The sequence below is a fragment of the Pseudophryne corroboree genome, chromosome 3 (genome assembly GCF_028390025.1).
Source record: "Pseudophryne corroboree isolate aPseCor3 chromosome 3, aPseCor3.hap2, whole genome shotgun sequence".
In the NCBI taxonomy this organism is placed as follows: Eukaryota; Metazoa; Chordata; class Amphibia; order Anura; family Myobatrachidae; genus Pseudophryne; species Pseudophryne corroboree.
In genome coordinates, this window is record NC_086446.1 from 473335971 (window position 1) to 473480149 (window position 144179).

General features: G+C 43.5%; 1 protein-coding gene and 1 long non-coding RNA gene across 3 annotated transcripts; one reads left to right on the forward strand and one right to left on the reverse strand.

The window, feature by feature from the left end:
- The first annotated feature begins 3554 nt into the window (after positions 1-3554).
- On the forward strand, positions 3555-7555 carry LOC135056069 (uncharacterized). 2 transcript variants are annotated; one of them, XR_010243888.1, is made up of 3 exons: positions 3566-3599; positions 4924-5175; positions 7337-7555. It is a non-coding gene; the product is annotated as an uncharacterized LOC135056069 (long non-coding RNA). The 2 variants fall into 2 exon arrangements; XR_010243887.1 differs by lacking the exon at positions 4924-5175 and having other exon boundaries at positions 3555-3599.
- Positions 7461-82231, reverse strand: LOC135056068 (myosin-3). Its single transcript, XM_063960787.1, has 40 exons — positions 82123-82231; positions 77970-78181; positions 76992-77135; positions 74196-74352; positions 73817-73844; positions 73406-73517; positions 70404-70496; positions 69062-69125; positions 64752-64850; positions 63879-63982; positions 63455-63593; positions 60451-60569; positions 60218-60367; positions 56306-56476; positions 55031-55340; positions 50312-50379; positions 49385-49472; positions 49182-49299; positions 46553-46676; positions 45432-45568; positions 43301-43556; positions 42655-42897; positions 42242-42418; positions 41756-41901; positions 40605-40695; positions 40088-40477; positions 39676-39802; positions 38332-38450; positions 38027-38223; positions 37101-37284; positions 27831-27996; positions 26719-26843; positions 25591-25899; positions 24645-24848; positions 23239-23364; positions 22161-22331; positions 21701-21805; positions 21331-21426; positions 13577-13714; positions 7461-8294 (listed from the first exon to the last, which is right to left on the reverse strand). Exons 2-40 carry the CDS (start codon positions 78171-78173, stop codon positions 8268-8270), a joined length of 5826 nt encoding a protein of 1941 aa, XP_063816857.1. The 5' UTR covers positions 78174-78181; positions 82123-82231; the 3' UTR covers positions 7461-8267.
- Between the last annotated feature and the right edge of the window lie 61948 nt (positions 82232-144179).

Below are 144179 nucleotides of genomic sequence, written 5' to 3' on the forward strand. Positions count from 1 at the left end.
CAGCATCCCTGCCCTCACCCTCCCTGAAGCTCCCTCCTCAGGGTCTCTGCCCTCACCCTCCCTGTGACTCCCCTCAGCATCCCTGCTCTCAGCCTCCCTGTAACTCCACCTTCAGTGTCCCCGACCTCACCCTCCCTGTAACTCCCCCTCAGTGTACCTGCCCTCACCATCCCTGTAACCTTCCCTTCAGTGTCCCTGCCCTCTTCCTCCCTGTAGCTCCCCCCTCAGCATCCCTGCCCTCAACCTCCCTGTATCCTTCCATTCAGTGTCCCTGCCCTCACCCTCCCTGTTACTCCACCTCAGTGTCCCTGCCTACACCCTCCCTGGTTGGGGGACGCCAGTCCCTTATGTTGCCAGAAGCTATAAGACCTCTAGATACACCCCTGGTTGCAGACACAGTGGAGTATTTTTTACAGGGGATATTACAGGGCTTTTATGTGTATGTCAGTTCAGTGTGTGCGATGCTGAACAAAATGAATACATGTATAGCTCCTTTGAAATGTTTATTAGGTAATCGGGTGGTGCTTGTTAAGGGTCCGCTGCTATTAGGTGTTGTGAGATGAGTTGCTCAATGTTTGAGGAGGCAGGTCCCTGTACTAACTCCCTAATCCTACCTTAGGGGGCGTTAGGCACCACCCGCCTCCTTAATAAACATCTCAAAGGAGCTACAGTATAAATGTTATTCATTGTGTTCAGCATTGCACACATTAAGACATATATTAAAGTGCTCTTATATCTCCCCTAAACTATATTTTCTTGGAACTGCTATTCATATACATAGCGTGCCCCATTTTTTTTTTTTACCTCTCAATGCCAATGGGGAGGGGCCTTTCAAGTTCTTGCTATGGGGCCTACAAAGTTCTAGTTACACCTCTGATTGCAACATTTAGTTTGTCTAGGTATGAATTTGAACCTTAAGCTGGACACTTTCCTAACTGTTTGCGAGGCCATTATTTATTACCCAACTAAAGTGTGATGTGGAATACGTATTACAGCTACATAAGTTAAAAGATTCAGGTCAAAAAAGTTTAATAAATTAATTTACCCAGTGACAAAAGCAAAGCCATATCTCCCACCTGTCTCAAGTTTGGCAAGGCAGTCCTGATTTGGGAGGCCTGTCCTGAATTGGGTGGACTCTCCCACCATACCATGTTCATCTTCCCGATTTGCAGGAGGTGGGAATGTATTTCTCCTGCATCACGCTGTGTAGGAAGGTGCTTTCAGTGCATGTGGCAATAAAATGATATTTCTGTAGTAGGGGAGGCAGTCACTTAACACTTAAAAATGCAAAACACACCCAAGCGGACATGATCATAACCACTATAATGCAGTTATGCCCCAGTGTGTGCTGTAGCCGCCTGTACTGATTTGGAGTGTATGAATGCCAGGAGCTATGATAAAACATTCAGTATGACGATTGACTATTTAATCTAACAAGGAAAATACATTCCTTCCTGGCCTCAATAATGGCCATAGATAAATTCCCTGGCTACAGTATATATTCCCTAAAATATTCTTTATATATTATAGCTACAGGTTCCATTTCTGCCCACTTGGACCATAACCCCCCACCCCGATACTCACCCTCAGCATTCCGGCGGTCAATGTTACGGCACCTGTGTACCGAGTGGTGGCGGGATTCCAGCGTCGGTCACATGACTACCAGCATACAGACCGTTGGGATGCCAAACGCATCCCAACCCAATACATACAGACTGATGCATCACCCTTCTGCAATTGTTACTTCATGTCTGGGGCTAAACACTCCTAGGCGCCTTATATCAGCAGTGGTGATTGATTACTGGAGTTTCTGAATGAATTGTAGCCGGATATTTTTGTAATAATCACTACTAGAATGTTACATTATAGCAAATGAGGCATGATAGACCACTTTGGAGTTATTGTGTATAGCCAGGTGTTTTACCTTAGTGTCACACTCACTGCTGGAAAAGGTGCAAGGAAAGCTGTTCCTGTTCCCCATGTTCTATAGCAGCTGCTGTCACCAAGGAGGCAAAGGAGATTACCAAAGAAGGAACAGTGATGTCAGCAGCAATAACAGTACATAGCAGTCACAGGGTCCAGCAGCTGAACTGGTTGGTATCTGTGTACATCTTCTGAACAACCTTGTCCGTGGTGTGATGACAGTCCTTGGCACCACCAGCTCATTAACCACTGCCTTTACTAATTCTAAATGTTTAATATTTGTGCAAAGAGCTGATCTAAATCTAGTCAATGGATGGCCGGGTAACCTCCTCTGCCGATGAGTACCCCGCATTAAATCAATATAGCGATGTTTAGGTTTCCAAGCACTTTTGGCTTTCTCTACTATTACAGAACGTGGGCGTTTAATTAGGGAGACCAGACTATCCCTTTAACCTGGGACTCTCATGACTTACACAGGTTCTCTGACTGCTTAAAACCAAGTGAAATGCAGGCTTGTAGTCAGCCAGCCACAGAACCTGTGTAATTCATGAGTGTTCCAGGTTAAAGGGATAGTCTGGTCACCCTAGTTTTATGCACAAAATGGTTTATTTTATTTCATACAGTATCTAAGTGTCAGAGAATGTTTTGCAACTGCCCATACTTTATAGATAGATTATAAAATTATGTATCTTATGTGTATCTGTGTTTGCTATGAAATCTTAATAAAGTAATACTCACAGACGAGTCTATGTTTTTGTAGTCTATGTTTTTGTACATTGATACAGTATATATATATATATATATATATATATATACTCATTCTGCAGGATAGGTGGAACTAAAACTGATAAAATGGTTAAAATAAAACTGATGTAGTCAATATCACCCAGTCGAAAATCAGCTATCATTACTGTGATTACATTAACCTTGATAAAAGGCAGTGCCAGATTAAACCCTGTGGAGGCTCCTAGACAGTCGAAATCTCGGAGCCCTCTTGTAGATTATCTCCTAATACGTTTTTAATTTTACCAACCAACAGTCTACGATCTGTAAGCTGTAATGGGAATCTGATGTCTATGGTTTATGTACTTTAAGTTGTTAATGGGTACATTACATTAACACAGTATTTTCTCTATAGAGTCCCTGTAATAAGGAAAACACTCTTTTGAACTTTTGTGAAATTGCAGGAGAGTCTAATAACTTGGTACCAACATTCTAATGTTATAGATCCACTGCTACTGTAATAATGGGCACAAAGTAGGTACCCAGCATTACCACGGTTAATGCACATTATTGGTATGAGAAATGCATTTTCTAGCAGTGAGGATTGCATTCACACTTTAAATAAAGACGAGCAACTTTAAGAAAAATTCCTGTTTGAGTTCAGATCCCTTAAATCTCAAGACATATTTTTAGCCTAAGCTTTTATATGCACAGTTGTTAAGACTTAAGTTACATGGAAATGCTGGACACCGAATCTTGGCATGATTCTTAAGAGATGATCCCAGATATATTTTTAATCAAGTGTCTTATGTTTCTTACTTGTGAGTCATAACATTCCCAAGTCCTATCGAGATGGGTCTCTAAATTCAGCAACATGGCTATATATGATGGTGCTGGGAATAGACCACAGCTTACTATCTGCCAAATAAAGGAGGGATACAGCCTGGGCTGTGGTAAATACAACTATATGTCTATTTGTGTGTCCTTTCTGCATCTATATCCTACAGGGTTCCACAGACATTTCTCAGAATCCTTGGTTCCCTTATTGTCTGTTATAGAATGGGCTTAGCGGGCTATATTAACAAAGCATGCCAGGCTTTGCACTAAATGTGAGTGACACTTTAAATTTTCAGCTGAAATCTACCAAGAAGTGGCAGATTATAAAGGGCACCGCTTCATAAATATATCCCAGAGACTCAAAATTATATGATAAGGGATTTTGTATATGGTGTTTCTGAGTTTTAGGTGTACCTGTGGTTTACTCACAGCTATTTCATACCCTCCAACATGACCCGCCCCACTAGGTACAAAATGCTCTGTTTCTGGGCTTCCCTCTTAATTTATTTTTGCCATCACCTGTGAAGAAACAGCTTTCTTATCATTTAACTAGTTCAACACAGGTGATGGAAATCATAAATTAAGAGGGAAGTCCAGAAACAGAGCATTTTGTACCTAGTGGGGCGGGTCATGTTGGAGGGTCTGCTATTTTATATACTGTAGCCGCCCACACACCATACTTGCCTACCTGACCCTCTCCATGAGGGAGAAAATGCTCTGTTCCTGGACTTTCCTGGTTATGTATGATTGCCATCACCTGTGGTGAGCTAGTTAATTGATAAGAAAGGTGTTTCACCACAGGTGATGGCAATCATACATTACCAGGAAAGTCCAGGAACAGAGCATTTTCTCCCTCATGGAGAGGGTCAGGTAGGCAAGTATGCCACACACTGTGTGATATTATTACAGACCAATCACAATGTTTACACTGTGCACCAGTGGCGTAAGTTCGTCACAGTCACCTGGAGGCAAGATAAATATTGGTGCCCCCCTATTTCCTATATTAAGATAAGTGTGTGTGTGTGTGCGTGCGTGCGTGCGTGCGTGCGTGCGTGTGTGTGTGTGTGTGTGTGAAGTGTTCTGAAAAAAAATTATATACTGTAGTTATACATTTTATTGTCTTTTATTTTAAATCACACACTTCTTAGCAGTCATACCCAGGATTAGAACCCATGACCTGTTACACTAACAGCAGACACTTTACTGATGGAGCTATTTGCTCCTGTACAGGAAGCATGAGAATTCTAACTATATAAAGTTACGTGTAATTTTCAGAGAAGTATCTTCATATAGTTAGAATTCTCATATTTCCTATGCAGGAGCAAACAGCTTCATCGGTAAGGTGCCGCATCCAGTGTAATAGGTTGTGGTTTCTAATCCTGGGTATGACACTTGTAAAATGTGTATATTCAGCATAATAAAGTGGGTGTGATTTGTAAGGTGCAGGGACCAGTGAGGAAGTCGGCCACTGAAAAGACAGCAGCAGCTATCAATTAACTTAATTCAATGGTGTCATAGAATGGGAGGAGAGGTGCCCCCCTTCAGAGCAGGAGCCCGGCGGCAGATGACTCCGTTGCCTCCCAGAGTTCTGCCTCTGCTGTGCACTGACATTTTAGTCAGAAATAATTTGGATTGATACCAAAGATATCTCAAAAGATTACCCCACAAAAGCAGAGATTAGCTCTGTGCATGGTAAGTGTTTTTCATACTATTAAATGATCTATAAAGCATAAATGCCGACTGGAGAATTTGTAATAGCACTGCATCACTTACCTAAATTATTTCAAGCTAGTTTTGCAAATCCTTTACCTATTTCAATATATTTAGTTTTATTTAACTGTAACTGCATTACAATGCATTAGAATTATAGAACACAAATGTGCTTTGCTTTTACAGTCCAGGTTATAAGGATATCCATGCTTAAGCATAGGTGATTTAATTGGTACCTCAGTTAATTCATACCTCCCAACATGACCCTCTCCAGGAGGGACAGAATGCTGTGCTCCTGGACTTCCCTCTTAACTTATGATTGCCATCACCTTTGCTGACACACCTTTCTTATCTATTAACCTGTTCAACACAGGTGATGGCAATCATAAATTAAGATAAAAGTCCAGAAGCAGAGTATTCTGTCCTTCCTGGAGAGGGTCATGTTGGTAGGTATGGTTAATTTGATTCAACCATTGGACTCAAGCGTGGACTCAACCTGTCATGGCAGAGTTTGGGAAACCTTGGTATACTGTGTACCCAGCTTAACAGTGCACATTTCTCACAGAAGTGAAATAAATTAGAATTACCCATAGATCTTATAAATACTAGTGATGAGCGAGGTTCGGTTTTACTCGGTTTTACTCGGTTCTCAAAACGGCATCTTATTGGCTATCCAAAACACGTGACATACGTGAGCCAATAAGATGCCGTTTTGAGAACCGAGTAAAACCGAGTATAACCGAGTAAAACCGAATCCGCTCATCACTAATAAATACATCAGTTATAGGCCCTACACACTTGGCGATATTCTGAAAGATATGAACGATCTCGTTCATAAATGAACGAGAACTCGTTCATATCTTTCAGTGTGGAGGCTCCAGCGATGAACGATGCGCGGCCCCGCGCTCGTTCATCGCTGGTCTCCCGTCGGCTGTGCATGCAGGCCAATATGGACGATCTCGTCCATATTTGCCTGCACTTCAATGCAGCCGGGTGACGGGGGGAGTGAAGAAACTTCACTCCCCCCGTCACTGCCCCCCCGCCGCCGGGTCGCTCGTCGGCCGTATCGGCCGTCGGGCACCTCGGCGGCACATCGCCAAGTGAGTAGGGCCCATTAGTAAATCAGTAATGAATACACCTGTGTTCTGGCAAGTATATATGGATAAACATGCTCTGTTTTAGTGTGTCCCAAGGACTGGATCTGAGAAGCACTGCTGTACTCTAATCATACCAATGTAGGCCCAGTGGAATAAAAATACAATTCATACCTCCCAACATGACCCATTGCAGGAGGGACAAAATGCTCTGTTCCTGGGCTTCCCTCTTACTTTATGATTGCTATCACCTGCTTGTACCTGGACTTCCCTCTTAATGTATGATTGGCATCACCTGTGGTAAAACGAACTGGTCAATGAACTAGTTCTACACAGGTGAGGGCAATCATACATTAAGAAAGAAGTCCAGGAGTAGAACATTTTGTTCCTCCTGGAATGTGTCATGTTGAGAGGTGTGCAGTTTCTGAAACGTGACAACACTGCATTAGGAACTGCTGGGGGATCACGCTGCACCTTGTTTTTCTCAGTCAATTCTTGATTTTAATGGTTTAATTTCCAGATTGCATACTCCCTCAATAGACAGTACCTTACCTCCCAACATGACCCTCTCCAGGAGGGACAGAATGCTCTGCTCCTGGACTTCTCTCTTAAGTTATGATTGCCCTCAATTGTGCTGAAACACCTTTCTTATCCATTAACCTGTTCAATACAGGTGCCGGCAATTATAAATTAAGAGAAAGTCCAGGAGCAGAGCATTGTGTCCCTCCTGGAGAGGGTCATGTTGGGAGGTATGCAGTATATCAACATGGATATACAGTACAGTACATGCATACAGGAACATGGAACACAGCCAGAAACAACTCTGTAGCTCCCTCTTGAGGCTGAATCTGATGACTACAAGGAAAAAGAAAATTTCTGAAGCTGAAGAAATATCTAATTGTTTATGTAAATATACTGTAGCAATACCTATATTCTCTATGCAGCTGTTCGTTTTTGTGGATTTTCCTGAATATTTATAAATAACTGAAAAGAAAAAGGTAGCATGAACATTTTATTAATAGGGGTTGTTGTTTTTATTTGGACTTTAGCATGAGAAACAGAGGACGATGATGGACAGCTCAGCTCCAGGAGTCATTCTGTACCCAGCTCACAATCTATGGGTGGAGGGTTCACAGCCCAGCTAACAAATGGGTTAAGAGAGACACAAGACACTTGAACGTTTGCATATCATGTTTATTTCCATTAGGAAATACTGGCTAAATTCTACAGGTAAATACAGCTTGAAGTGTAGGTGAAGTCTGAAATGGGACCAAATAAATAAAGAGCAGTGACTGAAACAACTGTTTAGACTTCCAACATATCATAGTTTTTATCTATTCAATAACAGGTTATGTTGTTACTAATTGCTGTGTAAATATAAAGTGCTTTGTGGTTAAATAAATGTTATTTAACCTAATCTCTGTGTCTGTATACTGTGTGGGAGACATAAGTCCTATGTGACAGCAGCAAGGAGACAGGAGGTGTATTTTAATCTAAATTCTAACTACCAGCCTCAGCATTAGTTGACTGTGTTCTGTCAGTCCAAATACAGATAGCTTTCAGGTGAGGAGAAAATAAGTTGAACATGCAGATTACATAAATACACTGTTACTAGAAACACATTCCAGCCTTTCTTAATTATCAGTAGCATCATCTAAACCTCCAACCATGTAGTACTATTTAATAGTCCCACATATTCAATTACTAGCTCCATTAGTTGCTACTAATATTACAGATATCTATTAACATGATGCAAGTACTTGACCCACTTTGGTTTGTGAAGCCTCATTTGGACTACTACTGCCAGCATTGCCTTCAGCTGGTGATCCTATAGCAAGTGGTAGTGCATGAAGGAAGCTGCAGATTGCAGTCTCTGGTTGAAAAGTCACTGACATTAATTTATGTTGGTCCATTAAACAGAACAAAACCTTACAAATGAATGGAGATTAACTGTATCTGATTACTGCAATCTTCTCTGGTTCACTCTTCAGAAGATGTCAGGATCACCTTGCAAAAAAAAGAAAAAAGCTAGTTATAACGCATGGGTGAACAAACATGCAGCATCATACTTCACAATAATATTATAGACCAGAGAGTAGGGGTTTTGGTTCAGATTGACATTTTCTCTCCACCATTCTCTAACCGCAGAGCTCTATGCCCCAAGCTCACACCAGGTCCTACCTCCCAACATAACCCTCTCCAGGAGGGACAGAATGCTCTACTCCTGGACTTCCCTCTTAACACCTTTCTTATCCCTTAACCTGTTCAAAACAGGTATCGGAGATCATAGACTAAGAGAAATTCCAGAAGCAGAGCATTTTGTCCCTCCTGGAGAGGGTCATGTTAGGAGGTATGGTGTAGAGCAGTGTTTCCCAACCTCGGTCCTCAAGGCACGCTAACAGTCCTGGTTTTAGTGATATCCAGGCTTGAACACAGGTGACTTAATTAGTACCTCAGTTATTTTGATTTAACCATCTGTGCTGAGGCCTGGATATCACTAAAACCTGCACTGTTGGTGTGCCTTGAGGACCACGGTTGGGAATGCCTGGTGTAGAGGAAGCATTATTCCAGAGATTCCTAATGAACACTTTAGTGATGATAAACTCACTGTCTACACAAATATCATTTACAGGTGTTTATGCTGTACACAGTGGCGGATTCAGGGGGGGGGGGGGCACCAAGGCACGTGCCCCCCCTGTCGTTTACAAGATGTTTTGTTGTAATGCAGCAACTCTCCCGCCCTCACCCTTTCCGCCGCCGTCGCTGCCGCAACAACTTCCACAGCCGTGCTGAGAATTAACATTGTCCATCTCACCCGCGGCTGCCAGCTCCTCCCGGCCCCAGCGAACGCCGCTTCCTGATCCACGGCTCGCCTCTACCATTAAGCCTGTGTCACTCTCCATTGGCTAGAGAGTGGCACAGTGTCCAGCCGCCCCTACATTCAGGATCTCCGGCAGCCATGTAAAGAGACCCTGTGACGCTGTCTCCTGGACTCCAGCCAGAGCGTGAAGGTATTTTTTTTTTTTAAGGGGGGTTGGCCAGCCACAGTACCACATAGTACCACTTATGTAATAAATATAGTTGTTTTAGCGTGCCCCTAGCTTGAGTGTTTGAATGTCCACAATGAGACAGAATTATGAATAAAATTTCAATGTATTTGTATAAATGAGTAAAAATAAATAAAACCAGGTGAATTATAAGTGCAGGTTTTTATATATATTACTGGTAATCCTAAAAAAAAAACAACTGCCTCTTCCCGTCACCTTCTCTGTCAACCCTCTGCCTCTCCCTGTCACCATTTTCTGTCACACACAGCCTTTCCATATCCCACTTTTTCTCCCCATCAATTCTCTCTCCTGTCACCCTTTCCGTCACCCACGCCCTCTCCCCGTCATCTTCTACGTCACTCACTGCCTCCTCCTAGTGTCACCTATTGCCTCCTCCTGTCAGCCATTCCCTGGCTTCACCCACTGCCTTTCTAAATATCACCCACTGGCACTGCCTCTCCCTGTCTTCAGAAAAGCAGTCAGGAGTTGAGCTGGCCAAAGCCTGGATGTGACTGCTGAAAAGAGTGGGGGCGGGATGTACTGTCACTGATCGCGGGTCATCGCTGGTCAACGCAATGATACTAATCGCATATGTACTAACATATGCGATTAGTATTACAGAGCGATGCCAGGGGTGTCCTGCGATCAGTGATGTTCCACAGGACAAGGTTTGTGGCACCTCCCAGCCCTGGGAGGTGACGTGCAGGGAGTCCCCGTGATCCTCCTTCTCCCCCCTGCAGCTGAAAGGAGACAAGGCTGTGCTGCGGGGGAGAAGGAGGAGGGGGTCCGGGGGTAGGGAGATCGTCGTGAGCGGCGCAGGTCGGCGGCGGGATGCAGTGGCGGTAACTAGCCCATAGGCTTCTATGGGGTATCGCCATCAAAAGATGGCGATACCCCCGGCGGCGTAATCCCAGCGGTGGGGCCTTAGTACATATGAAAATGCGGTAAAACCCCCGAAAACGGGGGATTTACCACATTTTCCCTTTAGTACATCCCGCCAACAGTGAGGACTGAGGAGACAAAGGTTGGCAAGGGCTGGGGAGTCGGTGAGTAGGCTGGCATATTGGGAGTGGGTGAGGAAGTTTGATGAAAACGAGGGCATAGCTCGTGTATATGGCATTCTCCTTGAGTCCACGCCCCTTGTTGCATGGCTACACCCACTTTTCCATGAGCCCGTGCGCATACAAACCCCCTTCCCCTTTTTTCCTGTCATGGTGCCCCCCCTGTCATTTAGTTCTGGGTCCGCCCCTGACTGTACATATGTTGAGATTTGAATATGGACAAATGTTTTTTATTTCAAGTGGCTACATAGGGCAATGCCTTCATATAGAACCGCATGTTGCACAGACAGAAAATAATGCAGACTGATCAGTAGATATATCTGTAATACAGACTAATCAGTAGACACATCTGTAATGCAGACTGATCAGTAGACACATTACCTTTAATCAGGTTCAGATATGTACTAGAAGTTGTCACAAAGACTGGACTACATGAGAATAACAGTGGGCCCTGGCAGTGGCTACTTCTTAAAATATACACTAGACACCAGGGGCTTCTTAGGAGAGGAAGGGTCCCGTGTGTAGCCTCCATGGGCCCCCTCCTCTCTAGCCAGCAGCACAGTACGACTCTGAGCACTAGGGTCACTAGAGGACCCTATTACTGTACCAGGATTCAGTGCGCATGTGCATGTCTCCAGGAAAATGGCGTGGTGCCAGTTTTCCTGGCGATTTTCCTACTGCACATGTGCAAAACGCTGGGAGAATGGCTCCATTTTGAAGGTAATTTGTGCAGCGCTGCTGCCGTCGACTCTGGAGGTATAAGTATTCAAATAAATGGGTACATACCTCCCAACATGACCCTCTCCAGGAGGGGTACAATGCTCTGCTCCTGGACTTCAATCTTAATTTATGATTGTCCTCACCTGTGGTGAAACACCTTTCTTATCCATTAACCTGTTCAACGCAGGTGCCAGCAATCTTAAATTAAGAGAAAAGTCCAGAAGCAGAGCATTCTGTCCCTCCTGGAGAGGGTCATGTTGGGAGGTATGTGGGTACAGTCTGGCATATGTCCTAACATAACCCTCTCCAGGAAGGGCAGAATGCTCTGCTTCTGGACTTTTCTCTTAATATATGATTGCTGGCACCTGTTGTGAACAGGATACTGGATAAGAAAGGTGTTTCAGCACAGTTGCCGGCAATCATAAATTAGGAGGGAAGTCCAGGAGCAGAACATTTTGTCCCTTCTGGAGAGGGTCATGTTGGGAGGTATGGTGTGGGCCCCCTTTGATCCAGTGGTCCGGGTGCGCTTCTCCCATTATGGAAATGCTACTGGTAGACACATTTGTTAGCATGCCACGGAATAATATAGACATCCAAGTCATTACAATTTTTGGTTTCTGGAACATACACAAATATATGATGGTGTGCTTCACTATTGTGAAAAATCAATGGTTACTGTAATAATCATGTTATAGATTGATCATGAGATATTGAACTACATGTCATCCTTAGCATTTCTGAATTTTTTTTTTTTTTAATTACCAAACATAGTGACATACAGATGAACATTTATGTGTAAGGTCCAGCTGCAGGGTTAATTAGTTGTCTAAGAAAGTGTCAGATGTAGGGAAATGCTCATTGATCAGGTCAAAAATAACTCTTTATGGGAGCTCAGAAAGGTTTGTATGGTGCTTCTTGTTAAAAATGTATCAATGTTCTCATGACAAATTCATGTACTCTCCAAATTTCTTGAAGATATGTGAAACCTCATATGCTGACTCTATACTATAACAGGACAAAGGGGCCATAAAACCCCTAATTAGCATCTTCATAAGACAGTGAGCCAGCAGGAGAGAGGGGGGGGGGGGGGAGTACATGTGACAGGCCAGTGAGGCATAAAATGCCATATGAGATTCTGAAATGTGCGACATAGGGAATCATTCCATCTTCTTGCATCCTCCCAAAGGCAGATTTCATGTACAGCAAATGAGACTGTTCCTTTTTTGTTTATAAGAAAATTATTTGCCTAAGACTATGTTTGCATGCCCTTTTTTTTAATTGTTTATGTATAAACTTTAAGCATTGTGAATAGCTTTCTGATTTTAAACTTAATTTTAATAAGATTGGTCTTTGTGATTCTTTTCAGATCCATTTTGCCTGTGGATTCGGCCAAACCATGCTACTTATATTTGGAAAATTAATAGTGGCAAAGATATTAGGAGTACAATCATTTCTGCTTATTTTTATTAACTACAGATGTGTCCTTCTACATCCTTGCTGCAGTCACGTTAAACAGCCCTTCTAGTCATGCCAGTCTGAGCGTCTTTATGTGCAACTTTTTTCCGTTTAAATGCGTCTAAGTCACATTGCTATAGGATGCACAAGCAGCATATGCTGATTACACTGATATGCAGCATGCCTATAGTGTGTGTGTGACTGCGGCTGTATCTGCATTATACATACGAAATGCTACATAACGGTGTTTTTCTGGATACCACTGTAATAATAGCATTTCGTACGTAGATACAGCCAGTTACACACAGAATATAGGCTTGCCGCATATCATTTTAATCAGCATAAGCTGTGAATAATACGCATTTCTGTCAAAAAAAGACACTCAATGTTAGCAGAGCTGCCAGCTACATACCTCCCAACATGACCCTCTCCAGGAGGGACACAATGCTCTGCTCCTGGACTTTTTTCTTCATTTATGATTGCCGGCACCTGTTTTGTACAGGTTAATGGATAGGAAAGGTGTTTTAGCACAGGTGATGGCAATCATAAATTAAGAGGGAAGTCCAGGAGCAGAGCATTCTGTCCCTCCTGCAGAGGGTCATGTTGGGAGGTATGCAGCTGACTCACGCCAGGCATCTCCTGCTGCATGGCATTTTGAGGCAAGATGTATGAGAACACATCTGCATGTGTCAGACCCATGTCACGCAGTGAAAGCTGAATGTGACAAAGTGACAGACAGCGGCTAGAGCTTGTAGTGTACTGGAACCAGCTCTGTGACAGATACTATGATTATATTAAGTGAGACCTCCATGAACATATCTCTTGTACCTTAAATAGTTTAGAACTGATCACAAACTGTAATTTTATTTATTTATGAATTATTAATTTCAAGTGTTTTAAGATCTGTATGTTCAAATGAACAAAATATAAACTATCGCTTATGAACAGGTGGCATATATGCTTATTGTAGAATAATTCTCTGCCACATCATACTTAATAGGCATACCTTTGAGGAGATAGTCTCACGGGTCTTCAGTCTAAGCTTGTTGACTTGGGACTCAGCAATGTCTGCCCGTTCCTCAGCCTCCTCCAAGTCATGCTGGAACCTACGGCACTTCGACAAGTGGGTGTTTGTTTGTTGTTCCTGTCCGCAATATAACAAAAGCAAATTAATATAAATAGAATATGGGAAGACAGGCTTATCAGAATTTGGTGAAGGCTCCTTACTTTCTGGGTTTCTGCAAATTCACTATAGGGTGTTTGCATTGAATGGACAAGAGATTCTCAATATGTAACATTTAACCCATGAGTACTTTGCATTTAGATGCTATTAATGAAACATTCATCATCAAAACAATATTTGTATAATATAAAGGGAATGCCATCTGGAAGAAATATTTCAAGTCATTTATGCAATTACAGAAATTATAACATTTCCACATAATAGGATTTTGGTACTTACCGATAAATCCGTTTCTATGATGCCACAGAGGACACTGGAGTAGAAGTTGACACTGGGGGTTTAGATGGTGGTTATAGGGAGCTGGCACTTTAAATTGATCAAGAAGTGTGAAGGCTTCTCCCCCCTCTATGCCCAATCAGCCCTCAGTTTAAGAAATGAGGAGAGAAGAGACTGGAGCAGAGAGAAAGAAAAAGGTTAGGACAAGAGGAGAAATACACACAAAAACAAATACAATGACGAAGGCAAGGAAACAGCGCCGGGCAGGCATCCAGTGTCCCCTGTGGCCATCAGAGAAATGGATTTATCGGTAAGTACCAAACTCCTATTTTCTCTTTCAGCCACTAGGGACACTGGAGTAGAAGTCGACACTGGGGACGTCCCAAAGTTTTCCCCCCTGGGCGGGACAGCGCTAAAACCTGCAACACTAAGCAGCCAACTTAGAAGTTGGAGCAGCCAGTGTGTTAAACTTGTAGAATTTAATAAAAGGATGAACCCAAGACCAAGGTGCTGCACAGCAGAGTTAAGTCATGGAGACCCCACAACCATCAGCCCACGATGCACCTAGAGAATGTGTGGAGTTAGCAGAAGACAACAGCTGCAGCCGGGGAACCCGGCGAAAGGAAATACAAATCCATAGCGATAAGTTTGTTTCCTAGCTAGCCACCCACGGAGGGGTGCAACAGAAAAAAATTATAAATCAGCAGACCGATGTAAAAGTGATGTTCGGGCTACATCAAACTACAACACCCTGGACCCAACCAGGGTAGAAGACACACCAGAACCATCCTGTAATACGGGACATCAATAGGCTGAATGATTTGAAAACCAAAAAAGAATAGAGGAAGAAAAAGACAAATGTGTCCTATAATCTGTCCAATCCTCGTGGAAGATAAGATACAGTGGTCTACCAGATAACGCACGGAACACAGACCCCCCCCCCCCCCCCCCCGAGCCGAAGTCAAGGCTAGGAAAACAAAGACCCCCTTCCATACAGGGTAGTCTGGGTCGACATCTCCCGTATGTTCAAGGAAGCCAGTCTGGAGGAATTCAAGCCCGTGAGTAAAAACGCAAGTTTCCCTGGGTGGTACAAATGGGGGGTGTACCTTGGGAATTCCCTGTGAGAAGGTCTGCACTTCTGGAAGGAGCGCCAAATTGTGCTGACAGAGCATTGACAATGTGGAAACCTGGACCAACAGAGATCCCAAACAGATTCCTGAATCTATTCTCGCTTAAAGAAAAGCAGAAATGGGGCACGCGAAAAAGACCCCGCTGAAAATCTTTAACTTAACTTGTTTGGTTTCCCACAACCTTGGGGAATTACTGTATCCGTAAACCTGGACCGTTCAAGATAGTGTCCGCAACAGCCACCCCGTTACACGTAATCGCAGTAAAACAGGTTGAATGAAGGGTCCCTATTGTAACAGAACCAGACGTAGAGGTAGTGACCACTGTCCGACTACCAGGAAAAAAAGCAGGTCCGAGAACCAGGATCTCCGAGGCAAATCTGGTATTACCAGAATCACAGTGGTCAATCTTGTTTGACCTACCGAGTACTCGAGGAAGAAGCTGAAAAGGTAGGAATAGGGAGACGAAGTCCTATGGTCAGGAGACCGATTGAGTGTCCATTGTTTCAGACTGTGGATCCCATGTCCTGGACACATACTGGGGAATTGGTGATGTATACTGGACGCCATGCGGTCCACTTGTGGACAACCCACCACCGAACCAGAGCTCTGAGCACTCCTGGGTGAAGCTTTAGTCGACTGAGATAGTCTGCCTCCCAGTTGTCCACACCCGGGAAAAACAGACAGAGAGAAACATTGTGTTGTGTACACACCACAGCAGAATCTGCACTACATCTCGAATGGTCATCCGACATCGGGTTCTATCTCGTCTGTTGACATAAACTACTAATGTTGTGTTGTCTAACTGTACTCCTAATGCTCTTGAGTGAAGTAAGCGGGCGGCTTCCAGTAGAGTATTGCAGTTTGAATTAATTTCAACACCTTCAACGTAAACCTTTGTTTCCTGGCTTGACCAATGACCCTGGAAATAAAAATCGAGTACCACCACACACCGATCACTGACACTGGCATCTGTCTTCAGAATAATGGTATTCCACAGTCCGAATCGCTTAGCTGCTATGAGATTGACTATCTGAAGCCAACTGAGGCAACATGTTTAGTCCCTGGAGTTAAACATAACATTTTGTGGCGTTGCAGATGACACCCTGACTGGTGGTTGAGGAGGCCCAGCCTACTGAAACTGTAAAACTTATCTTCTGAAAGGAAAAAACCTCCAGGGTACTCATATCCAGGAGAATTCCTAGGAACTGATTGCACAGAGATGATAGAAAAGCTGATTATCCAACAGTGCTGTGCTCAGACGTTGTACAAGAGCAACGCATGTTCCTGTAGTAGGACGGAGCCTTGATGAGAAGACCACCTATGGAATAATCATGACCCGTAAAATCTAAGATGCACAAAATTGATTGTCATGATGTTAGGAACCACTCGGATAGATTTTTATAATAAAACTGTGCCCACGGACCGAGAAGGACCAGCACAAACCTGCTGAGATTACAAGGATAGGAATTTCCCCCGGAGGGGCTAACCGCTTATCCCGTTATGAAGAATGAAACAGAGGAGAAAACTCAAAATCTAATGTTTTGGGGAGGTGGTTAGAACCATCATAGCTCTAAACAGCCATATAGCAGCACCTTAGAAACATCATGGCACTTAACAACCGCATGACCTCCCCTGCGAAACCACCTATCGTTAAATATCGCAGTCGTGCCCTCGGGAGGGAAAGAAAGCAGTTGTGCCACAGTCTTCTCAGCTGGTTCAAACTTCTGGCACCTGCCAGTGGCGTGCAGTCGGCCATATTCTCTAATTTATTTAGACTGAGCGGTATTTCCACACGCTCTACCGAAAAACAACTTTGGCGCTCAAAGGAGCAGAAAGAAGGTTCCGTATAGGAACGTGTAGGTTGCGGAGTAGTAATTGTAAAATGTGCTTCTACCTCCCTTCATGTATGTATGTATGTATGTATGTGTATATATAATATATATATTTGATTATCATCTGTTTAAAATCACACATGTCTTCACAGTGATACCCAGGATTAGAAACCCTGACCTGTTACACTGAAGGCAGGCACCTTACTGATAGAGCTATTTGTTCCTGCCATAGACTCTACATCCGCCTGCCAAGAACGTAGCTAAAACGCTCCTCCAGCTATAATTTCAGATGCTGCAAAATCAGAACTGCCCTACTCTTGTAGCTGTATCTATAGACTATAATGTCTATTCTGTTCACGGAAATCGAGGCATACACTTGTGGAAAATCTTCACAATTCCCCATCATAGACTCTGAAAAGGGACAGTCTGAGATAAAAGGGTTTTGGCATGTGACCCAGTCTTATCAAGACTCCTCCCTGTCACAGATAGCTGATCTGTCATTTACCGAATATTGAGGTGGCTGGAAAAAAAAATGCACAACCATGTAGCTATGAGTGATAGCCGATAAAATAGATCTGTGTAGTAACGTACCCATGGCCCCAGGGCTGTGAAGCAATAAAGTGAACCATTACACCATACATGCCAAAATATATATATATTTTTTTTTTTACTCTCCGTCTGGCAGAATAATACAAACTCCACCAACCCGTCCAGGGATCTGGTCTGATTGGTGTAGAGGCAACAGAAGAGGAAGGAAACAGATAGGGGACCCTGTAAAGGGCCTTCTGATCTAGCTGTCTCCCCCCAATACCTTAAATTAACCATTATTCCTGCAAGGGGAGTTGCCCATGGAGGAGTCAGCCAAAACAAACTTGCAGTGTGGGCGTTCTCATTGAAGTAAAAGGGAGAGACACACCCCTCACTGTAGCCCACTGCTAATCTAGACCCCTGCACACTTACAACATCCAGAGGGCAAATGAACCAGGTATACTGCAGTGGAGAGAATAAGGTGCCTGTTCTAATGCTTGCTGCAGGAGAAAAGAAAGAGGAACAGGTTAAATGCAATTCCAATGCTGCCTGCTGTTAAGGAGCCCGCCCTGCGCTGATTGACAGGCAGAAGCCCGCTCTAGTGATGGCTACTGAGTTGCTGTCTCAACACAATGACTCGAATAATTTAGAAGTTCGAATGATTCGAGTCACTCACAGTTTGGTGTGTTGAGACAGCCCCCAGTAGCCTCTCTCAGTCAGTCACAGTGATTGGGTGGCAGCACTCCTGGCTGACACCCACTGGGAGGGAGCAGCGTGATGCTGCTCAATGTCAGGGCTGCTGCTGTGCCTGTCTTCCTGTGACACTGAGTTGAGACAGTGAACAACTCAGTGGAGACTCATAGGATTCATTACTGATTCATTCAGTGCAGCTGAATAGCAGAGAAACTACCAGAGGTCTGAGTCACTGAGCACTGACTGCCTGTGAGACTGAGTTGAGACAGTGCAGACTCAGTGGAGACAAATCAGATTCATTGATTCAGTCAGTGCAGCTGAATAGCTGACCCACTCCCAGATGTCTGAGTCGAGTGCCGATCATTGGGTCAACCCTGTCTAGGTTGACAGGCACTAGGTCGACCACCGAAGGTCGGCACTGAAGGTCAACACATGACTAGGTCGGCATAGTCATTAGGTTGACACAGTTTTTTGTTGTTGTTTTTTTTTTGGGGGGGGGGTGTCTTGACCCGAATTTCCATCTGGGGCCACCGTCAGTGGCCCCAGTTGGCCCTCAGTTGAAACGTGTTCGCTCGCCATGCTTCAGGCACAAGATTTATAACCAACTTTATGCCCGCTTGGATAGAGGAGATATGAAAAAGTACTAAAACCCCCAAAAAACCTGTGTCGGACTTGCACATGTCGACCTAATGACCGCGTCGACCTTGCATACATGTCGACCTAGTCATGTGTCGACCTTTAATCAGTGTCGACCTACTCACTGTCGACCTTCAGTGGTCGACCTAGACAGGGTCGACCTAAATACCGGATACCGTCTGAGTCACTCCCTCCACGAGTCCCAGCACTGCCAGCAGTCTCTGCTCTCACTGCATGGGCACAGTCTGCAATGCATTACAAAAGAGCCATGTACTGAGACACTGGGGGACATTTACTAAGCAGTGATAAAAGCAGAGAAGTGAGCCAGTGGAGAAGTTGCCCCTTCAACCAATCAGTAGCCCTGTATAATTTTATAGTATGCACATTATAGCTGTTACTTCAGTGCGGATTGGTTGCCATGGGCACTTCTCCACTGGCTCACTTCTCCGCTCTTATCACTGCTTAGTAAATGTCCCCCATTGTCTCGAGACACTACACTGAGCTGAGTCATGTGTCTCAACTCAGTTCAATGTATCCCTTTACCCATGACTAGCCCGCTCTGCTTGTAGTTCTGCCCCTCATTCACTGCTGCTTGGGGAGCCACTCCCTTTATAACCTGGTTGGCTTCCCAGCATTATGTCCACAGCGCTCCCTGGCTGAAACAGCCTGAGCGGATAGTGGCTATAATTAGAGTTTATCTGTTAGCCTCATCCATTAACACAGTGCCTTCGCGGCTGTAACCCCTACCCCCAGCCTGAACAGGGCTTCTATTGTTTACTGCAGCGGGGGGGGGGGGATGTTGTGGGGGTTAGTTGCCGCGTGTACTCCACGCTGAACGCAGCTAGGATATCCCAACTGCGGCTCGCCACACACCCGCCTCCCCCCTGTTTACCCGCAGCGCCAGCTGCCACAACTCTCTGCAACTGTCAGTGCTGATGCGGCTACCACTCAGCGCTGACCGCGGCTTACATGCAGCACTGTACACTGCCAACAGCCATCACCCGCCGCAACTGTGACTGCAGCAATGCCCGCGGCTATCACCCACTGTAAGAGTCAGCGCTGATAGCGGCTATCACCCGTCAGAACTGTCAGCGCTGACCGCGGCCAACATGCAGTGCTGCCCACGAATCAACTATTATCACAGGAATACAGTGTGTGCCTTAATGGAGGGAGGAGAGATTTACTCACCGACCAAATGCCTCAAGTGTCACCGGTGGAATTGAGAACCATGGCAGGACTTCTCTAACAAGCTCTAACAAGCCCTGACAGTTCTTGTCTGCATATGCAGCCTTTCAGAGACCCAGACCCCACTTCTCTCATAATTGGCGAAGGGCTCTCTACTAGGAACCCAGACCCCACTTCTCTTATAAGTGGCGAATGGCTCTATACTAGGAATCCGACCCCACTTCTCTCATAATTGGCAAAGGGCTCTATACTAGGAACCCGGACCCCATTTCTCTCATAATTGGCAAAGGGCTCTATACTAGGAACCCGGACCCCATTTCTCTTATGAGTGGAGAATGGCTCTATACTAGGAACCCAGACCCCATTTCTCTTATAAGTGGCGAATGGCTCTATACTAGGAACCCGGACCCCATTTCTCTTATAAGTGGAGAATGGCTCTATACTAGGAACCCAGACCCCATTTCTCTTATAAGTGGTAAATTGCTCTATACTAGGAACCCAGACTCCACTTCTCTTATAAGTGGCGAATGGCTCTATACTAGGAACCCGGACCACACTTCTCTTATAAGATGCGAAGGGCTCTATACTAGGAACCCAAACCCCACTTCTCTCACAAGTGGTGAAGGGCTCCCCTTAGGCAGTAATATTATGGGATCTGGTCCCAGTAAAATGTAAAAGTAAGAATAAAATAAATTAAAATAAAATAAAAAAGATAAAGGCTGGAGCCCAACCTAATGTGATCGGCTCCCTCGGCACTTTTCTAAAAACTGAGAGCTGATGGGGCATAGAGGGGGAGGAGCCTTCACACTTTTTGATCTATTTAAAGTGCCAGCTCCCTATAGCCACCACCTATACCCCCCAGTGTTAACTTCTACTCCAGTGTCCCCTAGAGGCTGAAAAAGCCTTATCCACTTTGCACAGGTAAACTTAGCAGCATCCTTGGGCCTGGGGTTTTACAGATACACAAAGAAATTGTCTTAATACAATCATTTTCTTTACCATATTTATTTTCTGTCTGCCACATCCCCCTGTAACCATTTGCAGTTACATAGTCTGTTCATAGCTGATGTGTTGTTGTCCTTCTAACACAATGGGGGAATTCAAATGTTTGAAAAGTCAGTTGGGTGTCTGTTTTTTCCTGTCTATTAGATAGGAAAACACAAACACCCAACTGACTTTTCAAACAATTGAATATCCCCCAAAATATACACAACAACACTACTGAGTTAGACAGACTATAGATTTTGCATTAGCTTATCCCCATGACATAAAATACAATGACCACATATTTACTTACCGCCTCCTCACTCTGCCTCTTGTAGGATTTAACTTTGACTTGAAGTTTGTCAACCAGGTCTTGGAGTCTCAAATTATTCTTCCTGTCTTCCTCAGCCTTTGGTAGGAATGAATCAGATATTTATTAACATTTTCTTATATAGTGCAGCATATTCCGTTGCACTTTACAATTAGAACAACAATAATAGAACAAAACTGGGCAAAAATAGACAGACATAGAGGTAGGAAGGCTCTGCTCGTAAGTTTACAATCTATAGGGAAATAGGCATTGATACGCAAGGATAGATGCTACCTATTACATAATGGTTCACTAGTTAATAATGCTGTCCAATGGGAAAGCACCTCAATTACAATGTTATCAACTTCCTTACCTGAAACGTGAGCTCCTTCACACGTCTCTCATATTTCCGAATCCCTTTAACAACGTCCGCACTTCTCTTCTGTTCCATATCCAACTCAGTCTCCAGCTCTCTTACCTGAACAAATCCGTTAGTAAAGTTTATATCAGAAAATGTAAACACACTGTCACTCATTTAGAGTTGGACATATTTGACCTTTGGACCAATGTAGAAAATGTGTCCTTTCATATAGATGTTGAGTTGGATGTATCTCAAGATGCTTCTAGTTAAAAATAGTATTTTCATCAGAAGTACAAGTGGATATGCTTATGCCTCGCTATATTGTAGAGATGTGACTTAACAGTGTTGCTAGTAAATGCATCTTGTTTAACTGTGCAATAGTTACTTCCTTACAGTACGCTTTCTCACCTCTCCAAGACTATGGAGATGATAAATGACATATACTACATTCAAGGGTAGGTCAGGCACTCACTCTGGCCTCCAGTTTCTGGAGCTGCTTCTTGCCTCCTTTAAGTGCCAGCTGTTCAGCTTCTTCCAATCGAAGCTGAAGGTCCTTCACTGTCTGGTCCAGGTTTTTCTTCATCCTCTCTAGGTGAGCGCTGGTATCTTGCTCCTTCTTCAGTTCCTCAGCCATCATCGCTGCCTGCAGATAACAGAACTTAAAGCTGTCCTCATTGGATATGGATGCTCAATTATCTTTACTTATTTTAAGGGCCTGTTAGAGAAGTGATCTAAACCATGTCTGATAAAAAAAAAGTGTGGTACTTGGAGGTTTAAGGAGTTGGGGGATGGAGGTTTTAGCACACACAAGTAGAAGATCTACAGTACAGTATTCTTGAAAGACAGCATAACAGTGTCAGTACATTTTCAAATGGCATGTTTAAATCCTTCCGAATCAACTGTATTTTATGTTTGAGATCAGACCACATTTCAGTCTTTCTTTTTTTTTTTAACTGAGAAGGAATTTTAATTTGACAGGGAATAGTGGTTTTAATTCCTCACAAAACTTAATATGAGAAAAGTATCAGCCAAATGATAGTAATAGCATAAGTCAGTCCAGTGGTGGGCCCTGGTGCCCATTTCCTTAATCTCAACCCGAGTTCACAATATGCCACACGACAGTGGGTGACAGGGAGAGGCAGAGGTTGACAGAGTAAGGTAGGGGAGGCAGAGTTGACATAGAGTGGGAGCAAATGACAATTGATGGTTGTTCAGACAAATTTGTTAAATCAAATGGATTTAACCTGTTTGACCATTTTTGTCTGGTTTTTGGGAGCAAATGGTCAATTGTTAGTTGCTCCCATACATTACCAGATTTGATTCCAACCAGCCAGATTGGACAATCAATCTTTAGGTGTATGGCCATCTTAAGAAGGACTTTTACCTGCTCTGTATACCATACTAAATTTCACATTGCTTTTGTAGACAGAGAAGACTTTCTCCTGATATTGAAATAAGTATTGTTTGACGTTAAGTGCATTACACAGGTTGGAACGGGTACATTTAGCAGCATACTCTAGTTACTGTAAGAAATTAAACAGAATGCTCACATCAGTAATAGCTTTCTTTGCTTTCTCGTCTGCATTCTTGGCCTCTCTAGTGGTGTCTTCAATCTCCCCTTGTAGCTGTGCCACATCACTCTCAAGCTTCTTCTTGGTGTTAATAAGACTTGTGTTCTGCAGAAAAGTGTTAAAGTTACACACCATCATCACAGACAACAAATATTCTGAATTTGTTATTAATGCGCAGGTCTGAATTAAGGGTGGTGAGGGCCCAGGGGCAACAAATTTGAAGGACCCCCTGTAATAAAATTGCTGATAAACACCCAGACCCCCATACAGACACACAACAACCCCTTCGCCTCCTGCTGTACAGACACCCCTCATACAGACTCCCCGCTGTACAGACAAATTGACCTGGTCTTACTGCCAGGAGAGTACTACATTGGGTAAAGTCCAACTCAGAAGATGGAATAGGTTATTTCCATATCTCTCTATCATCTAGGCTGCTGCTATCCTCTATCCACTGAATTCTCTATATAGGAAAAACTAGAAAATATAAATTTCAGAGGTCTGCATCTACCAGGACCCTCACAACTCTGTGAGATTTGTATAAAGATCCTCACAAACATTAGATGGATGGATTGAATTAGACCAAAATACTCACATTTAATTATTAGGGTTGGGTACGAAATACTAGCAATCAGGATCCCAACAGTCAGAAGACCGTCAGCGGGATCTTGATGGCCCTAATCCCAATACAACCCTGTAAATATTTTTACCATTCCCCTAACCCCAACCAACACCTCCTGCACCCTAACCCTAACCTCCCCCACCACCACCACAGCATAGTGCCAAACCCTAACTCCAAGATCAGTACTTACCTCCCAGATGTGTCAGGATTCTGACCACTGGTATCCCACTGTTGGTCTTCTGACAGTTGGGTTCCCAACTATTATTATTTTAACCACATCCCAATTATTATTATACTAGTAAAAGGACTCGGCATAAGATGGGTCACCTCATTCTGCCTGCTGCCCTGTCCTGTCCTGCCCCTGATCTGTCCTGCCTCACCCCCTTTCTATCTGCTGCTCTGTCCTGTCTGCTCCCACTCTGTCACACCCTTCTAGTCTATCATCCTCCCCTATTCCATCCCACCCCCATACTTGCCCCATTCCCAACAGATCCTTCCTCTTTGGCTAGGGTCTGTCCCATAACTACAGCAGTGAGAGTCATTGGAATGGGGTGGCCATGCCCCGGTTCCCACTTTGCATGCATGTAGGAGAGGGGACAGACCTTAGCAGATTATTATATACTGTAGTTTATAATTAATAATGATATTTTACTCAATTTTCTGCTCAGATAGTAACTGCCAAAACTTTATTTTGATGCTCTCTTAATACTCCCATCAACAACTCAATTTGTATTGCAATATAAAAGTTCTTTATCTGCTCTACCTGTGAGTGCAGGAGCTGGACACGTTCCATGGCATCCAGAAGCTCTTGTTCTGCCACCTTTCTGGCCCTTTCAGTTTGCTCAAGGGCAGCTCTCAGCTCTTCGATTTCAGCTGCCATCAGATTGTTTCTACGCTCAACAATGGCAAGCTGCTCTTTCAGGTCTTCTTGCCCACGGAGAGCATCATCCAGATGGATTTGAGTGTCCTAGGAAGAAAAAGACAATTTCATTGTTATTTATTTATCCAGAGGTGGGAAAGTTGGCATGAACGATAGAGTATGTTAATGACATTATTCACTGGTATTTAGATATTTTTATGTCACATTAGAAACAATGGGGCAGATGTATTAAGCCTGGAGAAGACATAAGGAAGTGATAAACCAGTGATAAGTGCAAGGTGATAAACACCAGCCAATCAGCTCCTAACTGTTAATTTACATATTGGAGCTGATTGGCTGGTGCATTTATCACTGGTTTAGCACTTCTTTATGCCTTCTCCAGGTTAATACATCTACCCCAATGAACTTCACAGTATTGTACAAATTGTGCTGATGTCTTGCTCAAAGCTGAACAACAGACAAACTGAGCAGTTGATTTAATTGAATACAACTTTCAAAACATTTGTGAAAGTTAAATGCTGAATAGACAGGAAACCCTACACTAATGTAATACACATAACTGAGCCTTAATTCCAGGCTGACAATGTTATTCAGTTTTAAAAAGTTAACATTATGGAATTACAAAACAATGAGGATAATATTCCTATCATGAAAGGTTTCCAGTGTCTTTGGCAATGGCACACAATTAACATATACCAGGGCCTTGCAACTATTTTCTGTGGTGCTATCTTTAACTTTGTACTGTTGCTATTTCTCATCCTCATTCTCTCTATAGCTTCAATCGGTCTTTGTCCTGGGTAAAACAACATACACTAAAGACATGATTTACCTTAAGTTGGCCTTGAATATTCCGTAAGTGTTTTTGAGCTTCTGCAGCAATGCGGTTTGCATGACTGAGCTGTATCTCCATTTCATTCAGGTCACCTTCCATCTTCTTCTTAATTCTGATAGCTTCATTCCTGCTTCTTATCTCAGAGTCAAGGGCTGTCTGCATGGTCTCCACTGTCCTCTGGTAATTCCTCTTCAGCTGGTCAATCTCCTCATCTTTCTCTGCTACCTTCCGTTCAATGTCAGCCTTCACTTGGGTCAGTTCAAGCTGGATGTGAAGAATCCTAGACTCCTCATGCTCAAGAGCAGCCTATATAGGTAAAATATCATAAAGGGTATATATCTAATATGTATATGTAATGGGATTTAGCTACATAGTGTATGCTTTTCAATTATATTATTGATAATGTTCATTTATAAACCACAAAAATTGGCAGACCCACAATACTTCTTAATTTGCACAAGTGTCCATATTTCTCCACAAAATGCCCACCCACAGCCTGTCCTTGCAATGACCCTTGGGAAGTAAACAGCTCTGACTTTGCTGATCCAGCTGAAACTGCACATGGCGTCAGAGATGTGCAGTGAGCTAAATGGCTCAGGAGACACTGGCTAGCACCAGAGCCAGATTTACACACAATATATGAGCCAAAGGGTACATCTAGGCATTATACACAGGTGCAGCAGAATACTGTATACTCCTCAAAATTTGGTGAGTTTTGATCAAAGATGTGCAGAAAAGGTAGGGGGGGGGGGTAGGGGGTGCACTTCCATTAATTTTTAACTCCAGAGTTTTTGCTATAAAAATGATTAGACTAATGCAAAGCAGATACTTCAAACATATTCTTTGTAATTTCATATACTTTATACAGTCAAAACTCTGGCACAAATGTTAGTATGACAGGAAAGGCTCTGCCTCACCACACTGCATGGCGTCCAGCCTAAAACGGCATTGCTATATTTATCCAGAGAACTGTTAACTGGTATTGCACTATCTGCTTGCTGGGGTCTGCTCTTTTATACACACCTTGCAGCATTATTTCTTGGATATTATAGACCTCTGAAACACACCCACACCACTGACTACAGGACAGATTAATAGCTGGTTATAATAATTAGGAGACAATACCTCTGCCTCTTCAAGAGAAGCTTGCATTTCACTCTTCTCCATTTCAACCACTTTCTTAGCTTTTTCCAGCTCGTGAATGGTCTTACTGCTTGTAGCCACTTGGTCTGTCAGGTCCGTAATCTCCTCTACATAATATACAGTAATTGTGTTGTAATGATGAATCTCAGAAAAAAATGTTAATGTTTAAGCATTTGAATTCCACCAATTTTGTGTAACAACAGATATATACATTAAGAACAGATATTGAGGTACATTTACTAAGATTGGAGTTCTTTTTAAAATGGGATGTTGCCCATAACATCCAATCAGATTTCAGGTATTATCTTCTAGAAGGTGCTAGATAAATAAGAAGTAGAATGTGATTATGGGCAACATCCCATCTTAAATAGAACAACTCACATCTTAGTAAATTTACCACATAGAGTTCAATAAGACTGGGGAATATTTATATTGCAGGATATCCCACCAAAACAGTCATTTTTAGGGGGACCCTCACAAAATCTAAGATGTAACACGGAGGGATATCTGCATGGACGTCTATCGCCAACTGCAAAAGCAGCCACAAATGATTTTTCATGTATGTACCATGTTAATTATAATTACACCCCATGTTCTAGTACACAGGTTCTCGAACTCGGTCCTCAGGACCCCACACAGTCCATGTTTTGCAGGTCTCCTCACAGAATCGCGAGTGAAATAATTAGCTCCACTTGTGGACCTTTTAAAATGTGTCAGTGAGTAATGACTACACCTGTGCACCTGCTGGGTTACCTGCAAAACATGCACTGTGTGGGGTCCTGAGGACCGAGTTTGAGAACCTATGTTCTAGTATAATATATTTTATATATAAAATGCAACTTGGGTTCCAGATGTTCTCTTGCACACACAGTATATTCTCTCTCTCTCTCTCTCTCTCTCTCTCTCTCTCTCTCTCAATTCTAATTAGTTTTTTCTCAAACTGTACTCAGGTTTGAATCAAATACTAGAGGTATTTGATTCAAACCTGAGTACAGTTTGAGAAAAAACTAATTAGAATTGCTTTCTGAAGGTGAAATCCCTTTTATTTAAAATGGAATGCTTTAAAGCTACATCATGTTTCTGCTTTTACTTACGTTGCAGATTCTTGTTTTCCCTCTTAATCGTCTCTAGTTGGTCTAGGCTTTCCTCATAGGCATTCTTCATTTTGAAGAGCTCTGTACTCAAAGACCTTGACTCTTTCAGAGAAGTCTCAAGTTCAGCCTGAGTTTCCTCGTATTTCTGTTTCCACTCAGCCAGGATCTTGAACAATGAGAAGGAGAGACTTAGTATAAGTTAACATTAATTTTGTTCATTTTGTTTTATTTTGTTATGTATTCATTTTTCAGCAACTACGGTGTAAATCAGTTATAAATCCAAGAGAAAACCCCTTTTGACCTTAGTTATGGATAATGGCGCTGATTCTGAGTAAGACATGATTTTACCACTGACTGTGAATGCATCAGAAATTGCAAAATGCGCATGCATCGAACAATGCATCAGCATTAGCAGTGGCAAGTAGCTCCATCCAAATAGCATCTCAACCAGATGGAGCATAACATAAATAGTGTTTCTGGACTCGGACTATTATGATGCATGGAACAGCTGTGTCTCATAGGAGTATCATGGGCATGTAGCCCACCTTCTGCGCTTGCACAGCTGGGACACCTTTTTCAGGCAGGCCTTTGCACTAGAGATGAGCGGGTTCGGTTTCTCTGAATCCGAACCCGCACGAACTTCATGTTTTTTTTCACGGGTCCGAGCGACTCGGATCTTCCCGCCTTGCTCGGTTAACCCGAGCGCGCCCGAACGTCATCATGACGCTGTCGGATTCTCGCGAGGCTCGGATTCTATCGCGAGACTCGGATTCTATATAAGGAGCCGCGCGTCGCCGCCATTTTCACACGTGCATTGAGATTGATAGGGAGAGGACGTGGCTGGCGTCCTCTCCGTTTAGACACTTGATTTACTAATTTTGGGGAGCATTAGGAGTACTCAGTAGTGTACAGTGCAGAGTTTTGCTGATAGTGACCAGTGACCACCACTTTTATTTATAATCCGTTCTCTGCCTGAAAAAAGCGATACACAGCACACAGTGACTCAGTCACATACATACCATATCTGTGTGCACTGCTCAGGCTCAGGCCAGTGTGCTGCATCATCTTATTATATATCTGTCTGACTGCTCAGCTCACACAGCTTATAATTGTGGGGGAGACTGGGGAGCACTACTGCAGTGCCAGTTATAGGTTATAGCAGGAGCCAGGAGTACATAATATTATATTAAAATTAAACAGTGCACACTTTTGCTGCAGGAGTGCCACTGCCAGTGTGACTAGTGACCAGTGACCTGACCACCAGTATATAATATTAGTAGTATACTATCTCTTTATCAACCAGTCTATATTAGCAGCAGACACAGTACAGTGCGGTAGTTCACGGCTGTGGCTACCTCTGTGTCGGCACTCGGCAGCCCGTACATAATTGTATATACCAGTGACCTAACCGTGGTTTTTTTTTCTTTCTTTATACATACATACTAGTTACGAGTATACTATCTCTTTATCAACCAGTCTATATATTAGCAGCAGACACAGTACAGTGCGGTAGTTCACGGCTGTGGCTACCTCTGTGTCGGCACTCCGCAGCCCGTCCATAATTGTATATACCAGTGACCTAACCGTGGTTTTTTTTTCTTTCTTTATACATACATACTAGTTACGAGTATACTATCTCTTTATCAACCAGTCTATATATTAGCAGCAGACACAGTACAGTGCGGTAGTTCACGGCTGTGGCTACCTCTGTGTCGGCACTCGGCAGCCCGTCCATAATTGTATATACCAGTGACCTAACCGTGGTTTTTTTTTCTTTCTTTATACATACATACTAGTTACGAGTATACTATCTCTTTATCAACCAGTCTATATATTAGCAGCAGACACAGTACAGTGCGGTAGTTCACGGCTGTGGCTACCTCTGTGTCGGCACTCCGCAGCCCGTCCATAATTGTATATACCAGTGACCTAACCGTGGTTTTTTTTCTTTCTTTATACATACATACTAGTTACGAGTATACTATCTCTTTATCAACCAGTCTATATATTAGCAGCAGACACAGTACAGTGCGGTAGTTCACGGCTGTGGCTACCTCTGTGTCGGCACTCGGCAGCCCGTTCATAATTGTATATACCAGTGACCTAACCGTGGTTTTTTTTTCTTTCTTTATACATACATACTAGTTACGAGTATACTATCTCTTTATCAACCAGTCTATATATTAGCAGCAGACACAGTACAGTGCGGTAGTTCACGGCTGTGGCTACCTCTGTGTCGGCACTCCGCAGCCCGTCCATAATTGTATATACCAGTGACCTAACCGTGGTTTTTTTTTCTTTCTTTATACATACATACTAGTTACGAGTATACTATCTCTTTATCAACCAGTCTATATATTAGCAGCAGACACAGTACAGTGCGGTAGTTCACGGCTGTGGCTACCTCTGTGTCGGCACTCCGCAGCCCGTCCATAATTGTATATACCAGTGACCTAACCGTGGGTTTTTTTTCTTTCTTTATACATACATACTAGTTACGAGTATACTATCTCTTTATCAACCAGTCTATATATTAGCAGCAGACACAGTACAGTGCGGTAGTTCACGGCTGTGGCTACCTCTGTGTCGGCACTCGGCAGCCCGTCCATAATTGTATATACCAGTGACCTAACCGTGGTTTTTTTTTTCTTTCTTTATACATACATACTAGTTACGAGTATACTATCTCTTTATCAACCAGTCTATATATTAGCAGCAGACACAGTACAGTGCGGTAGTTCACGGCTGTGGCTACCTCTGTGTCGGCACTCCGCAGCCCGTCCATAATTGTATATACCAGTGACCTAACCGTGGTTTTTTTTTCTTTCTTTATACATACATACTAGTTACGAGTATACTATCTCTTTATCAACCAGTCTATATATTAGCAGCAGACACAGTACAGTGCGGTAGTTCACGGCTGTGGCTACCTCTGTGTCGGCACTCCGCAGCCCGTCCATAATTGTATATACCAGTGACCTAACCGTGGTTTTTTTTTCTTTCTTTATACATACATACTAGTTACGAGTATACTATCTCTTTATCAACCAGTCTATATATTAGCAGCAGACACAGTACAGTGCGGTAGTTCACGGCTGTGGCTACCTCTGTGTCGGCACTCTGCAGCCCGTCCATAATTGTATACTAGTATCCAATCCATCCATCTCCATTGTTTACCTGAGGTGCCTTTTAGTTGTGCCTATTAAAATATGGAGAACAAAAATGTTGAGGTTCCAAAATTAGGGATAGATCAAGATCCACTTCCACCTCGTGCTGAAGCTGCTGCCACTAGTCATGGCCGAGACGATGAAATGCCAGCAACGTCGTCTGCCAAGGCCGATGCCCAATGGCATAGTACAGAGCATGTCAAAACCAAAACACCAAATATCAGTAAAAAAAGGACTCCAAAACCTAAAATAAAATTGTCGGAGGAGAAGCGTAAACTTGCCAATATGCCATTTACCACACGGAGTGGCAAGGAACGGCTGAGGCCCTGGCCTATGTTCATGGCTAGTGGTTCAGCTTCACATGAGGATGGAAGCACTCAGCCTCTCGCTAGAAAACTGAAAAGACTCAAGCTGGCAAAAGCACCGCAAAGAACTGTGCGTTCTTTGAAATCCCAAATCCACAAGGAGAGTCCAATTGTGTCGGTTGCGATGCCTGACCTTCCCAACACTGGACGTGAAGAGCATGCGCCTTCCACCATTTGCACGCCCCCTGCAAGTGCTGGAAGGAGCACCCGCAGTCCAGTTCCTGATAGTCAGATTGAAGATGTCAGTGTTGAAGTACACCAGGATGAGGAGGATATGGGTGTTGCTGGCGCTGGGGAGGAAATTGACCAGGAGGATTCTGATGGTGAGGTGGTTTGTTTAAGTCAGGCACCCGGGGAGACACCTGTTGTCCGTGGGAGGAATATGGCCGTTGACATGCCAGGTGAAAATACCAAAAAAATCAGCTCTTCGGTGTGGAGGTATTTCACCAGAAATGCGGACAACAGGTGTCAAGCCGTGTGTTCCCTTTGTCAAGCTGTAATAAGTAGGGGTAAGGACGTTAACCACCTCGGAACATCCTCCCTTATACGTCACCTGCAGCGCATTCATAATAAGTCAGTGACAAGTTCAAAAACTTTGGGTGACAGCGGAAGCAGTCCACTGACCAGTAAATCCCTTCCTCTTGTAACCAAGCTCACGCAAACCACCCCACCAACTCCCTCAGTGTCAATTTCCTCCTTCCCCAGGAATGCCAATAGTCCTGCAGGCCATGTCACTGGCAATTCTGACGAGTCCTCTCCTGCCTGGGATTCCTCCGATGCATCCTTGCGTGTAACGCCTACTGCTGCTGGCGCTGCTGTTGTTGCCGCTGGGAGTCGATGGTCATCCCAGAGGGGAAGTCGTAAGCCCACTTGTACTACTTCCAGTAAGCAATTGACTGTTCAACAGTCCTTTGCGAGGAAGATGAAATATCACAGCAGTCATCCTACTGCAAAGCGGATAACTGAGGCCTTGGCATCCTGGGTGGTGAGAAACGTGGTTCCGGTATCCATCATTACTGCAGAGCCAACTAGAGACTTGTTGGAGGTACTGTGTCCCCGGTACCAAATACCATCTAGGTTCCATTTCTCTAGGCAGGCGATACCGAAAATGTACACAGACCTCAGAAAAAGAGTCACCAGTGTCCTAAAAAATGCAGCTGTACCCAATGTCCACTTAACCACGGACATGTGGACAAGTGGAGCAGGGCAGGGTCAGGACTATATGACTGTGACAGCCCACTGGGTAGATGTATGGACTCCCGCCGCAAGAACAGCAGCGGCGGCACCAGTAGCAGCATCTCGCAAACGCCAACTCTTTCCTAGGCAGGCTACGCTTTGTATCACCGCTTTCCAGAATACGCACACAGCTGAAAACCTCTTACGGCAACTGAGGAAGATCATCGCGGAATGGCTTACCCCAATTGGACTCTCCTGTGGATTTGTGGCATCGGACAACGCCAGCAATATTGTGTGTGCATTAAATCTGGGCCAATTCCAGCACGTCCCATGTTTTGCACATACCTTGAATTTGGTGGTGCAGAATTTTTTAAAAAACGACAGGGGCGTGCAAGAGATGCTGTTGGTGGCCAGAAGAATTGCGGGACACTTTCGGCGTACAGGCACCACGTACAGAAAACTGGAGCACCACCAAAAACTACTGAACCTGCCCTGCCATCATCTGAAGCAAGAAGTGGTAACGAGGTGGAATTCAACCCTCTATATGCTTCAGAGGTTGGAGGAGCAGCAAAAGGCCATTCAAGCCTATACAATTGAGCACAAGATATAGTAGGTGGAATGCACCTGTCTCAAGTGCAGTGGAGAATGATTTCAACGTTGTGCAAGGTTCTGATGCCCTTTGAACTTGCCACACGTGAAGTCAGTTCAGACACTGCCAGCCTGAGTCAGGTCATTCCCCTCATCAGGCTTTTGCAGAAGAAGCTGGAGGCATTGAAGGAGGAGCTAACACGGAGCGATTCCGCTAGGCATGTGGGACTTGTGGATGCAGCCCTTAATTCGCTTAACAAGGATTCACGGGTGGTCAATCTGTTGAAATCAGAGCACTACATTTTGGCCACCGTGCTCGATCCTAGATTTAAAGCCTACCTTGGATCTCTCTTTCCGGCAGACACAGGTCTGCTGGGGTTGAAAGACCTGCTGGTGACAAAATTGTCAAGTCAAGCGGAACGCGACCTGTCAACATCTCCTCCTTCACATTCTCCCGCAACTGGGGGTGCGAGGAAAAGGCTCAGAATTCCGAGCCCACCCGCTGGTGGTGATGCAGGGCAGTCTGGAGCGACTGCTGATGCTGACATCTGGTCCGGACTGAAGGACCTGACAACGATTACGGACATGTCGTCTACTGTCACTGCATATGATTCTCTCAACATTGATAGAATGGTGGAGGATTATATGAGTGACCGCATCCAAGTAGGCACGTCACACAGTCCGTACTTATACTGGCAGGAAAAAGAGGCAATTTGGAGGCCCTTGCACAAACTGGCTTTATTCTACCTAAGTTGCCCTCCCACAAGTGTGTACTCCGAAAGAGTGTTTAGTGCCGCCGCTCACCTTGTCAGCAATCGGCGTACGAGGTTACATCCAGAAAATGTGGAGAAGATGATGTTCATTAAAATTAATTATAATCAATTCCTCCGCGGAGACATTGACCAGCAGCAATTGCCTCCACAAAGTACACAGGGAGCTGAGATGGTGGATTCCAGTGGGGACGAATTGATAATCTGTGAGGAGGGGGATGTACACGGTGATATATCGGAGGGTGAAGATGAGGTGGACATCTTGCCTCTGTAGAGCCAGTTTGTGCAAGGAGAGATTAATTGCTTCTTTTTTGGGGGGGGTCCAAACCAACCCGTCATATCAGTCACAGTCGTGTGGCAGACCCTGTCACTGAAATGATGGGTTGGTTAAAGTGTGCATGTCCTGTTTTGTTTATACAACATAAGGGTGGGTGGGAGGGCCCAAGGATAATTCCATCTTGCACCTCTTTTTTCTTTTCTTTTTCTTTGCATCATGTGCTGATTGGGGAGGGTTTTTTGGAAGGGACATCCTGCGTGACACTGCAGTGCCACTCCTAGATGGGCCCGGTGTTTGTGTCGGCCACTAGGGTCGCTAATCTTACTCACACAGCTACCTCATTGCGCCTCTTTTTTTCTTTGCGTCATGTGCTGTTTGGGGAGGGTTTTTTGGAAGGGACATCCTGCGTGACACTGCAGTGCCACTCCTAGATGGGCCCGGTGTTTGTGTCGGCCACTAGGGTCGCTAATCTTACTCACACAGCTACCTCATTGCGCCTCTTTTTTTCTTTGCGTCATGTGCTGTTTGGGGAGGGTTTTTTGGAAGGGACATCCTGCGTGACACTGCAGTGCCACTCCTAGATGGGCCCGGTGTTTGTGTCGGCCACTAGGGTCGCTAATCTTACTCACACAGCTACCTCATTGCGCCTCTTTTTTTCTTTGCGTCATGTGCTGTTTGGGGAGGGTTTTTTGGAAGGGACATCCTGCGTGACACTGCAGTGCCACTCCTAGATGTGCCCGGTGTTTGTGTCGGCCACTAGGGTCGCTAATCTTACTCACACAGCTACCTCATTGCGCCTCTTTTTTTCTTTGCGTCATGTGCTGTTTGGGGAGGGTTTTTTGGAAGGGACATCCTGCGTGACACTGCAGTGCCACTCCTAGATGGGCCCGGTGTTTGTGTCGGCCACTAGGGTCGCTAATCTTACTCACACAGTCCGCTACCTCATTGCGCCTCTTTTTTTCTTTGCGTCATGTGCTGTTTGGGGAGGGTTTTTTGGAAGGGCCATCCTGCGTGACACTGCAGTGCCACTCCTAGATGGGCCCGGTGTTTGTGTCGGCCACTAGGGTCGCTAATCTTACTCACACAGCTACCTCATTGCGCCTCTTTTTTTCTTTGCGTCATGTGCTGTTTGGGGAGGGTTTTTTGGAAGGGCCATCCTGCGTGACACTGCAGTGCCACTCCTAGATGGGCCCGGTGTTTGTGTCGGCCACTAGGGTCGCTAATCTTACTCACACAGCTACCTCATTGCGCCTCTTTTTTTCTTTGCGTCATGTGCTGTTTGGGGAGGGTTTTTTGGAAGGGACATCCTGCGTGACACTGCAGTGCCACTCCTAGATGGGCCCGGTGTTTGTGTCGGCCACTAGGGTCGCTTATCTTACTCACACAGCGACCTCTGTGCAAATTTTAGGACTAAAAATAATATTGTGAGGTGTGAGGTATTCAGAATAGACTGAAAATGAGTGTAAATTATGGTTTTTGAGGTTAATAATACTTTGGGATCAAAATGACCCCCAAATTCTATGATTTAAGCTGTTTTTTAGTGTTTTTGGAAAAAAACACCCGAATCCAAAACACACCCGAATCCGACAAAAAAAATTCGGTGAGGTTTTGCCAAAACGCGTTCGAACCCAAAACACGGCCGCGGAACCGAACCCAAAACCAAAACACAAAACCCGAAAAATTTCAGGCGCTCATCTCTACTTTGCACCCAGCATTGGGTGGAAGTGCAAGCGTTGTTACAGATGATGGTGGTGGCTGAGGAAGGAAAAGCATACTTATATTTCTTTACACATACTTATTGAGCAGTATGTTCTTACTGGGTACTTATTCTCTGTCATACCCCTTTCAGACATTGTGAGAATCCCAGGTTTTTTCATGGGTTCGGTCAAATTACGCAGGACTTGCTTGTATGTCTGAAAGGTACCAACCCAGGAACACGTTCCCAGGTCGGTGCCCCTGCCACTGACCAGGGTTTTTCCAGGGATTTTCATTCTTGGTATACAACCCGGGTTAAGTGGCAAGAAGGGGTCAGGGACTGCCAGAAGTGGACTGGGACTGCCAAGAAGGAGTCTGGACTGCCTGCTGACACCTTGGGCTGGGTACTGTTGGAGGTGCACTTCCAGCATCCTTCACCCGGTGTGTGTGTGTATGACATGTATGTGTGTGTGTGTGACATGAGAGTAGCCTGGCAGTCCTGGCTTGTAGAATGCATGGGCAGACCATGCTTATGTTTGAAATGGGATGACCCAGGAATTTCCCAAGTCTCAGGTGTAGTATGAAAGGAGGTCTCAAGCAAAAACCCAGGATCTTTCAGAGGTTAAAAAACACGGGTCTGAGCAGGAAAATTCCCAGGTCGTATGCCTGAAAGTGGTATGTTATCTTTATGTACTCTTAACCACTTACTGTATGCAATTGATGATTTTTTGTTACTGCAATTGTCGACTTTGACATATTTTTAAAAATGTATTTAAATATTTTATTGTGTGTATATACAGTAGGCTCCTATTGTAAAATTGCCTTCCACCCCCCATTGCCATATATATATATCCCCCTACTGTGAGTAGCCACACCCCAGTGGGACTTATCTCCCTAAAAGCAGAGCACAGCATCAATCTTCCCTGTTGCAACAGAGCTCTGCACTCACACAGCTCAGTCTGACAGTGTTCGTAGGGGAAACTAAGTTCCCCTCTTCATACTTTTGTTCCCTACGTGTGCACCCCAGAATGCCATTCGCACTGCATTCCAGAGTGTGATATCATAACCATAAACCCCTACATCACTGCCGGGGGAAAGGAGATAAGAAGGAGAATCCATTCTGCTTCAAAAGCCGGGGCATGCAGCAGGATGGCATGTGTCAGCAAAAGCCCAACTGGCTACTGTCTCATTCCCACCTGACTGTGCCAGCTGAGTGCTTAACATGCAGGTACCTTGTCAAAGTTCCTCTGTTTCTTGTCAAGAGCAGCTGCAGCAGAGTTGGCCCTTTCCACATCGATCATCAAGTCTTCCACCTCTGCCTGCAGCCTTTGCTTAGTCTTCTCCAGAGATGCACACTTGGAGTTCACTGTTTCAATTTGTTCTTCTGCTTCCTGAAGGCGTTGAGCCAACTTTTTTCTAAAGAGAACATTATAAAATAATATTCATAAACAGTCATAATTTATCCATTTTCTTTCCAGGGGGGTCATTCCGAGTTGTTCGCTCGCAAGCGGATTTTAGCAGATTTGCTCATGCTAAGCCGCCTACTGGGAGTGAATCTTAGCATCTTAAAATTGCAAACGATGTATTCGCAATATTGCGATTACACACCTCGTAGCAGTTTCTGAGTAGCTCCAGACTTACTCGGCATCTGCGATCATTTCAGTGCTTGTCGTTCCTGGTTTGACGTCACAAACACACCCAGCGTTCGGCCAGACACTCCTCCGTTTCTCCGGCCACTCCTGCGTTTTTTCCGGAAACGGTAGCGTTTTTTCCCACACGCCCATAAAACGGCCTGTTTCCGCCCAGTAACACCCATTTCCTGTCAATCACATTACGATCGCCAGAACGATGAAAAAGCCGTGAGTAAAATTCCTAACTGCATAGCAAATTTACTTGGCGCAGTCGCAGTGCGGACATTGCGCATGCGCATTAAGCGGAAAATCGCTGCGATGCGAAGATTTTTTCCTAGTGAACAACTCGGAATGACCCCCCATGTGTATGCTACAGTATTGTACATTCTAACACTCTGCATATAAATGGATAAAGGTGGTTATGGTCGTCATAACTTGATCGACAAAATAAAGAAAATTGTACATAAAATGAACACAAAGACAGTACACATCTGGTCCATGCAGTGTTCATAAAATGAATTACTTACTTGGCATCTTCCAGTTCCTCTGTGCGCTGGATTGCATCCGTCTCATATTTTATTCTCCACTGAGCCACATCAGCATTTGCCTTGGACAAAGCTCTCTGCAACTCAGACTTAGCCTCCTGCTCTTCTTCATATTGTTCTCTTATAAGGTCGCAGTCATGGCGGGATGATTGCAAGCTGTGAGCTAATGCATTCTTAGCCTGGTAAGTACAGAAGGTTAGAGCTCGGTAAAAAAAAATAGACCAACAAGTGAACACTTTAAATCAGTAGAACATGGAATTCGAGCCTAGAACCCTCTTTTATTTCACCTTGACTTCTTCCTCCATCAGTCTCTTCAGCTCTTCAATTTGCTGCGTGAATGCCTGTTTGGATCTAGCCAGTTGTGATACCAGAGAGTCTCTTTCTTCTAGCTGTCGAGACAATTCTCCTGCATTTTGAGATTAAAACCCACTAAATTAATACATTTTATTTTTATACTATATTACAGCTTTATTACTAAGATAACTTTTAGTTTTATTTCAACTGTACTACTCTCAATGCATATTGGTACTATGGGGCAGATGTATTAAACTGGAGAAGGCATAAGGAAGTGATAAACCAGTGATATGTGCAAGGTGATAAAGGAACCAGCCAATCAGCTCCATTATGTAAATTAACAGTTAGGATCTGATTGGATGGTGCCTTTATCACCTTGCACATATCACTGGTTTATCACTTCCTTATGCCTTCTCCAGGTTAATACATCTGCCCCTCTGTTACAGAAGTTGAGTTTGATCTAAGAAAGTAGTAAATAATAGGCAAATTTTATTTCCATTTAGTTTTTTTAGTAACATGTCCAAATTCTGGCAACACGGAATTATAAAATCAAATATTACGCCTATGCTCCTAAAATTGTGGGGCATACACATATAAAAATATACAATAACTCATCAAGTAATTATGGGCCCATACATATCCTTGGTTGGGTTTTGGGGTCCCAGAATGATATCAAATGACTTATCGGACACATGGGGTCTGAGATAAAAGACTAAGCCCCACCATCCTAAAGCACTACAGTATATGTTAGCCTGTTATCTGTGAAACTTTTGAAAATAATGTATAATAAGTAAAGCCAAGGTAAATTGAACATCAGGATACTCCCATCTAAATTATATTGTGACAACACTCAAGTAAAGCCTCCTGAACACTCCTTTAAAAAAATAAAAATTTAGAAAACTAAGATGACAACTGTCATGTTTTTTAATGACGGTTCAACATTCCAATAGGAAAAATAAATGTAGTTTAAGTGTTTGTGGGAATGGTCATGAGAAAAAGGTTGTGGCTGGTCAACTGTAAGCATTGTTATATATTTTGGCCTAGTTTTTAGCTTAGAAAGTACTAAGTGTGCAAAATGTAATAAAACAGGACATATTCCCTATAATTCAAATTATCAAGATGCATCATTTGCTAGAATAATTAAAACTAATAAAAGAGCTTCCAAGGTGAAAGCTTTCCTGTGGAAAAGACCAGCAGTGTCATGAAAAGACCTGTAAATATTGACAAACTAAAATGCGAATAGCAAACTCCATTTGTACATGACACAAAAACTACATTCATTATATATGCATCTACAAAGCATACAAGCCAAAGGTATATTTTGCAGGAAGTGTTACCGGATTCAGTCTGGAGACGGGCTTTATGCATAGTGAGATCAGCCACATTCCTCTGGTTCTCCTCTGTCTTGGACTTGAGCTCACTTAACTGGTCTTCTAGTGTACGGCAGATCTTTTCTAAATTAATCTGGAAATGTATTGAAAGGTATAAAGTGTAAAGCAGAATTTCAGAGTTCTAATAGTTAACAATTGTGACAAATGTGTCACTAATCTTTCTTCAACTGCTAATGACTATTGTATATTGATTGTATTTGGAACAAAAGAGACCCCTTTAAAAAAAAAATTGCCGGTTATTCACTGGTACATAATATTAGTATTTTAAAACCAGATATGAGAAAACATACTTGTTTAATATGGTCCAAAATATAGAGCCACCAACCCAAGCTTTGCAGCCCTCAAATTATGTACAAACCTTGGACTTTGTTACGCTTTCCAGATTACTGTTGATGTCATCAATTTCCATCCTCATCTCACTCTTCTCCTTTTCAAGTTTTTGTTTCACCCTTTGCAAGTTGTCAATCTGTTCCCCATACTCAGCAGAGCTGTCCGCATGCTTCTTGCGAAGAGTGGCCACTGTGGCTTCATGTTGAAGAGATGTCTCTTCCAGGTCCCTACGCATCTTCTGGAACTCCATTTCTCTCTTCTTGTTGAGCTCAATCTGACTTACGGTTGCACCACCAGCCTCCTCCAGCCTCTCACTGATCTCTTCTAGTTCTCGGGACAGTTCAGACCTCTGCTTCTCAGCCTTCGCTCTGTTCGCCCTCTCTGATTCAATCTCTTCTTCTAACTCCTCAATACGAGCCTATTACAATAATAATGGTGGCAAATATTGTTCTGTTTTGCTCAGATTTCTTGAATAGGTTATTTTGTGTAACATGACTGCAACAGAACATCACATCCATAGAAACCTGTAAAATAGTTTACTGCACCTGAAGCTCCTTAATTTTCTTTTGCAGCTGACCCCCCATAAGTTGCTCATCTTCTATTTTGCCAAGCAGTTGACTCATCTCAAAATCTTTCCTACAATCAAAAAATATACACAATTTAAGATAGGAACTTGCAAGAGGTAGGCTTATTATTTAAGTAAATGTGAGTAAAATCCCACTGAAACTATACTTTGGTGAATATCACCTACAGTATTTGGTTTCAAAGCTTGAATGACTAGAAATAGAAAGTGGGTGTGGCATTTAAGACAGGCTAGGATTTAATTAGCATGATGCAGTTTGTGATAGGCTAACATCACTAATAAAAGCTAAAATGTTCTTTCAGTGATCAAAGATGCACTTGGAATTAATTATACAAGATAATCAAATACAATAAAAAAAAATCATACTTGCACTTACAATAACTTGTTACCAAGAAACATTACAAGTTTCTACTGTGATGTAACTATTCCCACCAATACATAATAATTTTCCACTCAAACAAAGACAAAGGCATGCAAATAATTTTTTTGTGCCAAAACAGTGTTAGGCTGTGAATGCATCAGATACGACCATACAAGGCTGGGCTTTCTGTGACTTCCTCGCATCTGATGCGAACAGTCAGAAAGCCCACTGTGTGGCTGCTGGAAGACAATCTTCCTGCAGCTGCCACTATCAGGGGAACCTCACGTTCCCTCTGCTTCCTGGTTCCCTCCCCTCTATGCCTGCTGTGTTGCTGATCACTGCAGATATTAGCAGCCACTAGGGAAATGTAATAGAAGTCCACCTTACCTTGCTTCTCCCCCAGCGGCTGCACAGAGAAGCAGCCATTGGGGAAAATGTAGGTTCCCCATGGTCACAATGGTCGCGGTGGTCCGATCATCAATGGACAGATATTTCTGTCATTGATGATTATCCAATATATATTTTTTTTTTAATTGTAAAAAAAACATTCTTTTACAAAAATAAATAAAATAAAATCATGTTAGATATGTTTCAGGTGTTCCTAACCTAATTCAGTCATAAAAAAAACTGACAATTTGTTTTTTGAGAAAACTATTAGCCAGCAAAGTGGTTAAGACCAAATCATGAGTTTATTATCTATTTTGAGCCATCACCCAAAACTACTTTGTCAGCTAGTGTAATAAACTTTATACTTTTTAATTCTCTCATCCAGCTGCTGTTTGTCATTCTCTAAATCCATGATGGAGTCCTGTGCAAGCTTCAGGTCCCCCTCAAGTTTCCTCTTCGCCCTCTCATTATCAATACGCAGTTTTTTCTCTTGCTCCAGTGAGCCTTGTAGCTGAGAAATAAAATAAAAAAATGTGGGATTAATTATTGTTCCTCACTGATTGCCGAAGTTCTAGATCTGAAAGAGACCAATTAAGATTATTTTGACAAGCTCAAGTAAAACTACTTAATAACAATAAGTTTCTTCTTTAAGCTAAATGGCATACCAGTAAACAGAAAGCCAATGAGATAACATCAGTAGCCAATGAGATAACTACATTAATTTATCTCTATCACAAATCCACTTTAACCCAGTATGACCATCATATGACTACAGATCACAATCAGATTATAATAAACTCTCTCTTAAAAACTTTATAAACCATATTAAAGCAGGTGGCTAAAAGTCTCACATCATCTATTTGCTGTTCCAGCTTGATTTTCAGTTTGGTCAAGGTATTGACTTTGTCCTCCTCAGCCTGGAGGTCATCCAGTGTCTGTTGATGAGCCTCTTGAAGAGCTTTCTTCTCTTTGGTCAGCTTGACAATGATTTCATCCAGACCAGCCATTTCTTCAGTGAGGTTTTTAACCTAATTGCAGCATACAAATTAAATAAAAATGCATATTTGGTCATACAATCAGGGTATAATCAGCTCACTATAACATTTATCTGGAAAATTTTGAAATTAATATGTTTTTGCAACAAATGAGCAATAAATTATTCTGGTTTCACTAACATATACATGATCATTTCATAAATAAACTAATTGTTCCACCTTTGGGATCTGTAGTGGAACAGTTGCATTAACCTTTATATTTAGTGTACCTTGTTTTCTGTGGCATGTCTCTCCTTCTCAACCTTAGCCAATGTCAACTCAAGGTCATCAATGTCCTTCTTGAGCTCTGAACACTCATCCTCCAGTTTCCTCTTCTTGGCGGTCAGCTCAGCATTTGACTCTTCCTCATCCTCCAGCCTCTCACTTAACTCCTTGATCTTAGCCTCCAGCTGTATCTTACTTTTGATCAATTGATCACATCTTTCCTCTGCATCTGCTAAGTTCTCTGTTTCCTGTCAATGAAGAATAACACAATCTAAATGAAAAAATATTAATTTGTTTAATTTAGTTTTTTATATCTGTATAGGTCATGTTTAAAGAATTCACATTAAAAATAAATCACAAGAATGACACAAAAGGATTTAAACACCTTCTTCTCACTGCGACCCAGAGGCGAACCCCTATAGTGTTAGGGACCTATCCGACGAGGCCACCGTGAAGTAGGTGGGCAGGCTCATATACTTGCCAATATATGCCAAGAGCCTTGAATATTATATTATGGTTGTTATAATTTTACTGGTGTATGGTGCACCTGCACCCTTGTTCCTATATTCTTTTCATTGTTATATATTATTATAAAAGATTAGTACTGGCTACCTCACACAGAGGGCACTGTGGGCATTTCCTAATACTTACAGACTGAACTTGTAGATGTAGATCATTCTTCTCCTGTAGAAGCTTTACCATCTTTTCTTCCAGCTCCTTCCTCTTTGCCTCTGACTTTGCCAGATTTTCCTTGGTTTTGGCAAATTCTTCTTTCATAGCAGCCATCTCCTTTTCTGTTTCCGCGCTTCTAAGCAAAGGCTTAATCTTAAAGTACAGCTTCATCCATGGCCAGTGTTTGACGTTCATGAATGCGCGGATGTTGTACTGTATGCTGAAAATTGCCTCCCTTAAAGGAACACATTTAAATTTCAATACAGGATTTATATTAGAGGAAAATCCAAACTTCAGCTGGATGTGGAATTTGTACTAAAATACAATAAGATCCATAAACAAACACATTAATTAACTTAACTTTGCTACAGAAAGACCTGTCAAGGTGATTGTTATCATTCTAGTTTTAGTAACTGTTCTTGGCCTATTATTCTGACCTGTGTCAAGTAAAAACCAAGACTTAATAATTGATCTACTGTTAACCTGAGCTGTAAAAGTGTCCATAATGTAAATGCTGCAACTCTGACAGAGATAGTATTTTAGATATAAGATGCTGCAAAGCAATGCATAATCTCAAAGTGATTCTCAACCCCAATGGTACTCAATAACCACACACACTGTTTGACTGAAGTCATCATCCATTTGCTACCAGCCCCAATAACATCAAACAATATTGACATTGGACAACAAACAACCATGGCCTGACAATGTGTGCTGTCATTATCCAACTGTAGCTTCTTAATATATATGGATAGAGATACACCCATTTCATTGCACAGGTCCAGTGGCTGGACCCACCCATGTACTGTATGTATGTAAGCATCAATTTTTAATCAAAGCTTTTAACCTTCCTGGAATTGCACATTGAAATCCTAATAAATTGGATATTATAACCCTCCTTTTTCGTACAAAGATGGGTTTGGTTATGATATGTTGACATTCATAATACTGATCAACATTCATGAAGACAGTGATGAAATGTTTACATAATAGAATGTTGACATATTGTCCCTGGTAACCCAGCAGTCATATACTTGCTGACAGCTGCGGCTTCTGGGTCCTGGCAATCATGTGACCATCAGTTCTGGCAGAGTCATCTGATGCTCTAGAAGTAGTGTAAGTAAGGTCTCCCTAACCCTAATCCCTACCCCTAAAACAAATCTTTCAATCAATGCCATACCCCAACCTGCCACGCCCCGTAGCTTAACCCTATACTCGCCCTAGTGCCTATCTCTAACCCTCCCACCCCAGCCTGACTGTAATGTTTACATCCAGACAATTTAGGTCTTTCACTTGTCAACATTCTGAGAATGACGATATGTCGTATGTCGACATTTTAACTGTCAACATTGTGATTTTGACATATTATTGTCAATCTAATAAGTACATCAGTGAAACGGAGCCTTGCATCATTAATTTGTTCTGTTGCGGCGATCCTGTTCATTATGCTAAATAACTCTCCTAACATCATTGAACTGTCCCTGTCACTTTATACAAAGCCCCCTCTAACATCATCGTACTGTCCCTGTCACTTGTTACAATGCCCCCTTCTAACATCATCGAACTGTCACTGTCACTTGTTACAATGCCCCCTCCTAACATCATCGAATTGTCACTTGTTACAATGCCCCCTCCTAACATCATCGAACTGTCTCTCTCACTTGTTATAATGCCCTCACATAGAACTATCACAAAATTGGATAGGTAATTGCAAAAGCAGCACATTCATTTCCCGAAATACCATGTACTGCTGTGAGCATTTGATGAAATTATTATGTTGTAGCATTTGATGTATCTTCTAAATGTTTGGTATTTCCTAATTTGGGGATTAATAGGAATAGCTATCCTGGAATGCAGTTTTATGGTCTACTAATGTGATTTTGAATTCGAATCCATAATAATCTTAAAGTATCCCTTGTGTATGATTAATCCAGCATATTCTACTTGATAATGATGCTATTGCATTACCAAATATAAGCAATCATTAATAAAATCATTTATAGAAAAATAAGTCAAGATATATGGATCCTAGTCAAACCTTTTAAAGCACACATTCTAATGATATTTTCATAGTTAAAGAAAACTCTCCATGATTAAGTATTATCATCACCTCCGGTCCATCATTTTCTTGAATTCCACTCTCATCAAGAAGCCCCTACATACAGCCTGTGTGCGGGTGATAATCAGGGTCAGGCGTTCATCTCGCATCTCCTCCAGAGTTCCCAAAAGACCAGCTTTGAAAAACACCTAGAAAAGCCAAATTCTGAAACCTCACAACAAAGAACACATGGACAATATACCCCTGTACAAAGAGTTATTATAAAATTGCATTTCCAAGTGCAGTCTCCGACCACTATAACACAGTTCCTTAATTACTTTTACATTTCCTTCCTGTTGGTTTTAGCCTCATCTATGGCTTGGGAGTGAAGGGACATCAGAAGTGTCCTCATTACATGTGTGACTTTTGTGTGTTGGCATGTGCATTCAGGGCCTAATTCAGCATGGGTTGTAGATGTGCAAAAAATTGCACATCTGCAACCCATTACACTGAAATGCGGGGGGATGCCCAGCACAGAGCAAGTCCTCCCCCGCATGCCGGGTCATGCCCCCTCACAAACATGTGAAAGCATCGCACGACGGCGATGCTTTCACATGTTTACTGTTGCCTTTTGCCTATGCAGCCTAGCTGCGAAGGCAGACAGCTACCCGGCATGTTTTGGTCCAGTCATGCCTGCGTTGTACGGACCGCGCCACCCCCAACGCTGCAACACTGCCCCTAAAACGCCGCCGCAATGCCCCCTTCTGCACGTGAACGCCTCTGCCTGTCAATCAGGCAGAGGCATTCACACAGGCGTCGCATCTCACTGTGTGTGTGCGCGCGCGCGCACATAGCACAAGGCATCAGCATGTGAACGTTGCTGCAGCAGCATTCCATGCTGAATTAGGCCATTATTACATTGGTCAGAAAATGCCTGTAAATGTTCTTTCCTATAAACATTCGGAAGATGCCACATTGGCAGTCTGGGTAAATGCTTAGTGTCCACCACCATATATTTTCTGTTTAACATGTAAGGCAATGAACTTTCTGGAGAAATAGTAAAATCGGATTATGAAACGTGCCTTGAGGTGGGATGTAGTGACCAGTGGGTGTCAGTATAGCCCTGTGCAGTATTTTACACATAGATTACAGGATGAATCTCATCCACTGGGATTGTTGTATTGTTGGTTTACCTTAGTGTGTCCGAATTTATATTGGGTGTGATCAATGTCGATGGAGCCCAGGAGTTTCTCACAGGCTTTCTTACTGTCTATGAACTGTCCCTCAGGAATAGCGCTGGCATTCAGGATACGATATCTGAACAATGAAAGGCTGAGTTTATAACTGCATATCAACTGCATAGCAAGATTAATTCAAGGACAACAAAACCTAATATGTACATAGCTTCTGAACAATATTACAAATATAGCTGATCTCAACTGACAACACATTAGATAAAGTTGTGACTGTGGAAGAAATATATTCTCTAATACAAAGAGCCTCTGACAAATCTGATTTTATCAGGTTAATGTGTTAGGCTTTTTTAAATATTGGAAATCTGAGGAACTCTCTTATTACATACTTTTATCCACCACAATGGATATTGTGTAAGTAAGTGTGTTTGATCCACACTTGCATCTCCTTCTGCTAACCTTCATTGCATGTGGTGTTAAATCATTTATTTGCCAGCCAACATTTGTAACACTCCGGTATACTATATGACTCCTACTCCTGGACGGGTCTGCACAGGCTGCAGTGATAAGGCTACTACTGTTCCGAGTATCTCCACCATGCTACTTCATACCATTTAAGAAAGAACTTTTCCTTGTATCAGACTAGGTAATATGAACAATTTGGAGAGATGCACTCCGCTCTGGAGCTCATATGTAATACAGGTGCCCCATTACCCTTCATTTATTAGCGATAATTGCACTATTTTATTCCTATGGCTTCAATTTTATACATATAATATTCTATAGGTAATCTGTGTTTTATGTGCTCATAAATGGAACTCATACAGAGTTTTTAATGTAATGATCTATCAATAAATATTTGTTCATATTTTGACTATAGCATTTTCTGTAGTGAATATATATTATTGTTCAATATTATTTGGGTTATTGCCAACAGATTAATCAGGTCAGGACACTACTTCGTCTTCCTTCTCCAATATCTAATCCACAGAAGACTTCCTAGCAGTGGAGCCACTTTCAGCCATTTATAGCAGATAATTGGCTTCATCACACAAAATCACAGTACAGTATGCTCGGCTACATACACTGTAGCAAAAAAAAAAAAAAAAAAAAGAAGATCAAACAGATTGAATCCTAGAGTTATATGGACATATTTACTTATATATTTGTGAATGCTATTAATAAAGATAGAGAAATCCTTTTCATTATTTTTTTAAAACATTTTGGGAGGGTAGGGGGGCGCGGAACCAATATTCAGAAGAGTGCAGCTTATTAATTCACTAGGAAATGGAACTAATGACATTGAAAAACTTGTGGAATGTCTAGGGGACTTTATAGGAAACCAAAAACTTCATCACAGACCTGCTCTGTGGATACAGTGGAACCCAATAAACAGAGCAGAGCTGGCTGTTGGGCATGTACAAATCTTAAAGTCTTCTGTAGGTAGAAAACCACTGGTGAAGGTATGAATACTTCACCTATAAAAATGCTGAAGGCTTAAATAGAAGCGCAAATGTGCTCAGTCATGCAAGATAAATAATTTACCAGTGGAGTGATTAAGGCAGAGGTTCCAAAACTGTGTGCCGTGGCTCCCTGGGGTGCCTCGGGACACTTGCAGGGGTTCCCTGGGTTGGTGGTCCAGGACCAATTCAAATTATTCATGGTCAATATAATAGGCAAAACTAGTACTGGTGGCTGCCAGTCAGAAAATATGTTGCCAAACAGAAGCAAATCTTGTCCCTCACCACACAACTGACCCTAAGGATGACATATATACGCGATCTACTTAATGTAATATTTCTTTCTAAATTTCTCAATAAGAAATTTTTGGCCTAGGGGTGCCGTGAAAAAAATTCTGATATTCTAGGGTGCCGTGATTCAAAAAAGTTTGGAAACCACTGGATTAAGGGGTCTATTTACTAAGCCTTGGATGGAGATAAAGTACCAGCTAATCAGCTACAAATTTATCACCTGAGATGCGGATTGTGATAAATATGCACCTTAGTAATTGCTTATTTTTCCAATAACAAAGGTTGACAATTCATTAGAAGAGTTTTGTGAACACCTATTGAATGCAGCAGACACATATTTTCTCTTCTCCATACAAAAACCTGTTCTACACTGCATGCAGGCTTTATCTGCCAGAACCCACATTACAAGTATGTTTCCTATCTGATAAAGTGGGTGTAGAACCACAAAATGTGTCCTACATATTGGAAAGTGCAAAACACATTTAATTAACTATTAACTGACTTTTTATTGAAAAAAAACCCCATACTGGATAATTAATTCCATTGCTTGAGCATATTTTACAGAAATCCAAAGCAGTATAGGGAATGACATTGACAGTCCTATTAAGGAATTAGAACATCCTGGTTCCCTATGCCCATGAGAAATGTCTCTCTTTGTAGTTCCCTCTGCATGTATCCGGGACTCCTCTCTATCTTATAAAGGCTGTAAACATCACAAAATACTGTACCTCTATTCAGAGGAGTGTCATGGATCCTATACCTCAATGATACAGTTACGAGTTTGATAATCTTTGATTAGCATCTTATCAATGGGTTGAATTCAGTATAGGAAATATGAGACATTATTTACTCTTTTGACATGATATACTATAAGTTACCTTTGTTTGAAGTCCCCATACAAGATTCTGTTTGGAAATCCCTTTCTGCAGATCCTGATTCCCTCCAGTACTCCGTTACACCTCAGCTGATGCAGTACGAGATGATGATCCATATCACCTGACAACCAGACAATCACACTCACTCATCACACATGATGCATTTTAGAAATGCTCTTAAAACTATAAGCACACAGTCAGGTTACCTGGGGTCTTTGTCTCATTGGGAATGATGCACCTCACAAAATGGGGGTGAGTGGACCTCAGGTTGGACATCAGTTTGTTGAGGTTCTCCTGTTAAGGATACATTTGCTCAATAATTAATCCCTGCATGATAATTAGAGATCTTGCGACATTGTGCAAAAAATAATGCTCTTACTGAGAGCCATATTCAGATCCCATGAGGCCCTAGACAACATGGTGGTTTTAATGGCATTGGGAAGGTCACTCAAAGGTTAAACATAAGGTCCAATAGTACAATACGGTATTTATAATTAATATATTCATTTACTGTACATACACAATTGTTATTAATATAAATGTCTCACATACAATTGTAGAATACCCCAAGATAATGCAGAATGACACTCCTACCCCTTCCAGCTTATCTCAGAAGTTAACAACCGTACCATCATTTACATTTACTGCAAGGGAGTGCATAACCATTTTAATAACAATTTAACAAAAACTTTAAACTGCTGTTGGTCATTATGGATCCTGAAATATCTTCCCATGAGCATCAGATTTTAGATTGAGGACTTGAGAGAGATAGCATGACTGTATCCATAAATTGGCTTCCCCAATGTGACTTCTTATATACTGTACAATGGGATGGTGACAGTATACCGGATGACGGGATGCCAATTAGGGACCAATATCCTGGTTATCCTTTATATTTTAATCAGTTATTCATGTAATAAAAAATAGTACATCAGAAAGTGCCTTATATGTCTGCTTCATTGTTACTTTATCTCGTTATTTATCGTGAGGGTACTTTTCTATGCTGTAGGCCATTTAAGGCTTACAACCAGGAAGTAGTGTATGCTATGCAATAAAAGCAATCATCCGCCATGGTCAAACCCATATACTATATCAATACAGTGGTCAGACAACAGAGCCAAAAAACATCTTACTCTGAAAAGTGCAGACACTGTCTGAAATGAAGACCCCTTCTTCTTTGTTTGCTTTTTCGTGGTTTCAGCTGAAAGACAAAGACCAGTGTTTAATGATGTGTTGGAAAAGGATACAACCTATAGAACAAACACATTTGAAAGTTATTTTTAAATTTTTCGGTTTAAACTGAAATTACCAATTAGTGTTATATCTGGTACGTATCAAGCAGAAAAAGTTGAACAATAAGAAAAGTACAGTAAGGGTGTGAGCTCACTCTGTGCAGCATCCATTACTTTCTGGAAGCAATTTATCAGGCACTACACCCTACATGTACATCATCTATCTAAACCCATAAAAAGCATTAAATAAGGGCCTTTAGTGACATCTTAATTTAGCAAGTAAGAGGTATTTGGGGGGAAAAAATAACTAAATAGCCATGCTCTGTGCAAAACAGCTACTGTCATTAACATTCTATCAAATAGGATTTTCCATGTAAAGGGCACTCAAGGATCAAATGTAACAACTGTTAGGGATTTACATTACAATTTTATTGGGTATGCACAGGGGCGTCTTAAGAGAGGAGGGGGCCCGTGTGCAGACTCTGGGTGAGCCCCCTCCTCTCCATGGCGCTGTAGGCTCCGACACTGCGCCAAAGCCTACTGCGCATGCGCAGGTCTCCGGAAACATGGCGCCCCCATGTTCCAGAGACAAAATTTAAAGTGCAGATGCGCGGCGGCCATTTTGGAGTTGATTTTGTGCTGGACGAGGCGGCTGCAGCGTCCGATGCTGGACTCCGGAGAGGTGAGTACTAAAATGTGGGTGCAATGTGCGCGGTGCGCCGCACACATTGCACCCATTATAGAACCGCTAATGGGTATGCATTAGATAACATTCATGCTATTACTTTAACAGACAACACAGCGAATTGTATAAAATATTTACTAAAAGTCGATTTGGGTCGATTTTGATCGATTTTTGATCGATTTGTGTGTCAGGGTCTAAGTCACACATTTACTAACAGATGATTTTTGACATCATTTATAAAAAAAAATAAAAAAATCATCTGTTAGTAAATGTGGGATTTATACCCTGAAATACAAAATTGACCAAACATCGTAAACATAATAATAATAATAATAATAATAATTTTTTTTTAAATCGACCCAGATAGATTTTTAGTAAATATACCCTTAAATCTCACATTTACTAACAGATGATTTTTGACCTTTAAAAAAAAAAAAAAAAAAAAGAATGTTAAAGATCATCTGTCGGTTAAGTGTGTGATTTAAACCTTGAAATACAAAATCAATCAAAAGTCGACCAAACACTGACAAAAAAAAATCGATCAGAATTGACCCAAATCGACTTTTAGTTAATATACCCCCAAAAGTACAAATAATAAAGGTGAACAAAAGCCCAAGCAAATAAACATATAAGTTAAAAAACATTTTCTTCAGTCAATGTGACATAATATGAAGTGAGGACACTGGGTGACATAGAAGTCTATTTACTAAGCCTTGGATGGAGGTAAAGTAGATGGAGATAAAGTACCATCCAGTCAGCTCCTAATTGTAATTTCTCGAACCTAGCCTGAGACATGTCACTTAGGAGCTGATTGGCTGGTACTTTATCTCCATCCACTTTATCACTTTTCTCGGCTTAGTAAATAGACCCCATAATGTGATATGGGGGTATTGTGTGGCATAATATGAACTGGGGCATTGCATATAATGTCAACTAGAAGAACTACAATGTGTCATGGTATGAATTGGGGGCACTACATTGTGAAAAAATATAAACTGGGGGCACTACAATGTGGCAAAATAATAATGAAGCAGGGCACTGTGGCATAACATGAACTGTAGCACAATGGCATAATTTAAACTGGGGAAATTACAATGTGGCATAATGTGAACTGTGGGCACTACAATGTGGCATAATGTGGGGCACTGTATGACATAATTCTGTTGACTAATGTTAATTAGTGGCAATACAATATGTCATAGTATGAATAGGGGGAACAGCAATGTGGCATAATATATACTGGGACACCATATGCCATAACATCAACTGGAGAAAATGTTAACTATGAGCACTAAAGTGTGGCAAATGTGAACTGGGTGACAATGGAAAATAATATGAAATGAGGGCACTATGTGGCATATTGTGAACTAGGCACTTCTGTGGTGCATAAAATGAACCAGGGCACTACTGTAGGGCATAAAATGGACAACACTAAGAAGAGGCAGTAATCTCTCTAGAAGTATTATGGGCCCGCAAGGTGCTTGACAGTGTAGGGTATTGGGTGGGTGGTGACACGGCATTGCGGGGGCATGGTAGGGAAACCGGGGCATATCATCACACGCAGCCCTCCGACAAAAAAAAAGTGCCACTGGATCACCTGTCTGTGCAGTTAGGGTGCGTAGGCAAGGGTCAACCTAAAATCAATGCATCCACAATTAAATGACGGACACATCTCGGGGTGGTGCCACACATGCTGTGCAGCCTTGCCCTGTGCTGGGTGGCCTGTGAGTTGATGGACGCAGATCTTGCTGAGGGAAGCAAGATCTGCGTCTATTTCTGAATAACCCCCATAGACCCAAAGTAAATAAACTTTGGACTGCACTAAATGTTTCCGTGCTTTCCATGGTTACAGATATTGCTAATTTTGTTCATTTCTCTGATTTGCTACCTCTCTCAGTTGGAGTACCGCAAGGCTCAGTCTTAGGTCCTCTGCTTTTCTCTATCTATACCACATCTCTTGGCAAACTATCAGCTCTTTCGGATTTCAGTATCATCTGTATGCAGATGATACTCAAATCTACACCTATCCTCCCCAGATTTGTCACCATCTGTAATGGGCCGTGTCACTGAATGCCTTTCTGTCATTTCATCTTGGATGACATCTCGCCACCTCAAACTTAATATTTCCAAAACAGAATTAATTATATTTCCACCAGCCAATAGTAGTTCCCAACGTGATATCTCTATCACTGTTGATAACTCAGCGCTCATCCCTACCCAACAAGCTCGCTGCCTAGGTGTCATTCTTGACTCTGAACTGTCCTTTGTTCCCCACATTCAATCTGTCTCAAAATCATGTTACATACATATAACAAACATATCCAAAATACTATCATATCTTACACGAGACACAGCAAAAACTCTGATCCATGCTCTCATTTTCTCCCGGATTGATTATTGTAATAGTCTCCTGACTGGTCTTCCCAAAATAGGCTTTCATCACTACAATCCATTTTGAATGCAGCTGCAAGGCTAATCTTCCTCACTAGACGTTCATCATCTGCAGATCTGCTCTGTCGTGCCCTCCATTGGTTACCGGTATTCTACCGTATTAACCAAACTGCACCAACATACATCTCTTCACTCATCTCAAGGGGTGTGGTATTGAAAGTCGACAGTAACTAGGTCGACAATGCCTAGGTCGACCACTATTGGTCGACAGTAACTAGGTCAACAGGGTGTCTAGGTCGACATGTTCTAGGTCGACAGGTCAAAAGGTCGACATGAGTTTTAAATGTTATTTTGGTGTCGTTTTCTTTGTAGAGTGACCGGGAACCCCAATTAGTGCACCGCGTCCCCTTGCATGGCTCGCTTCGCTCGCCATGCTTCGGGCATGGTGCCTTCGCTCCGCTACCACTTCGCTCGGCACAGATTACCGTTCCAATCGTAGTCCACGTGGATCGTTAAGTATGAAAAGTTTCAAAAAAAGAAAAAAATTGTGAAAAACTCATGTCGACCTAGAACATGTCGACCTAAAGACCCTGTCGACCTAGACACCCTGTCGACCTAGTTACTGTCGACCAATAGTGGTCGACCTAGACATTGTCGACATAGTTACTGTCGACTTTCAATCCGGGTCCCATCTCAAGATATCTTCCTAACCGACCTCTTCGCTCTGCACAAGATCTGCGTCTCTCTTCCACAGTTATTACTTGTTCCCACTCAAAATTACAGGACTTCATCCGGACTTCACTCACTCTGTGGAATGCCCTCCCACTCACAATAAGACTCACCGCTAGTCTCCAAACCTTTAAACGTTTCCTGAAAACTCACCTCTTCAGATAAGCCTATCAAATTCCAGACTCACCCGCATAACCCTTCAATGCTTCCCTGTCTAATCACATCCTCTCTGTTCAGTCCACATAAGCTCACATATTTTGTCTTTCTTTACTCTCACACCCTCTTGACCCTTTGCCAAAATTGCTGGGTGATCATATCATACAACCCATTAAGAACCTAGCAATCTGGTGGACCATTATGCAATAGGTAGCATCTATCCTTGTGTATCAATGCCTATTTCCCTATAGATTATAAGCTTGCAAGCAGGGCCTGCCTACCTCTATGTCTGTCTGTTTTTACCCAGTTTTGCTCTATTACTGTTGTTCTTATTGTAAATCGCAACGGAATATGCTGCGCTATATAAGAAACTGTTTTTACAACTTAGCTATCAAATGGCAGCAACAGTGTGTAGGGTTTTTTCAGCTTTCTGCAAGTAGTTTCAAGTGTAAATCATATATCAGTGTCATGTTAGTCTTATAAAAACTGTAGTTATGTTGCAAAATAATATACATTGTCAAGAGTTAAAGGGCAACACATTTACGCACAAGATAACAGAGATCAACACTAATGTAGTTCATACAGTAGAATACTACCTTATAGTAGTGCACCAAAATTTGCCTTATGGGGTAACCATATAAGTTACAGAGATATCCTACCTCCATCTGTCCCAGAGTATGTGGCATAGAGATTGGCCAGGATTTTCATGGAGGACTTCTGGTAAAGCCCCACCACAGTTTCATTCAATGGGTCCTTGTTTTTCTCAAGCCAGCCACTGATGTTATAATCCACTGTGCCAGCATAGTGGACCAGAGAGAAATGGGCCTCAGGTTTGCCTTTGACAGGCTTGGGTTTCATGAAGTTGCCGGACTTTCCAAGATGTTGGTCATACAGCTTGTTCTTGAAAGAGATGTCAGTTGCCTTGGGGAACATGCACTCCTCTTCAAGGATGGAGAAGATGCCCATTGGCTACAAAGAGATTTGTGTAATTTAAAAGAGTCTACACCCCCCAAAAAGCACATTTGACAATAAATATTTAACACACCTAAGTAAAGAATTTAGTGTTTTTGTCATATGAGCTCAGAGTAAAGAAATTAATGGATTCTCCATCCTGACAAAACCATGTTTCTTAATCATTGGAGCCGATTTGAAAGATTTCACAAATCTATAGGCTTGAAAGATTATAATAATATAGTGTAATTTAAATTCTAAATGGCACCCTGCTAGCCAGATGCAGCGACAGCAAGGGTGCCTCCCCCAGGGCACTGCATCTTATGCGTCTGCACTAGCTGCACCGCCCACCGTATGGCCCTGCCCAATGGCACAACACAAGAAAGAAGTAGTGTGTAATTAAAAAAATTAAAATATAATTTCAAGATTCCTTTATGTATATATATATATATATATGTATGTGTGTGTGTGTATATATATATATATATATATATATACTATATATATATATATATATATATATATATATATATATGCAATTTGTAAAAGTTTAAATATTACATTAGACACTACAACGTGCCATTAAATAATATATTGGGGTTATTTTTAGTTAACATTTTCTTTTAATACAATACTGGGTCTATTTCTATAGCACAGATTGCAGACGTAGCTGGTCTGATAACCTGCTTTGAAAAAGGCCATCTATAGCCACACTATGAGCCCCGAATGGTAGAACCGGAGCATAGTACAGGCCAAAAGTCAGGTCCTGTTTAGGTCTGGACAGAATATTTCTTTATAGCCATTTTCTTCTAAAGCTAACCGATTGCCTTCTGCTAACCACCTGCAAACAATGCTGAAATCATATTTTCTAACAGTACCATTGGTAGTGGTACCAATTAACAAAATTAAGTGAAATTCTTGGCTCACAACAATGGTGACATTACATGAAAAAAACTTGTTATGCAAAATAGCATTATACATACCTTCTCAATAAGCTCAATGCAGGCAGCCAGGTCCATGCCGAAGTCAATGAATGTCCACTCAATTCCTTCCTTCTTATACTCCTCTTGCTCAAGCACAAACATGTGATGGTTGAAGAACTGTTGCAGTTTCTCATTGGTGAAATTGATGCAAAGTTGTTCCAAGCTGTTGATCTACAATCAGTAAAATATTTACCTTTTATCAGTGTGAGAATATAAATGCTGCTTATCAATGTGTCTGAGGAAGCCGCTGAAAGCAGCTTGCAGGCAGAGAAATGCGTAACAGAGAACCAGTCAAAAAGTGCACCGCTTACCGCCCAAACAAGCCGCCACGTGGATCAGAGCCCCATTCTCCACCACTGCTGCCAGTGCAGACCCAAACAGCGAGTGGGTAATACCCCTTTTCCACTAGCTCAAGAAAAACACGGGTGAATGCACGGGGGGGGGGGCGGCACATTTTTCTGGGTAGGACACGGGAATGATCCGCATAAGGTTGTAGTGTAATCAGAAGACTGGTCGATGCGACGCGGCTCCCGTTTACACTATATGGAAGGGCGGCGCACCGCATCACTAGCAGCGTCACCAACCCGGCAATATGCCGGGATGGTGACTGCTGATGGGAAAGGGGTCATCGATGCGGGTCGCAGCCGGGTAGCACCCGTGTCAGGCTCCCGGCTGCGACCCACATCGTAATGGAAAAGGGGTATAAGAGAGAGGAAAAACGGTGGGGGATCCCAATATGTTCCAATATTGGTGTTGAGAACTGTGACTGAATCACATGGTTGCGAGAACTACCGTGGCATTGAGAACTGTAAGGTTGATATCAATCACGGCAAAGTAGTGACTCACAGAAAACTGTATATTAATAAGAACTATAATAAGTCCAAAAGGACAAATCATATTGGAGAAACTTTATGCTATAGGCTATTGACAAATATTTGAACTGAACCATTTGCTGCCTCATTATTGAATAGCCATATGGAGGTTTGGCTATAAAGCATAGATAAACAAATTAACTGAGCCATTCTATACTTCATCAATTAATAACCAGATTGAAGTTTGTAGAATGAATACTCTGTTGATTACAAGCTGATTGAGTGAACAATGTGGTTTCGATTTTAAGATAAATCGATATTTTGTATTGTATATGGTGTCTTTTAGATTGTAATGATTTTATTGTGTATTAAAACTTTATTATAAATTCTTCTCTTGAATATGAGAATTGCCGCTAATTGAGTATATTAATAGAAGGAATTTTAGGTTAATCGCCTTTGGAAACAGCAGCGCTCCCATTTGTTTTATTATTTGGTTCTGCTTATCAATGTATTGGCTTCTATTTATAGGTAATCAGTGATTATAATAGAACTTCTCCTTCACCACCCCTCTAACTAGCAATTTGGCAGAGGTCACCTATTTGGTTCTCCCGCAATTTGTGACATACCCCAATGGACAATTGTTCTTGCAGAAGAAATTCAATCAATGCCCACACCTCTGTGTATTCTTAACAGTAATGGCAGCGCTGGCGACTGTGCGTGCCCGAACGGAGCAACACTTGAATTGCTTCATCGAGCGCTATCTAGTGGCCATCGGTGAGCAAAACATTTGAATTCCCTCCATAGAGGTAAGGAGCAGCATTAGCCTTTTATTATATAGGATGCAAAATGGTGGTCAATCATCCACAAGAGACAGTATGAGTTCAATGGAATTTCAGATCTTCTCTGACATGAAAACTGACCTATTAGGATGTGGGAGAAGGGAGAATCTCACAAATGGTGGCTGTCCTCAACATCAGAAGACACTGCTATAATATTTGTGAGAAATGATATGTTACAGTGTAATTCTAGTTACAGTATAGTGGGACCCTTTCTTTAAGCCTGTTCATTGCATGCAGAAAAATTACATATAAGGCTCAGGTGTTGTTAATTTCCAGAGTCAAAAAAAATATTATCCAAAAAAAAAGCATTTCAGACAAGCAGACTGAAGACTAAACCACAAATAATATAATCAGGCACAAAAATATGAGTATAAATGTATAAGTTATATATTACCAATAAATAATAATATGATCACTTTTGATAGTCTCCTTAGAACATGCTGCTCCCTATCAAACAACTCTGAATTGTTAAAGAAAAGTGGATACATATAATGAAGTGAAAAAATATAAAGTTATTTAATACTAGGTGATTCATTGCACCCTACAGGCGCTCGTCACACCGTCGCAAGGGGCTACGCCCTCTTAACCCCTGCACGTCCTTCGGGCGGGCAATATTTGTATTATATGGAGTAATCCTTTAAGCATAATGTTGTTAGTGGTTATATATTTTACGGTCAAAGGGTGTGCGATGGTCACGCCCTTGTGACGGCGTGAAGAGCGGACGCAGGGTACGATGAATGACCTAGTGTGTTAATAATATGTTATGTGTACATAATTTAGGTACAAAGACAATGTTTGGTAAATATCACATACACAGTGTGTGTGTTGGGAGATTATTATACAGCCCCTTCCCCTATATAACATCACATACACAGTGTGTGCACTGGGGACTTATCCCTCATAACAGTATACTGTATGGCATCAGCCTCTCACCAGCTTCATTGTCCCCGCACACTGCACACTACAGACTCTCACTCTGGACCAGCACCAGCAACCACCATGTTACTTCCTGGCCGCGCAAGGCATGGCAGGAGTTGTAGTCTCCCCACATCACTGCCATGATGTCACGGTGATGTGCACCCTCCGCAGTTTATCCCCATGCAGGGGGAGGTGGGCCCCCCACTTCCCCCCGCAGTGCACCCTGGGAGATGTAGTCTGCGGCCGCTGCTCCCCCTCACGGTCCCCAGGGAGCAGTCGGCGGTGTCGGGAACTACAACTCCCAGGGTCCCAGCGGCCTCGGATGACTGAGAGCTGTGCATCGGCTGCTGAGTGTTAATATGGCTACCGGGAGGCAGCCTACTACGGCGGCTGAGGCTGGGATGTGAGCAACAGAGAGACCCCGGGGGGATCGCAGCAGAATGGGCACGGAGGGCGGCCGTCGTCACCCTCCTCCCCCCCTTCCCACCTCCAGCAGTGGCACATGGCCTGACAGCTGATGAGGAGCCCAAGGTAGGTGTCCAGCCGTCCGCCCAACAGGTGAGATCACCACCCCCCCCCCCCTCACTCCTTCTCTTCCTCCCCGATCCCAGACTCACAGAAGTTCCTCTGCAGCCGCAGCAGCATGGTGCCCACCTGGGCGGTGGCAGAGCTCAGTGATACAGTGTATCGTCCCGGGAACACTGCTAATTGCCCCATTACCCCTGGGGGGGGGGAGCTGTCATCAGGGCACTGGCTGCTGCTAGGTGTAGCTCTTACTATTAGTCAGCGTGTGTTTTACCTAGTCTCTCCTAACCAGATCTGTGACTCTATGTCTCCAGTGTAATGAAGTAGTTACTTAACAGTCCTTCTGTAACTGCTTCATTACGCTTGGCGTTAACTGGCATTACCCATCAGCAGGCTTACACGAGTGGGTAAAGTTCTAATCTCCTTTTAATGCTCCACTTAAACTGAACTGAGGAACTTTAACCTCCAGCATTATCAAAGACTCTTTCTGGAGTGGAATTGTCTATAGTTCAGATTTATTAATATGCTACATTAACTGTTTGGACTCCCATTGATCTTGGAGGGTATCATCTGTTTTATTGTATTGACTGAAGACTAAATAAGACAAGAAGTATTAATTTGGGCTTAACCACAACAACCAATCATATGCTTGCTCTCATTTCCAACTTACACTAGAGAAAAAAGAAAGCTGATTGCTCAGGTTCATTGCAAAATGTTCCAATGAAATATAAGGTTAGTAAATGAGGTCAGATTATTATGTCGTTGTAAAGATAGCTACAGTAATTTCTTTTAGCAATTTAGCTAGTTTTGACACCAACCTCAAATATCTCGAAGCCGGCTATATCAAGGACACCGATGAAATGCTGCCTGGGCAGCTTGGTATCCAGCTGCTGGTTTATGCGAGTTACCATCCACAAGAATAGCTTCTCATACACAGACTTACTGAGGGCATTGACGTTATGGTGAACCTGATGGAAGAAATTGTTTGATGTAAGCACTGGATAACTGCAGGTAACTAATGATGAAACTCATGTTCTACAATGTTACGTACCTGTTCTACAGTTTGCCCTTTTGTGACATATTCATTCCCCACTTTCACCCTGGGACTGCAGAGAGCTTTCAGCAAGTCTGCAGAATTCAGTCCAGTCAGGTACGCTGTTTTATCAGCCACTGTAACACAGACAATACTAGTGGGTAAGACACTGGATGGTTCCGTAGTGTATAAACCTCCGGACAGAGTGATTCTATACTCCCTAATGCTTCCCAATCTACAGTACTTCCAATCTGCACTGCCTACAACACAGGGACGTGCGGTGAGGTAAATGGCTCAGGAGGCACTGGCTAGCACCAGAGCCAGATTTCCATGCAATATATGAGCCAAAGCGTACATCTAGGCATTATACACAGGTGCAGCAGTATAAACTCCTGGAAAAGATAAGGAGGCGAGGCACTGCCTCCCCTGCCATAGACTTTTTACTCCAAAGTTTTGGCTATAAAAATGATTAAAATAATGCGAAGGAGATTTTTCTAACATATTCTTTGTATTTTTCATTTACTTTACACAGTCAAAACTCTGGCACAAACGTTCGTATGACAGAAAAGGCTCTGCCTCACCTGCCTCACCCCACCGCACGTCACTGTTACAACAACTACAGAAGGAGATACTTCGGCTAATGGAGTCATTTTAGCAACGGCAGATGAACTCGCCCAAAACCTCAACTCCACCCCCGTGGAGCTAACTTACCGCAGATTTGTAGATCTTTGCATGCAGCCTATGATGCTGCAGACAAAAATCCACAAATCTGGTGGTACTGTAAATGTGGCACATAGCTGCACTTACGCATGGGATTGTCTTATTCACGCCTAATTGAATTGACCCCATTGTTTTCATGTCCTGATCTCTATGGTACTTTCATAACATTTGGTTTAGATTTGTAACTGCTTTATGACTGCACAACTTCGGAATCACACTTTTTCTCAAAAAGGCTATAAACATTATTGTTTTTTTAATAAAAATGGTATTGCACTCATAATTTACATACATAGCAGTCTATTTATACAACTTTGTCTAACTGTAACATAATTTAATGGAGCTGCTTAATTTCACATATTAGTGCGGCAGATATTTTATATTTCCCTCAGTGCACAAGGATCAGAAGTACAGGAAAGCAATTCATCCGCTGCTACTTTTCTAATTCATATCAGCAAACTTAATGGAGAGGGAAGATGGAGACATGCAGCAGACAGTCAGCCACTGCTAATAAATAATACAAATCATATTATTGCACACAACAGTATTAGTGTAAGCAAATATAATACAAAATGAATTGCATATACAGATGGAGCCACGCTAATCATTGCTCCGTCTGCGACTAGGCACGCCCGGCGAGGCGGACCGCCGGGAACGAATGGGACGTGCGGGCATTGTAGTCGTTCACAGGCCCCATTCACTTTCAATGGGAGCGTCTCTGTATGCATGGCGGCGTTCTGAGGCGTAGGCACGCCGCTTGCCCTTGCCTGCGTTGCAGTCATGCTCAGTGAGCGTGCCTCCATCTGTAGAATGCTACTACACACGTTTACAGTACAGTATGTTTCACACATACAGTATGTATTTTTTTTTCTTTTTTTAAATATGATTAAGCTCTCTGGGTGTCCCCTCCTTTGAGTGCTGGAAATAAATAATAGAACAGCTTCTTAGAAAGTAGCAAGCTCTGTAGCAAGCTTTCCTTCCGTACTCTGTTTTATTGAAAGCTGCTATCATATTCCACTTCCCTGCTCCATGTTGTTCACACTGAGGTCCTTTAATCTTTCACGGTAAACTTTGTGAGACAGACCATGCTGTTTGCACGATATATAATGTATGTCTTTTTCTAGAGATATGTACTCAATGACCAAAGATAGATAGATAGAAACATAAAATTTGAAGGCAGATAAGATCCACTTGGCCCATCTAGTCAGCCCCTTTTTTTTATCCTTTAGGTAATCTCAACCTTTTTGAGCCTTAGTTTTTCTTAAGCATATTCATATGCCTATCCCAATCATGTTTAAATTGCTCTTCTGTCTTAGCTCTACCACCTCTGATAGGAGGCTATTCCATTTGTCCACTACCCTTTCTGTGAAGTAATTTTAAAATTTCCCCTGAACCTGTCTCCCTCCATTTTCGGTGTATGACCTTAAGTTCTAATACTTCTCTCCTTTTGAAGAATATTTTCCTCCTGTACTTTGTTAAAACCCTTGGTATATTTGAAAGTCTCTATCATGGCCCCCTTTCCCTTATCTGCTCCAAACTATACATGTTAAGATATTTTAGTCTTTCTGGGTAAGTATTGTGATGTAGGGCATGCACCATTTTAGTTGCCATTCTTTGTACACTTTATCTAATGTATTTATATCCTTCTGGAGATATGGTCTGCAGAACTGGACACAGTATTCTAGATGAGGCCGTACTAATGACCTATATAGTGGCATTATTACTTCTTTCTTTCTGCTGCTGATTCCTCTCCCTATGCAGCAAAGCATCTGACTTGCCTTCCTCATTGCTTTGTTGCATTGTTTTGCTACCTTTAAGTCACTTGAAATAGTAACTCCTAAATTCCTTTCCTCCTCAGTAGTTTTCATTACAGTACCCTTGATACTAAATTTATCCTTTGAGTTTTTGTGACTCAAGTGCATGATTTTGTATGTTTTAGCATTAAACTGTAGTTGCCATGTTCTTGACCATTTCTAAAGTCTATCTAGATCATCAGTCATTTGTTTTACCCCTCCCGTTGTGTCTACCCTATTGCATATCTTTGTATTATCGGCAAAAAGGCATACTTTCCCTTCAATACCATTTGCAATGTCACCCAGAAAGATATTGAAGAGAACTGGTCCAAGTACAGATCCCTGGGTTACTCAACTGGTAACATTTCCTTCCATAGATTGCACTCCATTTACTACAACTGCCTGTTTCCTATCCGTTAGATAGATAGATAGATAGATAGATAGATAGATAGATAGATAGATAGATAGATAGACACTATATCGCTCCCAATCGGCCACCATATTAGACTCACCCTCAGTGCCATCTGGCTCAGCTTGTTCTTCTCGTGGCCTTTGCTTGAATTTCATAACTCCGTAATGCATTACTGCTCCAGTTAGCTTGTAAATCCCAATCTTCTCCTCAGGAGTAAAGCCCAGGATATCAATGGCACTCTGCAATTAAATACATGAGCTTTTATATATAACCCCTTCTAGTGTTATTATGTGAATGCAGCCCTTTTCTTACACGTAATATATTATTATTGTTATTATTTTTATTACTATAATCATGAATGTATATAGCTCTTGCATAGTTTACAATGCATTAAAAGTTACAACAATCAGTAATAAAACAAGACTGGATATTTATTTACAAAGAGGTCACTGTGCCTTGCTTGCCAGCTGACAACCTATAGGCCACATTTGATGCAGTGAAAGTAATTGCCATGACCAACTTACATCTGTGGCCATTAATTCTTCTGTGTCGTCGATGCTGGCCACTGAGATCTCACCCTGACTGATGTATGGAAAATCATATGGATTCGTTGTTATCAACAACATATCTGAAAATAAACAAGGATGATTTTAAATAAGCTGATCCATCGTTTTGAGCTTATCCTGGATCTCAGTGACATTTTATGGCATAAAATGCTTCTGTTTCCAATTAAATAAATATGTACCCTTCTATATATAAGGAATTGGTAGAAACCACTATTCCATATTGTGCTAAAGGTAAGTTTCAATTAAGTATTATGGCCAAATAAGAAAAAAACATGGGAGGCAAAGGGAATTTTTCTATTTGTAACTTTCTAATAAGCAATTATATATTCTCATAGATATAGGGGCCCATTTATTAATCATCAGGGCCAAGCTGCTTGGTATACCATATCTCACAAAATAGTAGCCCCCATATAAACATGTGGCAGCTGCTATTACAATGGAAACAGAGGAACCACAGATATTATCTCCGATATCTGTCAGAACCCCTGTAATACATCCAGGGGTTATTTTAAAAAAATGTAAAAGTCAGATTGGCATTGTCGGGAACGGCCAAAATCTGTCGGATTTGGCCACAAATTGAATACTGAAATATCGGATACTTTCCGTCTAAAAGGATCCGACATCAATTGAATAGACCCCTATGTGGGTAATGTAATAGAATGTGAGATATTGACATTGTTGCGTTTTCGGCAAGTGCCCATTTTTTAAAGCAGCAGTAACTTAAAAGCCAAAACCTGGCTGGTTCTGCCTTTAAAATGATTGATACCTGCATTACGCAACATGCATGTTGTTAGGTTCCCCCTTAGCCTAACTATGCCGCTGACCACTTACCAATTAACTCTGGCTTCTTGTTTGACATGATCTGGTAGAAGATGTGGTAACTTCTTTCTGCTTTGAGTTGGAAAGTGACTCTAGACTTCTCCAGCAGATCTGTAATAACATAAGAAGACAGTGAAGACCTACTATTATAGTTAATGAATTATTTATTATTTAAGTAATAACTTTTTAATATGTGATGGGGAAAAAGGTCAAATGTCTGATCTCAAGCCAGAAAATCATATTAATATTAACATTTGTGTTTCTATAATAGTTCCTAATACTGTATGGGTGTATACAATGTTTCCACTGAGAATAGAATTTCAATTTAGCATTTTGTTTTACCGCATTTTAAACAGTGTTTGTAATAAATCCATTTTATAATCCCTATCTAGGGCTGGATTAAGGTCCACATGGGCCTGGGGCTAAAAATGATCAAGGGCCTATCGTGAGAAGTTGAGGAGGTGTGGCTAATGTTGTGTTGGTATGGCCAGTGATATATGGGAGTGTACACTCCCTACAAAATAAACCCCAATGTCTACCAGAATATACAGGAGTAGAAAAACACCATGGGGGGGGGGGGGAAGTAATAGGGTGTGAGAATCAGAAAGTGAGCGATTTTGGGAGATTTCTGCTCTTTTTTAAAAGTGGCAATCATTTACATGGCAAAACCAGGTTGATTTTGCCATGTAAATGATTGCCACTTAAAAAAAAAAAACACACAGGAGGAATCTCCCAAAATCTCTCACTTTATGATTCTCGTACCCTATTACATTCTCCCCCCTGCACTTGGTGAGAAAATTAAAAATATAATTTTAATTCATTTATGGCAACCATGTGACCAGCTGGGCAGTTAATAATCATCATGCTGTCATGGTGATGGACCTATTTTTATCTGGGGCCTGGAGCTGAAGCTCCATCCGCCCCATTGTTAATCTGGCCCTGACCTGCAGGCGTCTCCACACCATTAGCCTCATTTTAGCCTATACGGTATTTAAATTTAGTTACATGGTGGCATTCCTTACTGCAGATCAACATGGGTGATTCTCTGTGTGACACAGATCCATTGCACAGTGCACAGGTGCCGTGACCCGGAGCTGACTGTCTCCTCTCCGGGCACAGGGGTAGCAACAGCCCCCCTATTAAATGTGGGTAGGAACCACTGCTGCACGGGACAGTTACAAACATTCAAGTACATGAACTGTTTTCATACCACAAATATTTTTTTGTTTTCTGGTGTCCAAGTATCCTGTGCATCACACAGAGTTTTTATTAGTTCCAGAAGGAACGGTTTACTGTAGTGAATTTTTTTCTGGTGAATATTTTCTACCAATGAACTATTTAAGACTTGGAAACAAGCAAACAAAAAAATATTTGCGGTATAGAAATAGCTCATGTACTTCAATTATGTAAATGTCCTGTGCGTAATACAGATAATCACCCACATATAGCTATCAACTTTGGATAAACATTGATATTAACAACATTGCCAGATCTTGATGAGTTAGAAAGTCAAAAAATAAAGACGTTCATCCATACATGTACTTATGTTAAAGCAACAATGCCATTTCTGTTACTGTCTTCTCATAGGGCACTCCTAATATATATTGTGTGGACGTACACCATTCCCTTCCCCAACCCTACTTTCTTATCTCCACTCTTCCACCTATTCTGTGATTATCAATCTCAAATCTACCTCACTGTACTTAAAACTTTTTGTTCATCATATTGTACTATACAGGGAGTTGAAAAAGTCCCTCCGCAGTGAGTGTTGTCTCTAGCTGCAGATCTCCTCTCCAGCTTTAGGAGGTCAGAGAGGGCTAAAACCAGTATGGAATCCCTGAGCCACCAGAGACCCTGCAGCACGAATGTTTCTCTTTTAATTTCTTATTGCTGCATATTGTAGCAATTATTTATTTATTTATTTATTGGGGTAGGTATCAATAATCTCTTGCAGGCACGTGATCCAATAGGGGCCTGTGCCTGCAAGAAAGAAAAAATATAAAGTGAGCTGCCTACATTGGTTCCGGTATGAATGGTCGACCATGTTATGGTCGACAGTCATTAGGTCGACCACTATTGGTCGACATTGACATGGTCGACATGGACACATGGTCGACACATGAAAAGGTCGACATGAGTTTTTTAACTTTTTTTGGTGTCGTTTTTTGCGTAAAGTGACTGGAAACCCCAATTAGTGCACCGCGTCCCCTCGCATGGCTCGCTTCGCTCGCCATGCTTCGGGCATGGTGCCATCGCTCCGCTGCCGCTTCGCTCGGCACAGATTACCGTTCCAATCATAGTCCACGTGGATCGTAAAGTATGGAATAGTTCCCCAAAAGAAAAAAAAGTTAAAAAACTCATGTCGACCTTTTCACGTGTCGACCTTTCATGTGTCGACCATTTTCATGTGTCGACCATGTCGACCATGTCAATGTCGACCAATAGTGGTCGACCTAATGACTGTCGACCATAACATGGTCGACCATGTGAACGGATACCGCCTACAGTACAGTATATTACTTTACTTCCAGGTTTGGACCTTGCTTTCTAAATGCACATTTGGAAGCCTCACTGTACAAAAAAAAATCAAACTGTAGCCTATAGGCTAAAAGGGCTAATGGTATCTATAGATGGAGATCAAAGATTAGCTATTCGGAGTTTGGTAAATCTCAATTTTGCAGTCCCCATAGAAACCTACTTTATGTGGACTAATGATACAATTAGATACAGTATATAGGGACTGCAGCAGATATCTGCTATATCTTCTTTGGTATCCTACATTGAGGGGATACTTCATTTTTTTCAAAAATACTCCGAAATGCTGTTTTATAAAAAATTCTTAATACATATGCACAGGATGTAGTTAATATCCCGGCGGTCAGAATACTGATGATGGGATCCTGACCAACGAGAAAACCGACAGCTTCGCCAGGGCTATTCCCACTCGTGGGTGTCCACGACACCCATAGAGTGGGAATAGACCCCGTGGTGAGCCCGCAGCGTGGCAAGCACAGTGGGCCTGCAAGGGGCTTTCTAGTGCTCGCTCCGCTACCGACATTCTGGCGGCCGAGTTCCCTGTGTCACTATTCGGACCACCGGAATCCCGGCTGCCGGTATTCCATACCCAACCCGTATGTGCCTATGTCAGATAATATTTATATAGGTAATCAGTAGTGGCTCCAGAGGTGGGGCTGCAGGCAAGTTCAAAATTCAAATAGGGGAGACACACCAACTGCCACTCCAAATGCTGCCAAACATCAAAGGCCGGGACTTACTTGCAGTTGGTGTGGCTCTCTTATTATGAACTGTGCTGCAGCCCCACCTCTGGAGCCACCACTATTAGTGAGACATTTGTGGGGAATTCATTTAGCCGCACCAAATTACCACGGCTAACTGATCCCTGGGGGTAAGTCAATTATTCCCGACGGCCGCCACTGTCAATGATTTTGTTTCACCTGTCCAGAGATAGGAGAAACACAATCTGAAATAAGTGCCATTTTTTCGCAGACATGATCGTGAAAACAGGGATCCAGGATAAGTTCTCCCTTAGAGAGATTTCCGTTTGAGAATTACTAAAATCACTGGATCACTATTCATAATTTACTAGTGCCAGGCACAGCAAAGTCTACTTATACATAGGTTACATTTACGCCTTAAGACCAAAGTGATGCATAATACCCTTTGGTTTTAACATACTTACTCTTTGATACAGTCAATATATACATATTATATTTTAATTGGCACAGGTAACATATACAGTGGTGACCATGGGCTAAGGTGATAACAGAGAATGTATGAAAGGTGGAAGGACATAAGGTAGGTATGGATTGAATGAATAGTGTACTTAAGCTACCACATAAGGTAACCAGGTAGAAAATAATTTATCTATTGATGTGGCTGTCCAGTCCATGGTGAATAAATAAGAAATTCTGTGTAATAACAAAACAAGAGCAGTTGTCATGGTTTCACTCTTTTGTGATAGAGCCATTTTCTTAGCAGTGGCTGCAATTTTGATCAGGTGTTCTCCCTTTGAAAAGTTATGTATGTCAGTAGGGGAGTATATGCTCCAAAACACAGAAGTTGTTGGAGACATCTGGAAATCTATATGCAGGGCGTTTCTAATATCATGACAAACTTGGTCCCAGAACTCACTTACAAGGGCACATAACCATTGCTAATTATTTTATTGCCTGCCTGGAAAGAGAGACATATTTAAGTAGATCTAAATCAATCTAAGATGTTGAAAGTGTAGTATGCAGTAAGTTTTGCTGACATTTTACTAATTGTGTTTATGTATGTAAGTCATACAAATAAATACTCACATGTTTCAATATCTGCAGATGCCAATTTCCCCGTAGTACCAAAATGGATGCGAATAAATTTGCCCTATTGGGTAAACATGCAATACCATCATATATCAATAGCTGAAGCAACACACACATATGTAATTAATATACTTCGAGACACCGCACCAGCACCTGACTGTATCTAAAATACTTGCGACTACCATAAAACTGCAACTACATATGAATATGGGAAGGTGAGACACATATATAAATATATCTAAAATGTTGTTAATGTTCTAAATGAAATCCATAAGTAATAATGCTAAAGTCATTATAAGTTATTATTTTTAATATTGTATTATATACACTGATCACTGTTGGATCAATGTGTATATTTTCATGTTAGAGATATACAGTACATGCACATTGATTTCCTTACAACACAATGGGAGGTATCCAATTAGACGCAGTAATTTACTGCAGCTAATTGGTTCACCGGGTGCTATCCTATTAGCCCCGATAGGTGGCGCTTATCCCCAGATACTGGCACTTATCGGGGATTGGTTTCTCCTGCCTTAGCCAGATGAAGCCAAATCCCTGATAAGTGACTATTTTTTCGGCGATTAGTGCAGCAAAAATACATAGGTCTGTGATTTTTCGCGGATCCTATGTATTTTTGCAAGAAAAACAGTTTGTTTGTTTGTTTGTTTGTTTGTTTGTTCACAAATTAATTGGATAGGGGAGATAAAAATATCAGTGAATAAATAAAAAAAATCATGCAACCCCCCCCCCCCCCATTGGATTACCCCCCCTCCCCCCAATGTATGTAATAAAATATTACTAAATAATACTGTTGTAGTTATAGTATTATTTATTAATTATATATTATAAACACTATGCACTATGAGGGAGCTTTATCAAAGCTTGGAGAGGTAAAATGAGATGGAGAGAGATAAAGTACCAACCAATCAGCTCCTAAATGCCATTTGAGTTTACAGGTTGTGTTTAAAAATTACAGTTAGGAGCTAATTGGTTGGTACTTTATCTCTATTCACTTTATCTCTCTCCAAGCTTTCATAAATCTACCCCAATATGGTTTCATAGGAGTCTGAGGGCGGGCTTATTGAAGATAGACAGGCTGAGCAATGTGCCTGTGTCCCATGTGTACTGCAGCAGCGGCTGCTGATCCACTTGTAAGGAAGTCAGCACATATGTTACATACAACTTGACATGTATGTGTATATGTACTGGCCGGCTCCCCCCTGTTGCGCTCCAAATTTGCAGTTATTGTGTGCCGTGTTTGGCTATTAACAGTATATTTATAGACACAAGTAGAAAGTTTTTGTGGCAATGTATAAAAAAAAATGAAATAACTCACAAAACGGGATGAATTATCATTCCTGATGGTTTTGGCATTCCCAAAGGCCTCAAGAAGAGGGTTAGCCTGGATGATTTGATCTTCCAGGGTGCCCTGTATGTGAAGAAAAAATGAAAGGTAAAGGTTAAACATACCACCTGTAACAGTCACACAGAACTCAGTCTCCACTCTCATTTGGTCTCTAGTGCGTCAGGTGGATTATGGGGCCAGCTATGCACATGTTTAAGACATACAGGGGCAGATTTATTAAGCCTGGTGAAGTGATAAGGTGGAAGGTGATAAAGTACCAGCCAATCGGCTCCTAACTTCCATGTCACAGGCTGGGTTTGAAAAATGACAGTTAGGAGCTGACTGGCCGGTGCTTTATCACCTTGCAGTTTATCACTTCGCCGGGCTTAACAAATCTGCCCCACAGTACTTGCTTACTCTCTAGGAAGTTGCGGGAGACTCCAGATTTTTCATGTAGTCCTCCACACCCCTTCAAGAGTTGGCGGATCTCCCACATCCTGCCCTCTTCCTAGTGAAGCAGGCAGGAAGAAGAGATAATCATGGGAATTGTGACTCCGCATAGAGGGGGTGGGGCTACGTGATGAGAATTGTGACTTTTAGGCCTGCCCCTCCGCACAGACCAGCTAATCACTACATTTTGCGTGATGGGGACAGGGCCTAATGTGAGAGCCTGGCATAACCACCTGAAGTGGCCAGCAGCTTCTCCTCTCTGGGATTCTGCGGCCAGGGGACACAAAAAATTGGCAAGTATGGTTTAGGGGCTTTTCTAAATAAATAAACTACAGTACTGTAAATAATTGTAGCCCAATTAAAATCCCGCAAAACTATTTGCTGCATATTCCTGGCAATAACTGGCTGATGCAGAGTTGCACATAAGTCCTTTTTTGCATACAACACTTGCAATTTTTAGCACTGTGCATGCTCCAAAGCCAAGTGATCCAGAGTCATTTGCTTCTCAGTCACATCTCCACTTGTGGCTAAATGAATGCAACTTAGTGAAATGTGGTCAGGTAAGGCAGAGCCTCTCCTGTCATTCTCCAGTGTACTCCAGAGTTTTGACTATAAAAATATCTTCTTTGTCCGTATTATTCTAATGATTTGTAAGTAAAAACTTTGGAGTTTACTGGAGTATGACAGGTGAGGCACTGCCTACCTTGTCCGTACATCTCTGATCAAGAACTCACCAAATCTACAGCAGTATATACTGCTGCACCTGTGTGTAATGCCCACATGTATATACTGCTGCACCTGTGTGTAATGCCCACATGTATATACTGCTGCACCTGTGTATAATGCCCACATGAGCCCACGGGTTCATATATTGTGTGTAAATCTGGCTCTGATGCTAGCCAATGTCTCCACACCCATTTACAACAGCACATGTCACTGGATGAAAATGGGGCATTTGCACATAAGTTAATTTGAGTAAGGCTGTGTGGAAGGCATGCAGACACAACTGCAGGTTATGCTGAATTGTGTGGACACAGAGATCCATCTGATTTCAGATGCATTGCTTGCACCAAGGATAGTGCTGCTGCAACTGCACGCTGATAATGATTATGGCTATTTAAAGTGGACATATGGATAGGGGGCAACGTGTGCAACTAATTATATGAGACTGACAAGTGTGTAAGTACTAGCTAATACTACTAACTATATGTAAACTAAAGTCATTCATTAAAATATTAAAAGAATATTCCACAGATACAAAGTGATTTGTTGTCCAATCAGAGATGAACTGCCTGTTTATATACAATCACACCTATGTGTTTATATTTTTATGGCCATCATATTCCTTGTATATTTTTATGGCATACTATTATATATACTGTATAAGTGGGCACTACTTGTTGGGTACCGTGCTTGGACATTGCAAAGTGATTACACTTGTTTGATGAACTTCTGATTGTTTTTAGTCTTTTCCCTACGGCTCCTGTACTCCATCCTGGACAGTCTCCCCAGCTGGACCTTGTTGAATTGGCCATGAGTTTCTGCCTCACAATCTTCCTGATGCTGCTGCAGGCTCTGTTACCAGCACCTACTGACCATCGGATGACTAAATCTTCTCTGCACCACTATTCCTGGGAGCCGGGGCAGATACCCCAAATCCAGTACAATTCCACCAAATCCGGGACGTAGAGCATCCCTACCCTAACCCTCACCCTAGTACCCTAATCTAACCCTCATCCTAAACATTAAACCTAATATCCTATCCCTGGCCCTAATACCCTAACAACCCTAATCCAACTCTAACCCCAAACCTCTCCTTTACCATAACCCCCTTACCCTAATATCTTAACCTAAACCACTAAACCAAACCTAATATCCTATCCCTAATACCCTAACAGCTAACCCCAACCCTTAAACGAACCTTAATACCCAACCCAAACCACTAAACCAACCCTAATACCCTAGTCTAACCCTGAAGGGGTAGCAGTTGATTTACCGACGGACACAATACCAGCGGTCATAATCCCAACAGCCATTGACCGACATTCAAAATAACGGCATGGTCAAAATACAGACATTCATTATGCCGACATAGTCAGAAAACCGACATTTGAAATGCTGATATGTTAAAATGCCGACATGCATTTCTAGGCATTTTTGCCCCAAAACATACTTGTTCATACTTTACCATCCCAGTGGACCTGGATGGGGAATATAATAGTGTCCGAAGCATGGCGAGCGCAGCAAGCCATGCGATAACACATAGATGGTGTCGATGTCAACCATGTCGACATTGGCACACAAAAAAACAGAAAAACACGTCTGTATTTTGATATGTCGGCATTGAAAATGTCAGTATTCTGACTATGTCGGCATTTTGACCGTGTCGGCATAATGAATGTCGGTATTTTGACCCTGTAAAAAATTAACCTTAGAACTATCTCTCAATTCTTATGACACCATAGCTTTACAAATTTGGAATGTGCTGTAATATCTTTCTTATTTCATATTTTCTGGCGAGATTCCAGCTTCAATTCCCATACCTTCATCATACTGCTGGATTCCTTTTTCTTCATGTCACCCGCAGCTGCAATTGTTGCAAAGTACTGGATGACACGTTTGGTGTTCACAGTCTTCCCTGCTCCGGATTCTCCGCTGCAGTATAGTACAGATCAGAATGTTGCATCACACTATATCAGTACTTAGCACATGACATGTTCATAAGAGAAATTGTTTGTACAGACTTCATGTTAGGATCCTATTTGGGAACTTTTTATCACAAAAGCACAAATGATTAATCAAGCAAGACAAAGTATTATTTGAGATCATTAGAAGAAAATATTCAATTTCTACCATTACTATATACAGTATAAAGGTCAAATCAGGAATACTGAATGCTATATTATGGTAATAAAAGGTGGATTACTAAAATTAACTAAATTATGTCTACATACGTGATCAGAATAGACTGGTTCTCGCGATCTGACGGTAAAAAGAGAGATTCAAATTTAGTTTACATACATATCATCGATGTCTTATATTTAAATAGTTTTCAGTGTATTCTAAAATCAAATCAATAATGGATTCGCTGGTTAAAATTTCTTTTTAATAGACAGTATTTTTCTTTCTCAGCTGTCAATATAATGTGTACATCTTCCTGGGCCAATAGAATAATAAGCGCTGCTTGCACTCTTATAACATAAATTATATTTGCATTCAATTTTACATAGTTGCTCAAGATAAAATAGCCATCCATCCATCCATCCAAAGTGTCAAATGAATATCAAAACAGTCAGCGCAAACGCTATGTTTTATATATGTGCTATGGCATACCAGTTAACATGAACTGATAGGCGTTGTCAGAGATGGAGAAGATGTGTGGTGGGGCCTCTTGGCGCTTCTTTCCTCTGTAGGCATTGACGACCTCGGGGTTGTACACTGGCAGCCACTTGTAGGGATTCACAGTGACACAGAACAGACCAGAATATGTCTGGAATAGAAAATGATACAAGAGCTTGAAAAAGGTCATGTAGGACCAAAACGTTGCTGATTGCTGAATAAAAACAATATACAAACCTATTTGCATCACAATTGAAGTGTCATGGCATCTTTATATATATATATATATATATATATATATATATATAAATACACTGCTCAAAAAAATAAAGGGAACACTTAAACAACACAATGTAACTCCAAGTCACTCACACTTCTGTGAAATCAAACTGTTCACTTAGGAAGCAACACTGATTGACAATCAATTTCACATGCTGTTGTGCAAATGGATAAGACAACAGGTGGAAATTATAGGCGATTAGCAAGACACCCCCAATAAAGGAGTTGTTCTGCAGGTGGTGACCACAGACCACTTCTCAGCTCCTATGATATCTGGCTGATGTTTTGGTCACTTTTGAAAGCTGACGGTGCTTTCACTCTAGCATGAGACGGAGTTTACAACCCACACAAGTGGCACATTTAGTGCAGCTCATCCAGGATGGCACATCAATGCGAGCTGTGGCAAGAAGGTTTGCTGTGTCTGTCAGCGTAGTGTCCAGAGCATGGAGGCGCTACCAGGAGACAGGCCAGTACATCAGGAGACGTGGAGGAGGCCGTAGGAGGGCAACAACCCAGCAGCAGGACCGCTACCTCCGCCTTTGTGCAAGGAGGAACAGGAGGAGCACTGCCAGAGCCCTGTAAAGCCCTGCAAAATGACCTCCAGCAAGCCACAAATGTGCATGTGTCTACTCAAACGATCAGAAACAGACTCCATGAGGGTGGTTTGAGGGCCCGATGTCCACAGGTGGGGGTTGTGCTTACAGCCCAACACCGTGCAGGACGTTTGGCATTTGCCAGAGAACACCAAGATTGGCAAATTCGCCACTGGCGCCCTGTGCTCTTCACAGATGAAAGCAGGTTCTCACTGAGCACATGTGACAGACGTGACAGAGCCTGGAGACGCCAAGGAGAACGTTCTGCTGCCTGCAACATCCTCCAGCATGACCGGTTTTCAGTGGGTCAGTAATGGTGTGGGGTGGCATTTCTTTGGGGGGCCGCACTGCCCTCCATGTGCTCGCCAGAGGTAGCCTGACTGTCATTAGGCACCGAGATGAGATCCTCAGACCCCTTGTGAGACCATATGCTGGTGCGGTTGGCCCTGGGTTCCTCCTAATGCAAGACAATGCTAGACCTCATGTGGCTGGAGTGTGTCAGTAGTTCCTGCAAGACAAAGTCACAGATGCTATGGACTGGCCCGCCCATTCACCAGACCTGAATCCAATTGAGAACATCTGGGACATTATGCCTCCCTCCATCCACCAACGCCACATTGCACCACAGACTGTCCAGGAGTTGGCGGATGCTTTAGTCCAGGTCTGGGAGGAGATCCCTCAGGAGACCATCCGCCACCTCATCAGGAGCATGCCCAGGCATTGTAGGGAGGTCATACAGGCACGTGGAGGTCACACACACTACTGAGCCTCATTTTGACTTGTATTAAGGACATTACATCAAAGTTGGATCAGCCTGTAGTGTGTTTTTCCACTTTAATTTTGAGTGTGACTCCAAATCCAGACCTCCATAGGTTAATAAATTTGATTTCCATTGATGATTTTTGTGTGATTTTGATGTCAGCACATTCAACTATGTAAAGAACAAAGTATTTAATAAGAAGATTTCATTCATTCAGATCTAGGATGTGTTATTTTAGTGTTCCCTTTATTTTTTTGAACAGTGTATATATATATATATATATATATATATCCAACATGGCGTCACTCAGAGAAGAGCATTGCAATGATATTTTTTTCTGAGTGCCGCCATGCTGGATCCTGTGTATTGGACTCCTACTTTGGGAGGGGGTAGGGGGGTCCGGAGCCACCGCGGGTGCTGGACGGAGGGTGTGGGGGTGCCGCGGATGGGGCCTGGAGGTACTGCAAGTGGGGGAGGGGTGGGTAATGCTTCTCCTGCTTCTCCTCCTGGAAGCAGCTAAGCTGCTGTCCTCCCTTTGGCAGTGGCTCTCCCGGAGACTTGCACAGCAGCCAAGCAGCCAGTCACTATTGTTAGCGCCAGTGTCCCAACGCACCGCATTACAGGGAAGAAGATGCACTCAATAAATGACAGTTTTCAGCAGCCCTAAGAGCCGGAATGCTTCGGTGCTAAGGGCTGCTGGGAGCTGTAGTTTATTTAATGCATCTGACTGACTCGCTGAATCAATGTAAAAGGTGAGAGTGCTTTGCGCACACCTACTGCACTGCACAGCACTGTCACCTGTGTACATAACTGATTATTATGCCCTCTGTGAAATCTTATCAGTGCACTATGTGAGCAGTCGGGATCCCGTTTCCAGTGCGAGGTATATGAGTCTCCCTGGATACCTGTTGTATAGAATTGAACATCTATGATGTATAAATTGATACCATTAGTCTTTATGTCATATATATATATATATATATATATATATATATAGAATAGTTGACATCTATGATGTATAAATTGATACCATTAGTCTTTATGTCATATATATCTGGTGTATAGGACTTTAAGTAAGATCTCACATGTGATCTATGCTATGTATACTATATGATGACAGAATGATGACGCACACAAGGCCAGTAGGGAATATCTTACATAAATCATCCAAGCTTTGTAACGGTCCTTGAGGTTATACAAGACAGCTGGTTCATGAAGGTGAGTTAACATTGCCATGTCCTCAATTTTATCGAACTTGGGAGGGTTCATAGGGAAAACATTTTCAGGCTTCACAGTGACGGTCTGTTATGTAAGACAGAGATATGAAAATCATAAAACATCCATCCATAATTTTACAGCTTGGCTACAAACTTGGAACTAAATACAATGACTCCAAACAAATGCAAAGGACATATATTATATTTTACCAAAACAAACACAAAGGACACATATTATATTTACCAAAACAAATGCAAAGAACACATAATATTTTATTATGACATTTTATTTCTAAGGCGTCACAAGTGTTTCGCTGCGCCGTACAGAGGTCAATACAGGGAGACAAAACTTAGCATTACAGTAAATAAATAACAAAAATAGAGTACAGGTAACAAAGAGCACCGCAATTCTCAAAACATAATACAGCTAAGATGTAAGTAGCGAGGGAGTACTCATCGTACTACTTGGGGCTGGTGGCCATAGATAGAGGTGAGCCTTTACCAGCAGGAGAAAATGTGGGTGAAGATGGTTGCTGAGTAGGAGAGAGCTGTGAGTGAAATGTGTCGAGAAGAGGGATTTGGCAACAAGAGGAAAGAGGGCCCTGCTCGCGAGAGCTAACAATCTAGTTGTAACGAAAACTTTAAAAAAAGAGGCCCAGCATACCATCCTGCTTTATGCTAGTCCACACACACACACACACACACACACACACACACACACACACACACACACACCACACACACACACACACACACACACACACTTCCTCCTCTCCACTTATGATCTATCAACTATACAGATCTGAAGCAAAATCTGCTTAATAAAAATATGTTTTTAGGGGTTAAACAAACATGTGAAAGTTGGTGCAAATAATTCCCAGAAACTCATTGTAGATGATTGGACACAATTATATTTTACCCTGTTATCTTCCGTGTCAACTGTAGCCTTTCCACCGTCTGTGCTCTTAATCTTCCCCTTGATGTAATCAATGGTGGGGTCAGTGACAAAGCAGTATGTTTTGGCATCAAATGGCTGATTCTGGGACTCAATCCTTTCCTTTTCTGGCTTTCTGAGGAACGGTGCAGCCACACCATAGACCGCCATCTCTGCATCGCTACTCATGGTGACAGCTGCAATTAGAGTAAAGATGATAAAAGTCGGAAAATGGATCTTTATCCTATTACAGAGAATATTACAGTCAGTCATTCACAATAGTCCTTGGTCCAGTGGAGCTTACAACCTATATTCCCTATAACACAAGGGTTATTTATTTTTGTCAGTAACCAATTAACCTACCGGTATGTTTATGGAGTGTAGGGGATGTGGTGGGCAGTTTAACAGTTATAATGTTACAGTAATGGAGAAACTATGAGGTCCAATCCGGCATGCCGACATGGTACAAATCTGATTTACAGCATTATAACAGTGTTGACTACTGTATATTACTGCAAACATGACTATTTACCATCATATTTGAAGTTGCAAAGTCAGCACTACTAAAATGTGGTTAATTCCATTATTAACATGTTGGCATACCATGTTCAACCTCATAGTGTGAGTGTCAATATTTTAACTGTCAAACTAACATACCGAACCTGAGTGTGGGAGGAAACTGGAGTACCTGGAGGAACCCCACACATACATAGTGAGAAGATACAAATTCCACACAGACTGTCCAAGACTCAGGGTAGTACAATACACACACAAAAACAAATGGTGTGTTACAGGTATTAGCAAAAAGCATTATCTTTTCATGTGAATACACCAAATTGTGAAATGGCAAATAGTGGTTGGGAAAACCTATAGACCAATATTCCAGTTGATAATAGTTACTGGCTGGTTTGTTACATTAGAATGATTGGTGAGCATCAAAAGGAGTGCATCATCGGGGACTCCAGCGGATCTGAGAAACAAGTGCTTTTAAGTTAATTATGTTTTTGTTTATTCAGATTAAAGCAGCAAAACTATGAAAAAAAAATGTGTGTTTATTACATCCGTTTCACTTTTTATAAAAATCACTATGACAGCCTATAAGAAGACGCTTAGTAATTATTATGTTTCCCCGCTTTGCTTCTTCAGGCTGCTATTAATGATATAATTCTGCGCAGTTCCCATGTGTAGAAAAGTTTGAAACTCTGAGCTCTGTCCGTTCTGTGATGTCGTCCACATCTGTCTTCACATAGATTACATGATGAGAGTGTAAAGGGGGGTACAACACGGAGAGAGCCGTGCTTAAATTCTAAGCAATCTGACTAGATTGCTTAGAAGTTAAGCACGGATCTCTCCGTGTGTATGCCCCACAGCGATAGCAATGCGCGGCCCCGCGCATCGCTATCGCCGGTACTAGATTGGCCTGCATGCATACTGGCATACTGGCTAGTGAGAAGGGGTGCCAGTCGGAAACTGCACACGGGCCTCTTCCGCTCTTAAGATGCCCCTGCCTATGGGGGCTGTATTTGCAAACAAGAATGGAGTTAACGTGGCAGATATTGAAGACATATGCTGCAATGCCTCCATTGTACATTGGACAAATACTTAATACGTGTGGGTACCCCCAATAATGTCTGTTTTCGGGGAATAGCCCTCAAATATTTAACAGCCCCCGTAGTGAGAAAAGCAAACTTTTTTCCATTACTATAGTACAGCATTTCCTGAATATAAGGTAAAGCAGCAAAGGAGGTCCTAGCGTTGTACCAGAGTCCAGTGCGCAAATGCAGGTCTCCGGGAAAATGGCACGGCAGCCATTTCCATGGTCCTGCAACATTTTCCCGGTGATTTGTGCGTCGCTGCTGCAGGATTCCAGAGGGTCAAGTATTTAATAAATGGATGCAGGGTGGGCAGACAGTGTGGGCCCAGTGGAAGCAGGGGCTCCTGTGCAGTGCACCACACACCGTACACCCACTATAGCTATGCCACTGTCAATAGAATTTTGTGGGGGCTTCAGTGCTGCCGGATTTACCAGGCTGCGGAATGTGAAGCATTCCAAAGTTTGGTCCTGATAGGATAATGTCATTCCCAGGTGGTGGTACCATATAGTAGCCTATGGGCTTTATTCTGCAAAAATTACCAAGACAGGTATCATCTGGAACCCTTCCTGTTAATGGGCGCTGCACATGTTTGGTCAGCTGACCACGCATGCACAGAAAAGTCCCGGTTCCAAATATAGAAATGAAATTATTGCTTTTGTATTAATTTCTCCTTTTGGATCCCCTCTCACTGCATGTGATTGTTAGTACATTCCTGCAATTATTAATGTCTTATTGCTGGCAATAAGAAGCACTAATTATCGGGACTAAAACCCGATAATTAGTAAACATGGCTCTGTGGGAGTAATTTTTCTCTTTTTGAGAAGACAGTTTTTCGGAAAGTGATAACTTTCCTCTCTGCAGCCGCGGGTTCCCCACTTCCCCGCTGGGGCATCATTGCCAGTCCCCGCTTCTGCAGCAGCAAACCCCTCTCCCCCGCGGGCGTGTTATTGCCGTGGCTGCGTTCCCCACATCCCCTGTATGTCTTCGGTGCTGTGTTCACTGATATTAAAGTGAAAAAGCATAGGGGCGATATATCAGTCCTTGGGGAGAGATAAAGTTGAGAGAGATTAAGAGGTCTATTTACTAAGATTTGGATGGAGATAAAGTGGACAGAGATAAAGTACCAGCCAATCGGCTCCTATCTGTCATTTTTCAAACACAGCCTGTGACATGGCAGTTAGAAGCCGATTGGCTGGTACTTTATCTCCAGCTACTTTATCTCCATCCAAGGCTTAGTAAATAGACCCCTTATTTCCAACAGATCAGCTGTTACTGCTAATTTACAGGCTGTGTTTGAAAAATGACAGGATTGGTTGGTACTATATCTTTGTCCACTTTATCTTTCTCCAAGATTTGATAACTCTCACCCACATATTGATGAGACCACAATGCCTGCTGTTCAGTTCAGCCCAGCATACAGTGAGATTAATTTTTACTCAGTTTTGTTTTGTCATTTCTACAGATAGAGCAGGGATTAACCCAGAGAAATCTGTAGGAAAATCATTAGTTTATGTTTTAAAGATTATTATTGTGATTTCATGACAGGTCCAGGCTGAAGATATTCTGTATGAGCGCCAGCCTCTGTGATTCACTCACTCACAGTTATTGTATGATGTGATATATGATAATATGAGCAGGAGACAGTTTTGAAGACTTCATCATGACTGTAGAATGTAATGACACTATTTACTTGTAAGACATAGGTTCTATTTCAGGGTCAGAGATCTTATCCTCTGCCTGTACACAGAAGGTATCAAATATCCTACATGCATAGTTGGACTGTTTGCTTTGACATGATAATGAAGTGTTCTTTCATGCACAGTGAATACATAAGAAAACCGTACTGTATATAAGCATGCTTTCAGTAAGTATCTTGCACTAGGCAGGAATAATGTCAGTGCTGGCACCTCTCATATCCACTGAGAATAACAACAATATTAGGAGAATATGTGTGTGCTTCGGATCGCATTGTTACAATTGTCATTTATATTTAAAAAAATTCCAACATATTTTATATAAAAAAAAGATTACAGTGCTATTTGCTGCTCTAGGCAGAGCTGAAGAGTTTGAGACAGCAAATATTATTAAACCAATTAAGAATCTAATTAATCTGTGTATGCATGCAAAAGAAAATATTTGTAAAAGCACAAGGTTCCTAAATTCATTGTATTATTACTGTCCAATCGTGAACTAGAAAATTGTGAGCTGTAGTGCTATGTGTAAAAGTGTCTGAGATTCTGATGAAAGATACAATCTGTAACAATGCCATTTAAAAATACAGTATATGTAAATGATTTGAGGCCCTTTAAGTTGTCTATGTTACTGGCCCTTTAAACAGACATTGAACCTTTAAAGGGAACATGGCATGTTTGTAATATATTTCATAATGGTATTCCATCAAATATATTACATTCCATACTGAAAACCATATTCACATTTAAGAACAAATATGTTTGTCTAAAAAAAAAATAAGCCATAGGCTACAACAGCACTGTCATACCATTATATCACTGTACAGTAACAAGTAATAAAGTATCTTTTACCTTTCTAATCCAGCCACTCGTTAATGAATAGAGATGGAGTTCTAGAGTGAAGGAGAATAAGATAAGTATAAATGATATCCAGCAGTACCCAGGGTTCAGCCTGTTTAATTACTTACTGTACGCAGAATTTCAAATAGCCCTTAGGGACAGGGGCAATGTGCTTTTATAATGTCTACCAATAATCCCTTTAGTTTATCCCCACTCTATAATTGGAAATTAATTCCAACCTCCTTGTCACATTTTTTTTTCTTTAAAACTTAAATATAGAAATGACCCAGTCTCTATTTTGTTAGCAGCTGGGGCACTTGGCTAAGGTGTACAATTAAGAGTCACAATCCCCGGTACTTAATAATAGGATTATCACCACAAGGCACTGCATGATATCTGCTTTTAGGCTATTACAGTATGTGCCAGAAAGTACTATACAGTATGAGTTCTTGTTACAGCAAAGAAGGCTAATCATTTAGAATACAGAAAAAAATAGATTTACATGTTAAAGTCAATGAAGAGCTATTGTATAGTTATATTTTAAATTAATTTAGTTTTGCAGTTTATTCAAATACAGTGCAAATCATCAAAATCACACATAACTATTGATTGAGATAAGTAAGTTGGGAGTTTAATTATGTTTTATTTGCAATCAATCCTCTATAAATGGCTGCTTAGTGCATATTGTTGCATTTGGTATCAGGGCCATGTAACATTAGGGTCAGATTTTTCATGTGGCGGTCATACTATTTTGTTTACAAAAACAGTACCATAGCTTTCTAAGAGGACTGCGAAAATGGTCAGTTTACCAATCGCTGACAAGCTAACAAACCAGTAGCTAATACAGGTTGAGTATCCCATATCCAAATATCCGAAATACGGAATATTCCGAAATACGGACTTTTTTGAGCGAGAGTGAGAGAGTGAAACCTTTGTTTTCTGATGACTCAATGTACACAAACTTTGTTTAATACACACAGTTATTAAAAATATTGTATTAAATGACCTTCAGGCTGTGTATATAAGGTGTATATGAAACATAAATGAATTGTGTGAATGTATACACACTTTGTTTAATGCACAAAGTTATAAAAAAACATTGGCTAAAATGACCTTCAGGCTGTGTGTATAAGGTGTATATGTAACATAAATGCATTCTGTGCTTAGATTTAGGTCTCATTGCCATGATATCTCATTATAGTATACAATTATTCCAAAATACAGAAAAATCCGATATCCAAAATACCTCTGGTCCCAAGCATTTTGGATAAGGGATACTCAACCTGTACAGACTTTAGATGGTGTTAGCCATTGTAGCCTACAGTATAGCTTTGGATCTCTCTCTGGCAGCCTATACCTGCACATGGGCCAAAGGGAAGTATATCCTTCCATCATGTCACCTCTTTAAAGTGACAGCAAGAAAACGTGCACGCTATTAACTTCACACTGCTCTTCTTCAGGTAGGCTATGATTGTTGAGCATGGTGACTGGTGGGCTGAGATATGAAAGGAGCAAGAGTAGGACGGGGGCCAGGTGGTTAGAAACAGAGAGAATTAAAACTTTATTCCAACTATAATTTTGGCATCTGAGACAAGATCCTACTTGGCCTCAGAGGTGAAATGGACTTGAATTGGGAGTAAGGCACATATCATGTTCACTACTAGTTATCATTTGATTAACAGATACAATTTGAGGTAAGGGTCAGGCAAATAGCCAGCATGGACAAACAAAGAGTAATTAGACCAAGACTGGAGACAATTGGACCCCAAGACAGAGTCCAGGGAATAGTTGGATTAGTGCTAAATGATCAACAAGAGAATTTATCAGAAACATATTATTCAGTCAAGGAGCTAGATAACCAATGGGCCTTAAAATCTGGAGACTAATGATGTCAGGAAGGGTGTCTCCAAGTATCTATCTATAGCTGTAAAATGGGACTTTCTAATGAGAGGTTTCCATAGTTTATTATAGTTTTCTTCTGCATAAATACTATTAAAGTTACCAAAGCTCTTAACCACTCACTCAATATTTCCCATCTTGACTACTGCAATCTCTTCCTATTTGGTATTTCCTTCCTGCATCTACTCCCGCTTCAACCAATCTTAAGGGGGGTACTCACGTAACGATATTCTAAGCAATCTGACCAGATTGCTTAGAATTTCAGCATTATTGCTCTGTGTGTAATCCCTACAGCGATAGCGATGCGCAGCCCCGCGCATCGCTATCGCTGCTGCTAGATTGGCCTGCCGTGCAGTCCAATCTAGCGGGTCGCTCACTTCACCCGCTGGGTGAAGTGAGCGCTCCCCCCGTCTCCCCCTGCATGCTCAGCACAGATCGCGCTGTGCAGAGCGGCAGGAGAGATCCTGTCTATATGGGCCTTTAGATTCCACAGCAAGATTTTTCTCTCTCACCGTTCCTTATCTGCTGCACCTATATTTACTTCCAGTGTCCTCCATAATCCAATTCAAATTACTCACTGTTATCTACAAAAACAATACTACCCCTTCATACATCTCCATGCATCTCAAATCTAATATCAAAATATTCTCCCTCTTGTCCTCATAGATCTACCATTACTCTATATCTCATCTACGGGAATATTTATCAAAACTATTTTTACTAAAATAATGTGAAAAAGTGTGTTCACAACATTTTCCCATTATTTTAGTATCACCTAAATGTACTAATGGGGAATTGGTGGAAAGCCCTTAAAGTAACATTTTTTAGGAACCAGATCGTATTTCTCATACTTGTAATGGGAAATGCGATCTGCCCAAATTTACTAAAAGACAAATGTAAACAAATAGCAGAGGGACCCTGTGATAATAAAGCTATCTTAAGATAACATTATCCAGGCTTCCCTCCAGTTCAACTGCTCCTGCAAAGCCTTCTCTGCCTGTTGGCTGTGAAGGGTGAGCTTGGAGACAGCCCCTGTGATCAGCCATGTGTGTACATGTAGAATGATCACTGTGTAAAAAAAAAAAATGATAAAAAAAAAAATACTTGTTCGGTGATCGATGATCCAGTATAGGGCAGCCGGTCATCTGATCACTGTGCTCCTGCTGTGACTTCTGGTGCAGTAAATTGAACCTGTGAAGCTGCAATCTCACTTTACAACATTGGGGGTTACAGCAGAGGACAGGATCAGATGGCCGGCTGCCTTCTCGGGTCATTGATCACCAGTCCTGGCTGCAAGTGAATGGAGATGGGGATGGTGGAAACCCATGCGCGGTCACATGCTCAGGGTATTTTTCATGTGCAGTTCAGCGAGAGGATTCCCAGGGACAGAGATTTCTTGCACGCTTTGTCCCTCGATGCTATAATTCATACATCCCTACAATGTATTAAATTTTCGTATTGCCGATTTAGGCAAATTTATCACATTCCATCCTCATCTGAGATGTGGATTGGATTGTGACAACTATGCCCACAAGTCTGTGGGAATAACCTCAAATTCCCACCTAAAAGACTTTTCTGTGATCATACCTACTAATGTAATTAACTACCATGCCTGATCAGATTCTCCCAAACCGATCAAGCCTTCAAACGCTACCTGAGAACCTATCGCTTTAGTAGGACTTGCTTTACTCCCATCTATACTACCCATACTAATCCACCCTCACTCACAACTGTCCTAACCTCTTCTCCAAATCATGCTAGCTGCTCTTGTTTCAGCAGTGTCCTCAGCCTATCAGTAGAGAGAAGGACATGGCGGGGGGGGGGGGGGGGGGGGTTGTGGGTGTTTCGAATTTTAAACAATTATTAATGAAAGCAAGGAAGAATTCCCAAAGAACAACTGATAGTTCGTGGTTCAGAAATAAGAAAACTGGCTGCTTCAGGGGCTTGGGATGCACCACGTGCAATAGGATGTTGACAGGCAAAGATTTCACTCATTCACATTCTGGGAAAAAGATCCCAATAAAATATTGGGTAACCTGTACTTCATGTTATGTAATATATATTTTGTTGTGTCCTTGTGGACTTTATTATGTTGGAAAGACAATAACAAGTTGGATAGCTAACCACAGATTATCTATTCGACAAGCCTTTATCAGTGGACAGTGACAAACCAGTGGCACACCACTTTTTTTATAAAATGCATCAAACATTGTCACTTAAATGTATGATAATAGATCATATACCTGAATATGTGAGAGGTGGTGACAGAGGACGTACCCTATTACAGAAAGAGCCTAGATGGAGTTTCATATCCCTAGAAGGTTAAATGAAATATTAATTATAAATGTTTTCTATAAGACCAACCAATCTCTAATAAGTTGATTATTGTGTATTTGATGTATATATGTAAAATTGTATGTATTTTTATTATGTTTTCTGCACTTGGATTGTGTATATATTGTATTCACCCTATATGTGTATGTTGGGCGCTACATGGGTGTTAGTGATCTCAGTTTCTCCACTGTTGCTGTGACATTGTATGATATCGATATTAATATTATAATATAAAGCTTTATGCACCTATAGACGCGCTTTAAAGATCCAATATCTAATTTTATATACATGAGTGGGTTTGGCTATGGGCCACCTGATGTAAGGATTGATTTTCTGTCTTGCAGGTGCTGCCATGCCCTATTGCTCTAACGATTAATGCTTATATTAAGCCAGTCGGATTTGGCATGCTGACGCAGTCCTGTTAATATGTTGGAGTCAAGATCACCTCCAGCACGCATTTAGAACTGTAAATATTTAACAAATGAGGACTAACCATGCCTCCAAAGATTCTAAGTGCTTATTTGGATCAGGAGGATTTTACCACCTATATAAATGATATACCGTATTTGCCGGCGTATAAGACGACTGGGCGTATAAGACGACCCCCAACATTTCCACTCAAAATATAGAGTTTGTTATATACTCGCCGTATAAGACTGTGGGGTGCCTCTTCTTAATGCACACCTTGGCATACTCTTTAATGCTTTTTCATTTGATTTCCAGTCCCGAACCATCTTTTCTGTTACTCCATATTGTCTTGCAGCAGCACAATTATTATGTTCCATGGCAAAGTTTACAACTTTAAGTTTAAAACTTGCATCATATTTCTTTCTTTTTGCTGTTGCCATGATAGGGTTGATAGGGGTTTGACTGCTGGACATTTTCTATGCTGTATTGTACTGTACAATGCTGCAGTACTGTGGTTGGCTGTTGGCAGTATACAAAGCCTGATTGGATTGGTCCCTGCTCCCTGTCTGCCCTCCCTGTCTCCCTGTCTCACTGTATATTATGACCGCATGTGCAAGGGGCGGGCCGGAGCGCCGCTGCTTCCCGAGCAGAACGGGCCGGTCACGCCGAAAAGGCTGGCACCCCTGTATCGCTGCTGATGCTCTCCGCAGCCACGCTGATGACCCGCCGCGGCCGCAGTGCATCGGGAGGCACTGCGGCATATAAGACGTATAAGACGACCCCCGGCGTATAAGACGACCCCCGGCGTATAAGACGACCTCCCCACTTGGAGGCATGTTTTGCAGGGCAAAAAAGTCGTCTTATACGCCGGCAAATACGGTAGGTTTACTGTGTATCTCTATGCTTGGCCAAACTGCTGACACTTTTCATCTGCAAAGGTTGGCTTTGTTACAGCTAGTACCATTCATTATTGCAACTGAATATTTTATAGTCTAATGGGAGGGGTCATTACAGCTTTGATATTAACTCTTTTTCATATTCCTACTTTTATTATCTACTCTTTTGCTTTCATTATGAAAATATAATCTACTAACTGAATAAACTTATTATAAAATATACAAAAACTGAATAACCATAAATTTACAATGAAATAAAAATAGTTGTGAGCAATTTAGTCAAAATATTTATCTATTTATTACAAGTTTGGTGGGCATATATCCATTCAAAGGACCCATTAAACTCTGCCCGCCAACACTAAATCCTTTAGATTATTTTTATATTTTTTTATTTTTTTTTAGTAGACAGTCACAGCATTGATATCTTTCTCCACACAGTAACTCAGTACAGTTATAGCACAATTTTTATGGTGATGAGTGTAATGAATATATTGTCATTAGTATCACATAAATCTTATAATTGAGTTTGGCTTTCAATGTCCTCCTAATCTTTTCATCAGTGTTGTTATCTATTTAGGACATCTCATCTTATCGCTTTTCTCCTCTTCCTCAATGCTCATAATGCAATGGTTTTGTGATTGGTAAAATTTAATATCACTTTAACAGAGACCAAAATCAGTTAATTAATATCTACTTTATTTATAGACACTTTTGGAAGTACTAAATCTCACTGTAAGTATCATTAATCCCATGTAGAAAATCGTTTCCCCCACAATACTACACAGCCTTAAAATTAGAGATGAGAGGGTCGGGTTCTCGGAAAACCGGACCAACCCAAACTTTGGTATAAGAGTCCAGATCTGAGTCTGGCTCGGGCTTTCCCACCAGAATCGGATGCCAAAACCAGGCAAAACGTCATCATCCCGCTGTCAGATTCTTGCGGGGTTTTGGATTCTATATAAGTTCCGGTGATCGGCGCCATTTTCACGCCGCCCGTGGAGAATACACTGAACGGATGTGTCCGTCTCAGTGCTGGGGTGTTTGGGGTGGGGCGTGGGCATTGGGCTACTGGCTGCATCCAATGACAACAAGGGGTGAGCTTTAATCATTATCGGTCCAGGAGTGCTGGTGTATCTGACAAGGGGTGATCTCATCTGTGCATACAGTACATCCAGGGGCTTTGCCTGCCCCAGTGTTAAAAAAGCCCAGTATACTGTGTGTACATCCAGGGGCTGGTGTGTCACCAGGGGTGCTGTTGTCTGGTGCATCTGACAACAAGGGGTGATCTCATCTGTCCATATACATTCAGGGGCTCTACTTGCCCCAGTGTTAAAAAACAAACAAACAGTATACTATGTGTAGTGTACATCCAGGAGCTGGTGTTTCTCCAGGGGTGCTGTCATCTGTTGTATCTTACATCAAGGGGTGATCTGTCCATATATATCCAGGCCCTCTGCCTGCCCCAGTGTTAATAAAACCCCCCGTGTATACTGTATGTAGTGTACATCCAGGGGCTGGTGTGTCTCCAGAGGTGCTGTCATCTGGTGTAGCTGAAAACAAGGGGTGATCTGTCCATATATATCATGGCGCTCTGCCTGCCCCAGCATTAAAAAAGCCCAGTATACTGTGTGTGTACATCCAGCGGCTGGTGTGTCGTATATTTCAGTATCATTCCAGGGGTGCTATCGTCTGGTGTATCTGACAAGGGGTGCTCTGTCCATCCATCCAGCAGCTCCACCCCATTGTAAAATTAAAATAATAGAAGATAAAAAGCCTAAAATATAATAATAATTATATATCTTTTTAGTTTGTGCTGTACCCCAGTATGCTGTACAGTTTTTATTTTATTTTTATAAGTACTGTGACACTGCCGATCAGACCGCAGTATATTATTATTATTTCATCATCATACACATATTGTGCCACACTGTTAGTGATATTACTATCACCAACACGTACTATTTCGCACTCATACATGTATATGTGCCACACTGAAGGTATTCCATTTTTTGTGCAAATTGTGTGTGTTGTACCCCACTTCATTCATGTTTGTGGAGGACGAACATTTGAGTGGAGAGCAGGAAGCACATACTAGTGGTGCAGGTGTTGCCAGCAGTCATGATGATACAAGTCCATCAACATCATCCACCAAGGCCAATGCTCAGGGGCATACAGGGCTTAAGTCAGCATGCAAAATTATTTAATTTTAGAGTGGTAAAGAAAAAAATCAAAAGGAAAGTTAGCCGCAGAGGCAGTTAAAACAAACTGTGCATTCAGAGTCATCAGACCTTCTTGAGGAACGTTTAGGCGTGTCCACGTCAGCTATGTGTGAGTCTGACATTTCTCACACTGTCCTTATAGAGAAGCCTCTTTCACCTCCTTCCACCATTTCTGCACCATTTGAACATGGGGAGCAGTACAAGTAAAGATGGTGATGATGAGGAGGACATAATAGAAATTGAGGATTTATGTGTGGAAGTGGAACAGGATGAGGGGGATATGTGTGTACTACCGCTATCTGACACTGAGGATGTTGATAGTGTTGTATGTGTAAGTCAGCCACCAGTGGCTGCAGTTGCTGACTGTGTTAAAAATAAAGCCATTGTGATGCCTGTGCAGAAGACCAAAAAACCACCTCTTGGGTGTGGCATTATTTTTACCCCAATCCTGACAATGTTTGTGAAAGCATCTGCTCCATTTGTGAGGCCAAAGTTAGTAGAGGAAGGGACGTGAGCCATCTAGGCACCTCCTCCATGTTACGTCATTTGCGGCGAAGTCATGGAATTTATTTTACAAGATTATAATGTAATTAACACCCTCATCATCAACATTCTCATTTACTGATCGGTGGTAGTCTTTCTAAAAAACTGTTTTGTGGGGGCCCACACAAACCAATAATTTCAACCACAAGTGACAGTCCCTGTCGCTGAAACGATTGGTTTGGTAAACTGTGCATGTCCTGTTTAATATATATATATATATATATATATATATCACAAGAGAGGGTGGGGAGTCCCAAGTACAATTCCATCTTGCATTATGTGCTGTTTGGAGCATTGCTGAATGTGACAACAAACATTTATATAGTTTATTAAACTGCCACCCTGTCTGCCACTGCAGTGCCATTCTGTTTCCTAGATGTGCCATGTTGGAAGTTTAAGTGCCACATGTTTGTGCCGCCGACTGCTGTCGCTTAGCTTAGTCCTCCAGCTACCTCAGTGCAACCTTTTGACGTTAACTGGATGAAAACAATATTGTGAGGTGCTCCAAACTGACTCAAAATGAGTGGAAATTAATGTTATTGAGGTTAATAATACTGTAGGAACAAAAACAGGCCCAAATTCTGTGATTTAGCTGTTTTTATGGCAAAACAAAAACAGATCCAAAACATGAAGGAGATACAGATCCAAAACAAGAACCCAAAACCCGAGATTTTGGCTGGCGCACATCTCTACTTAAAATTGCTCCTGTTACATTTTTGGGTGTAGCACATGAGATGTTACGCACATTCATAGAATTCATAGAATTTGATGGCAGATAAGAGCCACTTGGCCCATCTAGTCTGACCTAAACACATATACATGCACACACTAGGGTTCATTTTTGTTGGGAGCCAAATAACCTAACTGTATATTTTTGGATTGTGGGAGGAAACCAAAGTACCCAGAGGAAACCCATGCAATCACAGGGAGAATATACAGACTTCACACAGATAGGGCCATGGTGGGAATCACACCCATGACCGCAGAGCTTTGAGACCATTACCCCATCTGTACTTGATTGTACTATAGATATAACATGCATTCATTGTACAGCAGGTGCAACAAACCACCAGATAAGTTTTGCATCATGGTGCTTTATGGAAACACAGAGCATCGTGTTGCCAAGGTAATATGTTAAGTCCAAATGACCTTTCTTCCAACAAATGAGTAGCAGAAGACATTTAATATGTTTGAAGGCCATTTAAACACATAGGGGTAAATTTACTAAGATGGGAGTTCTATTTAAGATGGGATGTTGCCCATAGCAACCAATCAGATTCCAGGTATTATATTCTAGAAGGTACTAGATAAATGAGAAGTAGAATCTGATTGGTTGCTATGGGCAACATCCCATCTTAAATAGAACTCTCATCTTAGTAAATTTACCCCATAGTATGTGTCTCACTTCCCTGTTTAAGATGGTTAAAAGTTTATTAGTGGTTGAGACGGTGGGCCTAATTCAGACCTGATCGCAGCAGCAAAAACTTTCTATAATGGGCAAAACCATGGGCCTAATTCAGATCTGATCGCAGCAGCAAATTTGTTAGCTAATGGGCAAAACCATGTGCACTGCAGGTGGGGCAGATATAACATGTGCAGAGAGAGTTAGATTTGGGTGGGGTGTGTTCAAACTGAAATCTAAATTGCAGTGTAAAAATAAAGCAACCAGTATTTACCCTGCACAGAAACAAAATAACCCACCCAAATCTAAGGGTGTGTACACACGGTGAGATATTTTCTTTCCATTTTAACTATATAGTCAAAATTGCAAGAAAAGTTAATGCAGATCGCAAGGTGAAAGTCACCTTGCGATCCCGATTCGATCCCGACGCGCGGTCCCGCCAGGTCGGCATTGCAAGAAAAGATAGACTGTACAGGCAAGTCAATCCTTGCTAGATTGGTGTACTATCTAGTTTATCTCACATGTCAATGACATCTCACATAAGCCAAAATCTCACATAAGCCAAACTCGTAAGCACACATAGTCCATATCTCAAGAAAAGTTAGTCAAAATCTGTGCTATCTGGGCTACGGGGAGTTCAGGGGAAATCGCAAGTGAAAATCGGGCATAGCAAGGATCTCTCTCTGCACATGTTATATCTGCCCCACCTGCAGTGCTCATGGTTTTGCCCATAAGAGAAAAATTCTGCTGCTGCGATCAGGTCAGAATTAGGCCCTGTGGAGGGGTTCACTACGATATGCGGGTGGTCGGGCTCCCGGCGACTAGCATACCGGCGCCGGGAGCCCAACCGCCGGCTTACCGTCAGTGTGGCGAGCGCAAATGAGCCCCTTGCGGGCTCGCTGCGCTCGCCACGCTACGGGCACGGTGGCGCGCCACACTATTTTATTCTCCCTCCAGGGGGGTCTTGGACCCCCACGAGGGAGAATAGGTGTCAGTATGCCGGCTGTCGGGATCCCGGCGCCGGTATACTGTGCGCCGGGATCCCGTCAGTCGGCATACTGAAGACCACCCCTGTGGAGTTATGGCGTGTTTTCAGATATTTAATGTTGGTTGAACATAAAAGTGCCCCTTGCCTGTTTAGATACCCTACCTAGATGATTTGGCTACAGTGATCATCTTGCTATAGATCTTGAGGTGGGCTAGGGCTCGGCTGATTCTCCCTATTGGGTCAGCGGTACCAACCATCCAGGAGGGGCTTTGAGGTTGATGTCACTGGGAGGGGAGCTCAATATCTTGAATAGAGTATGATGGGTGTGCAGAAGGACTCTATGTAGGCCTGGTGTGTTGATCTGTGCAGATGGTTATGCCTTGAGTGAGGTCATTCTTTCTTCCCCACCATGCCCTCCCCTTATTAATCTATTTACAAGCATTTCCTTTTCCCCCATCAATATTTGCCTGGCTGTGTCTTCATTTTAGATAAGTTTATATAAACGTTCATGGAAAATGTGTTCCGTATGTCTATTAAGAAAGTGTGTGCACAAAACTAAGCCTCCGACATTCATCTCAAATATCCTATAGCTCTGTTAGGCTACCTAATAGTTAACATTTACTTGTGATATTTATTAGTAACCTTTTGTTTTTTACAAGAACATTTCTAAAAAACCCACTCCTAGCAAAGTAGTTTGACACAAAGGGCCTGATTGTGAGGTGGGAGTAAAACATTAAAGAGAAAGTAACTTTGCACCTGGATATATCATGTTGGCCAACCATATCAGAAGCCTGGCTGGAGGTGATCTTCCCTTATCCCTGGACGCCATTATTATTTGTACTGTGGGTGCTAATGTAATGTTTGCCAATTAAACTAATCTCGAATGTTCACATTATTAAGGGCTTAATCATCATAGACCAACAAACAATGAAATATAATTCTAAAAGTTTAGGTATATAGCTGCATATGACTATACAATTTTCTTGCATCTGGAAGGACCAGATCCCTGTGCTGTGCTGTTGGTGGACCCTTTCTTTCTGTAGCTTCTTACTTGCCTCCATTCCCCACCTTACACTATGGCACTGTCCCATCACATGCAGCCTTGACCTCAGGGCTGTAACTAGGGTGGTGCGGACGGTGCACGGCACATATCGCAATTGACTTGTGGGCAGAACTGGCCACATCCACCCGCAATTGCCTTTTTGACCTGTGCGCACTGCCACCACCGCCAGCTGCTGTGTGCTGCCGAGGCGCACCACTACCCTTACACATTACAGCAGGCAGCACTGCAGCTGTCTGCCCCTTTCGGTCCTCCCCGGCCCCCGCAGTGTCTCTTGGGAATGGCATCTCTCCCAGTCCATTCCCACAGCGCCCTGTGCTGAGGTGTCATTTGGATGGCTGCGGCAACGTGTGATTTGGACAACCTCAACTATTTTTTTCTAGTGGTTTGACATTCAGTTTTGCAAACTGCTGCTTGATACATGGGCCAAAATTTACTAAAAAATCGAGTTTGTCCGATTTGTGTTTTTTTTTTCTAAGTCCCAACACGGGAATTCACTAAGCACAAATCTCGGCAGTGTTTGGACTATTCGTAATGGTTTGAATGACAAAGTTCAGAAATACGAATGAATAGACCATCGGTCAAACGCGGCTGTTATTTCCTACAACACGGGTATTCACTATTCATTCGTATTTGGGTGTTAGTCTCTGAGTGCTCAAGTGTATTTTTTTTGCGATTCGTTAAAAAAAGCAGCAAAAAAATAGACCTGCTTTTTCCAAGCGAGTTTGGATAATCATGCACGGATCAGTGAGATCTGTGCATGGTTATCTATGGGAAAGGGTCTGTTTACTGTAAAAACTTGGGGGGAAAATTGCGTGGGGTCCCCACTCCTAAGCCAAACCAGCCTCGGGCTCTTTGAGCCGGTCCTGGTTGCAAAAATATGGGGATAAAATTGACAGGGGTTCCCTCATATTTGAACAACCAGCACCGGGCTCCACTAGTCAGAGAGATAATGCCACAGCCGGGGGACACTTTTATATAGGTCCCTGTGGCCCTGGCATTAAATCACTAACTAGTCAGCCCTGGCCAGGGTACCCTGGAGGAATGGGGACCCCTTAAATCAAGGGGTCCCCCCCCTCCAGCCACCCAAGGGCCAGGGGTGAAGCCCGAGGCTGTCTCCCCCATCCAAGGGCTGCGGATGGGGGGCTGATAGCCATGTGTAAAAAAAAGAATATTGTTTTTCGTAGCAGTACTACAAGTCCCAGCAAGCCTCCCCCGCAAGCTGGTACTTGGAGAACCACAAGTACCAGCATGTGGGGGGGAAACGGGCCCGCTGGTACCTGTAGTACTACTACAAAAAAAATACCCAAATAAAAACAGAACTCACACACCTTGAAAGTAAAACTTTATTACATACATGCACACCTACATTCACACATACTTACCTATGTTCACACAAGGGTCGGTCCACTTCTCCAAGTACCCTGTGAATAAAATTATACTCACAAAAATCCAGTGTAGATCGGTCCTCTTCTGAGCTTGTAATCCACGTACTTGGCAAAAAAAAAAACGAAAAACTCGAACCATGCACTGAAAGGGGTCCCATGTTTACACATGGGACCCCTTTCCCCGACTGCCGAGACCCCCCATGACTCCTGTCACAGAGGGTCCCTTCAGCCAATCAGGGAGCACCACGTTGTGGCACTCTCCTGATTGCCTGTGCGCTCCTGAGCTGTCAGTCAGGCTGCGCACGGCAGAGATACAATGTAGCGCATAGGTGCTACATTGTATCCAATGGTGGGAACTTTGCTGTCAGCGGTGAGGTTACTCGCGGTCAACCGCTGACCGCAAAGTTCCCACCATTGGATACAATGTAGCGCCTATGCGCTACATTGTATCTCTGCCGTGCGCAGCCTGACTGACAGCTCAGGAGCGCACAGGCAATCAGGAGAGTGCCACGACGTGGCGCTCCCTGATTGGCTGAAGGGACCCTCTGTGACAGGAGTCACGGGGGTCTCGGCAGTCGGGGAAAGGGGTCCCATGTGTAAACATGGGACCCCTTTCAGTGCGTGGTTCGGGTTTTTCGGTTTGTTTTTTTGCCAAGTACGTGGATTACAAGCTCAGAAGAGGACCGATCTACACTGGATTTTTGTGAGTATAATTTTATTCACAGGGTACTTGGAGAAGTGGACCGACCCTTGTGTGAACATAGGTAAGTATGTGTGAATGTAGGTGTGCATGTATGTAATAAAGTTTTACTTTCAAGGTGTGTGAGTTCTGTTTTTATTTGGGTATTTTTTTTGTAGTAGTACTACAGGTACCAGCGGGCCCATTTCCCCCCACATGCTGGTACTTGTGGTTCTCCAAGTACCAGCTTGCGGGGGAGGCTTGCTGGGACTTGTAGTACTGCTACGAAAAACAATATTATTTTTTTTACACATGGCTATCAGCCCCCCATCCGCAGCCCTTGGATGGGGGAGACAGCCTCGGGCTTCACCCCTGGCCCTTGGGTGGCTGGAGGGGGGGGACCCCTTGATTTAAGGGGTCCCCATTCCTCCAGGGTACCCTGGCCAGGGGTGACTAGTTAGTGATTTAATGCCAGGGCCGCAGGGACCTATATAAAAGTGTCCCCCGGCTGTGGCATTATCTCTCTGACTAGTGGAGCCCGGTGCTGGTGTTAAAAATACGGGGGACCCCTATGCTTTTTGTCCCCCGTATTTTTGGCACCAGGACCAGGTGCAGAGCCCGGTGCTGGTTGTTCAAATATGGGGGAACCCCTGTCAATTTTATCCCCATATTTTTGCAACCAGGACCGGCTCAAAGAGCCCGAGGCTGGTTTTGCTTAGGAGGGGGGACCCAACGCAATTTTTTATTTTTTTATTTTAACACTTTCATTTTTTTTTAAGGTGCACAATGAAGCCCTGCACGGATCTCACAGATCCAGCCGGGATTCCTTGTGTTTTGTCAGGCAGTGTTTTACTCATCACTCCCGTAAAGGCCAGTACTCACTGGCCGATGTCAGAGAGATGTGTGCTGAGCGAACCGCTCAGCACACATCTCTCCCGGCGCTCAGCACAGCGCGATCTGTGCTGAGCATGCGGGGGGAGACGGGGGGGCCGCTCACTTCACCCAGCGGGTGAAGTGAGCGACCCGCTAGATTGGCCTGCATGCAGGCCAATCTAGCAGCAGCGATAGCGATGCGCGGGGCTGCGCATCGCTATCGCTGAGGGGGGTACACACGGAGCGATCGTGCTTAAAATCTAAGCAATCTAGTCAGATTGCTTAGATTTTAAACAGTGATCGCTCCGTGAGTACCCCCCTTTAAACACTGCCTGACATTACGAATCACATCGACATCAGAAAAGACGAATGTTGCAAACTCGGCAGATTAGTAAATGACTGTATCAGGATTCAAAAAGTTGCAGTTTAATGCACCCAATACCATTCGAGTTCAAACACCCTTAAAAACGGCAAAAACACGAATATTAGTAAATATACCCCATTGTCTGATTTGTATTTTTTCCATTTGTAAAAATCTTGATGTTGGTTTCAGTACTGGCGCTTTGAAATAATACAGATATACATGTGCAATTTTATGTTTAGTATATTGCGCTATTTACAAGTCACACATAAACTGCAATGAAACATGCATTTCTACAAAATGTCCTTTTGTGCATCCCCCCATAGGGTCAAACTCAGGGTATTTAGGGGCAACTCTATTTTTTTGTACTGCTGTTACTGTTATTTCTGCTGTTACATCTTACATGCTATTGGATCTAATAGACAGCACTGGGCCTAATTCAGCTTTGATAGCAAAGCAAAAAAGCACACAACTGCGCCATGAGATTTTAATTTGAACACATCCCACCATAGTTGTTTCTATAATGGGTGCAGTGTGGGCCCCCTTGGACCCAGGGGCCCGTGTACACTGCAACCATATATTATACTTACCCCTCCAGGGACCCGCAACGAAGGCCCTCACTGCGGACAGATATCACATGGAAAATGGCTGCTGTGGCCATTTCCCGAGTGATTTGCGCATGCAGACTGGAGATGTCCCTGGGAACATGGCACGGGCGCCATGTTCCCGGAGACCTGTGCATGCGCTGTAGACTCTGGCATTATGCCAAAGTATACTGCTGCTGGAGAGGAGGTCCCCTCCTTTCTTAAAATGACCCTGCATCCCACCTGTAGTACAACTTGGTTTTGCCCAATTGTGTGCTTTTTTGCAAGTCTGAATCAGGCCCACAGAACTGAATGAACTGAGTTCAAGCAATGTCGCCAAAATGTTTTGCTTGTTGCCCAGATATAAAACACCGGTTATTGTAAACAATGTAAAGACAAGGCTTGATAAGGTTTGTATGGAACACGAGACCAGGCTTTGATTATCTTTTATACTGAGGGTAATTGTGCACTAATCTATAAATGGCAGACATGTACGGTCAGAGCCCGTTCTTGGGTACACATTTAGGATTTTGCGATGCAACTTTTAGCTCCACCAGATTTAAAACTTGTCTCTTTCGCTACAGCTTTCTAGTTGCTCTGTGGCATTTACCAGCTCTTGTATCTTCTTACTATCATTGCTTAGGTCCCTGAATCTAGGACATCACTTATTCTGCAGGAATCAAACAAACATGTATTTGTTGAGGTGGATTAACACTCTGTTAGTGAGTCAGTGACAAATCCACAGTTTATCACTCAGCTAAATGAATATAATAGATACCATTCCAATGGATTATATTGTTCTGGATTAATATTGTGCAAAGTTTATTGTATGTGTTTATTGGGAGTTCAGTTACAAAGCTCTAACTGACATTTCAGGCTGAGACCCATATGTAATAGCCTGCAATTCTGGCAATTTAGCTGTAGATTTAAAGTGAGAAGAATTTAATGCTACTGGTGCATACTGTAGCTGGATGCAGGGGCATTGTAACAGAGGAGGGAGCCCCTGTGCAGACTCCAGGTGGGCCCCCTCCTCTACACGGCGCAGTAGTCTCCAGCATTGTACTGGAGTCCACTGCACATGCGTAGGCCTCTGGAAATATGGCACTTGTCATGTTCCGGAGACCAAATTAACTACATGCACACGGCCATTTTGGAGATTTCCGCCACGGCTGCGGAGCTCAACACTGGACTCCGGAGAGGTAAGTATTAAAATATGGGTGCAATCTGTGCATTGTGAACACCCCCCCACCCCCCGGACCCAGACCACTGCACCCACTATAGAAACTCCAATGGCTGGATGCATCTTGTGGCTCCTATGTCACACCATATGAGCGGACATTTGCTGTTTTTATGTGCAACTTGTAAGAGCTTAATTTTGTAATACCTGTGTATCCAGGTTAGCATCTGCCCCATTGTACGTATACCTCATAAAAATCACATACAGTAAACTCAGGAGTCTTAACATGAGGTGGAAGAATGTGTGCTTAGAAGGTACAGTGCTGGTTCTATTATGTTTGTGTATTTATTTATTTATTTATTTATTGTGGTATGATTAACCTTTTCCTGACCACTTAACTTACTTATATTATTTAAATATGTTTGATACAGCCTGTACTATAGACCATCTATAGTGTTGAATATTAATACTGCATTCCATACAGTATCCAGTGTATAAAAAGAGACCAACGTTTACATTAATGTCCAGGGTCTGTACTAGGTTCTACCGCTCCCCCAGACTCCCGCACTTGCTCCAATGTTCGCGCATAGTGGGAGATTGTGTATTGCATTTGGAAACCCCCCTCTAGAAATCCTAAGTTTGCCAATGGCTACATAAAGTGCAATCAGATTGTTAGACTCTTCAGGGGCTTGGGGAGACTGCTCCTATGTCATCCTGACATTCAGTTTGCCATGGATCCTAGATCATACAGTAGCACTGGCGTTTCTATAATGGGTGCAGTGTGTGTTGCACACGGGCCCCTGAGTCCAGATGGGGCCCACACCGCACACACTGCACCCATTTTTTTAATACTCACCTCTCCAGATTCCCACTCCAACATCAGCGGCGCTGTTAAAACCCTGTGAAAATGGCGCAGCGGCCATTTTCACAGAGTTCTGCGCATGCGCAGTAGAGAAATCTCTGGGAAAATGGACGCCACGCCATTTTCCCGGAGATCTGCGCATGCGCATTACAGTCTGAGCCCTCTAGTGCTCAAACTCTACAGCGCTCCTGCAGAGAGGAGGGGGCCCGTACAGAGGAGACAGCACACAGGCCTCCTCCTCTCTTGAAGCGCCCCTGTACAGTAGATCTACTAGTAGTAACTGCATGCTTTGGCATCAGGGCCGGCTCTACCATTAGGCAACATTAGGCAGTTGCCTCGGGCGTCAGGATCTGGGGGGATGGGGGGGGGGGGAATCACCACTGATTCTGCCTATCACAAGATTAAGGATGTCTCTGAAAGAAACCTCCTTGTTTTACCTATTGCAATTGGTGGCTGTTGAACTTAGAAGTCACACTTTGAAGTACTGGGAAGTGGGTTTTTGTGGTTGTTAGACAGTAGGGTGAAGTTTTGCCTAGGGTGCCGACAAACCTTGCACTGGCCCTGTTTGGCATTCAGGGCTTGCTGGGACCTACAGTATATTGCATCTGCAAAAACATACTGTAAATTAGACACATAAACGGTCTGATTCAGAGGTGAATATTAACTCAGCGCAATGATGAAGTCAGTGCAGTTGAGCGATTAATTGCAACCGTGCATGTACAAACCTTTCTAAAAACCCCTAGAGCGCATGCGTTCCCCTGACTGTATACACGAAGGTGCTATTGCATACGAGATCGCTGCTATCAGAAATGGAGTAGGTAGACAATGGCCATTCATGGGAGGTGGCTGGGAGGTGGCCCAAAGTGGAGACAAAAAAAATCTCCGCCATGTGGGAGTGTTATGGGAAGTGTCGGTGGGTGTGTCAGTGGAAGCTGGTTCTGTAGCCACTCCCACAAAGGCCAAGTTCAGCTTCGGGTGGAGACACAGCACTTGCTATAGGCTGGTGCAAGTATCGATGGCAGTCATGGTGGTGCACTAATAGGGAGGCTGAACTAGCATTTGCATATTAGTGCACCAGCAACCACACCATCTCTGAATCAGGCCTACCTAAATCCTGGTGGAGTGGCAACACTACTGACTTTCCAGGCAGCTTGTGTATTGTAATCAATACACTCTTATTGGTCAGTGTGTGGGCAAGCCACTCTATATTGGTTATTAATGGTTATACACAATGTGGGGTATACCCTATATGAAATACATTGCTACTACAGATGTAGCCATACTCATCTTGCTGCGATACAGCATGCTACATGACATGCCGGGCTGTGACTATCTGCAGTCTGCGATCGCTCCATTGATTCCATTAGAAATTAATGGAGTGATCGCTGGCTGTGAATAGTTGCAGCCTGGCATGCCATGCAGCAAGCCGTGTTGCAGCATGTTGCATTGCAGCAAAGATGAGCATGGCCATGTAAATGATTAATAAGGTTAAGATGATGCTGGCACCTCAACAGCACAGTGATATGGCTAATAGCATACAGAAGTGTTAGGAGGCGCCCCACCTGTATTGAAGTGCACCAGGAGGAAGAGGATACATGCTGCAAAGCCCCTCCCCCCGCCTCTGCCCAGTACACCTGTACACAAACCATCACACCCCTGATAGCATATCATCATGCTTTAAGCATTCAGGTGCAACTCATATACATGTATATGCTGATTCTTTGCAACTCAGCATATACACATAATTGCGTGTTTCTGTGTTATATGTATAAAATTTCAACAGTTCAACAGCATCAGGCCAGAATGTCAAACATATGTCAGAGTATCGAGAGTGTTACCTATCTTTTCATTTGTGACCCTAGCTTTTATACAGTAGCGGATCTTGCCACGGGCAAGCAGGACTTTTGCCCGGGGCGCCGCCTTCCGGAGGGCGCCGCACCATGGCAAGATCCGCTGCTGCTGTGCCCCCCGCTGTGAAGGGAACTAGACGCGTAGTGTCTAGTTTCCCTTCGTGGAGAGGACCTTTACTGTGCGGTGCGCGATGACGTCATCGCTCACCGAACATCATTTCAGCGGCACTACTACTGTACAGGGGGCGTAACTGACCACGCCCCCTGTATTAAGCCACGCGCCTATTGGCCGCCCGGGGCGCTAGAAGCCCAAGACCCGGCCCTGCTTTTATATAGTTTTTAGGTATGGATAGACATATTCAGGGGAAGATGGGCATATTTTAAAAAATATATCCGGCTACCCAGAAATATTAAGCACCCTGTGAATGCATATACAGACCCCTGTAACAGGATATCGGAAAAGCAGCCCCCAGTAGTTTCTATGGGGGCTGCTAAGATGCCAAATTTACCTAGCTATGGAATGCAAAGAACTCCAGCACTTCGCCATGGCAACCGTGGGATACATTTTACAAAAAGTTTTCTGGAGAGGAAGATATCACACATGCGCGGTCAGCAGATCACACATGCGCAGTAGAGTGTGGCCATGCCCTGAAACCATAAGTAAATTGATCTAAAGGGATCACTTAACTTCTAATACATAGTGGGGATGGGTTCCTTTCAGAGCCCCCCAAATATATTTTTGTTAAATCCTAGCCATCCTTCATTTCTTATTACTATGATAAGCAATGAGAATAAATTATAATTATCGGGACAAATTCCCAATAATAAATATGCCTCTTTATGTATATTTAGTAGAAGACCTTGTAAACAGGTTAAGATAAAGACATACAGCGTAGGCCTGAATTTAGACCATCTAAGGTATTACATGACATCATTTATTTGATAGGACAAATATGTATTCTTAAGCTATATGCAGTGCACCAGCTGATCATCATGTGCCATACTGATATAGTCCAGTCGATCCACATCTAACCCCTGCTAAGCGTTCCTTGACATTTGTTTCTTAAATCTCTTCCATCTGATCCAAATGCCACATGCCATCTCTATAAATGTGCAATGCTTCGCCAGGAAAAGATAAGGAGGATTGGATAGGAGACAATGGGCACATGCCAGCTGCGAGTCTTGGGGAAAATCTCAGACTGGGCCTTAATCCTGGGAAGATGATCCCATCTTCAAATGCATTTCATTATGCAGACTGACTTGGAACACTTGGAGCATACTGTTTAATACAATTTGAGACATCATTTTGTTAAATAATGATATGACTATGCATGGGCATAATTATAGTAGGTGCAAGGGGTGCCATTGCTCTGGGGACCAGAGGCTTAGGGTAGCCTGGGCCAAGGTTATAAAGGTGCATATGAATTTTCCAGATTTGCCTGCTAAGCAATTGAGTCTGATCCATTGCCCAGCCTGAATTGTGTGACATTACATTGTCAGTGAGAGGTGTGTATAACACATGTTATAATGGTAATCAGGTACTGTAATGTGGCATAATTTGAACTAGGGGCGTGTCCATGCGTTTGCAGAGAGGGGAGGGTTCCTGACGTCAGTTCCGGTCCCGGACAGGCTGAAGTGTTCGCAGCAGCTGAGTAAGTCCTGGGCTACTCAAAGACTGCACAAGATCTGTTTGTACAGCTCTGCTACACATGCGTTCACAAACTTGCAAAGCGAAAATACACTCCCCTATGGGCGGTGACAATCTGTTTGCAGCAGTGCAAAAAAACCCTAGTGAGCGATCAGGTCTGAATTAGGCCCACGGTGTCTTGCAGCATTATTCTGCCTGTCAACAAGATAAGAAGATGACTGTGCGCACCTCATTTCCACCTCATTTACCAACTTGTCTGACAAGGTTATTATTAGGCAAGGAAGATTTTTAGATCATACAGAATATTGGGCCCATTGGGACAAGAACAGTGTGTACCACTGCACTAGGGGAAAAATATTTAAAGAAGACTCCAGAATGGAATGTACAATGAATGTTGGGCTGTTGGGCTGCAGATTTAAAGAAACATTTGTCCTTATTTAGGTGCAAAATTCTTGTTTTTGCTGTGCATGAGCTTTACCCTGTGCACATAGACAGGGGTGTAGGGAGGGCGGTGTCGGTGGAGCTCGACCTCCAGGCGCCCAAGACAGCACAGGGCGCCGCAGCTCGACTAAGCCGGAACTTACGCCTGGCCGCACGGAGCTTGCAGCTGTCAGTCACTGACAGCTGCGAGCCTGAGCAGCATCAGCTCTCTACCTCCCTCCACGCTCCGTGATGCACGGGCGTCTGACGTCATGACGCCAGACGGGTGGAGACGCGGCCAGACTCCACAGGACTGCGGAGGCGGAGCAGCAGCAATGGCAAGCAGGAGTGGGGCAGGTGGGTATTGTTTTTTTGTTGATTTCCTTTAGTGTGTTTAAGCGGCGCTACCAGGGGGCACAAACCAGGGGGCACAATTACTCTGGGCACAGCTGCAGGGGGCACAACTACTTGGGGCAAATCTACAGGGGGCACAGCTACAGGGGGCACTACTACTGGGGGCAAATCTACTGGGGGCAAATCTACTGGGGGCACAACTACTGGGGGCACAACTACTGGGGCAAATCTACTGAGGGCACAGCTACAGGGGCACAACTACAGGGGGCACAACAACTGGGGGCAAATCTACAGGGGGCACAGCTACAGGGGAACAACTACTGGGGCAAATCTACAGGGGGCACAGCACCAGAAGGCACAGCACCAGGGGGCACAGCTACAGGGGGCACAACTACTGGGGGCACAGCTACAGGGGGCACAGCTACAGGGGGCACAACTACAGGGGGCAAATCTACAGGGGGCACAGCTACAGGGGGCACAATGACTGGGGGCACATCTACAGGGGGCAAATCTACAGGGGGCCCAGCTACAAGGGCACAACTACTAGGGGCACAGCTACAGGGGGCACAACTACTGGGGGCAAATCTACAGGGAGCAAATTTACAGGGGGCTTAGCAACAGGGGCACAACTACTGGGGGCATATCTACAGGGGCACAGCTACAGGGGGCACAACTACAGGGGGCAAATCTACCGACGGCACAACTACAGGGGGCAAATCTACAGCTGGCACAGCTACAGGGGGCACAACTACTCCGGGCACAGCTACAGTGGGCACAAATATTGGGTCCATAACTACAGGGGGCATAACTGTGGCCATGCCCCTTCCCTAAGAAGCCACGCTCCTTTTTTTTGCAGCACGCCTTCAGCGCGCACTATGTTTCACCTAGGGGTGTGGGGGGCGCGCGCCAAAGGAAATTTTCGCCCTGGGTGCCACAAGGTCTAGAACTGGCCCAGGTGGCCACTCCCCCAATTAAGTACAAGGGAGGGGGGCGCCGAAACATACCTTGCTCCAGGCACCATGACACCTTGCTACACCTCTGCACATAGATCCACATAAGTAGCACTTGAAACCCCCCTGTATCTGGAGTGGTGATTTGTGAGAGTACACACACACACAAGGCCGAGTTCACATCAGAATGACCACCAAGCGGCATGATGGTCAGGGCGAATTCCCTCCATCCCAGACCAGGCTGTACACACTGTGCAATTTTACGAACTACAGAATGATATCTTGTTCCGTTCGTCATTTAACTGCACCACATCGTACACAATATCTTCTGATTGGTGGTGCAGCACGGCCAACCAAAAGATATAGTATACAACCCACAGGCGCATGCAATGGACTATACACACTGTCATTCTGATTTGACATATCATGTACCCGGGTATATTGAATTAGTGTCGGATCCTCGCCGATACTGAGGATCCGACACTTCAGTATTCTATTGCGGGACATTTCTGCCCATTTCCCCGCTGATTCAGATCATTAATTGTCATCCTCTCTTATGGGTGAAAATGAATGGTCGAAATCGGACCCGTTTTCGACTGCGGCTGGTCAAAAACACATGGATGAGCTGAGATTCCGCTCATCCATGTGTTTTTTGACATATGGGAGTTTTCGACAGGGTGGAAAACCTGAACTATAATTGAATATTGAAGTGTTGAAAAGTGACGATTATCAGTTGAAAGTTCCGTCTTTCCGCCTTGTTAAAAATTCCGAAACTAATTGAAAATTGCCCTTAGTGTGACATCCCCTAGGCCACATCTCCAGTTACATCTGTTACCAAGTGTATCTTTTGCAGGCACATGACTTTTGGTGCAAAGCATAGGCTGATGATGACTATCATTGACACAGATTCTATGCAGTGCTTAGAATAAATAAATAAAGTGTTAGTGTAGATACTCTCATAACCTGGCCTGGTCAAAATGAATGCAGCAGGATGAACTGTGTGCTACAGTACTTCTAGTGAAAGCCACAGTAAGTACAGGTTCCCATTTTATAGTTGATCTCAGGAAATACTAGTCTTGTGCTACTAATACTGGGACTCCTCATGAAACCTGAGTTGTGTTGAGGTAGTAATAGAAGCATTAGGGAAAAACAATATTTAGTAAATGTGTCTCTACATGTTCTGGTAATAGTAAATTAGTCTATGGGACAGGTGTTTAATGTGTAAATGACTATAAGCAGTGGCAATTGTCCATCAAACATTCTGCAGATTTTCTTATATGCTGGCATTAAATAATAATTGGAAAGGATGGTGCGAGGGTGGGGAGGGATATAGTTTATGTGCCAGAGCTGGGTAGAACAGAACAGCAGAGAAGAGGCAGGTTGGGTCAAAAGGGGGGCATAGCATCAGCGAAGGGGCAGGTCTAAATGGGGGGAGTGGGGGAGAGCAAACCCAGGTGACCCGGCATAACACAGGTTCACTTTACTAATCATAGGGGTCATTCAGACCTGATCGCTCGCTAGTGATTTTTTGCACTGCTGCGAGCAGATAGTTGCCGCCCATTGGGGAGTATATTATAGAGATGAGCGGGTTCGGTTCCTCGGAAACCGAACCCGCCCGAACTTCAGTTTTTTTTACACGGGTCCGAGCGACTCGGATCTTCCCGCCTTGCTCGGTTAACCCGAGCGCGCCCGAACGTCATCATCCCGCTGTCGGATTCTCGCGAGGCTCGGATTCTATCGCGAGACTCGGATTCTATATAAGGAGCCGCGCGTCGCCGCCATTTTCACACGTGCATTGAGATTGATAGGGAGAGGACGTGGCTGGCGTCCTCTCCGTTTATAGAGAGTGAGACTACTAGAGTAGAGAGAGACACAGTATTATTTACTTTAGTTATTTTGGGGAGCATTAGGAGGAGTACTACTACTTGCTGAAGTGATAGTGTGACTGTATATCTGACTTGTGGGGGAGACAGTGGGGAGCAGTTAGAGTCTGAGAGCAGGAGTACATATTTTAACGTGCAGTGCACACTTTTGCTGGCACTCTGCTGCCAGAGTGCCACACTGCCATTGTGACCACACTGACCACCAGTATATATTGTGATTGTCTGCTTAGGAGTACTACTTGCAAGTTGCTGATAGTGTGACCAGTGACCTGACCACCAGTTTAATTAATCACCACCAGTTTAATATATATATATATATATATATATATATAATTGTATATAATATATATATAATTGTATATGTATACCACCTACCCGTGTTTTTTTTTTTTTTCTTCTTGATACATACTACTATAGTAGCTTACTGTAGCAGTCTGCGGTGCTGCTGAGCTGACAGTGTCCAGCAGGTCCGTCATCAGTCATTACATAATAAATATATATACCTGTCCGGCTGCAGTACTAGTGATATTATATATATATATATATATATATATTAATTTCATCTCATTATCATCCAGTCTATATTAGCAGCAGACACAGTACGGTAGTCCACGGCTGTAGCTACCTCTGTGTCGGCAGTCGCTGGTCCATCCATAATTGTATACCACCTACCCGTGGTTTTTTTTTTTCTCTTTCTTCTTGATACATACTACTATAGTAGCTTACTGTAGCAGTCTGCGGTGCTGCTGAGCTGACAGTGTCCAGCAGGTCCGTCATCAGTCATTACATAATAAATATATATACCTGTCCGGCTGCAGTACTAGTGATATTATATATATATATATATATATATATATATATTAATTTCATCTCATTATCATCCAGTCTATATTAGCAGCAGACACAGTACGGTAGTCCACGGCTGTGGCTACCTCTGTGTCGGCAGTCGCTGGTCCATCCATAATTGTATACCACCTACCCGTGGTTTTTTTTTTCTCTTTCTTCTTGATACATACTACTATAGTAGCTTACTGTAGCAGTCTGCGGTGCTGCTGAGCTGACAGTGTCCAGCAGGTCCGTCATCAGTCATTACATAATAAATATATATACCTGTCCGGCTGCAGTACTAGTGATATTATATATATATATATATATTAATTTAATCTCATTATCATCCAGTCTATATTAGCAGCAGACACAGTACGGTAGTCCACGGCTGTAGCTACCTCTGTGTCGGCAGTCGCTGGTCCATCCATAATTGTATACCACCTACCCGTGGTTTTTTTTTTTTCTCTTTCTTCTTGATACATACTACTATAGTAGCTTACTGTAGCAGTCTGCGGTGCTGCTGAGCTGACAGTGTCCAGCAGGTCCGTCATCAGTCATTACATAATAAATATATATACCTGTCCGGCTGCAGTACTAGTGATATTATATATATATATATATTAATTTAATCTCATTATCATCCAGTCTATATTAGCAGCAGACACAGTACGGTAGTCCACGGCTGTAGCTACCTCTGTGTCGGCAGTCGCTGGTCCATCCATAATTGTATACCACCTACCCGTGGTTTTTTTTTTTCTCTTTCTTCTTGATACATACTACTATAGTAGCTTACTGTAGCAGTCTGCGGTGCTGCTGAGCTGACAGTGTCCAGCAGGTCCGTCATCAGTCATTACATAATAAATATATATACCTGTCCGGCTGCAGTACTAGTGATATTATATATATATATATATTAATTTCATCTCATTATCATCCAGTCTATATTAGCAGCAGACACAGTACGGTAGTCCACGGCTGTAGCTACCTGTGTCGGCAGTCGCTGGTCCATCCATAATTGTATACCACCTACCCGTGGTTTTTTTTTCTCTTTCTTCTTGATACATACTACTATAGTAGCTTACTGTAGCAGTCTGCGGTGCTGCTGAGCTGACAGTGTCCAGCAGGTCCGTCATCAGTCATTACATAATAAATATATATACCTGTCCGGCTGCAGTACTAGTGATATATATATATATATATATATATATATATATTAATTTCATCTCATTATCATCCAGTCTATATTAGCAGCAGACACAGTACGGTAGTCCACGGCTGTAGCTACCTCTGTGTCGGCAGTCGCTGGTCCATCCATAATTGTATACCACCTACCCGTGGTTTTTTTTTCTCTCTTTCTTCTTGATACATACTACTATAGTAGCTTACTGTAGCAGTCTGCGGTGCTGCTGAGCTGACAGTGTCCAGCAGGTCCGTCATCAGTCATTACATAATAAATATATATACCTGTCCGGCTGCAGTACTAGTGATATTATATATATATATATATATATATATATATATATATTAATTTCATCTCATTATCATCCAGTCTATATTAGCAGCAGACACAGTACGGTAGTCCACGGCTGTAGCTACCTCTGTGTCGGCAGTTGCTGGTCCATCCATAATTGTATACCACCTACCCGTGGTTTTTTTTTTCTCTTTCTTCTTGATACATACTACTATAGTAGCTTACTGTAGCAGTCTGCGGTGCTGCTGAGCTGACAGTGTCCAGCAGGTCCGTCATCAGTCATTACATAATAAATATATATACCTGTCCGGCTGCAGTACTAGTGATATTATATATATATATATTAATTTAATCTCATTATCATCCAGTCTATATTAACAGCAGACACAGTACGGTAGTCCACGGCTGTAGCTACCTCTGTGTCGGCAGTCGCTGGTCCATCCATAATTGTATACCACCTACCCATGGTTTTTTTTTTTCTCTTTCTTCTTGATACATACTACTATAGTAGCTTACTGTAGCAGTCTGCGGTGCTGCTGAGCTGACAGTGTCCAGCAGGTCCGTCATCAGTCATTACATAATAAATATATATACCTGTCCGGCTGCAGTACTAGTGATATTATATATATATATATATTAATTTCATCTCATTATCATCCAGTCTATATTAGCAGCAGACACAGTACGGTAGTCCACGGCTATAGCTACCTCTGTGTCGGCAGTCGCTGGTCCATCCATAATTGTATACCACCTACCCGTGGTTTTTTTTTTCTCTTTCTTCTTGATACATACTACTATAGTAGCTTACTGTAGCAGTCTGCGGTGCTGCTGAGCTGACAGTGTCCAGCAGGTCCGTCATCAGTCATTACATAATAAATATATATACCTGTCCGGCTGCAGTACTAGTGATATTATATATATATATATTAATTTCATCTCATTATCATCCAGTCTATATTAGCAGCAGACACAGTACGGTAGTCCACGGCTGTAGCTACCTCTGTGTCGGCAGTCGCTGGTCCATCCATAATTGTATACCACCTACCCGTGGTTTTTTTTTTCTCTTTCTTCTTGATACATACTACTATAGTAGCTTACTGTAGCAGTCTGCGGTGCTGCTGAGCTGACAGTGTCCAGCAGGTCCGTCATCAGTCATTACATAATAAATATATATACCTGTCCGGCTGCAGTACTAGTGATATTATATATATATATATATATATTAATTTCATCTCATTATCATCCAGACTATATTAGCAGCAGACACAGTACGGTAGTCCACGGCTGTAGCTACCTCTGTGTCGGCAGTCGCTGGTCCATCCATAATTGTATACCACCTACCCGTGGTTTTTTTTTTCTCTTTCTTCTTGATACATACTACTATAGTAGCTTACTGTAGCAGTCTGCGGTGCTGCTGAGCTGACAGTGCCCAGCAGGTCCGTCATCAGTCATTACATAATAAATATATATACCTGTCCGGCTGCAGTACTAGTGATATTATATATATATATATATATTAATTTCATCTCATTATCATCCAGTCTATATTAGCAGCAGACACAGTACGGTAGTCCACGGCTGTAGCTACCTCTGTGTCGGCAGTCGCTGGTCCATCCATAATTGTATACCACCTACCGGTGTTTTTTTTTTCTCTTTCTTCTTGATACATACTACTATAGTAGCTTACTGTAGCAGTCTGCGGTGCTGCTGAGCTGACAGTGTCCAGCAGGTCCGTCATCAGTCATTACATAATAAATATATATACCTGTCCGGCTGCAGTACTAGTGATATTATATATATATATATATTAATTTCATCTCATTATCATCCAGTCTATATTAGCAGCAGACACAGTACGGTAGTCCACGGCTGTAGCTACCTCTGTGTCGGCAGTCGCTGGTCCATCCATAATTGTATACCACCTACCCGTGGTTTTTTTTTTTCTCTTTCTTCTTGATACATACTACTATAGTAGCTTACTGTAGCAGTCTGCGGTGCTGCTGAGCTGACAGTGTCCAGCAGGTCCGTCATCAGTCATTACATAATAAATATATATACCTGTCCGGCTGCAGTACTAGTGATATTATATATATATATATATATATATTAATTTCATCTCATTATCATCCAGTCTATATTAGCAGCAGACACAGTACGGTAGTCCACGGCTGTAGCTACCTCTGTGTCGGCAGTCGCTGGTCCATCCATAAGTATACTAGTATCCATCCATCTCCATTGTTTACCTGAGGTGCCTTTTAGTTGTGCCTATTAAAATATGGAGAACAAAAATGTTGAGGTTCCAAAATTAGGGAAAGATCAAGATCCACTTCCACCTCGTGCTGAAGCTGCTGCCACTAGTCATGGCCGAGACGATGAAATGCCAGCAACGTCGTCTGCCAAGGCCGATGCCCAATGTCATAGTACAGAGCATGTAAAATCCAAAACACCAAATATCAGTAAAAAAAGGACTCCAAAATCTAAAATAAAATTGTCGGAGGAGAAGCGTAAACTTGCCAATATGCCATTTACCACACGGAGTGGCAAGGAACGGCTGAGGCCCTGGCCTATGTTCATGGCTAGTGGTTCAGCTTCACATGAGGATGGAAGCACTCAGCCTCTCGCTAGAAAAATGAAAAGACTCAAGCTGGCAAAAGCATTGCAAAGAACTGTGCGTTCTTCGAAATCCCAAATCCACAAGGAGAGTCCAATTGTGTCGGTTGCGATGCCTGACCTTCCCAACACTGGACGTGAAGAGCATGCGCCTTCCACCATTTGCACGCCCCCTGCAAGTGCTGGAAGGAGCACCCGCAGTCCAGTTCCTGATAGTCAGATTGAAGATGTCAGTGTTGAAGTACACCAGGATGAGGAGGATATGGGTGTTGCTGGCGCTGGGGAGGAAATTGACAAGGAGGATTCTGATGGTGAGGTGGTTTGTTTAAGTCAGGCACCCGGGGAGACACCTGTTGTCCGTGGGAGGAATAGGGCCGTTGACATGCCTGGTGAAAATACCAAAAAAATCAGCTCTTCGGTGTGGAAGTATTTCAACAGAAATGCGGACAACATTTGTCAAGCCGTGTGTTGCCTTTGTCAAGCTGTAATAAGTAGGGGTAAGGACGTTAACCACCTCGGAACATCCTCCCTTATACGTCACCTGCAGCGCATTCATAATAAGTCAGTGACAAGTTCAAAAACTTTGGGCGACAGCGGAAGCAGTCCACTGACCAGTAAATCCCTTCCTCTTGTAACCAAGCTCACGCAAACCACCCCACCAACTCCCTCAGTGTCAATTTCCTCCTTCCCCAGGAATGCCAATAGTCCTGCAGGCCATGTCACTGGCAATTCTGACGAGTCCTCTCCTGCCTGGGATTCCTCCGATGCATCCTTGCGTGTAACGCCTACTGCTGCTGGCGCTGCTGTTGTTGCTGCTGGGAGTCGATGGTCATCCCAGAGGGGAAGTCGTACTCGTAAGACCACTTTTACTACTTCCACCAAGCAATTGACTGTCCAACAGTCCTTTGCGAGGAAGATGAAATATCACAGCAGTCATCCTGTTGCAAAGCGGATAACTGAGGCCTTGACAACTATGTTGGTGTTAGACGTGCGTCCGGTATCCGCCGTTAGTTCACAGGGAACTAGACAATTTCTTGAGGTAGTGTGCCCCCGTTACCAAATACCATCTAGGTTCCACTTCTCTAGGCAGGCGATACCGAGAATGTACACGGACGTCAGAAAAAGACTCACCAGTGTCCTAAAAAATGCAGTTGTACCCAATGTCCACTTAACCACGGACATGTGGACAAGTGGAGCAGGGCAGGGTCAGGACTATATGACTGTGACAGCCCACTGGGTAGATGTATGGACTCCCGCCGCAAGAACAGCAGCGGCGGCACCAGTAGCAGCATCTCGCAAACGCCAACTCTTTCCTAGGCAGGCTACGCTTTGTATCACCGGTTTCCAGAATACGCACACAGCTGAAAACCTCTTACGGCAACTGAGGAAGATCATCGCGGAATGGCTTACCCCAATTGGACTCTCCTGTGGATTTGTGGCATCGGACAACGCCAGCAATATTGTGTGTGCATTAAATATGGGCAAATTCCAGCACGTCCCATGTTTTGCACATACCTTGAATTTGGTGGTGCAGAATTTTTTAAAAAACGACAGGGGCGTGCAAGAGATGCTGTTGGTGGCCAGAAGAATTGCGGGACACTTTCGGCGTACAGGCACCACGTACAGAAGACTGGAGCACCACCAAAAACGCCTGAACCTGCCCTGCCATCATCTGAAGCAAGAAGTGGTAACGAGGTGGAATTCAACCCTATATATGCTTCAGAGGTTGGAGGAGCAGCAAAAGGCCATTCAAGCCTATACAATTGAGCACGATATAGGAGGTGGAATGTACCTGTCTCAAGCGCAGTGGAGAATGATTTCAACGTTGTGCAAGGTTCTGCAACCCTTTGAACTTGCCACACGTGAAGTCAGTTCAGACACTGCCAGCCTGAGTCAGGTCATTCCCCTCATCAGGCTTTTGCAGAAGAAGCTGGAGGCATTGAAGGAGGAGCTAAAAGGGAGCGATTCCGCTAGGCATGTGGGACTTGTGGATGAAGCCCTTAATTCGCTTAACAAGGATTCACGGGTGGTCAATCTGTTGAAATCAGAGCACTACATTTTGGCCACCGTGCTCGATCCTAGATTTAAAACCTACCTTGGATCTCTCTTTCCAGCAGACACAAGTCTGCTGGGGTTCAAAGACCTGCTGGTGACAAAATTGTCAAGTCAAGCGGAACGCGACCTGTCAACATCTCCTCCTTCACATTCTCCCGCAACTGGGAGTGCGAGGAAAAGGCTCAGAATTCCGAGCCCACCCGCTGGCGGTGATGCAGGGCAGTCTGGAGCAACTGCTGATGCTGACATCTGGTCCGGACTGAAGGACCTGACAACGATTACGGACATGTCGTCTACTGTCACTGCATATGATTCTGTCACCATTGAAAGAATGGTGGAGGATTATATGAGTGACCGCATCCAAGTAGGCACGTCAGACAGTCCGTACTTATACTGGCAGGAAAAAGAGGCAATTTGGAGGCCCTTGCACAAACTGGCTTTATTCTACCTAAGTTGCCCTCCCACAAGTGTGTACTCCGAAAGAGTGTTTAGTGCCGCCGCTCACCTTGTCAGCAATCGGCGTACGAGGTTACTTCCAGAAAATGTGGAGAAGATGATGTTCATTAAAATGAATTATAATCAATTCCTCCGTGGAGACATTGACCAGCAGCAATTGCCTCTACAAAGTACACAGGGAGCTGAGATGGTGGATTCCAGTGGGGACAAATTGATAATCTGTGAGGAGCGGGATGTACACGGTGATATATCGGAGGATGATGATGAGGTGGACATCTTGCCTCTGTAGAGCCAGTTTGTGCAAGGAGAGATTAATTGCTTCTTTTTCGGTGGGGGTCCAAACCAACCCGTCATTTCAGTCACAGTCGTGTGGCAGACCCTGTCACTGAAATGATGGGTTGGTTAAAGTGTGCATGTCCTGTTTATACAACATAAGGGTGGGTGGGAGGGCCCAAGGACAATTCCATCTTGCACCTCTTTTTTCTTTCATTTTTATTTGCATCATGTGCTGTTTGGGGAGTGTTTTTTGGAAGGGCCATCCTGCGTGACACTGCAGTGCCACTCCTAGATGGGCCAGGTGTTTGTGTCGGCCACTAGGGTCGCTTATCTTACTCACACAGCTACCTCATTGCGCCTTTTTTCTTCTTTGCGTAATGTGCTGTTTGGGGAGTGTTTTTTGGAAGGGCCATCCTGCGTGACACTGCAGTGCCACTCCTAGATGGGCCAGGTGTTTGTGTCGGCCACTAGGGTCGCTTATCTTACTCACACAGCTACCTCATTGCGCCTCTTTTTTTCTTCTTTGCGTCATGTGCTGTTTGGGGAGTGTTTTTTGGAAGGGCCATCCTGCGTGACACTGCAGTGCCACTCCTAGATGGGCCAGGTGTTTGTGTCGGCCACTAGGGTCGCTTAGCTTACTCACACAGCTACCTCATTGCGCCTCTTTTTTTCTTCTTTGCGTCATGTGCTGTTTGGGGAGTGTTTTTTGGAAGGGTCATCCTGCGTGACACTGCAGTGCCACTCCTAGATGGGCCAGGTGTTTGTGTCGGCCACTAGGGTCGCTTAGCTTACTCACACAGCTACCTCATTGCGCCTCTTTTTTTCTTCTTTGCGTCATGTGCTGTTTGGGGAGTGTTTTTTGGAAGGGCCATCCTGCGTGACACTGCAGTGCCACTCCTAGATGGGCCAGGTGTTTGTGTCGGCCACTAGGATCGCTTATCTTACTCACACAGCTACCTCATTGCGCCTCTTTTTTTCTTCTTTGCGTCATGTGCTGTTTGGGGAGTGTTTTTTGGAAGGGCCATCCTGCGTGACACTGCAGTGCCACTCCTAGATGGGCCAGGTGTTTGTGTCGGCCACTAGGGTCGCTTAGCTTACTCACACAGCTACCTCATTGCGCCTCTTTTTTTCTTCTTTGCGTCATGTGCTGTTTGGGGAGTGTTTTTTGGAAGGGCCATCCTGCGTGACACTGCAGTGCCACTCCTAGATGGGCCAGGTGTTTGTGTCGGCCACTAGGGTCGCTTATCTTACTCACACAGCTACCTCATTGCGCCTCTACTTTTCTTCTTTGCGTCATGTGCTGTTTGGGGAGTGTTTTTTGGAAGGGCCATCCTGCGTGACACTGCAGTGCCACTCCTAGATGGGCCAGGTGTTTGTGTCGGCCACTAGGGTCGCTTAGCTTAGTCATCCAGCGACCTTGGTGCAAATTTTAGGACTAAAAATAATATTGTGAGGTGTGAGGTATTCAGAATAGACTGAAAATGAGTGGAAATTATGGTTTTTGAGGTTAATAATACTTTGGGATCAAAATGACCCCCAAATTCTATGATTTAAGCTGTTTTTTAGTGTTTTTTGAAAAAAACACCCGAATCCAAAACACACCCGAATCAGACAAAAAAAATTCGGTGAGGTTTTGCCAAAACGCGGTCGAACCCAAAACACGGCCGCGGAACCGAACCCAAAACCAAAACACAAAACCCGAAAAATTTCAAGTGCACATCTCTAGTATATTATTGCTTTGCAAGTATGCGATCACATGTGCAGCCGGCCGGTACAAAAAAGTTTTGTGCAGTTTCTGAGTAGCCCAGAACTTACTCAGCCGCTGCGATCACTTCAGCCTGTCCGGGGCTGGAATTGACGTCAGACACCCGCCTGCGTTTTTCCAAACACTCCCAGAAAACGGTCAGTTGCCACCCACAAACGCCTTCTTCCTGTCAATCTCCTTGCGATCGGCTGTGCGAATGGATTCTTTGTACAATCCATCGCTGGGCAACGATCCGCTTTGTACTTGGTCGTTATTAAATATAGTAAAGAGAAAACAGAAACACTAGAGAAAGAGATTGAACAGTTGAACCTAGAACCACATTGCCACACCAGAGAGTATAAAGAAAGAGATAAGATTACCATGGAAAAAGTAGATAGATTTGAGCAAATGTTATTAGATACTAAATGCAAGAAATTTAAACGCGACCTAGAAGACTACAGAGCAGGACAGGTCAGGACCCATAGAGACAAGGAGAGAAATGGAAACAAAAGTAGGAACATCAGCAAAACAAGAAAATTAGACCAACGAATGTATCACAATTAGCAGAAAGAAATGTGATAAATACCAGCACAAACCAACACACACACACACACACACACACACACACACACACACACACACACACACACACACACACAAATCACCAAAGGAATAGAAATGAAAGGATGACAGGACAAAGGTTTTATGCCACACATCACACTAATAAGGAAAATGGGGAGAGATCTGATCAGCATTTGGAATATTACTCCCCTAGAAATTGAGAAATTAGAAAAGATAGGTGGACAGAACATCACAGTAATTACACTAGTGGGTTGGGGGCCAGACCCAAAGAAAGAGGTCCCATTGTAGAAAGAAAAGACAATGAGACATCAGACACTTTTTTAGATCACCGTTCAAAAAAAAACGTTCAGGGAAACGAACCTAAACAAAGAAAGGATTCAAGCCACACCAAAAAGAAGAAGGAGAGGCAGAAGTTCAGAGGTAGGAGAGCTGGAAAGAGAGAGACTAAAAAAGATTAGCTCAATAAAGGGTAAAACTAAAGTTAATAACATCTTCAATCTATCAAAAAAGCTCACAGAAGCAGAAATTTCTCTGCTCAGTCGGGGCCTAAAATTTGCCACATCATCCACACCAAACATCTTTACATTATTTGTAGAACTAAATAGAATTGTAAGGACCCTATGTCGCAAATGTAACTTTGCTAAACAAAGTCTAAATAAAAAGAAAGACAAATCAGTCCTACTGGATGTAGGAGATTTACCAGCTATTGATATCCTTAATGAATTATGGGAAGAGAACAATATCAGTTTTACTCAGAAGACAGAAAAAATATTTCAAGAAGCCAATTCAAGGTTAAGTCTGAATTTTACCCAATTAAATCAAAAGGTTAAAATATAGAAAGCTCTTATAAAACTACTCTTAGCAACTTTAAAAGTATGTATACAAAATCTGACTCCAAATTAGGTAGAACCAAACGGACTAATCTCACTAGATGGGAAAAGAAAGCCCTCCAAGATTTCACTAGTAACACCACCATAGTTATCAAAGAGGCAGATAAAGATATGGGGGGGGTATCTGGTTGTGCAAGATAAGTCAGACTACATTTTGGAAGCAAGTCGCCAACTAGACGACCCCTCCTTTTACAAAACATTGACAGGATACCCAACATAGCTTTTTAAAAAAAGAACTATTTTAACTTTTGAATACAGCAAAAATGGAAGGAGTCATCTCCAGAGAGGAATTATATTTTTTGTTTTGCAAACACCCTGTGGTGCCCATCTATTATCATTTACCTAAAATACACAAGTCCCTCACTTCCCCCCCTCCCGGTCATCCCATTATTTTGGGTATTGGTTCCCTGACTTCTAACCTTTCTTTTTATGTTGATTCATATTTACAGCTACGTGTACCCACCCTCAGGTCATACATCAAAGACACTACACATTTCCTGACATTAATTCAGGACGTGAAATGGAAAGAGACTTATAATTTTCTAACTCTAGATGTACAAAGTCTCTACTCAAATATACCACATGATCTTGGTATACAAAGTATCTCGAAAAGACTGTGCAGTGATGATGACCTGATGGAGGATCACAGACTTTTTTTTACTGGACTCAATATAATTTATATTACATCACAATTATTTTCTATTCCTGGATACATTTTATTTACAGACTATGGGGACGGCCATGGAGACCAGGTTCGCGTCGAGCTATGCTAACCTATAGATGGGGGAGGTGAAGGAGACCCATGTGTGTGTGTGGGGGGGGGGTAGCTTTGGCGCGAGCCTGGTCCTCTATGGCTCATATATTGACGATCTGTTTATTATTTGGGATGGGGATTTTTAAACAGCACAAACCTTTGTAGATCACCTTAATCACAATCCTTATAATTTACAGTTCACTCACACATTTCACCCCTCACAGATGAACTTTCTGGATTTGACCCTAACAATTGAAGATAACAATATCATTACTGTAAATTATATCAAAGAGGTAGGCTCAAATGCGTATTTGCATTATAAAAGTGCTCATTACCCACCCAGGAAACAGAACATTCCAAAAGGACAATTAATTCATTTAAAAAGGAATTGTACAGAAATAAAAGACTTTGAAAAACAAGCTAATGCAATGCTAGACTCCTTTGAATAACAGGGTTACCCGAAAAATAATTTACAATCAGCACTCAAAGTATTAGAAATAGATAGGAAACAACTATTAATTCAGAAAGACAAACTTCCGCAACAGACAGAAAATCATGTAGCTTTTATATCCACATACAGCAGTTACTATCCTGAAATCAAACTAAATATTAAAAAGAATTATAATATTTTGAAACAATATCACTTACTAATAGACAATATACTCCCGGAACCCCACTTCTTTTTTAAAAAGAATACATCTTTGGGGTGTGGCCTGGCAGACATACAGGGAAGACGTGTCCCTTCTGAGCTCCCGACAGGGCATATAAAATTCTGCCTTTCCCCCTCCCAGACACCCCTGTTGCCCCACATCACGGTTCACTGGCCCCCCGGTACCGCTAGTGAAGCTCTGGAGCTCTGCGGTGGGCCCCGCTCAGTACCTCCGTCCCGCGGCCTACTTCCACCTGCCGAGCCGGGGACCAAATTTACTTCAGTGGCCGCCGCGCACCGCCGGAAGCCTTAGATCGGGTTCGCGGGTCACGGAGCTGGCCTGTGTGGCCTCCTTTCTTCACCTCAGCACAGGCGACACCTGCCTCCTGGCCTCCGCACCTCTGGGAGCCCAGCTAGCCGCATGTGTAGAGCACAGGAGTGGGACAACACCAGCTTCTCTCCAGCTCCCGGCGGCCATCTTGGAATCGGAGCTCATTCAGTCACTGTTCCCTTGCTGCTGACTGCTCCTAAAGGTAGCTGTGGGCACCCTTGTCACTGGCTGGTCCGTGACTAGGGCCCTCCACCTCCTGGCTCCTGCCGCGTGATTCCTGGTGGCCCCATACATACCTATTATATGACACTGGTGCATTAATAAAGGAAAACTACGAGGGGGCATGGCCTAGCAGCTAGTGAGAACAGCCACCTTTAGACGGAGCTCTACTATACAGGGGAATACCCCCTGAGGGCACACCCTGCTGTTAGGGGCGCTCACATTGTCTAACGGCTGGACTCCGTGACCCTGCGCTAGATTATCTGAGCTGCTGTCTGGATACCTGCTTTCCTAGACCCCCGGTGCAGCGGATGGGTTTCACACATTTTCCACTCTCGATGTTTAACCTGCTCTCTCCCTCCATGCTGCCCATGTGACGTCTCTCCTATGCACCCATGGAACCGCTAACGCTTCTTCTTGCCTGAAGCTGAACCACAAATCTCTACCTTTCTGACATTTTTCTTGCTGTTTATTATTACACTCTTCGGACGGGCATCATGCCTCCTAAAAAATCCAAGATATCCGCCCTCGCACCTCCTATTAAGTTTGTCTCTAATCGCACCCCTGACCCCGTATCAAAGGGGAAGCTCAGTGCGATCTCCACATCCACCGCTATACATTCCCCACTCCCCGCCCCTGGGATGGACCTTGCCTTGGATGCACCTCTTACTGTCCGTACGCTCCACCAAATGCTCCAGGCCCTACGAACGGATATCTCCACCGATCTCCAGTCTTCTATCACTCAACTTGCGGGTGAAGTGACCGATATCGGCATCCGCACCAACAACTTGGAGGATAAAGTCCAAGAGTTGGTCTCTTCTCACAACGAGCTCCTTACCTCCCACAACTCGGCCTTGGCGGAACTGTCGGCTGTTAAAGACAAGCTAGCCAATCTTGAGGACAGATCCCGCAGAAACAACATTAAAATCAGGGGTGTTCCGGAAACAGTTTTGATCAAAGACCTCCAAGATTTCGCTCTCTCCCTTTTTAAAAAATTGCTGCCCTCCGCCGACACCCGAGATTTATTGATTGATAGAATTCATCATCTGCCGAAGCCTCGTTCCGCTCAGAGTAGCTCTCCCCGAGACGTCCTCCTACGTCTCCATTTATTTCACATCAAGGAGGATATCCTCAAGGCCACCCGCATGGCAGAGAACTTGGATGTCCTGGATAATCTACAATTATTTCCGGATCTGTCACTCCACACTATAAATAAACAAAAGATCCTTCCAACCTATTACGAAGGCCCTCTGTGACCAGGACATACAATATAGATGGGGTTTCCCGGTTAAACTGCTAGTTCGGAAGGATGGCTCCACCTTCGTCATCTCATCGCTGGACGCTGGCGTCAAAATCCTGACTGACTGGAACATCCCTGTTTTGGTCCCGCTGTCTTCTCAAGGCCCTCCAGTGCAATCGGACTGGTCCAAGGTGGGCTGACATTCTACCGACTCGATGCCTTTACCTTTTCTGGTCCTTGCTGATTGGATCCAGGATGCCTGATGCCAGGACAATTTCTGTTCTTTAGTTCTGCTGCCTCTTCACGTTATTATGGTTTGTCCCTGCCGTGGATTTTCATTTTTGAAGGGACTTTCGTTACTCTGCTTCCTGGACTGGCACTGAGTTCTGATGTTACACTTGCAAGTGTTGTTTATTTCTTGCATCTCTATATGATACCTGATGTATTTTTTATGCTTTCATGCTTCGTTTATGTATGTACCTTTTGTGGTTCTTCCATGTGTTGTTATGTCTCAGGTTCTATGGGTGGGACTTGCAATGGCCTCCCCCCACAAGTTAACTATGCTGCTGCCTTTTTTTTTTTGCAGCACCTACTGTGGCCCGATATACTGGGCCTTTTGGGTTTTCCTGATTTTTCCCACCCCCTTTTCCTTTTTCCTTTGTACTTTTTCCCTTTCTCATGTTCCCCTGACAGGTACTTCCACGGCACCCATACGCGCTTATGCTTTTCTGTTAATTGATGGTTAAGGTTATTTCTTTCAATGTCAAAGGCTTTAATTCCCCTCATAAGCGTAGACTGGCTCTTTCTACATTTCATAATTACAGAGCTGATATTGTGGCTCTTCAAGAGACACATTTCTCCTCTTTGTCCCCCCCTGTTTTTAGAGATCATAGGTACCCCACGTGTTATACTGGTAATGGCCCCGTTAAACGTAATGGCGTGGCTATACTGTTTCATAGACACACCCCTTTTACTCTACAGCGACAAATTCAGGATAAAAATGGCCGTTACCTCATCCTTGTTGGTACTATTGACAACACCTTAGTGACCCTTGTATCCTTATATGCCCCCAATTACTCGTCAGATTCCATTTTTGCGGGAACTCCTTGAGGAATTATGTAAGGTTAGACAAGGGGCGCTTATACTATTAGGGGATTTTAATCTAGTCCTCGATCCTAAAGTAGATAGGTCTTCCTCGCAAGGCCCTGGTCCTCCTCCTCGGGATATGTGCCCGTCCCTTGCTTTTAAGAAACTACTTGCGGAGTTCGACTTGTATGATGCCTGGCGCGTCTTTTCCCCTACAGAGAGAGATTATCCTTTTTTTTTCTGCTGTCCATAACAGTTACTCTAGGATCAACCTTTTTCTTCTGGACAAGAGGACTCTCCAACACACACTCGTAAAACTAAAATCCTTCCCATTACTTGGTCGGACCATGCCCCTGTATTGTGGTCCTGGGACCTGGGTTCGTATCCCCCCCCCCCCCCCCCCGCCCCTGGCGACTCCCGGAATATCAATTGATGATTCCTGAGACTCTGAAGGCCCTTACTGACTCTCTATCACTGTATATGCAGACCAATGCCCCTGAGGATATTTCTATCTTCACGTATTGGTGCGCTCTGAAAGCCGTGCTCTGTGGCACGTCTATCCAAAAGGGGGCTCAACTCAAGGCTCGCTCTAAGAAAACGCAGGTGGACTTAGAGTTGTCTTTACAGTCTTTGGAGTCTCAGAATCAAACCCGCCCTACTCGGGCTTTACGTAGACAGCTTCAGGAGGTGCGAGCCCAACTCCAGAAGCTTTTTATGCTTCGTATGCAATCGGCCCTAGCTCGCTTCCGCAGCAAATTTTATACGGCAGGAAACAAGGCCACCCGTTTGTTAGCACGCAAGCTTCATAGCCGCCAAGCCCGTAATTGAATCAAATGCCTCATTGCCCCTTCAGGCAAACCGTGCCTCAATCCCCTTGATATTGCTAATTAATTCTCCAAATTCTATGCCAAATTATATAACCTGCGTGAGGATTCCACTATACCTCAGCCTTTCCCTCCCTTCCTTGGATGGAGACGCCCTGCAATCCTTGAATGCCCCTTGGTCTCTGGAAGAGATCCAACTTGTAATTCGCCAATTGCCAAAGGATAAGGCCCCCGGCCCTGATGGCTTTATTAACTCTTTTTACTCCACGTTCAGTGCGGTACTCTCCCCCCTCCTCATGCAGCTCTACTCCCAGGCCTCCAATACAGGGTCCTTCCCGGCGGAAATGGTTGAAGCTCAAATCGTAACCATCCCGAAACCGGGTAAGGACCCCTCTGACTGCAAGAATTACTGACCTATTGCCCTCCTTAACACCAATCTCAAAATTTATGCTAAGTTAATAGCCAATCGCTTGAATCCCTTACTCCCGAATCTCATCCACCCAGACCAAGTAGGTTTTGTCCTTGGCCGTCAGGCCCCCGACAACACTCAGAGAGTCCTCGATCTAGTTGAGTGGTCTTCCTGTACTAACTCATCATTTCTCCTACTCTCTCTCGATGCCGAAAAGGCGTTCGTTCGCCTTCATTGGGGTTATATGCGCCGGGTGTTATCCAAGTTTGGCCTCCGCGGGGCATCCTCCGCTCTATCTTAGCTCTTTAAGATGGCCCTTCTGCTAGAATATTTAGTAATGGTTTCCTTTCCTCTCCATTTCACATCTCCAATGGTACCAGGCAGGGGTGCCCCCTTTCCCCGCTCATATTCGTGTTAGCTATTGAACCCCTTGCCCAAATGATTCGTCTCTCTCCGAAATTTCCCGGTCTTGCTGTATGTGATACTTCCCATAAGCTCTGCCTTTTTGCAGACAATGTTTTATTGTTTGTTTCTGACCCAGGGACCTTGCTGCCCATTCTACATGATATTCTGGGGCGCTATAGCGCTGCTTCATATTATAAATTGAACACAGCGAAATCAGATGCCCTTCCTATTAATATTCCAACATCTATTTGCAATCTCTCAAGGCGCACTTTCCGTATACGTGGAAAGACTCCTCCTTAACTTACCTGGAAATTTCCATTCCTTCTCATTTCCAAAATGTCTACTCTCTCAATTATGTGCCTCTCCTGGCTCACCTGACCTCACTCACTTCTACTTGGATGGGCTACGGGGTCTCCTGGCTGGGCCGCCTTGCGGCATTTAAGATGATGTTGTTGCCAAAACTCATGTATTTATTTCGTGCCATCCTCTATGCAGTTCCTCGTAAACTGTTAACCCAGATGCGAAGGTTGATGTTATCGTATGTTTGGAAGCGTAAACCTCCTCGATTGGCCTACTCATGTATGACCCGCTCTAAGTCACAGGGAGGCCTCACACTCCCCGATTTACTCAGGTACCATGAAGCGTCTATGCTCTCCCAATTGTCTGATCTGTCTCTCCACCCCCCCCCCCCCCCTTCACTATAAACCATTGGTGGATCTAGAACGTGCCCTATTTCGAAACTTCCCCCTTGTCGACCTCCTGTGGCCACCCCGACAACTCCGCCCCCGCTACCCTCTGTCGCCCTCTTCCTTAACCGACGCCCTGACAATTTGGGACTCCAGACTCACACCTTCCTTTCACATTACAGTGCCCACTAGAAACATTTCTCTCTCTGCATTAGATAAAGTGTTGCCTTTTCTCCATTTCTCCTACTGGAGGCGTTTAGGTTGGGAATCCCTCACAGATATATTCTCCCCAACCTCTCTATTGCCATTTCCTGATCTACAAGCTAAATATAACCTCGACCCTTCGGCCTGGCTCTATTACTACCAACTTAAACATTGGATAGATAGTATGGCCACTAGCCCTAACATCTTTCAACTCCCCACTACCAGTGTCCTGAATAGATTGATTAAACTTTCATCTCGTGGAGCCATTTCTGATTGGTATGATTTGCTGTCCCCCCCCGATCACCACGACTAAATCTGCCGCTCAAATTAAGTGGGAAACCGATCTCCATCGTACTTTCACTCTTAAACAATGGGAATCTATTCATCTTTCTTCTTTCTCCCTTTCTAAATGTACTAACCACACCGAAATGCACATTAAACTATTACATAGACTGTATTTCACCCTTCTAAACTACACACGATCTGGCCGACCGCCTCTAAATTCTGCTGGCGCCTCTGCCATCATGAAGGTACACTCTTGCATGTTTTCTGGGACTGTCCTGCCCTACGCCCCTTTTGGGGTAAAGTATATGACCTTATTAATTCGATCACTGACCTTAGCCAGACTCAGGACCCTTCCTTGGTGCTGCTGCACTGGTACCCAGACACTGTACCCAAGTCAACTCGCTATGTCTTTGGCCACGTTTTAATTGCAGCCAGAGCTACAATTGCTCAAAACTGGAAATCTCCCTCCCCCCCCTCCCTTTGCAAAAGTTATTTCTAAGACCCACTTCCATTTCGAGATGGAGACCAGGGACACTGTATACTCTACATCCCCTTCTTCTACTACCATGAAGTGGCTCCCATGGCATACATACATTTCCAAGAATAAGGTGACCTTACCGTCCTCCCCTACCATACAGAGCCCTCCCTGTGACTTGGGTGACCCTCCACCTGTAGTGAATCCATGATTTGTCTATATCTTTCTGTTTTCTGTGCTGCTTTGGGATGTCCTGTCTCCCCCCCCCCCCCATGATATTGTTTTTGCCCCATTGTTATTCTATTCTCTTTTGTCTATTATCATGTTTTTGTTCTGAATCTATACCATAAATAAAAAACGTAATTATGAAAAAAAAGAATACCTCTTTAAAAAATTTACTAGCACCCAGTTTAAAAATAAAATGAAGGTACAGCAATACAAAACACGGGTAACCTTTCCTGGCTTCCACCAAAGCCAAAAGGATTTTACAAATGTGGGGGAATGAAATGTATAACATGCAATTACGTACATGAGAACAAGTCAAAATTGGGTAGTGATCAAAAAAATCCTTTTGAAATTAAAAATGTAATTAATTGTAATAGTACGTTTGTTATATATTTACTTACCTGTGGATGCAATTTGAATTATGTGGGCCATACAACCAGAAAACTACGAATCAGATTCTTGGAGCACCGGAGAAACATTCTGAATCGTGTATTGACACATAGTGTGTCGAGGCACTTTCATAAGTGTCACAACGGTGAGCCAAGAAGTCTCAAATTAATAGGAGTAGAACATATTCCAATAACGATTAGAGGAGTTGATCGATTCAGAAAGCTCTGCAAAAAACAAGTATATTGGATGCATAAAATAGGATCAATTTACCCTGAAGGTCTAAATGAGGCAGTAGAATTAAACATAATACTTTGATTTCTACATTTTTTGTAGTACATTTTGATCCTCTTCTGCTCTCCAAGAACCGGTCATCATCTTTCCACTGAGTCTCTTTCCAAAGTTATTACTTCTCAGTGTGGAAATATAGGTTTCTAACTACCGTCCCTATAATATATACTTTACCAATGTAATACTTACTGTACAATAGGACAAATATATGAATGTAGGTTTATGTATTTGGTTTGTTTTTCCCTTTACCATAGTAACAGCCAGAATTGATTTTCACTATTTGCTAATCACATGCTTATGTTTACTACTATTGATGTTTGGAGAATACACTGTGCAGCGTCACATGACCGGACGAATCCAAGATATGTGACGCATCCTGTCTCGTAGAGAGACTTCCTGGTTTATTGAGGGATTCTGCCGTGTGACCCGCCCGCGTGACCTGCGCCGGATCACGTGACATAGTCGCATGATCGGTGCCGTGTCACGTGATCGGGTGACGTGGCAGATATCGGATCCATTCATATCGGCCCTAATAGGATAATATTGGCCATGTGATCCTTCGGGTTGCGGTCATGTGACTGGAGAATGAATGGGGATAACCTGGTGCGTCCGAATTTCCCATCAGGTGACCCCAATAACCAATGAGGCGCCCATAACTTGGGTTACCTAGATACTGCAATATAAACAATCTTTGGGATTGGTGCAGAATTGACCTTTGTCTCTGTAGCTGGGAAATGTTTTTCGCTTTATTTTCCAAATAACAATGTGTTTCCTATGATTATGTGTTAATTAAGTATATAGGTCTGCCTCCATATTTATTTTAGTTTATTTTGAATAATATAGGGATTGATTGGATTGATCATTGAACAGAGGTGCCAAATCTCTGCCTTATTAGAAAGGGTTTATAAACCCCAGTGTAGAACCTTAGGAATCCTTTGAAAAAGCTGCATTTTGGGGCGCAGCGAAACGACTCAGTAACCCCCCAATATCACTATCCAGGCTCCACGGACCGTGACTCTAGGTGTTTGAACCAACCCCAGATTTACAACAAACTTTGTTTCATCTTTTGCACTTACCAAAGAGGAAAAGCAGTGGCATCCACTGTATCTAATGAGGATAAAGATTCCAAGCAAGGATTCAACTAAATGGAAACATCTACACCTCTAATAAACGGTGGCCGGTAAATATTATCGATTTTGCCGAACTGTGCTGCACATATATATTCAAACAAAGACTTGTAGACATACCAGGGGTACTCATTTGGAACAGACACCAAATGGTCAGATTAAAAACAACTTAATAAGGGAGGGGATAAGGTGTACATTGTACTTATTCTATTTTTAATTTGCTCTGGCACATGATGTGATTACAGAATTTTTATTATGATACTGTATTTATTGATATAATAAATGTTATGCATTTTTAAATTGAAATCAATCTAATCAGTTCCACTTTCAGCACTGCTATTCTTTGTTATTTTTAGCCATTTTCAGGAGTGACTTATCTGTTCCATACAGTAGCTTCTTACTGCAGCAACTACATATCAAGTGCCTGTTTCACACTGGTAGAAGGTTGTCTTACTTGTACGACGCACCTGCGCATAGTGGTGCATACGCATGCGCAGTTCTGACTTGATCGCAGTGCGATCAGGTCTGAATGACCCCCCTATACCATTGACAAATTTCGCATTAGGCATGTGAGACACGTGCCTAGGGGCGGCACTTGTTTGGGGGCGGCACTTGGATGCAGGGGCACTTTAAGAGTGGAGGGAAGCCACTTGCAGCCTCCGTCATGGGCCCCCTCCTGTCCGGCATAAACATGGTGCCCGCGCCTTGTTCCCAAGGACACCTTCAGTGTGCATGCGCAAATCACTCAGAAATGGCTGTGGCTGCAGGGTCACCATCGCAGGACTTCGGTGGGGTAAGTATAATGTACATTGTGTGTGATAAGGGCCCCCCTGGACCCAGGAGCCCATGTGCACTGCACACACTGCACCCATTGTAGAAACGCCTGTGCTTGGATGCTTGTGTTGGTACTGTTAGACCAAAATGTACCAGTAATTGCTAAATATTTCCACTGTACTGTACCATATGCCATCTTGAATGCAGTGTAAATGCACATACTGCCTCTGTAATCTGTCCTACTTAGTAAATATGTATACATACAGTAATTAAAAATTAAAAATGTCATAATGGCTTTTTTTTATTCTATTAAATTGTCTATCATCAAAAGAGAGCTTATAACCATTCAATGAAAATAGTAAAATTAAGCGCAGGGTGGGGTGGGTTCTTACTGATGTGCCTAGGGGCGCCCTCACCGCTAAATCCGCCCCTGGTCTATACAATAAACCTTAAAGGTTCATCCCATCTCCTACATGCATGCTCACCACCACCCCCAATGGCTCCCACTGCTAGAGCGATGGAACAGACCTTATCCAGAGAGGAGGACAGCCAGAATATGTAAGTATGCAGCTGCAGGAGAGGTGGGACGGAGTTGGGTGTAGACAGAGAGTGGGACAGATTAGGGGTGAGGTGGCACAGAACAAGGGCCAGATGGAGTGTGGTGGAACAGGGTAGAGCAGCTGGAAGACTGGTTACAATTTGATGATATATTTAGATTAGCCATTTTCCCTCTGCATTAACCCTTCTCTTTTCGAGCAATTAGGGGCTTTTGTGTGCAGGGAATTTGGGGTGTTATTTCTTCTCTCCATACCTGGGCTCATGTCCCCTTTTCATGGTCGATTCTCCCTCATTTATGGAAATTTTGCTCCCACTTTGTGTGACATTTCCCCCTTATAACATAATTGGGGTGACTCCAGGAATTCGGCTGAGGTGTCCTCTCTGTACTCTCTGGCAATAACCACCACAGCTCTGTCTCACTGTGTCCCATGCCACAGAGCTGCATTACTCCGCCTTTCTCTTCAATAACACATCACTAGGGATTGCCATCGACCATTGATGATTCAAAATCATCGATGGTCTATGACCAATGTTGAATACTTTTGCCATCGATGAGGGAGAACCAGATGGTTTCCCACCATTGATGATGCACAAGCAATGAATATTTTTTTTACAAAGTGCCATGACACTGAGCTTAGCTCCACCCCTGACTTTCCATGAAGCTCTGCCCACAGACTCTCATTGGCCCACAGTCTACTGAATTGTAAAGCTGGGGTGACCATCGGTGGGTGAAACCATTGATGGTTCCCTTGCAGATGGTTTCACACCATCGAGGTTACCCATCAATGGTACCATTGATGGGTAACCCACCAGGGGCCATCCCTACCGATCATCCACAGAGCACTGTATCACTCCAGGTATTGACACAGGGGGTGCTTCATGTAGGGATGGCCAATAGTCCCAAACCGATCTTTCTGATCAGTACGGATCCTCATGTCTATATCTAACACAGAAATTATTTGTGAAATAATCTTTCACGCAATTTATGTACGCCCAATCTGTGTGCTCCCGCATTCTGAATCTTCCAGTCAGCCCTGTCCTTCATTACATCATTCTGATGTGTACCACGGATACAATATGTCCAACCGTCAGTCACAATATTGTCCGCGTACACATCGTTCCAGCGTGTACCCCGCCTAAGTGTCTGCTTCAGAGATGTACACAAATACCTTCAACTGTGTTACAGTATTCAGCAACTGTGTGAAAATACGCATGTTGCTGCTGACGGATACTGGTATTAATACGTCCATTGGTGGTGTCCCAGGGACAGTGCTTTTGCAGGAAGACACAGCCATCGGACACACATTATTGACCTGAGAAACCCTATGGTGGCGCAACATGGCCTTCAGAAGTAAGACACCAGGGCCAAGTATACTGAGTATGGGATTAATGTGTCGAGCTTTGACAAGCTCCCAAAATGGTCATGAGTAGCCAGACACCCTTACTGTCACTCACTCTTTCAAAAAATCCACACTGTAACACAGGGCTAGATGCATCATTGCTTGGAGAGTGATAAAATGGAGAGAGAAAAAGTACCAGCCAATCAGCTCCTGTAATTTTTCAAACCCAGCCTGTAACATGACAGTTAGGAGCTGATTGGCTGATACTTTTTCTCTCCCAATTTTATCACTCTCCAAGCGATGACGCATCTAGCCGACTGCTGTCACAAGAGCATTGCAGCACATATGCAGTGCGGCGCATGCTCAGTGACAAAAAAATTGCTACAAACGCATCCAACATTGCATCCATCTCTGAATCAGGCCCTAAGTCTAGACGAAGACCCCTGGAAATTCCACAGTCGGTTACATATGAGTATACTGTACAGCTGTGTTGTACTGTATACTTATGCCTGTGAATGATTACTGCCCCACTCCCACTGGCTGTTACAACAGAGACATGAGCCAGTTAGCACTTTGAGTAACATATCCTGTGTGATACAATGAGCAGCTGACAGATTGCATTCACTACCACTTTCTCACTGCAGTAAATATTTAGGGATAAGCAGGTCACATTCATAGTTAATTTGATGCTGTCAGTGGGTTACAAACCAGCAACATGAGGTCAGAGGTTAAGCAAGCAGCTTTACTGAGTGACTGTGTATATGTTTAGTGTATAGAAAGACTTTAGATTGTAAAAAAAAAAAATTACTTGATAATATTTATATTTAAAATAAAAAGGTTAATAGGATCCATCTATCAAAACTGAACTTGTGTTTGACAGATCATTGTTACAGACTTTTAGTGCTGCAGAAAAACGTGGTCAAACAGATAGGACAATTATATGTTTCTGTAGTGGACAGCATGGAGAGGAACACACTTGCTCAGCAATGCCATCAGCTTCAAAGCAATTAGAGAAACATTTATGGTGGAATGTAATTGAGTGCAAGAACCAGGAAGTGCAGGATTTCATTCGTGTTCTCATGTATTTTTAAAGTGGCAATCAGTTACACAGCAAAATAAGGTGGTTTTGCTGTGTAACTGATTGCCGCTTTAAAAATTCATGAATTTACCAGAGATCATACAGATAACCTTTCATACATTAATTACTTCAAGGTTGTTCATTCCAATAGTGGACATTGGTGTTTCTATATTATTGGTGCAATGTGTGCGGTGCACACGGGCCCAGGGCCGGTTCTTGGGCGCTGTGCGCCCCGGGTGACAATAGGGGGCGTGGCTACGTACAGGGGGCGTGGTCATTTACGCCCCCTGTACAGACTGAAATGGTGTGCGGTGCGCGATGACATCATCGCGCACCGCACAGTAAAGGACCTCCCCACGAAGGGAAACTAGACGCGTACGCGTCTAGTTTCTCTTCACAGCGGCAGCGGGGGGCAAAGGGGCACCGGGGGGCACAGCAGCAGCGGATCTTGCCCTGGTGCTTGCCCGTGGCAAGATCCGCTACTGCACGGGCCCCTGGGTCCTGGGGGGCCAACACCACTCACACTGCAGCCATGTTTTAATACTTACCTTTCCGGAGTCCTGCGTCAGGTGCTGCAGCTGTGGCAAAAATCACCACCAAAATGATGCAGTAGTATTTAGTCTACGGAACATGGCAGATGCCATGTTTCCGGAGACCTGCTCATGCATAGTAGACTCCAGCGCAATACTGGAACCTGCTGCACCATGGATAGGAGTCTGCCCGGAGTCTACACACAGGCCCCCTCCTCTGTTAAAACTCCCCTGATGGTGTAAGAGCAGAAGGAAATTAGCTTCTATGCCAGGAGTAGGCTGGATTGAAAACGGGATCCCGACAGTCTGAGCAGTGGCATCTTGACGGTGAGAATCTCAAAACATCTTTGTAAGTAACCTAACCCTTACCCTCTCCCTTACCCATACCTTCTAACTGTCCCGATATTCGCGGGACAGTCCAGTTTTTTTGTCCCGCTGTGTCCCGCGGTGGGGAGGGGGCAGTTGGGATGCTCCTGTCACTCGTTGCCCTGTTTTGCACAGCAGCGGTGAATAGACACTGTGAGCATGCACACAGGGTCTGTTCCCGAGTGACAGAGGCAGAGGGGGCATGCCAGCAGCTCACAGAGACAAGGGAGACGTGGCTTACAATGACGGCATCACCGCGAAGCCATGCCGCTTTATTCGAAGTCATGCCCCTTTTTCGGGAGCGTGCGCGGCTTCGCCGTGCATGAGTCCCGCTTCTATGAAGATCAAAGTTGGGAGGTATGCTTACCCTTCCATCCTGCAGCATAACTATAACCCTCCCATACCACAGCCTAACCCTAACCTCCCCTTTATACTTACGTTTGGATTTCCGACTGTAGGCTTTCCGGGATCGGGATTCTGACAGGCGTCAGGATTCCAACATACAGTACTCTGACCACCGACATTGCAATTGTCGGGTTGTCAACTACATCCCAGTAGTGGGTTAGACAACTTGGGCACTCCAGCTGCTGCGGAACTACAGCTACCAGCAAGCCCTGCCACAATTTGTCTGCTAGGGTATGCTGAAACTGTGGCCGGGCAAGCTGGAATGTGTAGTTCCACACGGAGAATGCTGGAGTTTAAACTAGCAGGCAGCGGCAGCTCCATACTGCATCACCAGCAATGATACATCCCCTGCTGCCACCAGGAAGAGCAGCTCGGACACTGCAGATGGGTGAGTACTCTGCAGCAAGTCCAGGGAGGGGGGGTTTAGAGGCAACGGTCGGTTTGGGGGTGGAGGGGTGTTTGCTTCGGCAGCCCAATGTGGGGGACGGTACTTGCGGTGGCAGGTCCATGGAAGGGTGGTGGGGATATTGTAGCTGGCCGGGCAGTAATTGTCTCCGCTGAGTGTGTGTCTCTCACATGCAGGGGTGTTGACAGTGTCTCTGTGTGTGTCTCTCACATGCTAGGGGTGCTGACAGTGTCTCTGTGCTCCCGATAGCCTGCAGCAGCTGTTGTGTCTGTGCGGGGGTCAAAGTGTAAAGTGGTGTAAAGTGTCTAAGGGGTTCTACCTGGTGCAATGTGTATAAGGGCTCAACCTGGTGCAAAGTGTCTAAGGGCTCTACCTGACGCAGTGTGTTTAAGGGGCTCTACCAGGAACAATGTGTCTAAGGGGCTCTACTTGGCACAATGTGTTTAAGGGGCTCTACCTCGTGCAATGTGTATAAAGGGCTTTACCTGGCGCAATGTATATTAGTGACATGTAAAGCAAATAGGTGTGATGTAATGCAAATAACACACTACTGTGTGGTGTAATGTGAATGTATACTATTATGTGGCCATGCCCCTTCCCCATGAAGACACACCTCTATTTTTGACGCGCGCCTTCAGCGTGCACTGCCCCTATTAAATATATATATATAAATATAAGGGGGGGGGGGGAGCTATTCACTTTCTGGCACAGGGCATCAACATGTCTAGTTACAGCTCTGTATCAAAGTTACACTTAAAACAGGATATTGAGGATCTGACATTGCACCAGGATCTAGAAGGAAGAGGAATCTCTTCACTCATTGGATATTATTTGTATGAGTTTCAGAAAACTGATTATATTTTGATCCTGTATGATGCCAATTAAACAGGCTGTTCTGTAAATGATTACTAGATGGATTACTTTTGGCTCAACAGGCTTACATTGGGATGGGGCAGTCTGTTGCCGATAATGTGAAGGCACATTCTGCCAGATTAGTGAGTGCCCTCTGGGTCGCACAGTACGGAGCAGCTATGTTGGGCAGCCAACTCATCCTCAGTGCATAAGTTCATGCTTAAACAAGTTCAATGTTTTTGCATCCAGATGTTAGATTTGGACGGATAGCACAACAGCTGTGGGACATCCCCATGGTACAGTGCGCACATGTGGCGAAAAAGAAAATGTAATTTGTTTATTTATGTTACTTTTCTCTGAATACTTAGGGCACACTATATATGCACTAGTTTGCATATTAAAGTTTCCAAAGTTTAATATTTACAGGGAATTTGTTTTATCTCTCTCTTCATTTCATTCCTGTTGTAGGGCTTGGTTGAAATAATAACTGAATTCACTGCAGGCTGGGGATATAGAAGGGAGAGGGGTATCAAACACAGAGGCTGATGCAGAGTGATTACTACCCCAGATGGCGTTGTGCTACTTGCATGAAATTGTAGTGTGCATGCTCAGAACAGTGTGCAAATTAATGTGCACCCATTCATATTTCTAAAATCAGCCAGTTCCACCTGCCTCCAGTTGCATGCACCTTGCTTTTGGAATGTGGCCAGATGTGGGTGTTCATGCAAACTTATACAAACCTAACATCCATTCTCTACTCCCTTAACTGGCTGCCTGTAAGATTGCGAGTAGTTTTCAAAGCCCTTACATGACCTGGGCCTAAGGTACTTGAAGCAGCTTCTGATTCCTGTCCCACTCAATTACTGCGATCTGTACCTAGAATCTCCCTGAATTCATCTGGGGGTCGAGCTTTCAGCTTTGTGTCTCTGATTCTATGGAACTCTCTTCCCTGCACAGTTCGAGAAGCCCCCACTCTAGACTCCTTCAAAATCAAACTCAAGCCTTTCCATTTTTACTCACGCATTTCACTTATGTCTACTGTTAAGCTTGTTTTGTATTTTGTGCTGTAAGGCCAATGTAAAGCACTTCGAGTCATATTAGGAGAAAAGTGCTGTATAAATAACATTATTATTATAAATCCTGGAGACAGAGATATGCCTGGGGAAGCCATATAATATGTGGGTGGTCAGGATTAAGTGCATGATGATGGTGGTCGCTAGCACTCGTAAATCTTTTGTGATTGGCTGTTGCAAATGCTCCCCTAACACTGACTGGCTATTTCTTCATCGGTTGGGCCTGGAATATTCTTTTGCGAGTGTGTTTTAGCAAATGTAAGATGTAGAGTTACTATGGCCCTCATTCCGAGTTGTTCGCTCGCAAGGCGATTTCAGCAGAGTTACACACGCTAAGCCGCCGCCTACTGGGAGTGAATCTAAACTTCTTAAATGTGCGACCGATGTATGCGCATTTTTGCGATCAAAAACGAGTTAGCAGTTTCTGAGTAACTCCAGACTTACTCTGCCTGTGCGATCAGTTCAGTGCTTTTCGGTCCCGGCTGACGTCAGAAACACACCCAGCGTTCGGCCAAGCACTCCCACCGTTTCTCCAGACACGCCTGCGTTTTTTCCGGAAACGGTAGCGTTTTCAGCCACACGCCCATAAAACGCCATACATCCGCCCAGTAACACCCATTTCCTGTCAATCACAATGCGATCGCCGGAGCGATGAAAAAGCCGTGAGTAAAATTACTTTCTTCATAGTAAAGTTACTTGGCGCATGCGCAGTGCGAACATTACGCATGCGCACTAAGAGAATTCTCACTGCGATGCGATGAAAAATACCGAGCGAACAACTCGGAATGAGGGCCTATATTAGAGAGGCTTTAGCAATTGATGCCTAATAACAAATGCATTTGTTGCACATAATTGTAATGGTTTATAACATGAAACCAAGTGGATTTTAAGGGCAGTATTCAATTATAAGCGAAAAATCATCAGGTGTAAGAAATGCCTGTTTTACGCACTGTTTCACTGTTTTTCACTGATATTATTTTCAGGCAATCCTATTAGGACACCCAACAAAAAAATCCATTATTGAGCGATAACTCATCTGTGTGTTTTTTCGTGTTCGCATCCGCAAAAAGCCAGTGCTTATTAAAACAAAATCCCCGATAAGCAGTGGCTCGAGCCGGCTTTTTTGGGACAATCGGAGAGGCTAGGTCGTATCCATTAGCCACGGTTAATTACAGCAACTAATTGGATACTTCCTAAGTGTCTGCTATGTGTACCTAGCATAAAGCAGGTGGATAGGCTGCTGTTGCAGGTCGGAACTCTTCTTGCTAGCAGCTCAATCTCGGCATCTGGCTGAAAATTCACTTTGTTTGCCTAGACCAGTGATTTTCAACCTTTTTTGACTCGCGGCACACTTAACAAGACGTTAAAATTGCCAAGGCACGCTTTCTGCCTCCAACGGGAAAAAAAACAAAAAACATACACACTGGCCCCCACAGATTTCAAGATCGGTGGCCCCCACAGTTAACAAACACATTGGCCCCCAGTTATTGAACACATTGGCCCCCATTATCAAATACATTGCCCCCCACAGATATAAATCAAACACACTGCCCCCCCTCCCCTGTAATAGTAAACACTGCCCCCCCTCCCCTGTAATAGTACACACTGCCCCCCTCCCCTGTAATAGTACACTGCTCCCCCTCCCCTGTAATAGTACACACTGCCTCCGCTCCCCTGTAATAGTACACACTGCCCCCCTCCCCTGTAATAGTACACACTGCCCCCCCTCCCCTGTAATAGTACACACTGCCCCCCCTCCCCTGTAATAGTACAAACTGCCTCCGCTCCCCTGTAATAGTACACACTGCCCCCCTCCCCTGTAATAGAACACACTGCCCCCAAGGTAATGGTAACCTGCAGTCCTGTTTATTCTTGGTCCGCAGGCAGCACACACCAGCAGGCGGGCGGGAATGAGGTGTGGCGTGTGTGACCTATGTGTCACAGCACGTCACCATAGGTCATAGCCAAGTCGCGGAAGTGCTGAATACGCTGCCTGAGCCCGACGGCAGACGGACCTAGGTATCTCTGGGAGGACGAGGGCGGCAGCAGAGCACTGTTGGCTGTAAGCGGGCGGGCGGCATAGCACTGTGTAAACCATGTCTGGTGGGTGGCAGGCGGCGGGCTGCGGCACACCTGACAACCGCTGGCGGCACACTAGTGTGCCGCGGCACAGCGGTTGAAAAACGCTGGCCTAGACGCTTGCTTTAGGTGTAAGGCATGCCCAATTTGCTATCTACTCTGCATCAGCCCTACAGTACAAATCCTATATAGTAAAAGACTAACACTGCTCCTCACGTCTATGGGGGGAATTCAAGTGTTTTGCGTGCTGGCATCCACTAGATGGCGCACAGTGGAGCAATTCAAGTGTTGCTCTGTTCAGGCGCAATCAGCTGCTGACGACATTACTGTTATGTTGTTCCACTACTTGACTACTGACAGGTCACTCTCCATAGAAGTAAATAGGGTAGCACGGATTGGTTGAGAACATGGGAACTGCTGTGGTATGACCAATCAGCATGTCCCAAATAATTTCAATGGAGTGTGACAGGGAGTGAAGAGTCACTCACACCTGGGCTCTATAATGTGCAGTCATGTTGTTTTTTTTGTTTATTTTTGCTTTGCCAAGTGTTGGGAAGCCTACATGGACCGAAGAGGACGTGATCCCTGCATTTTGTAATTAACGCCATGGTGAAAGGATGTGTGGAGGCAGGGCCGGCTCCAGGCATGTTCGAATATAGCAGCCACGTGGGGCGCCACCCTTAATGGGCGCCGCACGCTGGCGCCACCATATTCGTGCCTGGAGCCAGCCTGCTGCCCGGACTAAACTGTTTTGTGCGCGCTATGCGGCGCCGGCATCTGACGTCAGATGCCGGCGCCACACAGCGCGCATTGTAGTTTAGCAAGAGTCCACCCGCGGCCCTCAGCACTCCCCCTCCCAGCACAGCAGGTGCCAGGTACTGTGGGGGCATTTATGTATTGGGCAGGACACTTTGTGTGATTGATGTTTCTGGCACTGTGGGGCACATCTGGCACTGTGGGGTCATATCTGGCACTGTGGGGGCATTTATGTATTTGGCACTGTGGGGGCATATCTGGAACTGTGGGGGCATATCTGGCACTGTGGGGTTATTTATGTATATGACATTGTGGGGGCATAACTGGCACTGTGGGGGCATTTATGTATCCGACACTGTGGGGGCATATCTGGCACTGTGGCTGCATATATGTATCTGGCACTGTGGGGGCATTTATATATCTGGCACTATGGGGGCATATCTGGCACTGTGGTGGCACTTATGTATCTGGCACTGTGGGGGAATATCTGGCACTGTCGGGGCATTTATGTATCTGGCACTGTGGGGGTATATCTGGCACTTTGGGGGCATTTATGTATCTGGCACTGTGGAGGCATATCTGGCACTGTGGGGTCATTTATGTATCTGGAACTGTGGGGGCATTTATGTATCTGGCACTGTGGGGGCATTTATGTATCTGGCACTGTGGGGGCATATCTGGCACTGTGGCTGCATTTATGTATCTGGCACTGTGGGGGAATTTCTGGCACTGTCGGGGCATTTATGTATCTGGCACTGTGGGGGTATATCTGGCACTGTGGCAGCATTTATGTATCTGGCACTGTGGGGGCATTTACGTATCTGGCACTGTGGGGGCATTTACGTATCTGGCACTGTGGGGGCATTTACGTATCTGGCACTGTGGGGGCATTTACGTATCTGGCATTGTGGGGGCATATCTGGCACTGTGGCGGCATTTATGTATCTGGCACTGTCGGGGCATTTATGTATCTGGCACTTTGGGGGCATTTATGTATCTGGCACTGTGTGGTCATTTATGTATCTGGCACTGTGGGGGCATTTATGTATCTGGCACTGTGGGGGCATTTATGTATCTGGCACTGTGGGGGCATATCTGGCACTGTGGCTGCATATATGTATCTGGCACTGTGGGGGCATTTATATATCTGGCACTATGGGGGCATATCTGGCACTGTGGCTGCATTTATGTATCTGGCACTGTGGAGGAATATCTGGCACTGTCGGGGCATTTATGTATCTGGCACTCTGGGGGTATATCTGGCACTGTGGGGGCATTTATGTATCTGGCACTGTGGGGGCATTAATGTATCTGGCACTGTGGGGGTATATCTGGCACTGTGGAGGCATATTTGGCACTGTGGGGGCATTTATGTATCTGACACTGCTGGGGGGCATGTCATGTGTATCTGGCACTGCTGGGGGGCATGTCATGTGTATCTGGCACTGCTGGGGGGCATGTCATGTGTATCTGGCACTGCTGGGGGGCATGTCATGTGTATCTGGCACTGCTGGGGGGCATGTCATGTGTAGTTGGCACTGCTGGGGGGCATGTCATGTGTAGTTGGCACTGCTGGGGGGCATATCATGTGTAGCTGGCACTTCTGGGGGGCATATCATGTGTAGCTGGCACTTCTGGGGGGCATATCATGTCTATCTGGCACTGCTGGGGGGCATGTCATGTGTAGCTGGCACTGCTGGGGGACATGCCATGTGTAGCTGGCACTGCTGGGGGACATGTCATGTGTAGCTGGCACTGCTGGGGGGCATATCATGTCTATCTGACACTGCTGGGGGGCATATCATGTGTAGCTGGCACTGCTGGGGGGCATATCATGTGTAGCTGGCACTGCTGGGGGGCATATCATGTGTAGCTGGCACTGCTGGGGGCATATCATGTGTAGCTGGCATGGCTGGGGCGCATGTCATGGAGTGTTCCCGCTAGGCGTCTGTGGCTAGGCAATGTGTCTCAGTGCAATACCTGGTGCAATGTGTCTCAGTGCTTTACCTGGCGCAAAGAGTATAACGTGCTCTACCTGGCGCAAAGTGTATAACATGCTCTGCCTGGCGCAAAGTGTATAATGTGCTCTACCTGTCGCAGTGTGTATAGGAGGTTTTACCTGGGGCAATGTGTATTAGCTGCACTACTGTGTGGTGTAATGTGAATTGCCACTATTATGTGGCCATGCCCCTTCCCCACGAAGCAACGGCCCTAAATTTTTGCTGTGCGCCTTCGGCGCACACTGTCCATGGTTTAGCATGTAGGCAGGGAAGCACCAAGCATTACAGTATGTACATAATTTTGCCTTTCTTACTTAAAAATGTGCCCTCCCCATGATCAGCACCCTGCCCTAAAAAAATCCTAGAGTGAATACTATCATGTGTAGCTGGCACTGCTGGGGGGCATATCATGTGTAGCTGGCACTGCTGGGGGGTATATCATGTGTAGCTGGCACTGCTGGGGGGCATGTCATGTCTATCTGGCACTGCTGGGGGCACATCATGTCTATCTGGCACTGCATTACTGTAGACATTATGTGTATCTGGCACTAAACTGGAGACATTGTGTGTAAGGAACACTACTGTGGCTGTTATGTGTAAGGCTGCTAATTGGGTGCGTAGAGGGGGTGTGAAAATATATTTATGGTTTGATAATATGATGTTAAAAGGCCACACCCACTTTTCCAGGAGCGTGTGGGGGAGGGGGAAGGGGGGGGGGGCATTGACATTTTCTCACTCAGGCTGCTAATAGGCCTGGAGCTGGCCCTGTGTGGAGGTGTATTTATTTAATAAAGGACGTAAAACATTCAGTGTGTGTCATCTCTTTTGTTTAATTTTTTTTTTTTTTTACAGATGGACTACAGATGCAAGCAGGCCCATAATAGTCGACACATTTCTAGCACTGCCGTAGGGCTCATCACTAAAGGCCCCCATCCACTAGGGAGTTTTATCTCAGCAATGAGTTGGATCCGTTTTTCCTGCAATTTGGCTGGGAGCTTCCCGGGAGCCCTGCGATTGCGATTTGCTACTTGTATATTTTTTCCATGTGAATTATCTCATGCGATCTAATGTTATTAAACCTATTTTTGTGCAATTGAGATAAATATAACGGTCAGCCCGTGTGATCTGCAATTGCGATGCGAGGCACACGTGAGCACGCCTTGCATCACAATCTCACAAAAAGGACATGCAATGTGACACTTTTCATGCAATTCGTCTCAATCGCATAAAAACAGGCCATATCGCACTTGTGGATGGGGGCCTTAAAGGTAAAGCTGGAATCTCCATTTAGCATAATAAAATATATTGCTGTAATTTTAGCATTAATATTTATAGCCATATTTATATTTAGGAACAAATTAATTAATTTCATAAACAGATTATTTTTAGGCTGCAAGACTGACAATATGTGTTGAAACAATAATGATCGCAAATCAGATAGCACATACGGCTGGGTATTAGCAGCTCCGGCTGTTAACAGTCTGTGAAACTAGCCTCGGTCCTCCTTGTCTCTCCAATTCTCCTCCTCCCCCAACACTTCCTGGCTCTCTATGTATCTTATGACTCATGCAGCAAGTAAGGAAATGTCTCCTTCAAACTGACTTTGACACACCAGTTATTTGTAGACCTTTTATAGGATGAATAAGTATTGCCAGAAGAACTGGTTATGTCTCCTAAGAATGTAGCAGATGTCCCACGGGTAAGAAGATCTCTGCTTTGAGAACTCCAAAGAATGGACTTCAAAGGGTAGAATGTATTAGAGATGACATTGTATGGCCACAAGACTGGACCAGCAACAAGGCCTTTAAACCCACATGCTATCCCTAGGATACTGCAAGATAAAGGCCTGTATCATGTCATCAGAGTCTAAAATATACCTTGTAACCAAGGAGCAAAAACTTCTTGTATAAGTGGGAGACCAAAAAATGTGATGAAAAATGCAAACGTTAATGAAAGGTCAACTACGATAGCTTTTACAGACATGTAAAGGTCTATACACACTGGGCGTTTTTGCCCAGTGTGTATGCCGAGCGATGATGTGAAAATCGTTGGCCGGAAAATCGCACAGTGCATATACACTGAGCGATTTTCACCCGGCCCAGCGATTTTCACCATGGGGGTGAACCACTTTCCACAGTAGGAGACTGTGGAAAGTGGTTCAATCCGTCGGTAAAGCAGGCCGACCGCCTGGATATACACACTAGGCGATTTTGAGCTCAAAACACCAAAAATTAGCTATTTTGGGCTCAAAATTGCCCAGTGTGTATGCACATTTAGTGAAATGTTTTAGGAGGAGATCACAGAATTAGAGCTATTTTTATGGGTCAGAAATACATAATTATCAATATACAGACTATTTTGTGCATATTCAATGTGTGTGTGATCATTAAGGTTTAGAAGACTGAACTCTGTAGCACATGCATTGTATACCTTACTGTCATATTGCATTTGGCCAACCCCATCGCACGTCTTGGTAACTCTCCCAATATAGTATTATATGGTAGTTTTAACCCCACTGATGTTTCAACAGCTTCTAATTAGAGATGAGCGGGTTTGGTTCTCCAAGTACTGAACCCCCCCGAACTTCACATCCCGACCCCGGCTCGGTACTTCCCACCAGACTCGGAAACCAGAACGAGGCAAAACGTCATCATCCCGCTGTCGGATTCTCGCGGGTTTTGGATTCCATATAAGGAGCCGCGTGTCGCCATTTTCACTCCAGTCCTGGAGAGTGTAGCGAGAGGACGTGTCTCTCTCCTCAGTGTCTGTCTATATGTAGGTGTCATTCCAGTGCCATCTTGTGCTGCATCAGTCCAGTGGTGATGTCTTGTACTGCATCAGTCCAGTCACAGTGGTGGTGTCCTCTGCTGCCATATGTCCAGTGCTGCTGTATAAGTCCAGTCCAGTGGTGCTGTGTTGTGCTGCATCAGTCCAATGGTGGCGTCTTGTGCTGCCTCAGTCCAGTCACAGTGGTGGTGTCCTCTGCTGCCATATGTCCAGTGCTGCTGTACAAGTCCAGTCCAGTGGTGGTGTCCTGCATCAGTCCAGTGGTGGTGTCCCTGTGCTGCCATAAGTCCAGTGGTACTGCCGTACAAGTCCAGTGGTACTGCCGTACAAGTCCAGTGATACTGCCGTACAAGTCCAGTGATACTGCCGTACAAGTCCAGTGATACTGCCGTACAAGTCCAGTGGTGCAGCCGTATAAGTTCAGGGGTACTGCCGTATAATTCCAGTGGTGCTGTCCTGTGCTGTATATTGTTTACTCCAAATAAAGGGATTATTAACATTTAATCCAAATAATGTTTACAGTGTTTGCCTTGTGTGGTTTAGGGGTACGCTCTATTGCCGCATATTGTTATAGAACTCCATCCAAATAAAAAGGTTATTATTATCTAAATTATTTTTACAGGCTTTGCCGTGTGTGTGGTTTAGAGGTATACTTTCCTCTGCCACCAATATTGTGCGTGTATTACATCTGGGCAAATTCCATCATGTCCCACGTTTTACAAATACAATTAATTTGGTGGTGCAGAATTTTTTGAGAAATGACAGGGGCGTGCGGGAGATGCTGTCGGTGGCCCGAAAAATTGCGGGCCACTTTGACATTCAGCCACTGCGTGCCACTCCTTGATGGGCCAGGTGTTTGTGCTGCACATTTGTGTTGCTTAGCTTGGTCACACAGCAACTTCGGTGCACTTCCTTTTCTTCTTTGCATCAGCTGCTGTTTGGGGATTAGTTTTTTTAAGTACCATCCTGTCTGACACTGCAGTGCCACTCCTAGATGGGCCAAGTGTTTGTGCCGCACACTTGTGTTGCTTAGCTTGGTCATACAGCAACTTCGGTGCACCTCTTTTCCTTCTTCGACTCATGTGCTGTTTGGGGACTAGTTTTTTTAAGTGCCATCCTGTCTGACACTGCAGTGTCACTTCTAGATGGGCCAGGTGTTTGTGCTGTACACGTGTCACTTAGCTTAGCCATCCAGCTACCTCATTGCACCTCTTTTTCTTCTTTGCATGATGTGCTGTTTAGGGCTTATTTTTTAAATCTGCCATCCTGTCTGCCACTGCAGTGCCACTTCTAGATGGGCCAGGTGTTTTTGCTGTACACTTGTGTCGCTTAGCTCAGTCATACAGCTACCTCAGTGCAGCTTTTAGGCCTAAAAACAATATTGTGAGTTGTTCAGAACAGACTAGAAATTAATGTTATTGAGGTTAATAATACCGTAGGATCAAAATTACCCCCAAATTCTGCGATTTTAGCTGTTTTTATGTTTTTTTTAAAAACATCCAGATCCAAAACCAAAACACAAAAGGGTGGTTTTGGCAAAAGCAATCCAGATCCAAAACACGAGGATGGAACCAGAACCAAAACACGAAAAGTGCCCGCCGCACATTTCTAGTTTAAAGTGGCCTACAACTTTTCTGCATTTGGCCAGGACATTGTCAAACGCACTGTCCTGCAGAGATACTGTGACAGAACGCTGGAGACTGCGCAATGCAGGGGACATGTTTAAAGGGCAGGTCTCTTGCAGCAGCAATCATATTTCTTGCACTCTCTGTGCTAAG

Excerpts from the sequence above, each read along its gene's own strand:
- LOC135056068 (XM_063960787.1), bottom strand. The coding sequence starts at position 78,173 with ATGAGTAGCGATGCAGAGATGGCGGTCTATGGTGTGGCTGCACCGTTC. Across the intron at positions 38,224-38,331 it reads TGATGGAGGAAGAAGTCAAG|GCTAAGAATGCATTAGCTCA; the intron begins GTGAAATAAAAG and ends TGTACTTACCAG. Across the intron at positions 8,295-13,576 it reads GTGAGACTATCTCCTCAAAG|GTGATCCTGACATCTTCTGA; the intron begins GTATGCCTATTA and ends TTTTTTTGCAAG.